The 142,099-nt window shown below is 38.0% G+C and overlaps 14 protein-coding genes and 3 long non-coding RNA genes across 24 annotated transcripts; 8 read left to right on the top strand and 9 right to left on the bottom strand.

Annotated features, from left to right (window-relative positions):
• The first annotated feature begins 510 nt into the window (after positions 1-510).
• On the top strand, positions 511-2,910 carry LOC113712601 (putative receptor protein kinase ZmPK1). The gene has a single exon (XM_027236084.2). It carries the CDS (start codon positions 511-513, stop codon positions 2,908-2,910), a length of 2,400 nt encoding a protein of 799 aa, XP_027091885.2.
• A 7,181-nt stretch (positions 2,911-10,091) lies between these two features.
• On the bottom strand, positions 10,092-15,680 carry LOC113710867 (uncharacterized). Of its 4 annotated transcripts, none has more exons than XM_027233922.2 (10): positions 15,413-15,680; positions 15,130-15,273; positions 14,803-14,906; positions 14,500-14,657; positions 13,084-13,335; positions 12,190-12,366; positions 11,719-11,800; positions 11,506-11,613; positions 11,093-11,251; positions 10,092-10,570 (listed from the first exon to the last, which is right to left on the bottom strand). In XM_027233922.2, exons 5-10 carry the CDS (start codon positions 13,333-13,335, stop codon positions 10,260-10,262), a joined length of 1,089 nt encoding a protein of 362 aa, XP_027089723.1. In that variant the 5' UTR covers positions 14,500-14,657; positions 14,803-14,906; positions 15,130-15,273; positions 15,413-15,680; the 3' UTR covers positions 10,092-10,259. The 4 variants fall into 4 exon arrangements, with proteins under 4 accessions (XP_027089723.1, XP_071924055.1, XP_071924056.1 ...); XM_027233925.2 differs by lacking the exon at positions 10,092-10,570 and adding an exon at positions 10,662-11,000; XM_072067954.1 differs by having other exon boundaries at positions 15,130-15,680.
• Positions 15,681-16,267: 587 nt separating this feature from the next.
• LOC113712048 (uncharacterized) lies at positions 16,268-22,413 on the bottom strand. 5 transcript variants are annotated; one of them, XM_027235323.2, is made up of 8 exons: positions 21,950-22,413; positions 21,254-21,339; positions 19,626-19,898; positions 18,572-18,751; positions 18,397-18,478; positions 18,000-18,107; positions 16,713-16,874; positions 16,268-16,627 (listed from the first exon to the last, which is right to left on the bottom strand). In XM_027235323.2, the coding sequence occupies exons 3-8, from the start codon at positions 19,872-19,874 to the stop codon at positions 16,401-16,403; spliced, it is 1,008 nt and encodes a 335-aa protein (XP_027091124.2). In that variant the 5' UTR covers positions 19,875-19,898; positions 21,254-21,339; positions 21,950-22,413; the 3' UTR covers positions 16,268-16,400. The 5 variants fall into 5 exon arrangements, with proteins under 5 accessions (XP_027091124.2, XP_027091125.2, XP_027091127.2 ...); XM_027235324.2 differs by having other exon boundaries at positions 19,626-19,875; XM_027235326.2 differs by having other exon boundaries at positions 19,626-19,875; positions 22,009-22,413.
• A 1,316-nt stretch (positions 22,414-23,729) lies between these two features.
• LOC140014936 (uncharacterized) lies at positions 23,730-27,695 on the top strand. The gene is made up of 2 exons (XR_011821689.1): positions 23,730-24,031; positions 26,247-27,695. It is a non-coding gene; the product is annotated as an uncharacterized lncRNA (long non-coding RNA).
• A 22,959-nt stretch (positions 27,696-50,654) lies between these two features.
• LOC113712699 (transcription factor MYB44-like) lies at positions 50,655-52,340 on the bottom strand. The gene has a single exon (XM_027236215.2). The coding sequence runs from the start codon at positions 52,196-52,198 to the stop codon at positions 51,125-51,127; it is 1,074 nt and encodes a 357-aa protein (XP_027092016.1). The 5' UTR covers positions 52,199-52,340; the 3' UTR covers positions 50,655-51,124.
• A 10,419-nt stretch (positions 52,341-62,759) lies between these two features.
• Positions 62,760-64,616, top strand: LOC113712941 (probable carbohydrate esterase At4g34215). The gene is made up of 3 exons (XM_027236584.2): positions 62,760-63,545; positions 63,658-63,862; positions 64,356-64,616. The coding sequence occupies exons 1-3, from the start codon at positions 62,946-62,948 to the stop codon at positions 64,373-64,375; spliced, it is 825 nt and encodes a 274-aa protein (XP_027092385.1). The 5' UTR covers positions 62,760-62,945; the 3' UTR covers positions 64,376-64,616.
• Positions 64,617-65,041: 425 nt separating this feature from the next.
• Positions 65,042-67,732, bottom strand: LOC140003820 (putative receptor protein kinase ZmPK1). Its single transcript, XM_072068163.1, has one exon. It carries the CDS (start codon positions 67,566-67,568, stop codon positions 65,178-65,180), a length of 2,391 nt encoding a protein of 796 aa, XP_071924264.1. The 5' UTR covers positions 67,569-67,732; the 3' UTR covers positions 65,042-65,177.
• An 866-nt stretch (positions 67,733-68,598) lies between these two features.
• LOC113712911 (uncharacterized) lies at positions 68,599-70,057 on the bottom strand. The gene is made up of 2 exons (XR_011822145.1): positions 69,943-70,057; positions 68,599-69,020 (listed from the first exon to the last, which is right to left on the bottom strand). It is a non-coding gene; the product is annotated as an uncharacterized lncRNA (long non-coding RNA).
• LOC113712600 (probable carbohydrate esterase At4g34215) lies at positions 70,002-71,667 on the top strand. The gene is made up of 2 exons (XM_027236083.2): positions 70,002-70,715; positions 71,202-71,667. Exons 1-2 carry the CDS (start codon positions 70,110-70,112, stop codon positions 71,475-71,477), a joined length of 882 nt encoding a protein of 293 aa, XP_027091884.2. The 5' UTR covers positions 70,002-70,109; the 3' UTR covers positions 71,478-71,667.
• Positions 71,668-73,608: 1,941 nt separating this feature from the next.
• Positions 73,609-74,639, top strand: LOC113712599 (uncharacterized). The gene is made up of 2 exons (XM_027236081.2): positions 73,609-73,896; positions 74,013-74,639. The coding sequence occupies exons 1-2, from the start codon at positions 73,609-73,611 to the stop codon at positions 74,637-74,639; spliced, it is 915 nt and encodes a 304-aa protein (XP_027091882.2).
• Positions 74,640-84,442: 9,803 nt separating this feature from the next.
• LOC113710849 (probable isoaspartyl peptidase/L-asparaginase 2) lies at positions 84,443-86,714 on the bottom strand. The gene is made up of 4 exons (XM_027233900.2): positions 86,418-86,714; positions 85,821-86,054; positions 85,280-85,366; positions 84,443-85,171 (listed from the first exon to the last, which is right to left on the bottom strand). Exons 1-4 carry the CDS (start codon positions 86,577-86,579, stop codon positions 84,677-84,679), a joined length of 978 nt encoding a protein of 325 aa, XP_027089701.1. The 5' UTR covers positions 86,580-86,714; the 3' UTR covers positions 84,443-84,676.
• A 7,426-nt stretch (positions 86,715-94,140) lies between these two features.
• On the top strand, positions 94,141-96,179 carry LOC140015449 (uncharacterized). The gene is made up of 2 exons (XM_072068035.1): positions 94,141-94,144; positions 95,620-96,179. Exons 1-2 carry the CDS (start codon positions 94,141-94,143, stop codon positions 96,177-96,179), a joined length of 564 nt encoding a protein of 187 aa, XP_071924136.1.
• Positions 96,180-105,679: 9,500 nt separating this feature from the next.
• On the bottom strand, positions 105,680-107,715 carry LOC113711762 (cyclin-D3-1-like). Its single transcript, XM_027234957.2, has 4 exons — positions 107,016-107,715; positions 106,701-106,902; positions 106,472-106,602; positions 105,680-106,351 (listed from the first exon to the last, which is right to left on the bottom strand). Exons 1-4 carry the CDS (start codon positions 107,547-107,549, stop codon positions 106,046-106,048), a joined length of 1,173 nt encoding a protein of 390 aa, XP_027090758.1. The 5' UTR covers positions 107,550-107,715; the 3' UTR covers positions 105,680-106,045.
• Positions 107,716-113,270: 5,555 nt separating this feature from the next.
• On the top strand, positions 113,271-114,298 carry LOC113711057 (uncharacterized). Its single transcript, XR_003453082.2, has 2 exons — positions 113,271-113,768; positions 113,870-114,298. It is a non-coding gene; the product is annotated as an uncharacterized lncRNA (long non-coding RNA).
• Positions 114,299-115,287: 989 nt separating this feature from the next.
• On the bottom strand, positions 115,288-119,243 carry LOC113711134 (protein DCL homolog, chloroplastic). Its single transcript, XM_027234305.2, has 3 exons — positions 118,852-119,243; positions 117,618-117,732; positions 115,288-115,798 (listed from the first exon to the last, which is right to left on the bottom strand). The coding sequence occupies exons 1-3, from the start codon at positions 119,169-119,171 to the stop codon at positions 115,628-115,630; spliced, it is 606 nt and encodes a 201-aa protein (XP_027090106.1). The 5' UTR covers positions 119,172-119,243; the 3' UTR covers positions 115,288-115,627.
• A 10,768-nt stretch (positions 119,244-130,011) lies between these two features.
• LOC113712387 (F-box protein At1g47056-like) lies at positions 130,012-131,949 on the top strand. The gene has a single exon (XM_027235785.2). It carries the CDS (start codon positions 130,155-130,157, stop codon positions 131,790-131,792), a length of 1,638 nt encoding a protein of 545 aa, XP_027091586.1. The 5' UTR covers positions 130,012-130,154; the 3' UTR covers positions 131,793-131,949.
• Positions 131,950-133,639: 1,690 nt separating this feature from the next.
• Positions 133,640-137,919, bottom strand: LOC113712999 (mannose-P-dolichol utilization defect 1 protein homolog 2). Its single transcript, XM_027236687.2, has 8 exons — positions 137,624-137,919; positions 136,586-136,739; positions 136,296-136,368; positions 136,123-136,189; positions 135,917-135,976; positions 134,754-134,814; positions 134,621-134,662; positions 133,640-134,026 (listed from the first exon to the last, which is right to left on the bottom strand). The coding sequence occupies exons 1-8, from the start codon at positions 137,777-137,779 to the stop codon at positions 133,923-133,925; spliced, it is 717 nt and encodes a 238-aa protein (XP_027092488.1). The 5' UTR covers positions 137,780-137,919; the 3' UTR covers positions 133,640-133,922.
• Between the last annotated feature and the right edge of the window lie 4,180 nt (positions 137,920-142,099).

Raw genomic sequence — 142,099 nt, 5'->3', positions numbered from 1 at the left:
TGACAAAAAAGAAAAACGAAAAGAGAGTGTTCTGTGTATATTAGGCTTTTCGTTGTATGTTCTATCTCTATCACCAGATTTGAGGATTTTAACAAGCCTCTAAGAAATAAAGTGTCATAGTTCTAGTAGGTATACAGCAAAAAAAAACTCGAGCAAATTATCTCCATAATTGGGATAATTCCCAGCTACACCAGTATAATCAAAGCCCTATCAAAGCCCTGCCAAACTCCTGAGAAAATTAAAGCAAAGTGGTTTGACTTCCAATCTGCAACAAGTAATTCCACAAACCACAAGAAGTCAAGAAGTCATGTCTTACGAGATACCACTCATACTATCAAAGTAGCTTGACTTCCAATACGCAAAAAGTAGTTCCACAAACCACAAGAAGTCAAGAAGTCATGTCTTACGAGAGACCAGTCATACTATCTATATATTCCTCTACTTTCTGCCATGTTTGTCCACAAGAAGTTTGCATGCATGTACTCGCAAAATTACACTTCTCCAACTCCAATGGGTCTATTCTTTAATGCTATCTTAATTTCTGTTTTAGCTCTGTCATTAGCATTTGTATCATCCTCGAAAAGCACTGATATTTTGACTACAGGATCATCACTTTCTTCTAAAGATGTTCTGATTTCAAAACCGCATGGAAATTTCACTGCGGGATTTTTCAGTGTTGGCGAGAATGCGTATTGCTTTAGTATATGGTTTACTGAGCTATATGATCATGGAAATTACACCATTGTCTGGATGGCCAATAGGGACCGACCGGTTAATGGAAAAAATTCCAGGCTTTCCCTACTCAAGTCTGGCAGTCTTGTGCTGACAGATGCAGGGCAGTTTACTGTTTGGACAAGTAGCACGCAATCAAACTCTTCTCTTCAATTGCAACTCCATGACAATGGCAATCTTGTGCTGAGCAATATAGAGGGCGGAAATCTTTGGCAAAGCTTTAACTCCCCAACAAACACGCTTCTTCCAGGGCAGTCGCTCACCCAAAACTCTGTTCTCATATCTTCCAGAAGCCTGACGAATTATTCTTCTGGATTCTACAAGTTATACTTTGGTGATGATAACGTCCTTAGTCTATTGTACCAGGGTCCTCAAACAGCAGGTATTTCATGGCCTGACCCATGGAAACATAGTTGGGAGAACGGGAGGTACCCTTATAACAACAGTAAGGTTGCCACTCTTGATTCATGGGGGAGATTCCAGTCATCAGATCAGTTTGACATTATTACTGTTGATTATGGTCCAGGCATACAAAGAAGATTGACCGTGGATTTTGATGGCAATGTCCGGGTCTACAGTCTTGATATGGCAAGTCGGAATTGGAAAGTTACGTGGCAATCCACACTGCAACCATGCACAGTTCATGGGATATGTGGAGAAAATAGTTTGTGCACTTACGCGCATGAGACCGGAAGAAAATGCACTTGTGCACCTGGATACAAAATCAAAAGCCAGAAAGATTGGGCTTATGGATGCGAACCAGATTTCCAACTGCCATACAATGATAGTAATGCATCAGGTTTTCTTCTTCTCCAAAATGTTGAATTTTATGGCTATGATATTGGGTTCTTTAGTAATTCCACGCTTGATAATTGTCAAAATTTATGCCTCAACTATTGCAGTTGTAAAGGCTTCCAATTCAAATTTGATAAAGATAAAGGCTATTATAATTGTTACCCTAAGGCCAGTTTGTTCAATGGGTATCGTTCAAGTGGTTTTGATTTCCCAATTTATCTAAGATTGCCCCAATCTATTATAACCTCATTTGATCAAAAGCCTCTTCAACAAACCAACATAAAGTGCACAGTCGATGCTGCTTCACTCGGCCGAGCATACCAGAAAAAAGGTCAACATGGGTGGGTGAAGTCATCCTTGCGGTGCACTTTGGCAGTTGGGACTTTTGAGATCCTCTGTTTCTTCACTTACTTGTTCAAAACCCGACGAGGATCTAGTGCAAGAATACAGGGTTACACTCAGGTTGCAACAGGATTCAGGAAATTCACTTTTGCTGAGTTGAAAAAGGCATCAAGAAACTTCAGCGCAGAAATAGGACGAGGAGGGGGAGGCATTGTGTATAAAGGCGTGTTGACAGATAATCGAGTTGCTGCCATAAAGTGTCTCAATGAAGCCAACCAGGGAGAAGCCGAATTTCTTGCAGAGTTGAGTACTATTGGCAAGTTGAACCATATGAATTTGATTAAGATATGGGGATATTGTGTTGAAGGTAAGCACAGGCTATTGGTTTATGAGTACATGGAGCATGGTTCTCTAGCAAAAAATCTGCATTCTAACAGACTTGACTGGAAAAAGAGGTATGATATTGCTCTTGGTACAGCCAAAGGACTTGCTTACTTGCATGAAGAGTGCTTAGAGTGGGTTTTGCACTGTGATGTGAAGCCTCAAAACATACTCTTGGATTCGAATTACCAGCCGAAGGTGGCAGATTTTGGCCTGTCCAAACTATTGAATAGAGGTGGGACAGATAAATCAACGTTTTCTAGGATAAGGGGAACTAGAGGCTACATGGCCCCTGAATGGGTTTTCAATCTTCCTATAACCTCCAAAGTTGATGTTTATAGTTATGGAATTGTTGTGCTGGAATTATTAACTGGAAGAAGCCCAGTTGAAGGCCATTCTATGGAGGAAAGCACCAGTGCAATGGAGCCAAGGAGACTAGTTACTTGGGTGAAGGAGAAAATGCACGAAGCTAATGGAAGAGCATCACCAATAGCAATTGCAAAAATTGTAGACCCTGTCATAAATGCTGAATTTGATATGGCAAGGGTGGAAATTCTTGTTCAAGTTGCTCTCCAATGCGTAGAGGAAGACAAAGATGCAAGACCAACAATGAGCCAAGTGCTGGACACGTTGCTCCATCAAGAAAGTGATGAATATTAGGATACATCTCACATACTTTTCAATGAGTTGTGATCATCTTAAATTGCTGACTAATATGTGTGTTAAAATTAGATATTTGGTGTTCATATAATTTATATGTTTCCACCTTACTGTTGTGAACAAAATATTAAAAGTAAGAAATATTTCTCTTTCTGAATTTAAGGCAAATAGTAATTTACTTTAAATTACAAAGCAATCCTCTTATTGTTGAATAATAGAAAGAATTGTGGTTTTGATCTCCAATGTTTAGGGCGTGAGCAGTTTTAGTTCATAAAGTTTAGATGAAAGTAAATGTGGTCCCAAGTGTTTCAATTTTTAAGCACAATTAATCCCATTGACTGATTTTTGTAATAAGTCTTTAGCTCAGAATAGAATAGCACTAATTACTCCAATGTCGATCACGTTACATGGGTGAAAGATAAGATGCTTGAAACAAATGGAAGAACATCACCAACAGTGATTGCAAAAATTGCAAACTTTGCCATGAATGTTGAATTTGATATGACAAATATTGAATTTCTAGTTCGAGTTACTCTCCAACTCTTAGGGGAAGACCTAGATGCAGGACCAACAATGAGCTACGTAGTTGACAAGTTACTCCATCAAGAAAGTGAGGAATGTTAGAATGCATTTCATATGCTGTTCAATCAGTTGCAATCATCTTGAATTACTGCTAGTATGTGTGTTAAAGTCAGATATTTTCTATTTATGATTGTGGACGAAATATTTGTTATTCAATGATTTTAACGGAAATAGCAATTTCCTTAAAATACCGCATAATCCTCCTATTGTTCAATAATATCCCTATAACCTTTCCACCTTGTAGATTTATATAAGATGTAAAATATTTAAGGAAATACCTCTACTTAACCCCTAGTGATATGAATAAAGATGCCTTTTGTTTGACTCTAAATATTTACAGAAACTAGGAAGACGGGGGTATTTCTCTTCCTAAACATAGATAGGAAGTCAATTAGTGTAAGAAAGAAAGAAATAATTAATTCAAAATTTAATTCATAATTGTACTCTTCATTGTCTAAAGTTCTTTTGGTTCTTTTTACCAAGCTGTTTAGAGCATATATAACTGGTTATATTCTCCATTTACAAGAACAAAGGACAAAGTAGAATTTTTATTCTTTTTTATGGATCTGTCATCATTTTCCTTTTTAATCAATTTTTAATAGATCTATAAATAAATGCCAAACAAATATCATAACTTACTTGTCAAAAACCATATTATTTATAGTGGTTTAGAAATCATCATTACAAATAGTCAAAAAATTTAAATAAATTGTATATTTTTAAATTAAGGCCAATTGAATAAATAAAGTTTTTAAGCTATAATAGGAAGTAGTCCCTTATTTTCTATTTTTAGAGTTAAATAGGAATCTGTTCTGCATTTGTGATTTATGGTCTTCAATTGATACAACTACATTATGTTCTATATTTTATAATACATGATAAAAGTTAATACAATAAATATCAGAAACGTACATATAATTGTATTTTTTTAGCATATTTCAATTTAATATCAACCACCTTACATGTGTATAAATAAGTATTTGTTATGTATTGTCTAAATTAGTAGATATTGTTGTCACACTTTATTGGTAGAAAATATGTGTTTCACTCCATAAAACACAAAACATCCAAATATCATCATCCATTTTGCAACTTATGCATGAGATGCTATACATTTAACAATAATAAATAAGATCTATTATACAACATATCAGAGTGTATAATAAATAAGAAACAACATATTTGTTAATGCATGTGTATTTTTTTAATATCTTTGTATGTTTGTTAAGATTAGTTAGGGTGAATTATGTAATAGATACTGTTGATAGGTTGGGGGTTTGTCGATTTGAAAAGCCTAAATCATGGTAAGCTTATCTAATGAAGTTGAAGGATAGCGAGATAACAAAAGATTTCTGACTATTTGCATGTCAATTTCACTTGGGATGCAAAAACATATTTTTGATCCATGATTATGCACGTCCATCATTGATAGGAAGTAGAAAGCATGACACGTCCATGATCGATAGGAAGTAGAAAGCAATCATTAGAGCCGCTATCATCAAAGATTTTACAAGAATGTTTCAATCCTACCCCAACCCTTCTCCTTCAATTAGAGATCCCAAATGCACCCCAAATATTATGAGCAAGCATAGAAAGTATCAACTAAATCCAATCCATCATAGGCTATAACCAGAGACATGCATGTCAATTCTTAGTCATTTGCCATCGTGCCCAACAACAAATTGTTGAACTCCTACCCAAGCCCAACCGTGATAATTACCAGCACATATGGACCACGTCATTATCACTAGGGAGAGAAAAGATTTTTGATCTTCAACTATGCATGCGCCTAGATACATAGCGAGAAAGTAGAAAGCAACCCCTAGGACAGTTTTTGCCAAACATTTTACCATTGATTCCGTTTTTGTCCATTTCTTTTTCTTCAACCTAGAAATCACCAATTGCATAGCAAACATTACCAACACACCCAGAAGACACAAAAAAAACACACTACACCACAGATGTTCACTAGAGAACTTCTTATGATGATTCAAGCGTTTGCCATCGGGGCCAACGACAAATTGCCGAACTCCGACCCCAAGCCCAACCATAATAATTATTAATACATATGGCCAGCGGCTAAACTTAACCAAAAATTTATAATTTTTCCTTATTTTCCTCAACATGCCAGTTGCCATGACAAGGTGGTTTTCAAGTTTATGGCTGCATGAGTTGGAAATGCCTAAAGGAAGAGATCAGCCACATAGCCCCAGAAGAAATCAATTGTCGAGTCTGCAATTAACCAAATGACAGAGAAAATTTATAACTTTCGAATGAGGTTAAAAGCATCAATATTTTTTAGCAAAACAGAAATTTCAACTTTTGATTATCAAAACAACCATAACAAAATAACCTTCTATAAATAATTCCCAAGATCACCTCAGGCAGGAAGCTGTTAAAGCAAGCTATGGTAAAACTATTGAAGAATATATGAGAAAATAAGGTTTGGATGGCAAGGGTAGACATCTCAAGTAGAAGTACCAGGTGAAGCTGCCCACCCCAAATATGTTAACCTCTAAGGATTATACTTAATCTTCTCTATTTAGATTACTGGATAAACTGCTAGGCATTTCATGTGCACCCATATTTATAATATTCAGAAAATATCTTTAAAATATGTATCGTGCAAAGCACAAACAGTACACTACAACCAAAAGCATTTATTAATCTGCGAACATGTAATTACAGAAGCTCTACTACTTCGACTTACATGGTCAAAATACGAGCATCATGCTATTTATGTGCTGAAAGCTTTACCAAAACCATTATCTCAATTGTTGGATGGACTATGAATAATCATTTTTAAGTTCTTCCATCTTAAAAAAGGGGAAGAAGGCAATTTTACACATTGCAATCTGGACAATTTCACTTTCAGTCAAAACAAGATATGATTGAATCAGTTCTCAAGAAATGCAGACCAAAGACAATATTGAATGACTCACCAAGCAAATAAAGCACTATTAAATCACCAGCATAACAAAACAAAATTTTATTTAGAATAAACCAAAGGAAAAATGATCAAAAGCTTAAACAAACTCAAAATGACTGAGTATGCTTGGAATACGAAATAGCTCAGCCCAAAGAAACTAAAAATAAAACTTTCACTTTGGAAGAGGTGGGAAAAAAAAACAAATACTCAAATTTAACTTGAATAAAAGTGGACATTACCATCAATGCCTCAAGTATCAAGTTTAGAATCCATATGGATCCCAAAAAGAAAATCAATGAAATAAAAATATAAAAGATACCAATGCCGTGAAAGATACACCCACAACCTCCTCCTACGGGTATTTGGCAATTATGCTTCCAAAAAATATAATCCCGTGTCACCAAGAATACTAGCCCCGGAACAATTCTTTTGTCTGAACAATGCGACTTAAGGAGCAAATTAGTTCGGGATCGGCAACTTCTCCACAATAAGTCACTTACAAGTTGAATTAAATCTTAACAGTAAGGGACATGTAAAAAGAAGAGACATTATCTCACTATGGAAGAGAATTCTCTCTGTCCTAGAGAGAGAAAGTCCTCCTTATGGGTGGTTACTCATTTAGGAAAATTCAAAATCAGCTAGGTTTCGGTTTAAAAAACTTTCTATTCACGGAAACTTGTAGATTTCTTCCATTACTTTTGATCTCGTAGTAGAATTGCTGGTTGTGATAGCCATAACTTCGCTCCAGTTCGATTATCCGTGATTTGATGTGGCCTAGCTACATCTAATCGATCAGCTTCTGGTCTTACATTCTCTGATTTGTTTTCTTTTGTCTTCTTGCTATTTTGATCTCGCTTGTCTTCTTTGTGTGTGGCAAAACTAGCTGGTGCTGGGAGTTAATAAGGAGGCATCGAAGGACTCTGACTGGCTCTGGATCTGTGCCGGATTGGTAGCTACTGGAATTCTCAGTGTATGGTCTGTGGAAGGTGTCATGGACAATATAGAGGAAGTCTTAAGAAAGTTCAAGTTATCATAGGAAGAAAGAGATGGAGTCTGTTTGGAGGAGAAGGTGATGGCTCAAGGTGTCAGGGAGTGCAAACTGAGCCTGATTGGGAAAGTTTAGGGGGTTAAACTAGCTAACATTGGAGGTATTAGGAATTTTGTAGGGGTTATGTGGCCTCAAGTGAGGAACCTGAGAGTGGTGGAGATTGGTCGCAACTTGTTTCAATTCCTTTTTTAGAAGGAGAAGGATGTGGAATTGGTTTTGAATAAGAGACCGTGGATCTATGACGGTCAATCTCAGATCCTATTGAAATGGAGAGCTGGCCTGGAAGAGGATGGAGAGGCGTTGAGTAAAGCATTGATATGGATTTAGCTCTGGAATATTCCAATTCATTGGATCACCAAGGATGTTGGTAAGAAGATAGCAAGCATTTTCGCAAGAGTGGAGGATGTGATCATTCCTCAGGGAGGAGGGAAAGAAGGTAAACATCTAAAAATCCTTGGTGAAATAGATCTGTCTGTTCCTTTACCAAGGGGAATTATGGTTAAGAGTAATGGAATGGTGAGATGGATAGAATTTAAATACGAAAAATGTCCTGATTTCTATTTCTGCTATGGTATGGTTGGGCATAGTGAGAGGAACTGTGGGAGGAAAGGATTGGCTAAGGAGAGGGAACCTCAGTATGGGAATTAGTTGAGAGCTAGCTATCCTAGAAGTCCTAATAGGAGAAGTAGGAATGGGAACGAATGTAGGGGCTGAAAAAGAGGAATCTCAACTCAGACTATGAGTGAGGGTAATGCTCAGGATAAAAAATTGCTGTTAACATATACAGAAGCATTTCATGAGAGGGAGGGAGTGGGACCTAATACTGAGGAAGAGGTGATTAGGAAGGTTCATTTGGGAGAGAAGGAGTCTCTAATTGAGTAGAAAGTTGGGGAGGAAGAGGGGATTGGGAAAGGAGTAGGAGGGAAAATGGAAAGGAGCCTGGGGGATAAGGGTGATGGTAAGACAGAAAGAGAGGACATGGGTGGTTAAAGTAGCACCAGGGTGGAAAGGAATCAAAAATTGAAACAAAAGGTGAGCCAGAGTGAGAGATTTGTGGAAGAGCTGACTGATCTTATGTGCATTGATGGGGTGAGGAATGAGAGTAGGGTGCTGGGGGATGGCAAGAAGAGTATTGGAAGCAAGGGAGCAATGGAAGACAAAAAGAAACTGGAAAAGCAGGGGGATAGAGAGAAAGGAATGTATAAGGCAAACAAAACATGGAAAAGACTGATTCTGGAAGTAAGTAGAAGAAGGCCTTTGGTGGAAGTTAATCAGGTTGATGCGGGGAATGAGAGAGGGAAAAGGAAGATGGAGACCATGGAGTGGGAGGGAAGGAAGGAACAAGAAGGGAAGGAAAATAAGAAGAAAATAAAAGCTGATGAAGGAAACTGTAAGGAGATGGAACTAGTTGAGGGGTTGGAGCCCACCCTTATTGGGGCTCTAAATGTTAAATGAAAGCTATGGTGTGGAACTGTCGAGATGTGGGGAGCCCCTTGACAGTTCCCCAACTGAGGAAGGTCGTAAAACTCCACTCTCCATCTTTGGTATTTTTGTCAGAAACAAAAAAGAAAAAAACTTCTTGAACAGTGTTAAGCAATGGATTAAGTTTGATAATGTCTTTGTGGTTGATCCCGTAGGATTGGCTAGAGGATTGGCAGTTCCAATGGAAACACGAGTTGAAGGTGAAAAAAGTGTTTTCACCAAGTCTTAATTTCTTGTGTATTCCTTTCTCTGATCCTCCTCCTTTCTTTTTTATGTTTTTCCCCAAGTTTAGTTTTGAGTAGAATTGTTTTTGTAATTCATGTAAACGTACGTTAAGCGTTTTTAATTGGATTGAAAAAGCAATCCATCTGTTGACATGTTCACCGGTGTAAATTATCAAGAAACCAATCTGTATTCATGACCTGTTCAAGCCTTTGAGGAAATTGTCTCTACTTTTAAGTACTCGTATCTATTTCATTCGCTTCATTTAATATAGCACTCCCCTTAGGGACTGGGAACTCTGATGCTGCAGTCCAGTGATTGATGACAAAAAACTCTGAGCAGTGAATGGAGAACTTATATGCATGCCACAAACACAAGAATTTGATGCACTACTAGTCAAGTTGTTAAACAAAGAAGACATGTTTTTATCATACGGAAAAAAGATATAGATGCATAAATCAAAATTTATGACAGGAATATCTTGTTGATTACTTATTTATTTATTTAACATTTTTGTTTTTTTTGGGTGAAAAATGGTGAAGTAGGTTGCACTTAGTATTAATATGTTTTCAATAGTTTTGTTTTGTTTTTTTGCATATGTCTATATTGTAACTGTGCTTATACAAGATCAATCTATATTTGGCACTAGCTAAAAGAGGAGTTCAAGTATTAATATATAGAAAAGAAAAATTAAATACGAAAATTTATAAATACAAGATAGAATAATAATTCTTAATGTCTTCATTTACATGATAAATTAGGTGTGATTTAAATGCAGCGCGTATCAACTAGAAGAACCCATATATGATTCAATTATAGATCTGCCAAAATTGCTGGTCTTACAAAGTGGGTGGATGAGGATCAGCCGAAATGGCTTGCTCTTTCATCAAGAAATCTCAAAGACTCCAACCCCGTGAATCACGACCATTCAATCTCTGCTTTCATTTCATGTCTGGACTGCAAATTCTCAAAATAGACACTGAAAATGTACGTGCCACACAATCTGAACTACAAAAATTTAGAATGGACAGTTCAAAATCCAAACATGGGTTTGGACACACTTGTAGCTTTTAGACCCCTGGAACTCTATTCTAATTTTCGCCTTTTATCAGTTTGTCCCTTCGCTTGACAGTCAAGCAGTGTTTTCCCCTTGACGTCTTTTGCTAACATCCCCTTGTAAACAAAAGGCACTAAACTTGGACTCCATGAAGCCAAAGGGGACAACATTTTCTGACCTATGTTCATGCTCTCCATGTACCTATGAGCAAGATTTGCCTCAGAAAGCTGGAAGCACTTTCCAGGATGCAATTTCACCAGTCCAGTATTGATTGCATCCTGCATATACAGCTTCGCGCCAAGAACGACTTTTCTGTCCAAATTTTGGGCCCTATCAACCACTGCATACACCAGCCAATACAGCTCATATGTGATGAGGCAATTGTGAAAGCAATCAAAGATCTAGGAGACCAAAAAAATAACCAGATATAATAGCATTAAAGAAAAGTTAACTCATATAGAATAGACCATTTCTTGAGAATTACATTCATGATCCGCTCAAGAGTAGGTAAAATCACATACCCAATTCAAATTGTAACAAGAAAATAATCCAATATATCGAATGGACTTCCAATCCACATCAATGGGCATTTCTTATCCAACACTTCATCCTATATAATGTGCAATACTAGAAAACACACAAGACTAGTGATTACAGAGTCAAGCTTTTTATGGCCAATGCGCACCAATTTATCTGAGATTTTTATGGCAACAAGTTCCAACAGATGACAGAGTCAAGCAGAAGGTTGGCCTTCATAATAGATGCGTACACTGCCAATATGAAGACACAATGAAAAGCTTTGCAATGAAAAGGCAATAGTGGCTTCTCAAATTCATCAAACAGGTCAATATAGACAGATTACCTTCGATTTGGGCATTTTTCGCCATCAAGCACTGAATATCAACATCCACCAATGTTTTACCATGCATGTCCAAAAATACGACCACACCCCCGAAACATAAGGCTTCTAGATCTTGAGGCAAATGATCTCCCCTACTATCCAAGATAATCTCAATACCACCTGACATTGAATAATATTAATCAAAATTCAAAAATAGTAAACATAGGAAATAGCATGGATATCAAATGAAAGCATTTCATCATATCTTCCAGTCGTTGTGCCAAAAGTTCGACTCTAAACAATTAGGTATATTCTCTAACTTATTCACCGTTCCCAACAACAAAATAAAATGAAAAACATTAAGAAGCCTAGATACTCAATAGTAGTAAATACATTACTACAAATATCCCAAAAAGTTAAAATAAAAACTATACCTCTATCTGACGTTAGTTTCTGCACCTGAGTAAGAAAATCATCATCATTCCAGTTGATACATTTGTAGGCGCCTAGCTCCATGTAAAAATTATTATTTTCATCATTTTCTACAAAGACATTTGCAACCCAAAAAAATTGATTATCCCAGTAGCATTTTTAAATACAATCTACGGCTTTAAACAGACTTTTGCATTTGAAAACTGAAAGCAAACCTGTAGCAACAAACACCCGAACCCCCTTTAGTCTTGCCATCTGCATCGCAAATACTGCATAATAACCGCAGGCTTCATGTACCTGAAAAGTTTCAAACTGACCATCATTTTGCATTATTATCAATGATAAGCATATCAGACTTTCTTAGCTAGAAACATTTTATACCAAATGTGACATTCCAATATACATAAACGCAGAAACTTGAAAGATGGCAAGACGCACTAAACACATAATAGCTTTTAAAACAACAATAGTAACAATCAAAAATGCATATTTAAAATGTCCTCCTCAGCAAAAAAAGAAAAAGAATAGGTCCAAAATCACCCAAGACAAAGTTAAATTTCTCATGATGGAATAAAAAATTCATAACACAAGTTGAAAGCAGTACATTAGACAAAACAGGAATTGGATTTACAATAAGAAAGTTGTAAAAGGATAGTTATTCATGAGAATGCTAATTACTCAATTACCAATATGGTTTTTCTTCTTTCTATCTTGACCTTGGAAAAGGCCTGCCAAATGGTACAAGCAGCCTCAGGAAAACATGCAGCTTCTTTGAGGGAAATACGCTCGGGAACCTCAAAAACTTGATTGGCTGGCACTACCACTTTATCGGCATATCCCCCTCCATCAAGAATCGCACAAACCTGCATAATATGTCAATAACATTTTTTTCAAAGATACATCAAGACTAATCGAAGCATCAGCAAATACAACTTTAGTTGACCTCATAATTCTATCTTACTTGCCTAAGTAATAGAATAATTTTCTCTTACCCTAGTGCATCCAATAGAAGGAAATATCAAATATCAAATACTACTATCCATTTTATGTTTTACGTTTTCATCCAATGCAATGAAAAAAATTTAGAATAACGAGCAATTTGCTCCAATAAACAAAAAATTAGAAGAGCTAGAGCAACATATCGAGAGCCTTTCCTGTGTTTGTGAGCCTGCCTTCAACGCACTATAAAATATACATTTTCTTGCATTCCAAGCACCATTTAAGTTGGCCAAATACACATTTAGGACATCGAAATGCTAGAGGAACCACCAAATTACGATAAATACAAAAACGCAAAGTTGAATTCAAGAATCTTCAAACACAAGATCCAAACTGCATTACATAAGCCTTCAGAGCACACTCGACGAGGTAAAAAAAGGATGTTTTTGGAGGGTAAACAGCATAGTAGTTTAAATTGGTAACATTTTCATTCTCATATCACAAGTAACACTAATGCAATGAACATAGAAGAGATAATCAACAGTTAAATAAAGTTTTAGCTTCCTTCCAGAAAAAGAACAATCAACAATATTTTATACTCATTTATTTCTTTATTTCTCATTCAATTGACTAAAACTTACCCGACCAGATGGCTTATGCTGACTGACATATTTCCCCACAGCTATAATACGCCCAGAGCATTCAAGCCCTGGGCAATAGGCCACACCATTTGAGCACTTCTTCCCTTCTATTCTTTGGTCCAAATCTATTCTGTTAGCCCCACACCATTCTACATCAATTAAAACGTCATACATTTTGATCTCAGGCAATTCTAATTCTTCCGGTATTAACACATCCGGCCCTCCAGCTCTTTGAATACGGACAGCCAACATCTTCAAATTAAACAAAAAAGCAGTTATTGATTATGTCACAAGTAACTGACACAAATTATGATGATACATACTAACTTCAAGTAAATCAAGGAAAGCAGCCTTTAGGAACCGACAGCTTGGGGGAGGGACCACGTTATTAGAAAACCCTTTTAAGACTGGGGATTTTTTTTTTTTTTTGTCAGCAACGATACATTTGTATAACCTACTCTATTCTAATCTAGGGGGAGGGGGAGCCTAAGGAGGCTGTTGTAGGGTTAGTGGGTATACAGACCCAACTAGACCAAGGAAGTATTATGGCACAACTCTTAGATTTTTTTCACTGCTGGTGAGGGTTCAAACCTTACCAACAACCCAAGGAGGGACTTAAGTCCATCCCTGGTGGCACTGGGCCAATGGGTGGCCACTGAGCCATTGGCCCAGTGGTTTTAAGACAGGGGACTACCCAGCTCCAAACATGAAAAAGGACACTGAATGGAACTACCGTGGGCCACCATGGTTCCAACCACAAAATTGGAAACCAAATGGATATCCTTTTAGTATGTCTCTTCAAGATGCCAAATGAGCAAAGATAACAAAACTAAATACTCACTCAATACCAAATTTAGAGGGCCTGCTAAAGAGAAGTAAAGTAACACTGTGTAAGGTGCTAAATCAACTTTGAAACTCCAAACAAGTTGCCAAATGAGTTCATACATGCTCCACAAGAAGATAAATAAGGACAATTAAACAAGAAAAATGCATCTCAAAATAGCCAGAAACATACTATTAGAAGCATGTAATCATTGTTTTGATATCCTACATGGAAAGCATCACACCATCATTCAGTAATAACGAGTACAAAAAGGTGAAAATGAAAAAGAATAACATTTCAACAGCCAGCAAAAGCTTTAAGTGACAAAAGGAATGCATCATAAAATCAAGTAAACACACATGGCCTTTACATTCCATATCAGGTAGTGATCACATTTTAGAGAAAATTTGATTACAAAATTGTCTCTCCAAAAATAAATGTTATAGAAAACTATTGAAATGCACTTTGTACAATTGTGATCACTAGCAACTGTTCACCCTGAACAGTTAAGCAATTATCATACATCAACTACATGCATTTTCTTAAGATAACAGAGTATGTGAGAATCATATGCTTGTACGAACTAGCTGTACCCCTTTGTGTTCTGCAGATTGTCAAGAAGCTATTAAAATGCCAACTCCTTTCACAAGCCACTGGTGCCTCTTCCTTGACTGCTAATTGACCCAAAACTCCAATTAATAACTAAACCAAGAGCCTATGGTTAATATTTGTTTCTTGCAACCGCATGAGTCTGCAACAGGACTAAAAGTCAAGTTAACAACAAATATAAAGAACAAGATGCCACTGAAAGCATTATGATGATTGATAATAAGTGCTTGAATGATTAGTTTTCTACTATGGATTAAATGCTGCTATGTAAATGTTTCATTGTTTACCCCAGAGAATGGCAGCATATGTCGCTAAAGTATATTTCCCAGTGAACTTGGTGACATCAGCCGCTTGAACTAGTACTAGCCTACCATTAGAAGTGTAACATCCCCTTCACAACAAGATTTGCGTCTAGGTCAGACTGGAAAGAAACTAAAATCTCTCTCCAAACAAAGAAAACATTTATTCAAATTATCTCCTAGTTCAACCAACAAGGATCCACACATTCACAAAAAAAGGTTACCTTTAATTCTAATGATTAGATAGAATTATATCACAAAATAAAGGCCAAGGACCTCAGCCTGAATTATTAAGGTCACCTTAGATGGGCTTACCCCGAATTATTAATGGAGAGAGAAGGAGAGATGGTTAGAGAGAGAGAGAGAGAGTCCAGAACAAGGAAGTTCCATCAACAACCATTTCGGAAGTGAACCCAGGACTACACCACGTTAGTTCAAAGCTGCAAGTGCACTCTCAGCCTGCAAAACAAGAAAATTCCACAACTGAGGAAGAACATCACTTCCATTACGAGTGATAGGAAAGTTCTCTGAGATTGCTCTCTTAACCAACACAGAAAAAGCATGTTCCAATGCACAAGGCAAGATGGTCTTACAATACCATGGATGTTCAGGAAATACTTGCTTTGGTCAACTAACAAACACAAGGTTGTCATACAGAAAAAAGATGAGAGAAAGGAAGCTGAAATATAGCCAAACACGAAAATCTTGCAAAACAATGAAGCTCTCAGCAACTAGATAATTATGCTTTAATTGTAGTCATATATGTTACTACAGTCAATAGTGAGACAAGAAAGGAAAACTTCCGTGGATGAATTAACCCCTTCCCTCCACACACACGAGACATGTGTAAATAAATGAGAAGAAACCAAGGGAGTCTTAAAGCCAAAGTCCTCAAAAGAAGTTATACAAAACTATCTAAGTAATATAATGACAAAATGCAGTAGAACCACAGAAATCTCACAGACCAGGCAATGACAAGAAGTATAGGATTATCAAATGACCTGAATGAGAAGAGAAAAGCTCCAAATGAATCTTTCCATCAAGTCAATAAATGTAGTGCACTTCAGCTTAGCAATTCTCAAAACACCAAGCCACCTATTACAATATCCATTTCAATCGAAATGCCATGGGAGGGCATAGTAGCTCCAGGTCGATATAGTCAACCTCTAAACTCAAGCATATTTGCCAAACCATGGGTTACTTTTTCTTAGTGATCGTTTAGACAAGGTTCGGAGTTGGACAATCTTTTTTCGTTTTGGAGCTGTAGTTTGTCAGAGTTGGCGTTGCAAATTAATCCAACTGACGTGATTTTGAAATTGACGTTAAATTCTACGTAGATCAATATTTGACTATAAAACTATTTCTTGGGCTTGACAGTGCGCTTAATTTAATGTAATTTGTGTAATAAACTAATAATTCGATTGTTGCAAGCTGAAGCAAGCGCCAGAATGCATTCACAGCAAGTTCCATCTTAATTTGCTTCAAAAACAAATTTTGTGAACAGCCGCTATTGGTTCCAACTATCAAGCAACTCCTATTTTATACAAATATGAGAAGGAAACTAGAGATTTTCCACCTTCCTTCCTTTAAGGAAGGTCCGTATGGGGAAGGTCCGTACGGGGTAAAAGCACAATCTTTCCTCGATGGAGGTTCTTCTCCATTAAGGTGTGTGCTTGTGTGGCTTGAGCAAATGAGTAAGTCGCACAAATGTCCACAAGGTGGGGATTGCCCTTTAGAAGAGGCCAAATGTCTCGCTGGATCCCTTCAAGCATGTTACGCTTTTCAACCACATTAAAGGTGTTTATATTTATCCCTGCATTAAATAACAAACCCCAGTTATACAAGTTTGACTACGGTACCTCAACACAAAAGATGAATGAAAAGTGTTAATAAGATACCCATGATTGTTGTATCTTTAGAGACAAGATCCTTCATCTCCACGGAACTCCATTTCCAATGATCTTTATACCCAATGCATATAAGCTTACCACCAACCGCTAGGCTTTTCAAATTCTGGTCAACAACATCATCTCCAAGACAATCTAATACACAATTCACCCCTTCAAAAGAACAAGGAACGAACGAAAATAAACATGCATTAGCAAACAATAACTAACAACAACATTCACCTAAAAGCAGAGTTATTAAACCCGGTCCGGAAAGGAGACCGGGGAAGGAGGTGGTCAACGGGTTACTGGTTCAACCAATGGATGAGTGGTTGAACCAGTGGATCACTAAATATATTTAAATATTATATCTTTATAATTTTTTATATAGGATATATGATATAAATTTTAATAAATAATGTCATAACAAATGCTCATTTAATTTAATTTGCTATAGAACAATTAATTCATATAAGAATCAGCAAAACATAAATTTAATTAGTGATCCACCAAACTTCAAGTGTAAAATTTTATCTATATTTGGTGTAATTATTTAGGTTACTTACGAATTTTAAGTGCAAAAAATTATTAAAAACAATATTTGTCTTTAAAATAAATTATGTAATATTTTATTTTTGAAATCTATTTTATAATTTATAGAATTTGGGGGTCATAAGTTTGTATTAAAAGATTTCAAATAAATTTGTTTTGGAGCAATAAAAAAAGAATAAAAATAAAAATGATAAAAGGTTCATATAGTATAAGAATGACAACTAATGAACATGTGGTCAAATGGCTTGGTGGTGAGCTTGGCATGGACCTTGACCTAAGGTCATAGGTTTGAATCTAGCAAAAAACTAGTAAAATTTTTTCCTCAAAACCGATTTTTTCACAAAAACCGGCCACCAAGCCGTTGACTAGTCAACGGTTCCAGTGCTTAACCGATCTAATTAGAGACCCGATCCGGTCTATTGACGGGTTCATCGAATTGATCGGTTCGACAGTCGAGCCGGACCGAGTTTTATAACTATGCCTGAAAGTAATTAAGGATCAACTACCATGCTGAAACGAATTACTTCAGTGTAAAAATAAATTGAATCCAACTTTACCAAAATAAATAAATAAAATAAAGGTTTCACATCTTCTCACTAGTTAGCAAAATTTTGTAATGAATCCTAAAATAACATCCTACACTTCAAACTTAGCCAGGGAAGAGGCAGGGGAAGAAGGGGTTGGAGTGCAAAGTTTCCATACAAAAATATGTTAGATGGAAAGGTGAGACGAAACCAAAATATGTACCAGTCCCATTAGTTTCACGAGCCACGACCTCAGAGAAATCCTGCTTCTTGTAGTTAATGGCAAAATCAGCATCTAAAGTTCTGCAAAAATCTACTTTTTCCTCGGATCCTGGAAGAAAAAACAACAAAATCTAATCAAACCTTGTACAACGGTTAACTCGTCATCTTCAATCTTAAATCTTAAGTTTGAAACTAGCTAGCTCTCGTCTCCTGCCATGTAATGTCGATGTTCTAAAATTATGTAAATTGTTTTGCAATTAATTTAGGCAACTAACCAGAAAGACCAACTATTAACTTGTTCGTATTTTAAACAAAAAGCAAATTTGTATGTACAATCCAATGCACACATACAAGAATTTTAAGGCAACAAAATGCAAGTCAGACCAAAGCCAACAAACCTGCTGTTGCAAATACAACACACCCTAGACTTTTCGCAATTCTGACCGCTAATGAACCAACTCCCCCTGCTGCCCCATGAATCTGAAATGTTTAAAAAGAAATAATTTCTTATTTATTTTTATAAGCTCAAATAAAGAACACTAAAAAATTTCAGGATAACAAGCAAAGCGTTACCAAAACTTTGTCATCACGAATAAGATTGTTCCTTTCAAAAAAGCTGAGCCAAATGAGTGATGCTGAACATGGTATTGCAGCAGCTTGCTCAAAAGTTAACCCAGAGGGTATAGACATCACATAGTCCTCTGGAACAGCCACATACTCCGCATATCCTCCACCATTAAGAAGAGCGCAAACCTACAAACAAATATCCCCTTAAGAATCTAGGCAAGTAAGCAGGAAAGAATTCGGAAGCGGGAGAGGTGCAAGTAATATATGCTGTGGTTGGTTCATCTTGACAGACCAATGTCCAAGAGGGCAAAATTTATATAGACACAAGGACTGATGCATGGATGAGGATTTTGAAACCACTCTCTATGCATTACCAGATTGCCATTGGATCAAAGGATTTAGAAGAAGCTTGTGCTTCCTATATTTTAAAGGAGTTGTAGCATAATCAATTGGTAGAATGGATAGATTGGAACCTTAAAGTACCAAATTATCCACATCCCAAGATGTAAGCTAGCAGTTTTGTACTTTTCTTGGCAGACATGAAAAGCAGTTTTGCCTGTTTAAAGAGGTTAAGGTCAAACTCACTTTTGCTGGTTGCCCAGGCACTGGAGACTGGAGACCAATAAACTGGCATGATGAGGCAAGCAATGCAGATGAAAGAAGTCAGGTATACCTGTTAGCTATGTCTAGGCCATCCAATGTACCAAAAAGAAAAACTCGCATATCTTTGCTATTTTAAGCAGTTTTACTTGCTACAGTAACTATCTTCCACACCCCCTAATTTGGCATCTCTAATATTCTATAGGTGAACAGTAGCATGTCGCTTTCTTTTTGCTTTTACCGCCATTGAATACCTCTCATGTTGCTTTAGTATCACTTCAAAGTTTAAACATAGAGGAAAAAAAAAACTTTGTACCTAGTCAAAATTTATTAGTAGCAAGTAATGGACAAGAGGAACACAAAAGCATGTTCCAAAGTAGAAGCTGATTTGTATTGATTAATTTATTCATTTTTTGGAATAAGCACACAAAAATTTGCATGTAAATTAAGCTAAACCAACCTTGGAGCCTATAGGCAATTTAGAAGCTGCTGCTCCTCTTTTTACAATAGTTCCCGAGCACTCAAAGCCCAAATATTTGTTCTTTCCCAAGTGTTGATATATGCCTTCCCGTATCCATAAGTCTCTTCTATTAACGCCACAGGCTTCAACCTTGATCAAAACCTCATTAAAATCGAGTACGGGATTTTCAACCACTTTCCACTTCAAGACCTTAGGACCACCACAGCTATCATACACTACAGCAAACATTCTTTGCAAAAACCAGCAAACAAACTGATTTATGTTATAACTAACCATAAATGAAACATCAAACATCAACATTACTAAAATAAGCAACCATGTCATAAAACCCTAGAAGATTCAACGGACTTAGTGTTTAGGACGTTCACAAAATATCAAATATCAATATTATCAAAATAACCTTCTATAAATAATTCCCAAGTTCAGCTCAGGCATGAAGCTGTTGGAGCAAGTTTCTGGTAAAACTATTGAAAAATATATGAGAAAATAGGGTTTGGAAGGCCAGCGTAGACTTCTCAAGTAAAAGTACTAGGTGAAGCTGCCCACCCAAATATGCAACCTCTAAGGATTTTGCTTAATCTTCTCCACGTAGATTACTGGATAAACTGATAGTCATTTCATGTGCACTCAAATTTATAACATTCAGAAAATATCTTTAAAATATGCATCGCAGATAGCAAAAACAGTGCACTACAACCAAAAGCATTTACTAATCTGAGAACATGTAGTTACAGAAGTTTTACTACTTCGACTTACGTGCTCAAAATATGAGCATCATGTTATTTATGTGCTAAAATCTTTACCAAAGCCATTATCTCAATTGTTGGATGGACTATGAATAGTCATTTTTCAGTTCTTCCATCTTAAAAAAAGGGAGAAAAGGCAATTTTACCAGTTGCAATCTAGAAAATTTCACTTTCAGTTAAAACAAGATATGATTGAATCAGTTCTCAAGAAAACCAGACCAAAGACAATATTGAATGACTAACCAAGCAAATAAAGCACCATTAAATCACCAGCATAACAAAACAAATTTTTATTTAGAATAAACCAAAGGAAAAAAGATCAAAAGCCTAAATAGACTCAAAATTACAGAGTATGCTTGGAATACGAAATAGCTTAGCCCAAAGAAACTAAAAATAAAACTTTCACTTGGAAAAGGTAGGAAAAGAAAACAAATACTCACATTTAATTCAATAAAAGTGGGCATTGCCATCAATGCCTCAGTATCAAGTTTAGAATCCATATGGATCCCAAAAAGAAAATCAATGAAATAAAAATATAAAAGATACCAATGCCATGAAAGATACACCCACAACCTCCTCCTACGGGTATTTGGCAATTATGCTTCCAAAAAATATAATCCCGTGTCACCAAGAATACTAGCCCTGGAATAGTTCTTTTGTCCGAAAAATGTGACTTAAGGAGCAAATTAGTTCGCGATCGGCAACTTCTCCACAATAAGTCACTCACAAGTTGAATTAAATCTTAACTGTAAGGGATGCAACCAAAACACAAAACTAAGTACCAAATGGAAGACAATTGCCAAAGCAAACTGATGTAAAGCACAGAGAATAGAAAAACAAAATGGGAAAATTTAAGTTTACTTAGCCTGATCGTGAATGGAGGAGTAGATCCAGGTAGGCAAACCAACCAGAGAAATGCAAATACCAGAGTACCCTGAAACTATAACCTGCAAGACCACAAATCACCATATAAACTGTGTCAGACTTATGGTAGAACCTACCATAAAATGCCGTCAGGTTTGTCCCGTCAAATAATAATTTCAATTGATCGAAGCCTAGAATTCAGCTAAAGAAAATATTAAGTATCAAATGCTACATGAAGATGAAATCACCTGTCGAGTCTGCAATTAACCAAATGACAAAGAAAATTATAACTTTTGAACGAGGTTAAAAGCATCAAATTTTTTTTTTTGGCAAAACAGAAATTTCAACTTCTGATTACGGGACTACTGAGAGCTGATCGTATTTCATGCTAATCACTGTGCACGTTCAAGAAACAAAATCATTTAGACCTGAGTTTACAGCAAAACCTCACTCCAGTGTTATGTTAAATAAGTTTATGCATCAGGAAGTCAACCAAAAAACAGAATACATAGCAAGAGTCAAGCTTTTTAACGAAATATTTCAAGCAAAATGGGTGTACATCAGACTAAATGCAAGTTTTATCATATTTAGTAGAGAAACTATCCACTTAGAATAATCCGTTTTCACTTCAAAGCGTCAAGAACATCCTACTAAACATAATCACACATGGTGGTATTGAAGAAAAAACTCTACGTTGCTTTGTGTTCTCGCCTAAAGGAAGAGATGCTTCATCCAATGAGAGTCACCATTACCAGCCGCGTGGCCCCTGATGCAGAACTCGTCTCTTGGTTGCTAATCCTGTTGAGTTATCTGGAAAGGGAAGTCGACGTGATTTTTATGAGGTTGCATTTGCCCTAGAAGACTCTCGGGATCTGCATATACTCACTAGAACGAAAATCCTAGAACGAAACAAAATAAAAGAAACAACTTTAATGATCTAACGATGTAAGTGGTAATCCAACGGTAGCAAATCCTCCGTTGAGAAATTGTCTGTCTTTATTAGCCGGTGTTCGGCAAGAGGATTTCGAAACGAAGAATTTTGAATTACTACTATTAGAATTGAGACTTTGGAATCATGTTTAAAAATTTGGAATTCCTCGGTTTCCTAATAATCTAAAGGATTTTGGATAAAACCCAAGCCTGATTTTTGTTTAGAAATGGAGTCCTTCTTATCATTGGTTTAAAAAATTAATATATAATTATATATTATATATATTATAATTATAGTATTTTAGTATAATTATATATTTTAGTATAATATAACTATATAATATATTTATAACTATTATAATATATTTATATTTATAATTATAATTATTATATATGCATATACTATAATACATAAATATATATTATAATTATTTAATTAAATATATTTATATTTATATTTGCAGGGAGAATATATTAAATACTTTGTAGGGGCAGGGAGGATATAATACTTTTAAATTATATAAGATCAATCAATTTTAATGTTTTTGCATGGGAAATTAATATCTTTTCAAATTGATCGCTTACAATTTTGCAAAAGTAATTCGTGCAAAAAAATGCTTACACATTTTAAGCATTAATATTTAATATTTATATCTATACTGTATGTTATTCATCAGTTCAAAACTTCTAGAAGCTTTTCTTAATAATTTTATAGATTTTACAATTATTTTTAGTTTCTTCTATAATTTAGTATGCACCATATTTCAAATTACAAAAATTCGACAAAATTCATAGTAGTTTCAATTGTTAAAAGGTGCTATCACATTTATTAATGCTTTAAAATTCACCAAAAAAAATTTAAAGTACATTAATTTTTCTTTTTTTTTTATGTATTGCGCTTTTCACACTACAACATCTTATTCTTATAAAATACAATAAGGACTTTTATGATGTTTCGTGATTCAAGTATATACCTTACTAAAATATAAAATTGTAACACGGTGATTGCTACTTTTCCCAATCACTACGAAAGATACCTAGTACAGCTTATATCCCTGCGAATCAATTATGTAGTTATCCCTTAGCAAACACTTCATTACAATTCAGCATTCAATCTTGGATCATTTTGTCTCCAATGCATACGAGTTTGTTACCTCTTCAAATATGCATGGCACCACAATTTCCATGTCATTTGGATGCCAATCACACTTATCATTTCCCTCATACCATGACATAATAAGCGCCTGTGTAGATATGCCAACATTTCTAAAACACAATACATCATAGTTACAAGTATAGATGGCAAACAAATTCATTTAATTAATTTTATCCATACTCATCATTAATAACTGGATATGGATATATTAAATTTTTACATACAAATATAAATAAGTTATCCTTGGGTATAATTAGGTAATTCATCAAATTAGGTAATTTGATTAGGTAATTCATCAATTAACTAATTCACCAATTAGTTACCTAATTGGATATAATTAGATAATTCATCGAATCCAATCAACACATTTAACTTATATTCCTAAACTTGTATTTCCACCATCAATTGTTGTTGTCTCCACTATCACCTTCTCCTCCCCACCAGCAAGTCCACTACTCCTCTCCTTCTCTTCCTCTACTACTTGTTTCCCCTCCACCTTCTCTCCGTCTCTCTTTAATAGAAGGTCTTTGCCCCTTCCTTGCCCAATTTCAATAGCATCAAATCCACCTCGAAAGCGCAAATTCCTGAGCTGATCTGTGAAAAAACCCGTGGTGTCTTGAAGATTTTTCCAGAGAATGTCATCTGTGATGCTGCAAGTAACTTTGCAAGCCAAAAGAGACGTTAAACAGGTAGGCAAATAGAACAAAATATGCTGTCCAGGCTAATATAATTATGAAGTTCCTTTCGTTTTATACTTGTGAGAAGTTGTATTATGCTTCCAAATATACTAGCTACTGTTGATTGTTAGTGTTCGAATTGGGTTGGAGGAAAGGGGGATTGGTTGGTTATGTTTTGTTATTGAGATTGAGTTTACATTGCAATTACTCATTTGACTCATTACAGAGCAATTCTTGCATACTTGGTCGATGAGTAAGAAAGAAGATTGGTTTGTTTTTCTAATTTTTACAAGTTTTTAGACTAGTATATTTTTGCCAAATTTCTTTCTCATTTCTAAAGATAATTGATTCTACCTATACATGGTTCATCTCTTTGTGAAAATTGTTAAGATTGAGTCGTTTTGCTATTGCTAAAACTATGTACAAAGCACAAAATAAATTCTTCTAAATAGTAGTCTATGTAGTGCTTGGTGCTTGTTCTACCATTTTCTTTCTTATCTTCTGAGGGAAGTTAGTTCAAAAACATCTCAACTGTTGGCATGATTGCTTAAGGTCGCTTGTGGCTTATAAGTATTGAACATTGATCTCATGTTTTTTCCATTAGAAACAAATATAGGTGGCAAACAAACTCATTTATATGGCACAAAAAGTATAGATATGTGACCTTTTGCCTTTCGATTGGGACTTAAAGAATCCAGAGGAGTATCTGGAGGAGCAAGGGAAATTGTAAGGCATTGATTTAGGTCTAACATCTACCCTTTTTTTTTGTCAGCAACGATACATTTGTATAACCTACTCTATCCTAATCTAGGGGGAAGGGAAGCCTAAGGAGGCTGTTGTAGGGGCTAGTGGGTATACAGACCCAACTAGACCAAGGGAGTGCTATGGCACAACTCTTAGATTTTTTTCGCTACTGGTGAGGTTTGAACTCTCACCAACAGCCCAAGGAGGGACTTAAGTCCCTCCCTGGTGGCCACTGAGCCATTGGCCTAGTGGTTGGTCTAACATCTACCCAGGTAATAGGATTTTAAAAATCTAAGTGGTTTACAAGGCAAAAATTGACTGCTATTGAGGAAAATAGTTCTCCATAATGTACCACTTTCTAGAATTTAATCTCTAATTTAACACAATTCCCTATAGGTGGGAATAATAATGGCCGATGCGATGAATCTGTTGATACATGAATTTTCCCTTTTCTCTTTTAATTGTAAGAAGATACAATAAGATATTTACTTGCATGTTACTGCTAATGTTAAAGCTACTCTTGGGCATTACTTTTTAAGATCCCAACTGGTCCGAAGGCATGGGTTTAGTTTTAAATTTAGTAGCATTCTTACAGCAACAACTGTATACTCCCTCCGTCCCACTTTGTTAGTCTTATTTTCCTTTTTCGTCCGTCCCAAATTGTAGTCCACTTTCCCATTAAGAAATGTAGTAATCTTTCAAATTGTCTAAAATACCCTTATTAAATATCTTGTTATTAATACATTGTTATTAAATACTAACCCACTACATTGAATACATTGAGCTTTTCCAATACTAACCCATTAGCTGTAACTGATATTAATTGGCACTCTTCGTGATTAGCATAAGGGTATTTTAGGAAATTATTAATCTAAATTTATGTTTCCAACCAAATTAATTACACTTTCTTAATCTGTGTAAAAAAAAAATCAAGACTAACAAAACGGGACGGAGGGAGTAGCATTTTGCTGTACTTGACTTCCATCCAGCCAGTTTAGTATTTTGAATTTGAATACTCAGTTGAGTAAATGCTTTTCTGAAATTTAGCTGTAAAGATCTCTTAGAACAACCATTTAGTGTCGATACTAATTGGCATTTCAATTTGATGAGGTTGTTGTGTGTGTCTATATATATATATATATATATATAGCCTTGCTAATCTTTCTTATTAAATATTTCTGAATTTGAGGCAGTAGTGTATCCAAACACAGTTAGTATTAGAATGAGCTGATTTAGCTCATTTATGTAAGATGGTTAGGTGTTGTTGCTACCTTTCGTACCTGTGAATTTTGTTTACTCAAACTTTGAGTAAATATGTGTTTTCGGGCTGAAAGGAATCTTCTGTTATGGGTCATTTTTTCATTTACACATGTTGAATCAACAATGCATGTAAGGCAACAGTGTGAAACAGGATATCTTAGAAGAAAAATCTTTTAGAGGTAAATCACGGATCGGTAACATATTTCTTGCTGTATTTGTTAAGGGCGTTGAGAGAGTTAAGGGTGCTGAATTTGGGATCAATGCAAAGGTGTTTGCAGCTCCTGAGCATTCTGAAGGACATACGAATTACTAGTATACTAATTATTGTTGAAAACCAAGAAAATCCTTAACTCTACATGGTTCTGGTAACTATAGCACTTGTTCAATATGCTTGATCGAGTATTGTGATCAACATGTATACCTTTTCACCAAGTAGGTATAACCTCTGATGTGAATGATGCAGTCATCTCATTTGCTCCATAGAACTTAAAAAGTCACAGTGGTCATAATAAGATGAATCTGGTCTAAGCAAGTATTCCTATTCCATTTTTGTCCACAATGTAACAGCCTAAAGAGTTATAGTAGTAGGAACACTGGCGCCTTGTGAAGAAATAATTAATAGAGTAAAAAGTACCAAGCACTAACACAGTACTTCTACTACTACTAAAATACAAGGTAAAAAAATGGGTTGTATTACTCTATTGCTGCACTTCTGCGACTAGAGTTCTGTAGGGCAAAAATCTACTTGCAAGATTTTCATGTTTTGTACTACAGTACTTTGATCTATCCAACACTAAATTTCTCGATTTGTTGTTGATTTTATGACCACAAGCTCCAAGATGAGAGTCACTTTCACCTGTTCATTGCATGAGTGAGTATAAATTGATTGTATTAGCAGCTGCTTAATATTCCACCCAGTAAAAATTGACATGAGTGATGCAGTACACCGTCGCATGAGATGACGAAACTTCTGTCTCTTCTATTGCAACTTTACCAGCATTCTGTATATTCTCTTTTTTATCATTTTCTACTTGAATTACCTTCTGTGTTACCTAATCAAAGCTAAAGGGTAACATAGGCATAAATAGAGACAAATGCAAAGAGTTTCTTATAAAGAAACATGCTGCATATAGAATATAGTTTAATGTGCATTTCAGCACACATCCAAGACAGTAAAAACTTCTGAGAGTCCTAACTTCTCCAGCCTGTCATTGTTTTAGTTCAATATTATGTGCACAATATGATGTTCTGTTGATGTATTAAGTTCCATTAAAACAAGAATACGCTGACCTACAAAATCTTACGGAGACAAAAATAGAGAAACATGAAATGATTAATGGTTGCAAACTCAAAATAAAAAGTAGCAACTTTTTCAGCAATAATTTTCTAGTTCGTTCTTTGAATTTTATCTTAGATGAAATTTTGTCAGAGCACATTCGGAAACAATGTTCTTATACAAGCCATGAGCCTACCAATACAGATGAGTTGACCCAAGATGCTTCCAAGCGCTCGAGACAGCTCACATCATTGATATAGAAGGAATTTGATATATTGTACATTGAACCAGATGGTTCACAAAGAGCACAATGCAAATGGTAGTTTGCATCTTTAGTTGCTAAATTTACTAACCTTCATATTTAGGTAAGCTATATATTTCATAATTTTCTGGTCTTCTTACTCTAATGTTGATAATTTTGGCCAAGATTATACGTTTGTTTGACAATGATTTGTCTTAAACAACCGGCCCAAGTCAGCTCTTCCTTTTTTTTTTTTTTAGGATCCTTTTTTTCTTCATCTTTTACTGTTTTTTGTTGATTTTTTCTGTTAGGAATTCCAATCTGGCTATGTATCCATATCGAATTCATGATGTGATTTTGCTTCTATTGCTACCAATTTTGTTGGAAAACACATGTTACCAAAGACCCCACTGCTGTTACTCATAGACAATAAGTTATGGTGCAGGGTAGGGGTGGCAATCTGGCCCAAATCGGGTTGGCGGGTTGGATTGAAACTCGGGTATAACAGAAAATTCACTGACCCGAACCTGACCCGCAACCTGAAACGGGTCATGATACCTTACCCGAACCCGAAAATTTCGGATTGGCGGGTAGACCCGAAATGACCCGAAATTTAATTTTAATTTATTAATTTACCATTGTAATTTTTAATAAAACCACTTTCGCACAAGACTAATTACATAATCAAGTAAGAAATTTTTAAATAAATAATTCCAAACCAAATCTAAAATAAATTAAAACACCGTAAAAGTGTTTTATCCCAAACCAAATATAAAATAAATTAAAACAGTATAAAAGTAAAAAATAATATAATACATTATTTGTCCAAATATAATAATTTCAACTTCACACAAGTTAAATAAATTTATTTAGGATTAAGTGATTAATGCCTTTGAAAAAAAAAAGAATAACTTAGTTTAGTTAGATAAAATAATTTTTATGTTTATTAAATTATTTTTAATTTGTAAACGGGCTATCGTGGTTGACTCGAATTCGACCCATTTGCTTTTCGGGTTCATCTAGTTTGGCCTGATTCTAATCCGAGCCTGCAAAATCTCAAATCAAACCCATTAATTTCGTGTTAGGTTCGTGTCGTGTTTTCAAGTCGTGTCGGAAATTGCCACCCCTAGTGCAGGGTAAGTGCTTGTGGATATACTCGGTTCATGTTATTTGTTTTGCATGGTTGCTTGGATGTTGTCTTCAGCTGATCAACTTGACAAAGAGCTGGAAGAGTGTCATGCTATGCAATCTGGAGGAGCTCTGTTATGCAATGAAAACGTTAGCGAGAAATTGTATTTGTACGAAGTTTGAGAAGCTGAGTGCTTCTTAAGTATTTTGATGCATTAGGACAACTTTATGCTCGGTATTTTGTACTGACAATAGGTATCTTGGGAGGAAAATATTTAGTCACTGTATTATGAGTGACCAACTATTATTTATAGGAGTACAAACCTAATCAACTATTTACAAGAATACCCTTACTAATATTATCTATAAGAATACTAATATTCTCCTAACATTCCCCCTCAAATTGGAGCATATATATCATAAGCACCCAACTTGTTACAAATATATTTCACCCTAGAGCTCCCTAAACTCTTGGTAAACAAATCAGCTAATTGATCTACAGACGGTACATGAGATGTCTTGATGACTCCGTCAAGCAATTTCTCTCGAATGAAGTGACAATCAACTTCAATATGTTTTGTCCTTTCATGAAACACTGGATTAGACGCAATATGGACAGCTGCCTGATTATCACACACTAAATTCATAGGCTGTTTTATGCTCAAATCCAATTTCAAGTAACATGCTTTTCAACCAAACCAATTCACACACAGTGTGAGTCATAGCGCGGTATTCAGATTCTGTACTTGATCTGGAGACAACTGTTTGCTTCTTACTCTTCCACGACACTAAATTACCACCAACAAACACACAATATTCTGTGGTCGATCTTTGATCTGAGGCAGAACCAGCCTAATCTGCATCACTATATCCTTCAATATCAGTATGTCCATGATTTTGATACAGCAACCCTTTTTCTGGAGCACTCTTAAGATACCTGAGAATTCGTATAACAGCATCCCAATGACTAGAACGAGGGGTAACAAGAAATTGACTCACAACACTCACTGCAAACGAAATGTCAGGTCTCGTTACAGTGAGATAATTTAATTTACCCACAAGTTTTCGATATTGCTTAGAATCATCAAGTAATGCACCTTGATCTCTTTCTAATTTCACATTGGAATCCATAGAAGTATCCACAGGTCGACAACCTAACATCTCAACTTCACTCAACATATCAAGTACATATTTCCTTTGACATAAATAAATCCCATATTTAGACCGAAGTACCTCAATACCCAGAAAATACTGTAGATGACCTAAATCCTTTGTCTGAAAGTTTGTCTGCAGATTGGATTTAAGTTTCTGGATCCCCACAACATCATCACTTGTAATTACAATATCATCCACATAAACAACTAATAAAATTTTACCAACATTAGAATGCCGATAAAATATAGAGTGATCTACTCCACACCTTGTCAGACCAAACTCCATGACAACACTACTAAACCGGGCAAACCAAGCTCTCGGAAACTGTTTCAATCCATATAAGGATTTTTCAAACGACAAACCAACCGCGAATTCTCCCCCTGAACAACAAATCCAGGAGATTGTTCCATATATACCTCTTCTTCCAAATCTCCATGCAGAAATGCATTTTTCACATCCAACTGATGCAACGGCCAATTATAAGTTGCTGCCAAAGAGATAAGGAGACAAACAGAGGTAATCTTTGCAACAGGAGAAAAAGTTTCGAAGTAGTCGATTCCGTACACCTGAGCAAATCTTTTAGCTACCAGACGAGCCTTCAATCTATCAATAGAACAATTAGGTTGTACTTTTATAGTATACACCCACTTACAACCAACAACCGGCTTTCCAGAGGGAAGAGGAACATGATCCCAAAGTACCATTTTTTTTCCAAAGCAAGCATCTCTTCTTGCATATCTAACCTCCAACCAGGATCATTGAGAGCATGGGTAATAATTTTAGAAATGGATACCGAATCAAGAGAAGCAACAAAAGAAGAATATGACAGAGAGAGATGAAAATAAGAGACAAAATTAGAAATAGAATGAGAAGTACAATGTCTCTTACCTTTACGTAAAGCAATAGGAAGATCTAACTCACAGGAGGGCGTCATACCTGGATTTGAAAATTGAAAGTTAATTGGTGAAGTGTGTAGCATATCAGGATCTTTCTCAATCATGAAACGACGAGAATAAACTTGAAAATTAGGACGAGATAATCGAATTGTGGAATCTGGTGAACTAGATAACTCAGGTAATAAAGATAAAGGGACTGGTAAAATAGGAGAAGGAAAATAGGAACACTGGTCTAACTCACAAGACATACCTTGCTTCATAAAATAAGGAGTGGATTCAAAAAAAGTAACATCAGTACAAGTGAAAAAATAATTTAAAACTGGACTGTAACATCTATACCCCTTTTGCGCTCGTGTGTATCCCAAGAAAATACACTTAATGGCACGAGAATCTAATTTATACACCCCGAAAGTAAGCTGATGAACAGAACACACACACCCAAAAATACGATGAGATAGTTTAAATATAGGATCATGAGGAAAAAGAATGGAGTGCCCTAATTGGCCTCCAAGAATATTAGATGGCATGCGATTAATTAAATAACATGCAGTTAAAACAGCATCACTCCAAAATTGTTTGGGCACATTCATGTGCAACAAAAGTGTCCGAGCAATTTCAATTAAATGTCCAATTTTTCTTTCAGCAACTCCATTCTGTTGTGGAGTGTGAGAACAAGAGAACTGATGAAGAATACCGAATTTAGTCATAAAGGTATCAAAAAGAGTGGAAAAATATTCTTTCGCAATATCACTGCGAAGTATACGTACAGGCACACCAAATTGATTCTTTATTTCTGTAACAAATGCACAAAAAATGACATATAATTCTGAACGATCTTTCATTAAATAAAGCCATGTAATTCTGAAAAAATCATCAACAAAGATTACAAAATATTTAAAACCTAATTTTGAAGTAATTCGGTTAGGACCCCAAACATCAGAATGAACTAACAAAAAGGGTTCCGAAACCCGTTTATTAACCCTAGGGGCAAAAGAAACACGATGATACTTTCCTAATTGACAAGACTCACATTCTAATGAAGACAACTGACTCAAAGCAGGAACCAACTTCTTCAAATTTTGTAGAGACGGATGACTCAAACGACAGTGAATTTCAAGATAAGAAACCGTAGCAGGGCACGCAATCGGACCATTAGAATTGAGAAAATAAAGACCATTATGCTCACGCCCTCCACCAATCGTCCTTTTTGTTTTCAAATCCTGAATGACAATAAAATCAGGAGAAAAAGTAACTGAACACTATAGAAATTTGGTAATCTTACTAACGGATATTAGATTAAAAGGTAAATTGAGTACGTAAAGAACAAAAGACAACGGAAGAGATAGGTTAATTTCTACAGTACCTAGTCCTTTAACTTTAGTGATAGGGTGTCAATTGTTGGTTATTTTATTGTTAATTTTTCCCTTTATCCTTGCCAAATATTGTTTTAATTATTAATATTTACTTATATTTGGTATTGGACTCAATTTCAGGAAGTGAAACAGAAAACTACAAAAATGAGGGACTTTTTGGAGATAATTGGGATTTCAAACAACCGGGCCCACATGGTGCTACAAAGAAATTGCATTTCCTTTGCTGATTAGGAGATTGGAGTCCTACGGGCAATAGGAAACTAAAAGCAAGGAATTCGGTAGAGCCCCACTTTTGGTTTGATTCTCAATTTCAGCAGGGGACCACAAGGATAAGAAGCTTTAGTCATTGTTGGCTTTTAAAAGGAGACAAACGTACAGAGAACTCTTATCAATCAATAGTTTTAGTTTAGGCTTTTAGTATAGTTTTAGCTTTCTTTTCTTAGCTCTTTCGCATGGTTGTTCTCCATTGATGGAGGACTAACCTCTTAATTCTAGTCAAGGGGACAACTGAAGATTTGGTTCAACAATTACTGTGAGATCGAAATTATTTTAATCGCTTCCTCATTTATTGGTATTTATGTGTTTCCTGTTTTTAATTGTTATAGTCCTTATGTATGATTGATTAGTGCGCAATAATTAATTATTCATATAGGCTATTTTGCTAAATAGAGGTAATTGAATCCGTAATTGATCGTTATCTCTATCTTAGTAGCAACTGGCGTAATTGGGTTTATGTCAGGGGAGCATACGATCTAGTTTAAACAAACCCTCGTAGCGTGTTTGTTAGTTAGGATTGGGCCTTTCTAATTATTAATGCAATTTAGAAATTAAATCCTACAGTCGTACCTAGGGTTGTTTTTGGGTTAGAGAAATAGTTAACGGTCGTACCTTAACTATCGAGAAATTAAGGAAAGGTTGGTTGTTTATCGCGTGCATGACAACTATAACTAATCTATTAATAAATGTGGAATTATCTGTGAATCAATGATCAGTGCCTGAACTATTTCTGAAGTGTACCCTTGGCTAGAGTTTTCCCTTAATTATTTCTTTGAATTAATTACTTCCTGCATTTAATTTGTTTAATTGGCACTTAATCTCAAAACCTCCTATACTTTGGACTCTAGAAGAAACGAATTATCCCCAATTCCTGTGGATTCGACCCTGCTCACTGCTATATATAAAATCTATATTTTTCTCGAATAGGTATTTATTATTGTACAGTTTCGGCACCTGTCAATTTTTGGCGCCGTTGTCGGGGACTGGTGTCAGATTAATTTGTTTCTTTTCGAGTTCACCTTGTTTTTATTTTTAATTTATTTTTCTCTAATTTTTTTATGGCTTCTAACACTTCGTATTTTGGTGATATACTGGATTTTGTTTCCGGGAAAGGCGATGTGACTAGTTTTTTTGCTAAGTCTGCATATGCAGAAGCACTAAACTCTATTAGAAAAAGAATGGCTGCTGCAACCTGTAAAATTTGTTATGCCAGAGATCATTCAACCGGTATGTGTCCCGAATATCAAGATAATGTGAGTGTCCCACTCAATAATTATGGAGATTTTTCACCCCGGTCTAAAATGTGGTATAACCCTAATCCAAACGGGTATGATCAAGGATGGTGGAATAACTCCAATTATAATTATACAACGGGGCCAATGAATTTTCAGCATTATGAGTCTCAAGAATCGTCATCTATGTCAGGTATGTCTCTTGAAGAAATAGTTGAACCAATAGCTACTAATACATACCAATTCCAACAAGAGACACAAATGAGGAATGAGATGATGAAGGATGCAATGAGTTATCTGGCAGATCAACTATGTCTATTGACATCCAGAATGAATCGATTGGCTTCTCAAATGGAAGAATTGCCCTCGAAAACCATTGTTGATCTAGAAGAAGATGAGAGTGCAATTTGCTTGACTAGTGATGAGGAGATGCAAGAGTGTCAAAATGAGAAATCTACAGATGCAGTTGAAAAAGAAGCCGAAAAGGAAGAAATGGAACCCCAACCGCAACCCATTCAAGTGAGAGAATCCAGTGAAGAATCATCAAATGTGGTGACACCACCTCCATTCCCTAACCAGCATTTTCTTAACTCTTACTGTATGATTTCTGTTAATGAGATTGATTTTGTTATATCGGAAGTTCTTGAGTCTCATGGCAGGAATGAGTTAAGAGTAGCGATGGTCAAATATCTTAAACCGTTGAATGCTCTTGATGGAGGAGTGGATGAAGAATTGCGATCAATGCTTGATTATTTGGCGCCATCAACTAGTCCATGGAAAATCGTAACTCGTGTGCTCAAAGATTACTCCATCTATGAGGGTTACCAGGATCACATTGAAGATGAAACATTGAAGCGAGCCACAAGATTTTATCCTCCATGAGCAAAATATGATAATGTCTAGCCAAAGACATTAAAAAAATGCGCTTTTTGGGAGGCAACCCAATTGTTAATTTTATTGTTTTAATGCTTAATTATTTAATTATGTCGTTTCTCACGTGGGTACTAGTCACTCTTGATGTTTTCTAATTCTGATCAGGATAGGTAATCTTGGCGTGCCCACGCGAGGAGGGCACGCGTTAAAATGCGTAAGGTAACTCTCGAAGTCAGTGGATGCTCTCTAATCTTGGCGTGCCCACGCGGTGTTTGACGACCCAAAAACAAAGGAAATAATTTTTCACTTCAAAAAAAAAATTTATAAAAGTAATTTCCTTTTTCATTTTCAGTTTTGGTATTCAAAAATCGAATTTTCCAATCTCAATTCAATTTAGAAAAAAAAATATTCAAAAAAAAAAATTTCTTTCTTCTTCTTTTCTTTCTTTCTTCTTCCCTATTTCCCTTTTCCTTCTTTTCTTCTTTCGGCCGCCGGCCATCCCACCCAAATCATCGACCTCCACCACCACATCAGCTCCAACTTCCTCGCCGCCACAAGCTCGCCAGGCCCAAGCCACTGCCCAGCTGCCGACACCACCAGCACGCCGCGGCCCAGAGCGCCACTGCCCAGTCGCCATCGCCGCCGCACTCCTCTTCCTCTCGCGCGGCAGCATCGCGCGACACCAGACCAGCACGCCGCCTCCTTCCTCCGCACAACTTGTCCAGCCCACGCCGCACAACCACCGCCACCCCAGCTCTCCTCCGGCTCTGTCTGCTGTCCGCAACCGCCACTGACCAGCCGCCCTCCACCAGCAGCCGTAACCTCGCGTCTGAAGCCGGCGCCACCCTCTTCGCCGCTCTCTCCACTCACCAGCTCACCACCACACGCACCAGCAACTCCAAAGCTCGCCGCCAGCTCTGCCCAGCCGCACCTAGCTCGCCGCTCTCCGCCCGTCGCACGTGGCCCTCTTCCTCCACCTCGCGGTCCATCACTCACCTCGCGCCACCTGAAGCCCACCAAGCTGCCATCGCCACCGTCTCCAAGCTCCACCTCACGCACAGCTTGTCCAGCCACGCCATCACCACCTGTCAAAATTGACAGGTGGAGGTATTGTAATTTCTTCCCCGATTAACATAGATTTCTGGAATTTGTGTTTGGATTTCTGGTTGGATAGAAGAAGGTATTGATTTGGGCAATTGCTAGGGTCAATTTTGGACAGAATTGGGTTGAATTGCTGCCATAGTGGGGAAATTTTCTGCTATTCATTGCATTGTTGGTTGGTTGATTAATTTTTCCCTGCGACTCACCGGTGGTACTGGTTGAGATTTTTTGCCTATCGTTGTTGCGGCTATTTGAAGCTACTTGCTTATTTTAAAGTTTAAGTTCTCATGGTTGAGTTGCTGCCGTTGATTTAATACTTTCCTGTCTGAGCACCAGTGGTACTGGTTGCAGTGTTGTTTAGAATTATTAATTCTCAATTTCTATTTGGTTACTGCTGGAATTGCTAGTTTTGTGGCTCAAGTGCTACTTTTGAGCGTTTGACGTGGGTAATTGACTGTCCAATTGGTGACATTTGTTGAGTTTCACTTGCTCGAATTGGTTGAATTCACTGCTTTGTTGGGGTCATTTTTGGTATCACTTGAGTCCTATTTTGCTGATTTCTGTATTGAGTCCATTGACGTGATATGTTGGAATATTTTGGGCTGTGACGAAGTGCTACTTTGCTTGGAATTTCTGTTGTGCCGTTAGTAGGATTACTGTTGGGTTTGTCTATTGACTCTCGCGGCACCTGTGTCCCTTGTTTGGTTATTGCCATTGGTTGATTTTCATTGACTTGTTGGGAACAATTTGCTATTGTTGGGAGAAATTGACCGGTGGGACATTTGTCGAGTACTTGGGTGGACGCATTTTGCATTTAATTGTCCGGTTGCGGGATAATATTGTTTACTCACTTGATTGTTGCCTTACCCTTAGGTGCGACTTCTGCTTTACTGGTTTAATACATTTGCTGGGACACCAGTTTCTATTGTTGGTCGGATTGTTAAGTGAGACACATTGGTGGATATTGACTTGCTTATTGTCCTTATTGGTGGCTGTAGTTGTTATTGAATTGTCTAGGACCCCTCGACCCACATCATTGTTGGAGTGTTTATGTACTATACGGGTCTTGCACCTCAATTTCCACCTTAACCGCCGCTGTGACCCCGTCCCTATTTTGATGATTTCAGGGAAGTACCGTTGCCCCTCTCCTTCCTTCTGCTTTTACATTATCACATTGAGGGCAATGTGTGAATTAGGTGTGGGGGGGATCGTTGTGGTGCTAGTATTTTTGTTTTTAGTTTCTAGGGGCTTTTCCTTTATTTTTAGTTAGTTTTTGCCTATTTTTCATTTATTTTCTTTTCTTTTTCTTTCTAGTGATCAGTTTCATATGAATACCAAGTTTTGATGCTGAATTGTTATCTCTAATTCTGTTATTGCCAAGTTTATTAATAAAAAGGTATCAAGTTGATGTGGTTGAATTCAAAAACATCTCTCTAGTGAATATCAGTAATGGCTTGACTTTTTCAATTTTTGGTAAACTTTTCTAGGCATAGGGAATGATAGTTGGCATTTTTTATGTGAATTGGTCCAGTTATTAATTCTAGTTCTCCATATTTGGAAATTTGAGGCTGGCTGCTGTTATTTTTGTGTTATTTTTAGTTATTGTGCTGTATGGTTGTAAATAAGAGCTGACTGTACTCTGCTAGTAGTTACTACTGAGTAACCGGGGATTTTCACCTAAAGTATCGATTTTCACGTCAAAAGGTAGTAGTTGCTATGAGTGCGTGGTCCTGTAGCGATTGGAGCTGAGTAACCGGGCTCCTCCATCTATCAAATGTTGGGGTTCGCGTCAAAAGGTTCTAAGGGTTATGGACTAAGTCTTTTGTTACTCAAAAAAAAAAGAAGAAAAAAATAAAATAAAGATTGTGTTAGTATGTGAACAAGTCAGCTTGCCGGTTTGTGATCTTAATGTCGAGATTTTGATTAATAGTTGGATCATTTACTGATAGATGTGAGCAACCATTCCTTTTTCTTAGATTAGTTTGCTTTAAATTGGAGGAGTTGGTGATTGGGAAGCTAACCGGGTGATTTTTCTTTGATTTTAACCTGTGATGCTTGATATATGTTTTTTTGGGTACCTTGGCAATACGGTAGTTGGAGCAATAGCCATTATTAAATTTCGGTGTTCAATTGTTGTTCTCATGCTTGAGGGCAAGCATGGTTCAGGTGTGGGGGGAATTGATAGGGTGTCAATTGTTGGTTATTTTATTGTTAATTTTTCCCTTTATCCTTGCCAAATATTGTTTTAATTATTAATATTTACTTATATTTGGTATTGGACTCAATTTCAGGAAGTGAAACAGAAAACTACAAAAATGAGGGACTTTTTGGAGATAATTGGGATTTCAAACAACCGGGCCCACATGGTGCTACAAAGAGATTGCATTTCCTTTGCTGATTAGGAGATTGGAGTCCTACGGGCAATAGGAAACTAAAGCAAGGAATTCGGTAGAGCCCCACTTTTGGTTTGATTCTCAATTTCAGCAGGGGACCACAGGGATAAGAAGCTTTAGTCATTGTTGGCTTTAAAAAGGAGACAAACGTACAGAGAACTCTTATCAATCAATAGTTTTAGTTTAGGCTTTTAGCATAGTTTTAGCTTTCTTTTCTTAGCTCTTTCGCATGGTTGTTCTCCATTGATGGAGGACTAACCTCTTAATTCTAGTCAAGGGGACAACTGAAGACTTGGTTCAATAATTACTGTGAGATCGAAATTATTTTAATCGCATCCTCATTTATTGGTATTTATGTGTTTCCTATTTTTAATTGTTATAGTCCTTATGTATGATTGATTAGTGCGCAATAATTAATTATTCATATAAGCTATTTTGCTAAATAGAGGTAATTGAATCCGTAATTGTTCGTTATCTCTATCTTAGTAGCAACTGGCGTTGGGTTTATGTCAGGGGAGCATACGATCTAGTTTAAACAAACCCTCGTAGCGTGTTTGTTAGTTAGGATTGGGCCTTTCTAATTATTAATGCAATCTAGAAATTAAATCCTACGGTCGTACCTAGGGTTATTTTTGGGTTAGAGAAATAGTTAACGGTCGTACCTTAACTATCGAGAAATTAAGGAAATGTTGGTTGTTTATCGCGTGCATGACAACTATAACTAATCTATTAATAAATGTGGAATTATCTGTGAATCAATGATCAGTGCCTGAACTATTTCTGAAGTGTAGCATTGGCTAGAGTTTTCCCTTAATTATTTCTTTGAATTAATTACTTCCTGCATTTAATTTGTTTAATTGGCACTTAATCTCAAAACCCCCTATACTTTGGACTCTAGAAGAAACGAATTATCCCCAATCCCTGTGGATTCGACCCTGCTCACTGCTATATACAAAATCTGTATTTTTCTCGAATAGGTATTTATTATTGTACAGGTTCGGCACCTGTCATTTAGTTGTAAATCCATCAGCTAAAATAACATGAGGGAAGGAAGTAGACTCTTAAAAATTAGAAAAATTTCTAGAGGTACCTAACATATGATCAGTAACTCCGGAATCAATGATCCATGAGTCAAAATTTTTGGAAGTGGATAGACAAGCCATAGCATTACCTTTTTGTCCTAAAGAAACAGAGGGAAGAGATGCGTGATTTGCAGTTTGGTACTGCAGAAATTTGACATAATCTTTCTCGGATATGGTAAAAGTCTTTTGGGACCCTTGTACTGAAGAACTCGATTCAGTTTGGTCAATGGTAACCACATTAGCAAACCGAGGTGATTTTCCATTTAAATCCCAACAAGTATCATGAGTGTGATTCTTCAAACCACAATGAGTGCACTCACGGGTGCCTCGACCTCCACGACCTCCTCTATTTCTTCCTCCACAAGAGCCACGTCCAAAGTTAAGTTGTTCTATCTGGCCATTGTTAGCAACTAAAGCAGATTTGTCATTAATTAGAGCACCATCGCCATATGCATTGTCCTTAGATGCAGAACGTAAGACCCGAGCATACGCCTCTGCAAATGATGGTAATTGTTCACCTATTAAAATTTGAGATTTGATTGGTTCAAATTCTGGCTTGAGACCGGCCAAGAATTTGAGCACAAGCATTTGTTCTCTTTGCCTCTGCATAACTGTAATATCACTTGAGAGAGACATTATGGCATTTAATTCTTCTGAAACTCGTTTAAGATCAGCAAAGTATTCAGTTATTGTCTTGTTATCTTGTTGCAACTAAAAATACTCCAAAGAAATATCATACATCCGTGAAAGATTACTACATTATAATAACAGGACATAATCCCAAACTTCTTTTGTTGTCTCACAATGAGAACACATATAAGCAATTCGTGGCTCCATAGAATTTCATATTGCTCCAAAAATTTGGGCATCCTCTTGAATCCACATTAGTTTCTTGTTTTGTCCTCCGTAGGAGATTCATCTGTGAGATATCGTTGCTTTCCTAAGCCTGTCAAATAAATCTTAATGGCTTTTGACCACTGTTAATAATTAGTGTCATTCAACTTCCAATTTGTGATTTGAGACATCACCATTGGCATAATATTAGTAGACGTCACAAAACCTTTTGATAGACTTTCAGCCATAGTGAATAGCACTCCAAACCAAACGAAGGGTCAAACCTCGAGATGAACAGCGCGTGAACAGTGAACAGAGAGCGTGAACAGTGCCCGTGAACAGTGAACAGTGTCGCGTGAACAGTCGCGATGACCAAAACTTTTGCTAGATGTTTAACCCTAACCCTAGAACTTTTGCTCTGATACCATGACAATAGGTATCTTGGGAGGAAAACATTTAGTCGCTGTATTATGAGTGACCAACTAGTATTTATAGGAGTACAAACCTAATCAACTATTTACAAGAATACTCTTACTAATATTATCTACAAGAATACTAATATTCTCCTAACATGTACTTTGCAGTGATTTGATGAAGTTGGCTAGTGTTTAGATTTTAAGTGGTTAGGGTTTCTATTGCCTTTAATCATCTTTTAGAATGTTGTGTTAAAGTGGTTAATTTTTATCTCAAACTTGATGTTGCGTTCCTAGTAAAATTACAATTTGCATGACCGAGTAAAATAGGTTTCCAATAATGTCATCACTACCATAGATCCTGCTGCTTTGGCTTCTTACTTATAGAGTGAGGATGGAAACTAGACAATCATTTTCTTTTACTTATTCTGCTTCTGTTGCCTGTCTTTTTATTATAGTCCCTGACAAGCTTGCTCTTCTAATGTTTCATCAAGGATGCATTAGATATTCAAGAAATCGATCATATGGTTCAAAAATGATTAGGCCTATGAAAGTGCTCTGGTATGAACTTTAAAAAAGTTTTTTTTCTTGATTTTGGCAAGAAAGTTTGTCACTGTTGCATGGAAGAACTTTTAGTTGGAAGTCTCTTGTGTCTTCTTGCATCAGATGAGAGATGATAGATTCTAAAGGGGTGAAAAAAAAGAATTATGTGATGGAATTTGTGATTTCATGGTACTTTGCTAGTACAGGATACAAATGAAGAATCAATTCGAATTAAAAGGGGGGTCGAACTCTCAAGACCCTTTCTCTGATAGTCGGAGTAGTCTCATATCATCCATTCGTTGACCTTAATAATGTAGACCATAGGTTAAGGGTCATGCATCCCACATCTTAACTTCCTTGAGTTTCTGAAAAATGGTTAGCTTCAGAAAGTGAAGTATTAACATGTAAAAGTTTCATGGATTCTAAGTGTATGTATTTTGTCTACCAATTTGTGGGAATTCAGTTAGCTGTTGTTTATTCTGGTGCTAAAGGTTGGCAAGAAGTTTTGGCCATGTAACCTTTCACTATTCTATCAGTTATTCCAATCTATTGAAGATTTATCTTTGTTTGTATACTAAATGAAGTAATTGCTAGTCCCATCAGGATAGCTTGCAGTTCTCAATTGAGCCAATAGTCTTGTTCATCAGGATGCAAATTGTAATTTTGCTATCCTTATTTTAAGCGAACCATCTTGTTATAGCTGTCAAATGTTTGTGCCTTTTATGCTAGCGAAAAATGGATGAAAATCAATATACAAGGGCTACTATGCTTCATGATGTTAACTACTTTTATTTTATTTATTATTATTATTTGTTGATTTTATCTTTTCATTTTATTTCTTTGTAATTTGTTAGTTTGGTCATTTTTCAGTATTACCAATTTATGAAAAGATTTAACCTCCTTTCTTATCTTTTCAAAATGAAATTTTAAATTTGTGCATGAAAAAAATACTAGGGGTTCAAAGTTTTGAATTAAGTTTTTATGTTTACTTTCATATTATTTAGTCCAAATTTTTAGATTCTTATTGTTCAATTATTAAATAGTATGTAATTTTGCGACATATCACACGATGGAAAAAAATTGGTAATTAGACTTATTTGACATAATAAATAAATAATTAAAATTAATGATGGATGCAAAGTAGTATAAATTGATAATTTAATTTATAAAATGAATTTAGATGAGTTTGTAAAAAATTAGAATAAATGGGTTGTAAATGGGTAATTGGGTTATCAAACTCACTTTTTGACTTATCCATTGATACCCCTCTAATTAAATGGGTTGATTCATTTATATTCATTACCCATTTTACTCAACCCAAATCACCTATTTTGATACCTCTAGTTACAAGTCTCGCCTAAATTGATATTCCCAAAAATAAGACCCAAATTACTAAACCCAAAAATATGCGGGGTTCAATTGAGCAATTTCATTTCATTTTCTATCACTTTTCCACTACCTTCATTGTTTTTCATTTGTGGCTTTTTTTGGTTTTTCTTTCCTTTTCTTTTTTTGGAGTTAAAGATCACCAAACTCAATGTGGTGAGTTTTAGACCACTCGGTCTACGGGCTCACTCGTAGACCAGATTTACACAAGTTTTTTGCCATTGAAAAATAATTCTATCTCATGTTTGGTTAGAGATTTGATAAATAGGATTACTATGTTAATGATCAAAATGCCCTTTAATTTGTAGAATCATCTAAATAAAATAATTTAACAATTTATAACTTTTATTAAAATAAAGTAATTTGAAACTTTAGAATTATAAAGTAAATCAAAGATTTTGATATATAAAAATTTTCATTCACTCAAATTCAGCTCATTCAGGCACTTAAAAATAGGTTTTAACACAGTTTTTTAATCTAAATTTGAAATTTAATTAAATATTGGGTCAAATTTTGGCTAAGTTAAGGTTTAATTAAATAAAATCTAACCCATTGAAGAGTTTTAAATGACCCAAGTTCAAGCCAATATAGAAGATTTTTTTTGGCTAAATTTGACCTTATTAAAAGCCTCATTTGTAAAATTCAATTAATAACATTATGTATTTTATAGAATTTGGTTGAGAAAATAAGGTGAGTAAAGGCAATTTAGTTCAAGGGCAATATAATCCTTTTATTATGATACAAGTAGGGGCAAATTAGTCAAAATTTTAAATTAATTAATGGAGATAAATTTGTTAAAAATTTAAAATAATAAGCATGGGCAAAATAGTTAAAAATTTTTAATATAATTAATAGGGGCAAATTAGTCAATTTATTATCATATTATTATGTGAGAAAATGGTTATATAATATTCAGTATGAACTTGTATCATCCATAAGAGCAAATTAGTCCAAATATTGTTATGTTAGTACTTAGTAGTAGAGGTAAATTAGTCAACAAATTTTAAAGTAATTAGTAGAAGCAAATTAGTCCATTCATGTTATGTTATTGTGTGAGGGTAAAATTATATAATTATGAGAGTACAAATTTATATTATTTGTAAGGTTAAATTAGTTTAAAATTTTATCATTCTATCTCTTAGTCATCGCGTAATAACTAATACTACATCTCGCATGGGATTATTTTATCCCATGAGTAGAAAATTAATTTAGTTAGTTAAAATGTGTCATTTCTTGTGTAAAATACAACTAAACATGGAATGATACGAGATAATCTAATCCTGTGTCATCTAATAACCAAACAGACCCGAAGAATTAATATCTTGCCTTTTTCTATTGTCACGTTTGTTGATGTCCTTGATAGGTTTAGTCGGCCTAGGGCTAGATGAGCTTAAAAGACTCCGGCCCAAATGAATTAATTTTATTGATCACATTATGTCATTATTGATTGGTCAATGTGGGCCTCATGTACTTTATTTAGGCCCAATTGATTAATCTTAACATACCGTTTGATTATCTGGTTTGGTGGATGTGCTGTCTAAGCTATGACCGGTAGATTTGGCTTAATAGACTAATATTAGATTACCACATTATCACCCATAGATAAATTTTAATTAAACCCTAATTACCGTTCTCTGCTAATTATGAAATGACTTGATTGGAACTCACTGCCAATTTAGAAAACTAACTCACTGCTAATTTAGAAAACTATCTTTCATTTTTCTGCCCATAATTGCTTTCCTTCTTCCCAATTGTACCTTTTTGTTTTATTGCCTAGATTAACCTTGAGATTAATGATGGATTTGACGTCTTTAATAAGCTTGATTGGTGTTCTAGCTTAACAAACAAACGAGAGTGGCATTGGTTCGCCGCTGTACTGACCATTTCTTCCTTAGTTTTTTTTTTTTTTTCCTTTTCCCTTCTATTTTTTACACTTTTCTTGCTGAAAATTAGGAACACCCGGTTTTCCCTTATTATTTTGTCATCTCTATTGATTATAAGATATTAGGCTTTTCCTTTGATTATTTTCTAACATGTAATGGACATTTGTTCCTATTTTTGCTTTATTTTTACCTTTGTACTCATGTTTTTTCATCTTCCTTTTTTTAGTTTCTTGGATAATCTTCACTTATACTAAGTGCAAAGGCTATGTTTATGTTTCTCTCCAACTTGGTTCTGTTGTGTGCTTAATTAAGCTTTTATGATTTTTGTTTGAAGTAGTTAGAGATAGCAAATGAGCAGGATGGGTGGGATTTGGGCAAAATTTAATTGGGACTCCAAAATATGGGTTATACCCAAACAGTCCCATATTAGTCATGGGACAATATGAGGGGATTAAAATGGTCTCACCCAAATCCCCAATAATCTAATTTTATTTTTTTACCTCCATTTCCCCTAATCAAATGTCTCAATGTTACCTTTTTTTTTTTAATATCATTTAGTTAGGGTGCATCTAATGAAATTGAAGTTTAAAACTGAAATATGAAATCTAACATCTAAATTCATTAAGTTATTGAATTATTAAGTACTAAATATGCTACATTTGAGTGTATATCACATTAAATGATAAGTGAATAACTTATCACTTATTTTTAGAGTTAGTTTTATCTAGAAAATTCAGTGTCACTTAATTAATTCAGATGTTCTATTTTTTGTTATGTATGAACATATTAAGATTTGAACCATTAAATTTAAATGCTGAATTGAGTTATCAAACAAGGGTTTACTTTGTTTATTTTGTAAAATTTCCCCCATCAAAGTCATGCATTCTCCTGAAATATTTGATGATTCAGTTTTGTGCTTGCCCAAATTTCTACTTCATACGATTAAATGTTGCCCATGTTTACTCCAATAGACGATCTTATACATATTTGTACAATTCATGTCATAATGAAATTCATCAGTACTAATTCCTTGCATTGTGGAAAAATCATCTAGTAAAACCTATGTGAATTGATCCTTTTTTTAAAAAAAAAATTCAGTTTTCGAGGACTAAATTTCATAAAATTTGAAAGTGAACTTACTTCTTGAAGTTCAATTTGGACATAACAAATTTTGCTCATCAAATGTCTCAAAATTGGTGGGTGGTTTTGGCTTTTAGAAAAATCAATATTTTTAGGTTTTGGGAGAAAAGAAAGACCCATGGAAGTTAAAACGAAGTCCCAATTAGATACTAATTTTAAATGGATATTATTGGATATATTTTCAATTATGTCCATTTACATACCCATTCTGTCCAAAATAAATTTGTGCATGGGAGCCAACTGGGTCTTGAGACTTTTTGCCACCTCTACAAGTAGCGGACTTCTTTCTCTGCTTGTAGAAGTTCGAAAATGCAATGCAATGTTAGTCCTAAAAGCAAATGAGCTTTTTTTTTCCCCTTTTTCCCTTCCTTCCTTTCCATTCTTCTTCTGTCTAGTTGCGCAAGTGGACTGTTAGATTGCTCATTCTATCTTATAATATTCGCTTCGAATTGGACAAAAAAATATTTTTCTTGGTATCAAATTGTACTCTTTTCAACCAAGCATGAATTAATATTTTTGATGCATAAAATCAACAATATCAATCAAGTGAAGTGACTGCCACCCATGGGGCGAGGTTAAAGGCAAGAAATGGCAAGAGACATTCTCTTCAATGCAAATTGAGACAATCTCCACTAGTCAAATGACGCCAGAAGATAAATACTCGTGCATTTCAGATCTAAACCCAAGCATTGCCATATGGTTATGACACCAAGGCCTTGTTTGATAATTTAATTGAACACTTAAATTTTAATGGATAATCTTAACATGTTCAGATGAATTTGATAATTAAAAATTGAACATTTGAATTAATTAAGTGGCACTGAATTTTCTAAATAAAACTTGCTCCGAAAAATAAGTGATAAGCTATTCACTTATCATTAAATGTGATATATATCCAAATGTATTAGATTTAATATTTAACAATCTAATAATTTTATAAATTCAAATTTCATATTTCAATTTTATAAAATGCATCCTAACGCTAGTAATCCAAGTCAACTAGGTATGCATGATCATAAGTGAACGTATTTTAGCAAAATGGTTAGATAGTACGGCCAAACTGTTCAATTGTTATCGTTCAGAAGGGCATGGCAGGTAACATACAATAACATAGGTTCAAGAGTTCCTCCAATGTGAAAATAAGACAAAACATTTAAGCCCTCCTGAAATGAAATGCATCCTAAGTTGTAAAAATGCCCAATTGATTTATTTAGGTAAAAATTGCAGTAGTGTTGTCAACTCAACTTGGTGGCATTAATCTACCGTGTGTGTGTGTGCATATATATATATATATATATATGTGGAATAAATAGGTAATACATATAGGGATGGCAATGCGGGTACCCGCCCCGCGGGGGGCTAATGGGGAGGGGGTTGGAGCGGGGGAGTGTACCCCCACCTCATCCGCCGCCCGCCACCCACTTTAAAATAATAAATATATAATATATATATGTATATAATTATATATATAATATATAATTTAATTAGTTACAAACTTATGATAATGATATTATTAGTTATATGTATTATATAATGTCTATTAGTTTATATAATATAATTGATATTATTAATTATACTAATAATTATATATGTGTACTAATACAAATTATTAATTGGTTATACTAAATTTACTAATACATTTATACTAAATCCCTAATTACACTTAATACAATAACATTTTTTTCTTAAAAAAAACACAAGCACAATAATGAATTAGTGATTGTATTTGTGCCAAAAGCCAAAACTTGACAACTTTAGTTATATTTATTTTATAATGTTGGATTGTATTCAAATAATTTTTGTTTGATTGTTTTTATAAGTTTTAATTGTAACATTACAATGAATAATAATTTGATAATGTGTTGATATTTTAGTACTTGATTATTTGCTAAAATTTAACTATAATAAAATTATATAACAAATTTTTATTAACCTAGCGGGGGCACCTGTGGGGGAAGCGGGGTGGGGCGGGGCGGGGGACGGGAGATGGGGCGGGGGAAATTTGTAGGCAATGGGGCGAGGGATGGGGGAGGGGTTCCCCGCCCCAACCCCTTCCCGTTGCCATCCCTAAATACATATATATTAGGTAAAATTATCCCACATATATATGGGATAATTGCATAAATCTCTCTTAAGATTTCTAACAGTTGTACTCACCTCCCCTAATGTTTGAAAAATAACACTAAACTTCCCTGAACTTAAAATTTTGATAGCAACTTCAACCCATGTTAGAGAAAAATGCCATTAAAAAAGTCTTTTGAGATGTGAGATAATAAATTTGTTTCATTTGTTCCCTTTTTGTCTCTTGTGAGGTTGTATTGGTAAATGAATGAAAAACATTAAGAGATAGAAACAATTAGTAAAACTTAGAGGATATATGTGCAAAGAGAATAAGTGCAGCAGTAAAATCTACAAGAAACAACAAATATATGTTCAGAAATCTAAGATTCTAAAATATATAAAAAGACTATTGATCAAGTAAAAAAATTCACCTTGATCAATCCAAAAGAGTTTCTTATTGTCATACTTTATAATATATCGATCTAACACTATTTACCATATTTCGTACAAAGTTATACTCTCTTATGATCGATACAACAATTTCATCATACTATAACTAACGCCACAATTTTGTGTATTAAGTTGAGATGACAAAGGATTGCTTATTTATCATCTTCTGATTGCCACATATTTTTAATAGAAAAATATTTAGATTTTGCCTTGATTTCTGATTTTTTTTCTCCTTTTTTTTCATGAATACATAAGATGAAATAAGTTCAACCAAAACCACTAAAAATTATTCGTTTATGAAAATTTGTCTGGAGGTTTATTTATCCTACATTTTTCTTGTTTCTGCTTCTCTTCTATATAGAAAATATATGATTTTTATTGTTCTCTCAAGTATTATCAATCACAAAATGACACCATAGTGGAGCATCAATTGGCGCCATTTTGTAAGTGCACAAAAAATATTTAATGCTTGACTACTCTTCTAATCATCATTGTCAAGTTTAAGTCCAAAAAATTAGCATTCGCTTCATCTCTTAGGTCCGTCTGAACCATGATTTACCTGATAATTTAGTCAATGTACAAAACGAAACTTGATTACAACTTAAAACTAACTTGGATTTTGTGTGGCATACATAATAAGAGCCAATTTAGGATGAAAATTTAAGGGGCCGCTTGGTTCATGTTTAGGAATCGGAATTGTGATTGGAATCATTTACAAAAAATTAGTATGGGTTTTGGACAAGGTATGATTACAAATGGGGGTGCTTGGTAAATATTGGTAAGGAATGGGTATCAAATTTAATAATCAATTTTTTATCTTTAATTTCTTTTTTCTTTTCATATCTTTCTTCTTCCTCGTTCAAATGCTTATCCCACATGCCCATCCACCATATATATATTCATATATAAAAATTAATTTTCTGTTTAAATATATTTATAAATATTTATTTATATATATTTATATAAATTTATAAATATATTTATTTCAATTTTGTTTTATAATATGTATATTAATATTTATTAATATGTATATTTCAATTATGTATATTATATATGTTATATCAATTGAAATAAACAATATATATTTATATATAAATATTTTTGTTTAAAATATATTTATATATATTTATAAATTTATTTATATAAATTTATAAATATATTTATTTCAATTTTGTTTTATAATATGTATATTAATATATATTAATATGTATATTTCAATTATGTATATTATATAGATAAATTATAGTAATATTAATATGTATATTTCAATTATGTATATTATATATATTATATCAAATGAAATAAATAATATATATTTATATATAAATATTTTTGTTTAAAATATATTTATATATCTTTATAAATTTATTTATATATATTTATATAAATATATAAATATATTTATATAAATATATAAATATATTTATTTCAATTTTGTTTTATAATATGTATATTTCAATTAATATTTATATTTTATTATATATATAAATTATATTAATATTAATATGCATATTAGATATATTATATCAATTGAAATAAATATATATATTTATATATAAGTATGAATATTTATAAATATATATTTCAATTTTTTTATAATATGTATATTAATATATATATTTATATATAAATATATATATATATATTAATATACATATTATAAAAACAAAATTGAAATAAAAAATATTATATATATATAAATAAATAAATATTAATATATAGAAACGGAGCCAGTATATATTTAAAAAAATTCCAAAAATAATTTTTTGTTTAAAGATTTTGGAATCAAATGTGGGATTCATCAAACCCTCCAATCTACTTGGGTATGGAGAGTGGTTGATTTTTCATGAATCATTCCAAGATTTCAAAACCTATACCCATTAGTTAAGCAACAATTTTGGGACTCAATCCAATTCTTGATTCCTATACCCTCCAACTAAGCACCCCCTAAGTGAAAAATTACACCGTAACGATTCGTATACATAGCCCTAGCAATCAGAGAGAATTTTGACTCCATCATGTGAAGTCCGGTTGGCGATAGACTTTTACTCGTGTACTCTGCACATCCAACGGCCTAATTACTAGAATATTATTATTGTCCACATTTAACGTTAGTGCCATATCACTTTTCCTTTCACAGAAGGCCAAAAGAGAAAAACACACACACACACACAGACGACTCTCATGTACAAGAACAAGCTGCTGTCCAGAAGTTGGAGAAGATTGAAGTGCAAATTCAGAACAAGCTAACGTACAATCTCCTCCAAGCAAAGGAAATCTCAGGAAATGCGAATGGCCACACTGATGGAGGATATATATAGACTTAAGTCTTTGTTTCGCATGTGCTCCATTTACTTAGTAAATAGGAATCTTAACCATATTAGTCACAGAATTAGCGTGCAAGCGCTAGACTTCATCGAAGATCAAGAATTTTGGATTCCTCAGTGTTAGTTTGCACTAATTGTATAGTTCCCTCAAGTCTTTACTTGAAACTGTACAGGTTTAGAAACTGTACAGGTTTATCATCTATAAAATCACATATCATCTATAAAATCACATATCGTTTCGATAGGAAAAAAAATGTACAAGAACGACATTAGTACGTATATTCCTAGGCTTATTCCTATTCTGATTAGAAAATCACTCCAGAAATTTATTTATTTTCTTGTTCTAAAGGCCGAGAAATTCAACTGACTGCGCTCGCGATTCAACTTAATCACCTGCTAGAAGCCATCATTTACTCACTTGAACCTTGTACTGCTTTAGGAAGTTGTAACCGACTTGTTTACCATCTTTCAGACTCTCTCACCAATTAATATCCATCCATCCATCCAAAATTCAAACTTAGGTTGGAAAACATAAGTTAAAAGACTGAGAACAAGGAAACTGCATTCGTCCGTCTTCAACCAAATTGTAATTTATCCGGAGGCAAAGTCATATCAATCTAAGCAGTGAAATAGGCACCTAAGAAAAATAGATACTCGGAACTGATTATTGTTTTCTTCAATTTTTTTTTTTTTTTTTTTGGGATTGCTTTCTTCCAGCAACTTCTGTTCACCAGGAAACATTTAAGTCGCTCCCCTCATCCTCTCTTAGTCTGTACAATAACCCATCTAAGATTATTTTTGTATAGAAGAACCCAAACGGAAATGCTAATCGCCCCCCCAAATTTAAGAGCCCAACAAGAAAAACAAAATTACTACTTCCCTTCTATTGCCCACTTCTCCCTTCACCCCCACCAATCAATTGATACCAAAATTCATGTCCGCGGACATGGACATGAAAGAGATTTTTCGTGCAGTCCCCCCACCACTCAATCAGCATTCATTAATTTGGTCCGGATTTAATTTCTTTGCATAAATTATTTAATCAATTTTGCTAATTCCAATACGCTTGACCACAGCATTCCTGATTGCTTCAGTCTGCATACACATCCCATTCTGCTCTATCCCTGACATGTAACTCCTCACTTCTTTCCTTATCATTTCCTGCAATACCCCCAAGAATTCTTGGCTGAAGAACTGCCTCTCTGCTACTTGACCAGGCATAGGGGCTGGGGCTGGGGCTGGGGCGGGAACCGGGTACACGAATCCTCCCTGCGACTGCGGTGGTGCCACTGGTGCTGCTTGTGGCGGTGCCATTGGGGTCAGTGGCGCTGGTGCCAACGGTGGCGGCGGGGGCGGAGGAGGTGGCGGGGGAGGAGGTCTTACCATGACCTGAGTTGGCTGCTGTAGGGTTTGACCCGCCGCCCCGAGTGAAGGGGTTGGATCATCAACCGACTTGGAGTTCTGGGTCGGACTTTTTGCGGAGCTGGAGCCGGGTAGGGATAGGGTTAGGGATGTTGGCGGGTCTGGTGCTGCCGCCGAAAGCGTCTCGATCTGCTGAACCGGAGGGGAGATTCCGCCGGTGAGAGCAAGGGGTCGGAAAACATGACCGGATCCGAAACCCGAAAGGCTCGAGTCACTCAAGTCGGATCCAGAAGGGCTGCTCGGGTTGACATATATGGCGGAAACATTCGTACCGGGACCGACGCTGGCGGATCTCTTGAGAGGCTGCTGAGGGACTTCGAAGTTGAAATCGTCGGACATGGAAGAGCACCTTCTCTTGAGGGTGGAATTCCAGTGGTTCTTGATGGCGTTATCGGTTCGACCTGAGAGCAAACGGGCTATGGTGGCCCATTTGTTCCCAAACTTGGCATGAGCCCGAATGATCTTCTCGTCCTCGTCGGCCGTAAAAGCCCGATGCTCCACCTGCGGCGAAAGTTGGTTACACCAGCGGAGCCTGCAGGATTTCCCGGATCGACCCGGAATCGACTTGCTAATCAAGGACCAATTCCTGGGGCCGTGCTTCTCAACAAGCCTCTGTAACAGCTCATCTTCTTCGGGGCTCCACGGACCCTTGATCCGATCCGATTCTTTTCTGTGCGCGATCGTCCCCATGGCTGTTTGCTTTGTTAACCTAATTATATTAACCACCTAAGAGCCTAGAGAAATTTACGGGTGAGTGCCACTGTACAATTAGATGGGGGAGGCGGAGCCTCGCCTTACTGCTAATATCAAAAAGCAGAGTGAAGAGGGCAAATTGGGGGGGTATAAATATGAGAGAGTTAGGATAGGGATGACTGGTTGGAGCCGGTTGGGATAACCAGTAAAAGGCAGTTAAGCCGTAGGATACAGCTGGCGAGGGACACGCGTCGGTGGGCGAGAGAGCGGAGTGGACACCTATATGAATCACACTCACTAAAATCTCGGGTTTTTTTAGATTATGGGAATTTAATTTCAAATCACCGACCGTTTTGGAAGTTAATTATATAATGGAGTGTGTGAGTGTGTGTGATTTTTTAAGTGGGGAGGGGAGTTGATTTGAATTGAGTGTACGTACGGTTGAGGAGGTTGGATGGACTTTGACTGAGCCAGGCTGGAGAGCATAGAGGGAATTTTTTTTTTTTCTCTTTTTCTTTTCTTCTTTCTTTTTTTTTTTTGGGATTATTAAAGTGTTTTTTTAAAAATTATTTAATTCTGGATTTTTAGTTGGGGAGTTGGTTTAAATTGGAGTGGGGTCCTAGGGGGCGGGTGGTGATGAGGTGGCGCTAAAGGACAAAAACGGACGCAGAAATGGGGGGATGAGGCCAGGCTGTAAAACTAGAAACTGACCACTCCCCATGCTTAACTGCCTATCACTTTGCGGGTACCACCTCCACGTGCCAGTCACACGTGGCCCCTTCTCAATTTTTTGAACCGCCAAAACCGACTTTAACGTTTTTTCCTTCCGCAGTGACGCGCTGTGCATTGGGGCATGATATTGATGTTTCTCTTTCCCATCAATGTGGGCATTGTTATGGGTATTTGATTATGGTTGTGTCTGTTACGCCACCGATAAAAAGCACAAGTCGTTATTGGCATGAAATTTAATTCTACGAACAATAATAAAGAATCACATAGGTTGAATTATCTCTCTCTTTAAAACATTAATAATGACCTTAAGCTAAAGCTAAAATAATTGAAGAAACTCGGAATAATTAATGTCTATCTTCTCAACTTTCCTGGGATTGCTTAATTCGGTTCCCATATTAACAAATTGATTCATTAAGCTATTGCAAGGGAGCTCCTCTTCTCATTAATTGGTGCTGGAAGGAAATGAACCATAATAGAATTGAGAAACTGCAGTATTGTATTATGCTTAATCATTGCGAGCTAAAAAAAAAAAAAACCATAAAAAAGGAAAGGAAAAAGTTCGTTAGCTTCATTTATCTATGGCACGTATTTGGATTGTAGCTTATTTGTAAAATTTTACTTACATGTATTATATCAGTATATTTTTTAATCGATTTTTTTATCTCACATACATCACATATAAAAAGTGTTACGTTATTCTTTTTTTAAAAAAATTTATCTCAAAATAATCTAATATTCAGACACACTATCAAGTCGATGTATAATTTCCCTGCTTTAGTAAACAATACCGTGTTGTTTTAGCTATTATGGTAAAAGACACTTGTTATGAATAGGAATATATTGTTAAGGATCCATTGACTATAAGAGTTATTTATCTTATTTATCTTTTTTTTTTCTCGGACACTCTAAATGGTTATTTTGTCAGATAAATTATTTATTACATCATGTATTATACGCTCTCGCGCCTTACGTGAAGCTACTACAAAGTAGACCAGTTTCCCAAGGAAAAGTTTAGCAGATCGGAATCTCATTTAAAAAATTGTCGCGTATCTTAATTCGACTGATATTCTTTAATGGAGGAACTTAATTGTTTGCGTCTTTCGTCGATAATTGACCTTCAATATGCACGTCAATCTTGATTGGACAAGGCTTTTGCACAAAGTAGATCAAAATTAAATTGTGAATGCGGTTGGGACGTCAAATTAATTCCTAGCGCTCACTAGTCAATCCTTCAAGGCGTCACTCAGCACCACAAGTTTTTTTATGGTCGAGTTTTCTTTTTCTCAGACAAAATCGATCAAAATAATATATATATATATATATGGATAATTAATGTTGACACATCCAAAATTATTCCTAGCTCTATTTTCTCGTCCTTCGATTTTCCGGTGAATCATTTTGAACTAATATTATGGTGACATATATCCATGTCGATATTTTTAACTTCTGAAAGCCTATTCACGATACTCATATATTCCTAGGTTTTTTTTTTTTTTTGGGCTATGGCAAAATTTTAAGACCTTGTTTGGATTTTTTTTTTGGAATCTTTTATAAAAAAAAATTATTATAACGATTTGATATATGTAAAATAAAAAATTACATAACAATTTTTCTTTAAAAAAGGACAATCCAAACACATCCAAAAATAATTATCGAGTTTGGTTTCTTGATGGGTGAAAAAAGGAGGGGTTGGTTTCGTAATTTTCCGTGCTCTTTTCGCTTTTCGAACACCACATGTTTTTTAGTTAGCTCAGAGTTTCTGGAATATTCCGGAGACAAGAAACCGTTTCTAATTAATCTTCCTGAGGATTGAGGAAATCGCAGTTACCGCAAAAGAATCCGATCCGATCCGATTCGTAAAAATAAAAATGCTAACAGAAAAGACAAATGATGCAGTCCGTTACTTGCTGGTTACGCTGGGGTGACAGCTGTCTGGAGAAACGTACCACTGAAAAATTTTTCTGTCTTTTGCCACGCATGCCGGTGTCACGTGCCACCATCGTCCGTCCCTCACCTAATTCCGTCCTTGGGCCGTACCCGCACGTTCACACCCGATAGCCCATGCCAATTACCGAACCCATCACGTGACTCCAAAATTCACCTCATCCCTCCCCCCCTCCCACGTCCCTTTTTTTGTTTTTCCCATAATTTTGCACCTTCGAGCTATGCTCCAATTTTTACTTCAGACCTAAACCAGAGTTTAAGAGTTAGCCTCTCCTTTTTTTTTTTTTTTTTTTTTTTTCTGAGTGGTTCGTATAATAATTCGCTAGCTGCAGATCACTAATGTCTTACTCTATTGCTACATGTCAACAGGGATGGAATGTATAAAAATGAATCCAAATCCATATGGATGGATTAAATTTCGTAGTAACTCGTGGCACGTATTTTTCTTTCTTTCTGGTACTTACACGATTTATGTGGAGAAAGAAAGTAAAGGTTCTAATAAAAGCTATCTAGTAGCAAGAAAACTGGGAAAGGTCCACTAGAAAAAGTGTTTTAAATATATATAAAAAGATAAATTTTCTTTTACAAAAAAAAAAAAAAATTAGATCATGTTATATAACATAAATTCAAAATTCAAGTTATGCGTATTTAGTATACGTCTAAAATTATTAATATAAAAAAAAATCACTATATACTATCGGTATATAGAAAAAGTCAATCTTCTATAAATATAAAGAAAATGCGTGACGCAGTTAAATTACACCGGTTTGGTGACCGTGGGAGTCAGATACTCAATTTGCAAAAAAAAAAAAAAGGAGAAGCAGCCGAAAATATCTTCCGACCAGGAGGCTAGGTGTAACTAAAACTTTTGACGCTAATACACTGCTTTAATTTTTTTTTAATTAAATAGACATATTGGAGTGACCGGGCCGGGGAAGAAAGAAATAGGGAAAATGGGAAACCGTCTTGATTCGCTTAACTTGAATGGGATATATAATGGAGGGGATGTCAGGCTTTATTGCAGTAGCTTTTTAGCTTTGCCATTCTTGCCTTTAGACAAGTATATAAGTACAAGTGAGGAACATTTGTGGTGTGGTACCAGCATTAATTAATCAACATATTCCGAATAAAGATGGCATTGTAATTTGTGGGAATCATTCTTCCGGCGAATAGTTAATACACCATTTGGATGAATGATCCACGTGGTGGGGAAAAGCCCGACATATTCTCTTCTGCTTCTTTTTTTTTTTTTTTTCAAGGAAAGTAACAAAAACCAACATATTCTCTTCTGGATTCAACTTGTAGACTAAGAAGAAGATCAGGGGCTGTGGCTGATAAAAGGTTTTGTCAAACTTCGAAAGCTAATATATATATAGGAGCAAGCAATATAGTAGTAGTATCATGCAAAAGATCTTGTACGGTGTCAAAAGGCCGAAAATGTTAGCCTGGATTGTTTCGAAGCACATCCATTGAACTGAACCTCATACCAGTAAAAAGAGAAATCCCAGCATGCAACTATCAATTCTGTTTTTATTAAAGCTTTTTGATCAATGCAGCTGGCCGCATCGTACGGATGAGGACCACAAGATCACTCTGTTAAGATGCAGCACCACCAAGTACCATCATTTGTAACGGATAAACCTCTTTAATTAGCCACAGGTGACAAATTTCAAGAATCAAAGGCCCAGCCAGTGCTATCTTCATTTTTTTTTTTTTTTTGTTCCTTGGAAAGTTGATACATGTAGTTCCTGCTCACATTCACAGGATCACAGTTGGAAAAATGGATTTAATAGACATCTTTACGTGAAGACATCAGTCACTGTGATGTTTTAAAGCCAGATTCCACTCCGTTGGTTCTACATTCAAATCCAATGCAAAACTACATTCAAGATTTGCAACTGTCGATGATATTGAAATGTTTTTGCAAACTACATTGATTCAACTGCCGTAGTTCCTGTTCTTCACAGGAGCACCCTCCTCATAATAAGCCTTAAAGCCCTCCAGCCGTGCATTGCACTGGTGAAAGAGAAAAGCGGGAAAAAGAAATAAAGCGATAAATACTAACAAAACAAAACAAAACAAAAATAGAGAGAGAGGAAAAGTTTTAAAAAAAAAAAAAAACGTGCATGCCTGAGAATCAGTAGTAACCAACTGGAGCAATTATTCATCAGGATTTCACACACACACACGAGATAATTCTGCCTGTCTCTCTCTTGAATTATTGGGTACAGTACAACAGTTAACAGCATGGGTTGGAAGGTACCACTCCAACACTATATGGCGCCGAATTTCCGCTGCAACGGACAGTTGTGATGGTGGGACCCGAGACGAAACACGTGTATTAAGGGCTGATGACTAAACGCCCGACATGTTACAGCTTAATCATGAGATATCTATCTTGCCACGTCGGAAGTTTGTTAAGTGGGATCTGCAGCGTCCATTGTCCGTTTCTGAGTGATGTGTGCAAAACTTTAACGGGCCTAACTGCAACTTTTGAAATTTTCGCACAACTCCGCGGTCCCCCAAGTCCCACCAGGTCATTAGTTTTTGCCAGCTATAATCCACTTCTTTCACGAGTCTCCATACAAAAAAAAAAAAAAAAAAAAAAATCTTTGCTTTATGTCTGTTCTGTACTTCCGTTCTTTATTTTACTAGACTCTCTCAATCTATTAGTAGTCGTTGTGAACTGAAGAAGCGCAGAGCTTCCCCGAGGAGAGCTGACTGATCAGCTCGGGGTGTCGATGGGAGAGCTGATCCAAGACCTGCAAAACAGAGAAGAGGGGCTAACAAAGGGGCCCCGAGGTGGTCCCCGAGGGCACTCCGACGGCCAAGTTAGTTCTCCGGTGAGTAGGGTTCACGGGGAGTGGTAACAGCCGGGGGTAATTGGCCTATAGCGAGCGTACCTTGGGCAATGGGTGTGTAGCACTATTTATACCTGGGCCAGAGTCCGACCTCCGTACGTTCCGGGACCTTCCTGATATAATCTCAATCCCGCGCCGAGCGGGATCTCCTCCGACCTCTGCGGGACGGTCTCCTGATCCCCCTGGAGCCCTAGCGGGGGTGCGGCCCAGGGCGGTAGCCAGGAGCCTGGGGCCGGAACCCAACTCGGCTATACCTGGGCTGCCACGTGTCTAGGCCCAATACAGGGCCTCTGCACTGAAGAAGCGCAGAGCTTCCCCGAGGAGAGCTGACTGATCAGCTCGGGGTGTCGATGGGAGAGCTGATCCAAGACCTGCAAAACAGAGAAGAGGGGCTAACAAAGGGGCCCCGAGGTGGTCCCCGAGGGCACTCCGACGGCCAAGTTAGTTCTCCGGTGAGTAGGGTTCACGGGGAGTGGTAACAGCCGGGGGTAATTGGCCTATAGCGAGCGTACCTTGGGCAATGGGTGTGTAGCACTATTTATACCTGGGCCAGAGTCCGACCTCCGTACGTTCCGGGACCTTCCTGATATAATCTCAATCCCGCGCCGAGCGGGATCTCCTCCGACCTCTGCGGGACGGTCTCCTGATCCCCCTGGAGCCCTAGCGGGGGTGCGGCCCAGGGCGGTAGCCAGGAGCCTGGGGCCGGAACCCAACTCGGCTATACCTGGGCTGCCACGTGTCTAGGCCCAATACAGGGCCTCTGCATGAACCTAAATTGGCTCTGCTCGGTTGATCACGAAAAACGCTGATTTTTTTTTTTGTGTGAAAAAAAATTACTAGTAGCTGTTTTGGAAGAGCTACTGTAGTAATATGCAATTTGCTTTTTGCTGTTGTTGCTGTTGATGATATAGTTTAAAATTTGATATGATTAGTGGCAGAAAAATAGGAATTATCCAATTTATTTTTCTCTTACCAAGATTGTATTTGGATTAAAAAAATAAATTTGTCATCTTCATAAGAATTACGTCCGTATTAAGTTGTGAATTATGACGAGTATTTCTATGACGCGGGAATTCGTAATTCTATCACAGCATATCATGGAAGGTGGGGTGGCACCATCCTATGACTGCTACATGCTACTAGTAGTAGTTTATTTCTTTGACTCTTCATCGGATGCACCTTATCAAATTGTTATAAAAGCTCGTCCCACGAATAAACCTAGCGTTCAATTTACCCCTTTTTTTTATAAAAAAAAAAAAAAAAATTTGTGAAGGAAACCCAATCATCTTTTTCTTTTTATTTCTTTTTCTGGAAAATAAAAACTTACAAGTTGCCTCCTTTGATCTTTTTGATCATGATTTAGTACGTGGAAAATACTCGTAGTTGATAGTGATCAGGATTAGAAGAAAGAAGGAAAATGATTGAGAAAGTTCAAAGGGCTGAGGAAGGGGGTATTGGGACCATAACTTACCCAGCAGAACTTTGCTTTTAAGAAGTGGACTTCAGTCTTTCATTTAACCAAATTTATTAAGAAGAGTAATTAATAAGCGGAGGTAGTTTCCAAAATGTTAACAGTAATATAAATTAAACCAATATTATTGATTGAGAAGACCTTCTTTATTTATTTATTTATTTTTGGTACGTCGGAGGGAGAAGACCTTCGATCATTTGCTTCCTGTCTTCTCCTTCTAGACTGAAGTTTCCATTGTAGCTACTAAACAGGTTGGATTTTGTTTCTTCAATTCAAAGCAACTAAAACGGTGGACAAAACCAAAACCGTTTTCATTTTCCAATTTATTTTTATTCAGTTTAAGCGGTCAAACCTGCGACGAAAATATTAAATAGACGGGAAAGAAGAAAGTTCATTCTCACACCAACTAACCGAAAACATCACGCCACCAGTTGTTTGTTTCCACAACAGCTTTGACTAAGATTTTTTTTTTTTTTTTTTTTTATAAAAAAAACAGTAACAGCTGTTTTAGGACTTCAGCAGTTCTTTCCAGGCAGTTTCTCGTACACAAATTGCAACCAATTCTCGTGATTCACCCCAAAAACCAAAAAACTAAGAAAATCTTTTGACTTCGGAGAAAGATTTTGTAAACAGCGCGCGCTCAAAATAAAGAACTTTGACTCAAAATATTTTCCCTGTTGCATATTTGAATGATATTTCTGAAAACCATATTTCTGAGAAGCAGTGCAGATTTTCAAAGAAAAATTATTACGTTTTTTGTGATTATATTTTTTAATTAACTTTTTATCTCATATATATATCAAATCGGTACAGTGTTTGTTCTATAAATAGTCCAGAAAAATGGAATCCAAAGTATTTGTTCTTATTTTTACACCAAGCGCAAATTGCTTCGCCATTTAGAAGGTATATATAATTAAGGAGGAATGATATTAAAAAAAAAAAAAAAAAAAAAAAGTACGAGGTGGGACCTTAACATACACTACTGTGTTTTGTCCTGACATCTCAGCTAAGATTTTACAAACTAATAATGCAACCACTAACCACCCATTTTGGATGAGTTGTATTTCAATAAATAGCAGAGTAGTGTCAATTATGAATGGCAGGCAGGTAACCAAAAGACGGAAGAGATAGGGAGGGATAAGCAAGTACCGTGAAAGTCGTGGTTCTCGTGTTACAATTACTTTTCCGAATAACCCGTACTGCTAATTGAAAAAGACCAGAGGGACCCTTTTGTATTTGACTAGTCATTAAATTAACAGACCAAAACAAAAGGGCCAAGGAAGAGGGTCTCTCCTCTCGTACATGAAGAAGAACCCGCCGCTGCCGGAGAGCTTACTCATCCGACTTGATGGTCTCTGTCTCCGCTTTTTCTCATTCCCAGCTCTCTTTTGACAAATAAATTGTAAATTAAGCCAATAATGATTTGTCTAAAAGTCTAAAACAAACAAAAAAGTTAACTTGCAGTCTAGCTGTATAATTTTTATCGTTTCATGCCCACGCTACGCAGCTTCATTAATCCTTGAGGGATACTCAATTAGAATGGCTAGCGAACCCTTCTAGAATTATTAATAAGTTTTGTTTTGTATCTTTTTGATTGGATTTGGACAGGTCATGTCCAGTAAGGGTCAATGGATTTGATTGAAACCAAATGCTAACAGTAACTTATGTTGGGATGATGCCTGGGTTGACCCTGTGGATATCTACCATGAATGATCCATCCATCCATCCATCCAAGGGCAAGTAAGTAAACGTGTCGGAATTAATTCTTGAAGGTAGACGTGCTTGACTGGGTCAAAATTGGCTCTCTCCAAAAATCATTATTATCGTGCTTTTGCTTTCGAGGCCCGACAGTGATACCTAACCTAAGTTACGAAGACCAAAAAAAAAAAAAAAAAAATTTAACGTCGTGCTGTGCTTGTGCTTGTGCATGCAAAAAATTCCTTTCTTTCGGCATAATTAGTGTGGTTAGCGTGAGATTGTGAAACTTCCAATCCAGATGTGACAATAATGCGCAGAGCTTCAAGTTTCAACCCAGAAAAAAGGTCTAATCCAGATGATTTCCCCTTCAGGCTGATGCGCCCCAGAGAATTTTAAAAGGGGCATATCATATGCGGGTTGAAGTTGTTTTAATTAAAGATATCCTGGATACGAGTTGTCTCTTGTATTCAACTAAATCTTGCCAGGGCGAAAGACAAGAAAATCTGTTGTCTTTGACAGTCGTAAATTCAAACAAAAAAGAAAAGAACCAAGGTAATATGCTGTACAGTAAAAAAAAAAAGAAGAGGTCAATTTATATCGTTGAGACTTGGGAGGGCTGCTCCTTTCCACCTGGATCTTGCAACTTGCCAAACAGTAAGAAGGAAATGGTGGCACAAGCAATATTAGCCGCAGCTGAAGAAGAAGGAGAAGAAGAAGAAGACGTTGACTTTCTAATTAATTTCCAATTAATGAAGCCATCAATCAGCCATGATGCAGGTCGACGTGGTTTTTTCCTGTCCAATTAGAATTAGCGGCTTAATCAAACTCTGTTCAATCAGAATCGCAAATCGGGCCCTGAAATCTACTACGGCCCTGATATTCGGTTGGACTTTCACTTTTTGGAATTCTTTTGGACTGTGGAGTCGTGCGGCTTGTGACAAAATGTTTTCCCACTTTCGGGCCACAATATTCGATCGCTTGCGACTGCTGTCAAACCTGGCGGCTTCCCCTTTTTTTTTTTTTTTTGTCATTTTTTGGTGCCTTTTTCGGTTTTAATGATTCCCTCACTCCATCTTCCTTGTCTATTTTGGTTCTCTTGAAACATTGGGACCCTACACCTTCTCAAATTTTCCATGAACCAATTAACCGCTTTTGTTTCTTTCAGAAGTTCAAGAACCAGGCAAAACTAGTTGGAGGACTCGTGCATAGACTTTTTTTTTTTTTTGGGGTCATGAATATGATGTCCTTTTTATCTCATTGCCATAAAAAATATTATGAGTTGGCTTAATTGAGCTCTGAGCTTCATATACCATTCTGAGACCATAAATGCTCCAGCTCGGCTCAATTCAGATGCACCCTACTAACAAAAACAGGGGGAAAAAGGAAAAACAAAAAAAGCCCATAGCGAATTGGTCATATCCTCTCTCTCTCTCTCTCTCTCTCTCCAGCTATAAATGTACTGTGTGAAAGTTAAATAGAACTGGGCTCGTATCCTTTCTGGATCAACTGCTTAAACAGAATTTTGGACTTGAAGTTTGAAGACTATGAAACATGGGCCATGAGGCCTGACAACCAGAGGTATTTTGTACAGCCGGGGAATGGGCTAAGATTAGTGTTTGACTTTTGATCTGATATTGGCATTCTTTTGCACCTGGTTGTATCCAAAATAGGCTTTTGGTTTTTGGATATAATATAATCGTACCACAAGGAACACATCATTCTCTATTGGTATGTGGAAAAGAGGCAAAAAAAATATATATATATATTGCACGCGTATAATTGTGGTAACGCGCTCCTTCCAAATGACAATAGCTTAATTTTCCCGTTTGATGAGCCAACATAGTCATAAATGTGGGGCTTTGCTGCATCATCCTGAATATCAAAAAGCTACATCAGCCAGCTTAGGAAAGACCTGAATAAATGTGTTTCCAATTTTTAATTTGGATCAGCATTAAGTTATTGATTATTCTAACACCAACAGCTTTGTATAAGGAGGCAGTTTCCCCTAACTAATTTGATACAGCATTGCCCTGCAGCAATGATGATTGAATTTCTCTTTCTTCTTTCGGCCTATGTAAGCTTTATGAGTGGCAATGCCCAGGCGACTGATGGTTATGCTACAGATTCACCAAAGAACGTATTCATCTTAGCCGGACAAAGCAACATGGCTGGCAGAGGAGGAGTGATTGATGGCATCTGGGATGGGATTATTCCTCCTGAATGTAAATCCAATCCGTTCATCCGACGACTTAGTGCAAACCTGTCATGGGAGGAGGCAACAGAGCCCTTGCACAGAGACATCGATGTGAACAAAACCTGTGGGATTGGACCAGGTATGGCATTTGCTAATTCAGTCTTACAAGGGGACCCCAGCTCGGGGTATATTGGCCTGGTTCCTTGTGCCGTTGGAGGGACGAATATAAGCCAATGGGCTCGCGGCACCGACCTGTATAACCAGCTTATCAGGAGGGCTAGAGCGGCCGTTCAAAGTGGTGGAATAATCAGGGCTCTGTTGTGGTATCAAGGCGAGAGTGATACCGTCAGTTTCGAAGACGCCAGACGTTACAAGAGCAATTTGCAGAGGTTTTTAACGGATGTTCGCTCTGGTTTGCAATCCCCTATCCTCCCCGTGTTTCAGGTCATTCTTTCCAGCCTTTTAAACTTGTATTCGATGCTTCAGAGAGTTCAATGTTTCGATCAAATTCTGTTTTCTTGATTCAGCACTGAATTTGTTCGTCTGATTTTCACAGGTTGCATTGGCATCCGGTGAAGGACCATACGTTGAGATTGTGAGACAGGCTCAGTTGGGAGCTGAGCTTCCAAACGTGCGATGTGTAGATGCAAAGGGTTTAGAGCTGCAGCCGGATAATTTACACCTCACTGCTCAGGCTCAGGTCCAGCTAGGGGAGATGTTGGCTGATGCGTTTTTCCAGACTCCGCCTTATCCCCTTCCCAGTAATGCTCACAGAGGACTACATTAGTTTTGTTACCAATTTTGCTCTTAGCCCTTCAGGCATCTACATTGGAAATGGATTAACTGTTAAGTTAGATAGAACATGAATTGACTAATTGAATTATACATATAGCAACTGATGGAGTCCAAAAAATGGACAAAATTTGTTAAAAAGTTTTTGGAACCAGACCTCAGTAGCAATACTACACAAATGCTACAAAATTAAAAGACACTTTTTTTTTTTTCTCTTTTGTCTTATTATGTAATTCCAAATTCAATATGTTCTAGCTCTTTGGTTCTGTTAGGAGCAGTTGATTTGTCGTAATCAAACATCAGCAGAGTTTCCTTAGAATATGGAATACCATACGTTACACAGAGAAATGAATAGGCCCCAGTTTCTTTTGCATTTAGTTGTAAGAGCTGCTAAACCTCCATCTGATTGATTCCATATAACAAGGCTTTAAACGTTATTAAATTGGAATCTCTATTTTACAGGAAACAGTACAAAAGCTTGAATGACAAAGATGATGACCAGACCAGCTGCATTTTGACGTCCAGTTGAAAAGACTCGCATCATTTCACCAAGCTAGAGCTCCACTTGAAGATCAGCAAGGCAGAGAAGCTGGTCTCCGATTTTCTTTTGTTTTCTTTGCCGTTCTCTACGGTTTTCTGAACGTTTAGCTGATTTTGTTAAAAATTGCTTGCTTAAATGAGTCGGACCGTTTGATAATAAAAGCAAATTCGTATCTTTTTCTATGACTTTTTTCCTCTTTTCCTTTCCAATGTTAAGGAGAGGAGAACAAATCTTTGACGAAATCACTAATAAAGCAAATTTGCGATTCTAAGTATAATGCAGTTGCCATTGAACGATTATGAATTATAACAACTGTATATTTGCTTTCTTTGAGTAAATACTGAACCAGTCGCACTTTCAAATTTCAATTAGACAGCTTTTCCTCCAATAAATGTTCATTACCGTTCAATTCATCTTTTGGTTTCAGGTTGTGGGACATGTTTCCTGAATAACATTTTACATAAAATATCAATGCCAGGTATTAAATAGTCCATGGGATTAGAAGACAAAAATTCCCCATTTCCAAGCTGCGAATATTTGTTCCCATCACTGAATGCTGTGGGGGCAAAGCAATTAAACACCTATGTAATCAAATGATCCCAAAAAAAAGGAAAAAAGAAAAAGGGTGGATTTCAATAAAACCAGAGACGTATAACTGTTGATTAGGACATACAACATTCACAAGATTTCTTGAGCAAATTGAATTTCAGATTTCTGGAACATCATAAGGAGCTATAGGCTTACTAGAACATTACTGCTCCTTCACTCTCTTGATGAAGCAGAATGTCCACCACCTCCCTCATTGTTGGCCTGGCATCTATGTCCTCCTCTGCACACTTCAGAGCAACTTTAACCAAAATTTCCATCCGCTCCATATCGAATTCACCATCCAGGGCAGGGTCAACAATTCCCATAACAGATGTAGGTGATCCTCTTCCATCAGCTTCCTGCATTTTCCCCTTCACCCAACTCACAAGCCTTCTCGGCTCAACCGCGCTGCTGTCATCATTAGAATTTCCACCTGTAGGTCTCCTTCCAGTTATTAGTTCCAACACAACAATTCCGTAGCTATAGACATCAACCTTAGAAGTGATTGGAAGGTTGAAAGCCCATTCGGGTGCCATGTAACCTCTAGTTCCCCTAATCTTGGAAAATTGTAGATTGTCAATACCACTTCTGTTCAGCAGTTTAGAGAGCCCAAAGTCTGCTACCTTTGGCTGATAACCAGAGTTCAAAAGTATGTTTTCGGGCTTCACATCACAATGCAAAACCCACTCAAGGCACTCTTCGTGCAGGTAAGCAAGTCCCCTGGCTGTACCTAGAGCAATTTCATATCTCTTCTTCCAATCAAGTTTATCAGAACACAAACTGTTTGCTAGAGTCCCGTGTTCCATGTATTCATACACCAAAAGCCTGTGCTTCCCCTCGGCACAATAGCCCCATATTTCTATCAAATTCATATGGTTGAGCCTCCCAATGGTGCTTATCTCCGCAAGAAATTCAGCTTCTCCTTGGATTGCTTCCTTCAGATACTTGATCGCAGCAACTCGATTATCCGACAACATGCCTTTGTATACAACACCACCCCCTCCTTGTCCTATTTCTTCGCTGAAGTTCCTTGTTGCCTTCTTCAGCTCGGCATAACTGAATTTCCTAAATCCCGTTGCAACCTGAAGGTAGCCCTGTATCTTTGCACTAGACCGTCTTTGGGTTTTGAAGAAGTAAGTGAATAAACAGATTATCTCGAAAGCTCCAATAGCCAGAGTACACCACAGAAAGGACTTCACCCAATCTTGGTTTTTTCTTTCATAAGTCCTGTCCAATGGCGTAATCTGGGCAGTGCATTGCAAATTTAGATCTCGGCTAGGCTTAATCGTATTCAGATTTATTGTGGGTACTCTTATGTACATGGGATCTGGAAAATCACCCGAACGATATCCATTGAATAAAATAGTCTTGGGCTTACAACTATAGTAGCCATTTACTAAGTCAAACGTATATTGAAATCCTTTGCATTCACAATAACTCAAGCATAAGTTTTTACAACTCTCGAAGGTGTAATTAGTGAACGAGCCAAGATCGTAGCCATTATATTGGACATTGAGCAATTGGACAAAACCTGATGAAACAGTGTCATTGCACGAGAGCTTGAAATCCGGCTCACACCCATTAGACCAATCCGTCAAATTGTTCATCTTATATCCAGGTAGACAAGTGCATTTCCTCTCACTGTCAGGAGCAGAGCTACATATGCTGTTGGCGCCACAAATGCCAGGAATACTGCATGGTTCAGAGCTTTGTTGCCATGTAACCTGCCAGCTCTGAGTGGCCTTATCTAGACTATAGACCCGAAGGTTGCCATCAACATCCATTACCAATCTTCTCTGAAGTCTAACACCACAATCAGAAGTATTAAACTGAAGTGTATCAGATGACAAGAAGTAGCCTGATGAGTTTAACATGGCAACTTTACTACTGTTGTAGGTGGACCTGCCTGCGGTCCAGATAACAAGCGTTGGATCAGGCCAGAAAACATTAGTTATTTCAGGGCCCTCGTACCGGAGATGCAGGACATTATCGCTACCGAAATATAACTTGTAAAAACCAGAGGAATAATTAGTTTTGCTTCTGGAGGAAACAAGAATTGAGTTTCTGGTAAACAGTTGCTCGGGAAGGAGAGTATCTGTAGCGGAATCAAAACTTTGCCAAAGATTTTGGCCATCAGAAGTGCTCAGAATAAGGTTACCATTATCATGAAGTTCCAATTGAACAGAAGAGCTTGATTCAGTAGCACTTGACCAAACAAGAAGCTGTCCCGCATCAGTCAACTCAAGATTGCCTGAATTTTGTAGAATCAGCTTGGTGTGCTGTCCGTTAACCGGCTGATCTCGATTGGCCATCCAAACTATTGTGTGATTATCACCATATCGCTCAGCGAACCATACAGAAAAGCAGTAAGAATTTTCACCGACGCTGAAAAATCCAGCGGCGAAAATGGCATCTGGGGTCGAAACAAGAAAATCCCGAGTCGAAAGCGATGAGCCCTTTGTTAAACTTGTATAGGTTCTCGAGAAAGATGGCAGTGGCAACGACAGGAGTAATGAAGAAAGGAGAAATCGAAGCAGGGTAGCCATGGCATGAGCAACAACTGCGACTGCTCCAATTAATGATCCACCTGAATTAGGTTTGAATAAATCTATATGCAGTCATTCTCTGACTTCGTATAAGTTCATAATTAAAAAATAATTGAAACTGCCGTTGACTACAGGATTCTTCAGCAGCCTCATGGCGTTGTGGAAATAAAATGATTTTTTTTTTCCCTTCCGGGGGAGTATGTAGTGAGAGTTATGACTATTAAGTGTTTGACCAAAAGGGGTGGTTGAATAATTTTTGCCAGGTGATAACTCATCTTTCACTACCTCTGTCAGATCAGAAGAAAAAAGTTAAAGGTTAAACTTAAAATTACCATGGGGTTCTTCTTTCTTTCTTTTTTTTTTTAAAAGGTACAAATATATATATATATATATATATATTTTAGTATTTAGTGATTTTATAGATATGTAAGAGAAAAGGTCACAATTAGCAGCTGCCACTCCCAATACAAAACTGCCAAACTGCTAGTTAGCGCAAAATTAACGTGGTCGGTCTGGTCTTAAAAAGCAATTCGGACCAACGGACACAGCTTTGACTTTCGGAATTGATCAATTAGATAAATGATGAGAAAAGTCAGTCTGGACTGTTAATTTCTCCTTCCAGAAATTGTCCAAAGCTTTAAAATTTGGACCACTGGACAACAATTCAGGAATTTCTCGTTTTAGTTTCCAGCATCTTCCTCGACTGAAAGTCTTACAGGATGCCCGCGATATTCCATATCTAATGATGATGCACTCTAGAAGAAGTATAATTTCGTACTCACATAAAAACGATCTTATATATATATAAAAAAAAAAAAAAAAAAGAAGAAGCTCCACTTCTCAATTCTGATTTTCGGATTTTACCCCATTTCTAGTCACAACCGATACATGCTAATAAATCTTCTTTGCAATTCACAGCAATTGTTGAAAATTATCCGCTCCGAGGAATTCTTACCTGTGTCATAATTCGTAAGGAATTCATATTTTATACACACACACACACACATCTTTAAGGTAAGGCTAAAAGAAAACCATCCAAAACAATACTTACAAGTCTTCTTTTATATATATTCCAGCATATTCTAACAGCGTTATGAAGTAGTTTCTGAGTCATATTTCTCATTTCTTTTTTATTTGTGAAGTAGCTGTCTTTCCCCTGAATTGGACCACAAGTTTTTGCTGATATGATGGCACAGCGTTATGTTTCTTGAGGCCTACCTGCAGAATGAATGGGCCTCCTAGAGTACCATTGAGGCCACCCACAATTGAATTTAGTACTACCAGTTTCCAGGCATGCAATTTAGTACAATTAAGGCCCTTCACTTCACTGCACCATCCTCAGAAGGGTCTACTTGCTGGACTCTGATTGCCCCTGATTTCCGTGCCCACAAGTAGTAATGGTCCGACCCGGTCCGAGTGCTTTTATGCCTTAATCATCGCTTGTTCTTCATCCTAAGAAAGTCAGCATAGAACTTGGAAGGACTCAAAGGATGCCCCAGTCAAAAAGTTAGAATTCGATCAAGAATATCAAATCCTGACTGACTCAAAGGTTTAGTTTCTCAGTTTCCACACGGCTTGAATAACATGTAATAAAGAGAACTCAGTTCATTCAAAGTCTCTATACGCCTCTAGTGGGAGGCTAAGAAATAAAAGTACATGCATATATTTTCATGTAATGAACTTTCAAATAGTAGCTTTTCAAAACTATGCATAAAGATGCCTCCTTGATCCTGAACACAACAATATAGGTGACACGAAATTCTTTTTCTCTGCTATTATGTATATTGACTTGAGTAGCAAGCAATTCTTAAAGCAAAAAGCTATTGACTCTCGAGCAGTTGAGATCTTAGAGATTATGTAAGGGAGGTTTACCTTCATCCTTAAAAACATAACCAATCACTATGCATAATATATGCATCAAATTAAAGTCAAATCCGTATGTGTATTGCTTCTACCAAAATAACATATTACTATCACATTTAGGCATCTCTTTAGATCTCATGCAATTAATGCATTATTAATTTCTGCCCCCACAACGACCTAGTCAGTGACTACCGCGTTTGGAGATCATTGTTCCTCTTCACATTTGATTTGACTAACAATATTGGAACCATTAGAAAATTAAGGCATTAGCAAAAATCAAAAAATTTTTTTTTTAAAGAAAAAGAAGGTTTGAATAGTTTTGATTCGATTTATCAACGCAGAGATTGGGACAAGGTGTATGTTAGAACTATAGGTTTCTTTTAAGAGCGAAATCTTCTTTGTAAAAAGCGATCCATCCTTTCTTACCATTCAGTAAATCAACATATATATGTTGGTGTGGAAATCGTCGGATGTGTACGCGGCAATTCTTAGCAACTCAACGATTACTAACCTGTAATCAAAGTTTGCGAGCGAAGAAGTTACAGTCCGTGACTATTTAATATCATCAGGCCTGCTTATTATATTCTTGCTTCCAAAGTGGTCCAACTAGCTCTGAATTCCATACGGGCAGCATAAGGTTTGTCTGGATTGGGTGCTGCATCATCTATCAATAAAGGGATGTTTGCCTTTCTTTGGCTAATGCTTCTAGCCTACGCCAGGTTGGTGAGCCCTGTGAATTCCAACAATGTATACTCTCCTCCTCCTTCACAAGTCCAGAGCATATTCCTGCTGGCCGGGCAAAGCAACATGTCCGGCAGAGGCGGCGTAATCAATCGCACCTGGGATGGTGTCATCCCATTTCAGTCCCAATCAAAAACACCAAGCATTCGCCGGCTGAGTGCCGTCCAGACTTGGGTGCAAGCTCAGGACCCCTTGCACAAGGATATAGATGTGAACAACACTTGTGGGGTTGGGCCGGGGATGGCGTTTGCAAATTCTGTTATGAGTAAGGACTCGAGTATTGGGGTCATTGGTTTGGTCCCTTGTGCCATTGGAGGTACAAAGATCAGTGAGTGGGGCCGTGGCAGAGAGCTGTACAACCGGCTGATTAGGAGGGCGGAGGGCGCCTTGCAAGGTGGCGGGATTATCAGAGCACTTCTGTGGTATCAAGGAGAAAGCGACACAATTGAGCATGAAGATGCCAAATTATACAAGATCAGGTTGGAGAGATTGTTCACCCATCTGCGTTCTGATCTACAGTTGCCTGCGCTTCCTGTGATCCAGGTAAGAAGAATTAACTTAGGAATGGGGAACTGTCGTGATCAGTGCCAGCCATTGCTGATAATATCATAATTCATTGTTTATTACAACCCCCCCCCCCAAAAAAACAAAAAATCACCAGCATCTTCGAGATGAAAACAAAGGTCCCATGCACCAAAGACTTTGATGTTTATTAATTGACCACTCTACATTATTCACAAGCTAAATTTCAAGGAGAAAACACATTTGTACATATCACATGAATGAAGTAAAGTAAGGTCCATTATTAACGTATAGTGTATAGTTTAAAAACGGTGTTGCTACATTAATAAGACAGACACCTCGTGGCTGGCCAGCCGGTCGGCGAAACATATCCAAAATTAATTTGGTTGTTCTGCATGTGCATTTTATCTACTCCATCATAATAGAATTTGTCTTCTTTTGCGTCGTTGGATTCAGTGGCCATTAATGCATTGGGGTTGAGTTTGTTCGGTGGTTTGTGGGATGTAGGTGGCATTGGCATCAGGACAAGGACCATACGTGGATGTTGTGAGGAAAGCTCAGTTCGAGGTTGACCTCCCAAATGTGAAAACGGTGGATGCCTATGGGCTACCCATGGAGCCGGATTCCTTGCACCTCAGCACTTCAGCGCAGGTCCGGCTTGGGGAGATGTTGGCCGATACCTTTCTTCAGTCTGTGCCTCTGCTGCCCGTTCACGTTCAGAGTAGTGCCTGCAAAACATGTCAAAATTTTGTTTTGGACACTTTTCTTAGGCCATTTAGGTAAAGTCTTTGAATCATGGGTAAAATGCATAATATATCCAGCCTCATTGATCACACTTCATGAATCTATTGCAAAATGCATGTATTTAATTCAATGAATCCAACATGGTATTTATTTTCTTCTTCTTTTTTTAAACTTGTAAGAACCCAAAAATTAATCTATCTTTATAACACCGACAGATATCTTATTTGAATTGTTACTTTAAATTCTGTTGGGCGTTCGAAAGTTGAAATGAAAAGCCTCATCGGCTCTTCCAATTTTAGTTAGGTAAGGAATTCCATGAAGGCCATGACCAAGAAAGGAACAGAATGATCTTTTCTAAGCATGAAATTCGTCGTAAGCGTAAGCAAGAAGGCCGGTCAAGCCCACATTCTACCGGAGAACAGAATGTATCCTGCTTCCTTGCACAAGTCTAAATCCTGAGAGGTATAAGATGTACTAAGTAACCAGGAAACGAAAACCTTTCGCAAATTTTCAGACGGGTTTCATTGGTATTTCAACTTTGTAGAAGTAGATTTTCCCGTTTTAGACTTCATTTCAGTATCTTGTTTATTTGTATAACAAATTAAAAGCCAAAACTAGATTTTTCTTTTTAGGCTTTTCCAAAATCAAATGCAAGCAGAATTTGTTGGATGTATCATATATATTGGAGATTAGTAAAAGCTGCTTTTATAGATATTTTTTTTCATACCAAAAAATAATTGTTTACTGTGCATGCCTGCTCTAACAATATGTCTGCGAGAAGCATTAAAAAAATAGTTTTGTGCAGAGGCCCCATCCTGGGCCTAGACACGTGGCAGCCCAGGACTAGCCGAGCTGGGCCTCGGCCCTTGGAGTCCGGGCAGCCCTCTTGGGCCGCCCTGCCAGGGCTCGCAAGGGGGGCAGGAGTCCATCCCGAGGAGATCGGAGACAATCCCCCTGAGTGCGGGATGCTGGCTGTTCTGGGCAAGTCCCGAAACGTACGGAGGTCGGACTCCCTCGCAGGTATAAATAGTAGCACGCATCAACTGTACAAGGTACGCTCACGATAGGCAAATTACTCTCGGTTGTTATTACTTCCCGTGAATCCTACTCACCGGAAAACTAACTTGACCGTCGAAGTGCCCTCGGGGACGACCCCCGGGCCCCCTCTCCCAGCTCATCCTTGTTTGTTTTGCAGGCTTAGGACCAGCTCTTCCATCAGCACCCCGAGCTCGTCAGTCCAGCTCGGTCCGGGGAAGCTCAGCGCTTCTTTAGTTGGCGCCGTCTGTGGGAAACGTAAGGTAAGCGAGATTGTGTTGATGGCCAGGACGCGGTCCAAGCGCACGGTAGAGAGCGCCGGCCCTGGAGACGGTGAGGGGTCCCCGCGCAAGGAGGCTGAGGCATCCCGGGGCGCCGGGGGCTCAGCCCTTTCAGGGGAGCGCAGGCAGCAGATCTTCCAGTTTGTGACGGAAAATCTCCCCATGCTGGAAGATATAATCCGGCAGGCGAAGGAGGGAGAGGGAGTTGGGGGTGCGCAGACCTCTAAGGCCAAGGGGAAGGAGAAGGAGACGCCCCCTGATCCTTCGGAGGATGAGTCACGAGACCGGCCCCCTAGGAGGAAGCGGCCCCGGACTCCACCTCGCCCGCGAGCCTCGGTGGTCGGAGACAGCGAGAGGTATTCCCGCGACAGGTCAGCGAGGAGCCGTCCCAGAGACCCCTCCCTCCGGAAGCCCATGCGGAATGGGTTCGAGCGTTCCCCTGCTCGGTCTGTCAAGAGCCGACCCTGTGACCTCCTTCATTTGGAACCTGCTCGGGATGAGCTCGAGCAGATCTTGAGACCCCGGCAGTACGAGGACAATTACGCAACCTCGCTTTTTACCCGGGAGATAGAGGACTACCCGCTACCCCGGAGGTTTAAGATTCCGAGCATTGAGATGTACGATGCCTCTACAGACCCAGAAGACCACCTTTCGGTCTTCCTGACGCATATGCGCCTCCAGACCGCCGCGGACGAAGTCCGCTGCAAAACTTTCCCTATGTTTCTGAAAGAGAAAGCACGGCTCTGGTTCCAGGGACTGGCGCCGGGGTCTATACGGAGCTTTCCCGAGCTGGCTCAGCAGTTTGCAGCCCAGTTCGTCTCCTCGAAGGTTTACGCGAGGAAGTTACCCACCTGATGTCCATCAGACAAAGGCCCGACGAGACGCTGAGGAACTTCATGACCCGCTTTAATGCGGAGAGCTTGCAGGTCAGGGACAAGGATGAAAAAATGGTGATGGCCGCCTTCACAAATGGGCTCAGGGTAGAGGAGATCTTCTACGACCTGGCCAAGAAGCCTCCCGCGAACCTGGAGGAGCTCTTACGCAGGGCGCACGAGACCGCTAATGCGGAGGAGGCAGGTCGCCTGAAGAAGGAATCCGATCAGGAGCTCGGAGATCGGAAAGGTCGGACTAACCCCCAGAGGGTAAGGACGTCCCGTCCAAGAAAAACGTTTTCGACCGGCTCTCGAAGGAGAAGGCCCCTGCTCCGCCGCCACTCCCAGAGAAAATCTACACCCCTCTAACACGGTCCAGAGCCCAGATCTTGGCTGTTATAGAGGCGGAAGGGCTGGGAGATCGGCCGCCCAAGATGGGGACACTCCGGAATAAAAGGAACCAAGATCGGTACTGCGCCTTCCACCGTGACGTCGGACACGACACGGAGGGATGCTGGGCCCTGCGTAAGGAGATAGAAGACCTGATCCAGCGCGGCTTTTTAGGGCGGTTCGTACGCCGACCAGGTCAGGAGCTCGGGCGCAACCACTACGGAGATAGGTACGAGGGACGGCGTCGAGACCGCCCCGAGCGGCGCGACGCTCCTCGGAACCCCTCCCCCGACCTGGAAGACCAGAACCTAGCGGGGGTCATAAACACCATCGCCGGAGGCCCCACGGGGGGAGATAGTCACACAGCTCGGAAGAACAGGCGACCACCCCCCGAGGGAGACGACTCGTTGAAACGCCTGCGCATGGACGAGGAGACCACCTTCGGACCGAGAGATGCGGTTCCCCTAGCGTCCGGGAATCACGAGGTTATAGTGATAGACATTGTCACCAACAACTATTGGGTGAAAAATGTGTATGTCGACCAAGGTAGCGCGGTTGACATTATGTTCTACCGGGTGTTCAAAGAGCTCGGGCTGAGGGACGACCAGCTGACCCCGGTTTGAACACCTCTAGTGGGCTTCACAGGACCACCCATCAACCCGGAGGGAATGATTACCCTGATGATCACGGTAGGGCAGGCCCCCAAATGCCGGACTATCCCTGTCAATTTCGTGGTGGTCAAGCAGCAATTCTCATACAACGTGTTCCTGGGCCGGCCAGTTCTGAACGCCCTCCGAACTATTCCGTCCACCCTCCATCTCAGCGTGAAGTTCCCCACTCCATGAGGGATAGCCGAGGTGCACGGTGATCCAGAGGTTGCCAGAACTTGCTACTTAGCCACGCTCCGCGGGCCGGAGAAGATGGTCGCCCAGACGACCAATTTGGAGCCCTACATCCCAGGAGACGAGACACAGCAGCTGAGCACACAGGACGAGGTCGAGGAATTCCCCTTGAGGGAGGAGAGGCCCGACCAGGTCATCCGCATCGGGGCATTGCTGCCAGCCGAGGAGAAGGAAGGCTTGAAGGCCTTGTTGAGAGAGTACTCCCAGGTCTTCGCATTGACGGTGGAGGACATGCCCGGGATTCCAACAGGCCTGGCAGTTCACCACCTCGACGTGGATCCTCACTTCAAGCCGGTGAAGCAGAAGAAAAGGAGTTTCGCCCCCGAGAGAAATGAGGTGATCAAGGCGGAGGTAGGCAAGTTGCTGGAATCCAAGATCATCCTGGAGGTCTACTACCCGACCTGGCTGGCCAATCCCGTCCTAGTCAAAAAGGAGAACCAGACCTGGAGGATGTGCGTAGACTTCACGGACCTTAACAAAGCCTGCCCGAAGGACTGCTTTCCCCTGCCTAGAATCGACAGGTTAGTAGACTCTACTGTGGGTTTTGACGTTTTATGCTTCCTGGATGTCTTTAAGGGATATCACCAGATAGAAATGGCTGAGGAGAACCGGGACAAGACCTCCTTCATCACCGAGGAGGAAACCTACTGCTACAGGACCATGCCGTTCGGGTTGAAGAACGCGGGAGCTACTTACCAGCGCCTGGTCAACAAGTTATTCCAAAACCAGATCGGCAGAAGCATGGAGGTCTATGTTGACGACATGATCGTCAAAAGTCGAACTGATCAGCGGCTCATACCCGACCTGTGGGAGATCTTGGACATCCTACTGGAGAGCCGGATGGGCCTAAATCCGAAGAAGTGCACCTTTGGGGTCAGATCGGGAAGATTTCTCGGTTTCCTGGTGTCCCGAGACGAAATCCGGACCAACCCGGATAAGTTCCAGGCCATCATGGACATGGCCCCTCCAAGGAACGTGAAGGAAGTCCAGCGGCTCACAGGGAGAATGGCCGCCCTGAGTAGGTTCCTCTCGCGCTCCGCGGTCCGGGGGCTGCCCTTCTTCCTAGTCTTGAAAGCGCCTAAGAATTTCCATTGGACAGAGGAGTGCTAGAAAGCCTTCACCGACCTGAAAGCCTATTTAGCCGAGCTGCCAACTCTGACCGCCCCGGAGTTGGGGGAGACCCTATTCCTATACCTGTCCGCTTGCAACGAGGCAGTCAGTGCGGTCTTGGTGCGAGAAGACATGGGGGCTCAGAGACCGGTGTACTACGTCAGCCGAGCTTTACAAGGGGCCGGAGACGCGATACACCCCGGCCGAGAAGCTGGTTCTTGCCTTGGTGCATGCTGCTCGCAAGCTCCGGCCTTACTTCCAAGCTCACAGCATCGTAGTCCTGATCGACCAGCCCTTGCGCCAGATACTCACCAAGCCCGAGGTCTCGAGCAGGATGACCAAGTGGGCCGTCGAGCTAGCCGAGCATGACCTCAGTTATCGGCCTCGTACCGCGATCAAGGCTCAGGCCTTGGCGGACTTCCTTGCCGAGGGGGCTAGCTTGACCCCGACCGAGCTAGTCCCCACACCCACGGACACCCCGACGGAGGAGCCGTGGGTGTTGTTCGTGGACGGCGCCTCGAGCAAGGAGGGCAGCGGAGCTGGCCTGCTGCTCATCTCGCCCACGGGGGAAGAACTGACCTATGCGCTTAGGTTCGACTTCCCTGCGTCCAACAACGAGGCGGAGTACGAGACCCTGTTGACGGGGTTGCGGATAGCCCACCAGATGGGCATCACCGCGATCCGGGTTCGAAGCGACTCTCAGTTCGTCGTCCTCCAGATCCGTGGGGAGTATGAGGCCAAGGACGAGATAATGAAGAAATACCTGGCTAAGGTACGAGAGGCGGTAGCCCTGTTCGAGACTTTTGAGATCGAGCAGGTACCAAGGTCCCAAAACAAGCGCGCGGACGCCTTGTCCAAGCTGGCGTCCTCCTCGTTCGCCCACCTGAGCAAGGAGGTCTTGGTAGAGGTGGTGAAGCAGAAAAGTATCGACCAGGTCCAGGTCCTGGCGATAGACAGCTCGGCCACTTGGATGGCTCCCCTCGTTGACTTCCTCAGCTCGGGTGCCCTCCCTGAGAACAAAACCGAGGCTCGATGAATCCAACTCCGAGCTGCCAAATACGCCTACGCCGGGGGAACTCTCTACAGGAGGTCGTACTTGTCCCCCTGGCTAAAGTGCTTGACTCCCGAGGAAAGAGACTACGTTCTGCGCGAAGTCCATGAAGGTATATGTGCGGCACATGTGGGGTCTCGGGTGTTGGCCAAAAAGTGCCTTCTCCTGGGCTATTATTGGCCCTCCGTCTTCCGAGACGCCGCAGAGCTGGTACAAAGATGCCGAGCCTGCCAGGTGCACGCCTCACTGCGTCACCAGCCAGCTCGGGAAATGATCCCCATTCACAGTCCCTGGCCTTTCGCCCAATGGGGAATAGACCTCCTAGGTCCATTTCCCCGAACTCCTGGAAGGTACGAGCACCTCGTGGTGGCCATCGACTACTTGGATGGAGGCAGAGCCCCTGGTCTCTATTTCGGGAAAGACGATTCAGAAGTTCTTTTGGAAGAATATAGTCTGTCGCTTCGGAATTCCGCATGTTCTGATATCTGACAATGGGCGCCAGTTCGCCGAAAACCCCTTCAAGGACTGGTATGCCGAGCTCGGGATCAATCAACACTTCACGTCGGTCGGCAATCCCCAGGCTAACGGTCAGGTGGAGAATGCCAACCGAACTATCTTGCAAGGACTAAAAACTAGGCTGGAGCTAGCCCAGTCTAACTGGCTAGAGGAGCTCCCTAGTGTTATCTGGGCCTATCGCACCACGCCTAGGGCGGCTACTCACGAGACACCGTTCTCCCTGACGTATGGGGCGGAGGCAGTGGTCCCCGCGGAGATCGGCCTCCCATCTCCTCGGACCCAGAACTTCGTTGCGACAGCCAACGAAGAAGAGTTGAGATGCAATCTGGACAGGTTAGAGACCAAGCGGGAGGAGGCAGCAATTCGGATGGCTAAGTACAAAAGCCAGCTCGCCCGCTACCACAACGCCCGAGTAAGGAGCATTCAGTTCCAGCCGGGAGATCTAGTCTTGCGAAAAAACTCAATCAGCAAAGCTTACAGTTCCAACAAGCTCGACCCAAACTGGGAGGGTCCGTACAAGGTCCTTGAGGTGAGCCGGGCTGGCTACTGCAGGCTCGCCAAGGTGGATGGATCTGAAGTATCTCGTACTTGGCACTTCTCCAATTTGCGACTGTTTGTAACATAGGTTAGACCAGTGTGTTCAGGAATTTTTGTTTTCTCATTCAATAAAAGCCCGACTTCACAATTTCAATTTCACTTGTACTTGTTTCATTTTACCTTACACTAGCACACATAGCGTTCCCTCGCTCAATGTCCTAGTGGGGGGCTAGGGGTATTAAGCAGCCAAGTGTGAGTGCGAAGCGTTCGACCCAGGAGGTCGGCACGAACGCACTCAATGTTTAGGTACTCATCCAAGTGTGAAGTGTTCGGCCCAAGAGGTCGGCACGATGGAAGTGTGAGTGTGAAGCGTTCGACCCAGGAAGTCGGCACGAACACACTCAATGTTTAGGTACTCATCCAAGTGTGAAGTGCTCGGCCCAGAAGGTCGGCACGATGGAAGTGTGAGTGTGAAGCGTTCGACCCAGGAGGTTGGCACGAACGCACTCAATGTTAGGTACTCATCCAAGTGTGAAGTGCTCGGCCCAGGAGATCGGCACGATGGAGAGGAACTTGGAAGCGTGGGAGGATTCTTGAAATTCCGCGTTCGACCCAGGAGGTCGGCAGGAACGCCCTTAGCGTCTAAGTGCTCAGCCCCAAGAGACTGGCACACCCCCTTAGTGGGTCTATTTGGTGCTCGACCCTAGAGGTCGGCACATGACGTTGCTTGCAGGCAAGAAAAGCAGTGTGATTTTTCGAAATTTCGCATATGCATTCAAAGCCTATCTATTACAACGCTTCCGAGCTGCCTATCTATTACAAAACTTTCGAGTTGCCTATCTGCTACAAAATGTGCCGAGCTGTGAAGAGAAAATATCTCGAACCCCTCCTTCTTGCTGGTAGCCCGCCTGGAGCAGGAGCTGGAAATGCACCTCAAACATGCTGAGAGGCGTATGGTGAGGGCTATCCAATCGAACCTTCCCGTCTCAGATGGACCCCCAAGAGCATTTTCAACTGGAGCATGGCCACATCCTTATAAGAAGACGGAAAGGGTTTCTGGAGTGGTCGCCGCTCTAGACCACCGGCTCCTTCCCGGCAGCTCTACCAGGAGACTCGCCCTCCTCCAAGGGAACCTCCTCCAGCATGGCCCCGGTGTCGGTCCGGCCCGCCAGCTCCTTCAGGGAATGCCCCTTGCGATACCCGTCGAAAAGCCAGTCCAGGCTCGCTTCGGCCGCGGGGTTGTAATTCTTGAACCTCGCCAAGTCGAGGCCGGGAGGGTTGAGTTTCTTCATCTGGTCCAGGGCCCGAGTGCAGCCGACCTGGAGGATGGGCAGGTTGAGGTGAGCGATGTCCTCCTCAAACTGATCGGAAGTGAGGAACTCCCGAACAGCCTTCTTTCGCTCCCGGCTGACGGTGCCGGAGAGCTCGATGGCGTGCTCTTCCTTCAGCTTGGCCACGCCGGCCCTCTCCTGGTCGAGCTCTGACCTGGTGGAGGCGAGCTGGACCTGAGCGGTGTCCAACTCCTTCTCGGCCTTGCCCAATTTGGCCTTAAGGGAGCTTGTCTCCTTAAGGGCCTGGGACAGTTTCTTCTCCGCCTCCAGGTTCTTCTTCCGCAACTTCTCCAGGTCGGGAGACATCTCAGAGAAGCGGGTCGCCAGGGCGGCACCAACAGCGTTGGCCTGAAAGGGGAAGAGAACAGGTCAGCACGCCGCACTACTTAACCGAGACACGGAGGCAAAACTATCCCAAGGGCTAGACTTACTTGAGTTTGGGCGGTGAAATACGCGTCCAAGAGCTCGGAAGGGTCGGCCAGCTCCATCCACCTCCTGTCGCGAGGGAGGACCGAGCCCACCATCAGCTCCCGAGCCACCTCGGGAAACTGGGCTCGATCGTTGATGGAGAGCTCCCAGGACGGGCAGAAGTGGCGGGGGTCGTGCATCGTGAGGGCTTGGCCCGGCTTCAAAGGGGCCACGTGGCGGAAGTGCCACAAGTTCGGAGGGGTGGACTCCAGAGCGTGCTCCTCGGCGGAGCCCACGCCCAGATGGACTGACCCCCCCGAGGCCAGCGCAAGCGGAGGGGGATGGACTGGAACCACCGCGAGTTTCTTCGCGGGCTGGGAAGGCTCGTCCCCTCGACCCCTCTTCTGCCCGGCCGCCTTTTTGTTGGCAGCCTTCTTGGTAGGGGAAGGGGTTCCTTGCGCTTCTTTCTGGGGGGCTGAGCCGTCCCCCGGGGTGGAAGCCCCTCCTGGGGCCCCCTGAGCAGTCTCGGGCTGGGGGACGGAAGTGACCCCCCGAGGGGTGCGCCCAGCAGCTGGGAGAGCTTCCTCACTGCAACAAACACAACCAGATAAGCGAGACGCAAGGCAGTTTAAGGGAAAAAGGAAAAACCAACATATACTACAAATGCGATAGGGGCAAAGCCAGCGTTACAGGTGTCGAGTTTGGGCTGGGGGGTAGCCACTTCCCCAGAGGATCCGAACACCGTCCCCATCAGCCCGGATGCGGAGATCTGCTCAGTGGAGATCCTGGTGACATCGAGTTTCACCTTGGAGCCCAACAGCTGGCCGAGGGTATCGTAGTCCAGGTCCTCCGGATAGGGGTCGGCCTTGATTCCCCCAACCTTCCACACATTGGGGGGAAAATGTGTGGATCTGACAAAGAAAAAGTCCCCCTTCCAGTCCTTCACGGAGGAGGGGAGCCCGTAGAACAACTCCTGGACCCCTTTTCCTCCCTTGGTTTGGGGGCCACGGCGGGAGAAGTAGTACCATCCCGGGAGGGCGGTCTTAAGGATGAAGGCAGCTCGGAAGATGGAGAGAGAGTAGGGGATATCGCAGAGGAGGCAGTAGATCAGGAATCCGGTAATGATCCTGATGGAGGTAGGGTGAAACTGGGTAATCCTGAGCCCCCAGTGGTTCAGGATCTCGGTGAGAGCTGAGGGAATGGGGAGACGGAGCCCGGCGATGAGCTGCTCCCTATAGATGGCTACGAAGCCTGGGGGAGGTCTGCAGGCCCGGTCGTTAGGCCCGGCCGCCCTCGACTCGTAGACTGGAGGAATGGAGTAAGATTTGGCTAGCTCGGCCACTGCCTTGGAAGATAGGGTGGCCTCCTGCAGGTCGACATGACCATAGGAGAGCTCGGGGTCATCCCCCTGCTCTGAAGCAGGGGTCCCCTCAGAGGCATCCCTATCCTCCCCGGCTCCACCTTGGGCTCCGCCGGGGGAGTCGTGTGGGGACTTGGGGGGGTGGAGGTAGCCTGCCGCGCGATGAGGGCATCTAGCTCGGCTACCTCCTCAGCGGCTCGGGCCGAAGGAGAATGGGCAGAAGAAAAACTCATGATGACTATGGGATTGAGCAGGTCAGGGTTGGAGGCAGAAGAAGAAGAAGGAGGAGGGGGAGAAGGCGACGACGAGGGCGAAGATGAGGAAGAAATGAAGATTCTGGTGGCTCTGCGACGGACCGGAGATGGGGAGGCGGTGGAAGTGACGTCGGAGTGACCCGACATAAAAGAGATGGCAGAAGCAGGAAGGAACACTGAAGGAAAAGGAGAAAGGAATCACGAAGGGACTTACTGATGATCAAGGCGGAGGGAGGACGGAAGACTCGCCGGAATCTGGGCACGGGACACCGGAGATTGCTGGGAAATGGAAATGCGAATGCACAAGGAAAATGAGAGTGCAGAATGCGCGAGGGGAAGAAGAAATGGCAAATGGAGTCGGGTGAAATCCGAGGACCCCTATTTATAAGGAAGGGAAATGGGGGGGAAAACGGTTGCGTGAATTTGAACCGACCCCCATGTGAATACATTTAATGCTGGTACGGAAACCGAAGAGGCGTGACAACTGAAAGGACATGGGCGCGGCATCCCTGCGGCAGCACTGTACCAGAAATGACCTGGGCAGAGTAGTGCGCGGCCCTGGCCTCCCACGTGGCAGAGGTAGATTAGGTCTGCCTGACAGCCCTACCTAATCTAGGGGGCTAGTGCAGAGGCCCCATCCTGGGCCTAGACACGTGGCAGCCCAGGACTAGCCGAGCTGGGCCTCGGCCCTTGGAGTCCGGGCAGCCCTCTTGGGCCGCCCTGCCAGGGCTCGCAAGGGGGGCAGGAGTCCATCCCGAGGAGATCGGAGACAATCCCCCTGAGTGCGGGATGCTGGCTGTTCTGGGCAAGTCCCGAAACGTACGGAGGTCGGACTCCCTCGCAGGTATAAATAGTAGCACGCATCAACTGTACAAGATACGCTCACGATAGGCAAATTACTCTCGGTTGTTATTACTTCCCGTGAATCCTACTCACCGGAAAACTAACTTGACCGTCGGAGTGCCCTCGGGGACGACCCCCGAGCCCCCTCTCCCAACTCATCCTTGTTTGTTTTGCAGGCTTAGGACCAGCTCTTCCATCAGCACCCCGAACTCGTTAGTCCAGCTCGATCCGGGGAAGCTCAGCGCTTCTTCATTTTGATATTTTTGTTTGGAATTTCATGGTTGATAATGATCATGACGAATGCTCCTGTACAAAGAAACCAAGCCAATACCAAATGGTCCTAATCAAAAAGCACGAATTCTTGTTAGCTGGGGAAAGTAACATGGCTGGCCGTGGAGGGGTGGACAAACACATTTGGGATGGTTTTATTCCTCAAGAATGTTATCCTGATCCAGCAATTCTTCGGTTAAATGCAGGACTTTCGTGGGAGGAAGCATATGAGCCACTGCACTGGTATATTGATGCCAACAACACTTGTGGGATTGGACCAGGACTGGCTTTTGGTAATAGCCTACTGCAAAAGGCTGAGTACAACTTTTGAGGCCATAGGTTTGGTACCCTGTGCTGTGGGAGGAAGTATTATTAAGAGTATCTAATTTTTCCTCAGATAAAAAAATTATGATTTCAAGGGTAGTTGTGTCAATTAATTAATTAATTACACGCCCTCCTATTTTAAAATATGAACTTAAATTATGTTAGTATTTAGCCAATTGAAATTAATTACCAAATAACTAATCACCACATCATAAATTTCCTTTACAAAACTAATTTTCATGAATAATATTTTTACCAAAATACCATAATTTTGATCACTTGCACACATCTAGAATGCGTCACCGGTACAGGTACACCGCATACTGTATGTAATATATTGCGTTTGATGCAAATTACAAGTCTGGCCAATCTTACAACATCTTCCGGTAAAAAGCAAACAATAAATGACGTTCAGGGGGCAGAAGTTCATTTATATAATGAAAGTTTTTAAGTTTGCAATGACCCAAATATTTGTAGAAATAGCAAGTTAAGCAAAAGTTGAAATTAAAAAAGAAAAAGAACAATGAGATGCATTGTCGTCCGCCGCCGCCGCCGCCGCTTGCAATTTCCTTATTCCTTTCTTTATTGCTCCTATAATATAATAATGCCATGTTATATATGTATTATATCATACATGCGTGTTCCTGTTCTTGCAGCCGCGGACGATTTAAAAGATGAGAATGCCTACCATTCAGTTACGTGTCAAGACCTTGGTGTTTTTCTGTCTGCAAACCAACTACACTAAGCCACCGCTGCATTTCGTGTCGGTATCAGCAGAAAGTCTTGCCCACCCCAGGTTTTCTGTTTGTCTGATCAATCATGATAATGATTGCAATTTAGCGCATTAGATTCATTTAATCACGTTATATATATAACTCAAGAGTGAGTCAATAGGATAGGTTTTGGGATTCTTCATTAATCGAACCAAGACTTTGCAACCACTCTTGAATCAAAAGCCTGACGCATGGATTCTTCAAAGGCATGCAATGACTTTTGTTTCAGTTTCCATATTTCCATGCGAACCAATTTCTTGTAGCCTAAACAAATTTCCATGTGCCGGCACCGATGACAAGCCAGGTACCGTCAAGGAAAACATTTTGGGCAAACCCGAAGGCACCAACAGTGAGAAGAATAAGTGAAATGCAATTATGAGTATGGGAGATTGCCAAGATATGAGCCCTTGTTGTATCAGGCTATGTTCACCTCTAATAACTGCTAGTTTTTCAGCGAAATGAAAAGGGAGGGTTATTTTTCACAAAAATCTGATCCTCCTGGTTCTAAGCTCAAAGCTCACGCTCGTCAGATTGATCAAGGATGCTCCCTTTCCTTGACGGTAGAAAAAAAAGTTGTTGTGCAAAAAATTCAGGCCTTGATGCAGAACTTAAAATGTCACAATCTATGTGGGGCTTCAGAACTCGTTCTCAAATTTCACCATCTCTTTATATCAGCGTCTGACAGATGATTGTCAATATCAATGTTCAACTGGCCGGTGGTGTTGAAGCAAGTGATTGCAACGCAAAAAAACGAACGTTTGTGGCCGACAGATTGAGGCCTTAAATGATTAATAAAGATTCACCCATCATCAGCCTAGATAACACATTTTTAAAATCCTACTCAAGATCAACACTCATTGCAAATTATTCACCCATAATTTGCATTGCATGATCTTTTTATTCTGACGACAAAAGCTTCAGAACAACCAAAGCAACAGCAATCATCAAATTCTAAATTGTCAAAAAAAAAAATATTTACCACTACCATATACCAACTTTCGTGAAACCATCTTCAGTAGCACACCCCCTAAACATTCCATTCGTATTGAACCCACACGCCACCTCCCCGGTTTTGGACACCGCAATCAAACCAGCCTTCCCTTCGTCCAGCCTTTTGTTGATCACATAATCCACCGCTTCTTGGAGGCTGAGCTCCTTGTACTCCATCAGAGCAGCCACGTCACGAGCGAGGGTCCCACGTATGATGGCCTCGCCTTCTCCGGTGCAAGAGACCCCGCATAGGTCGCATGCGTAGGTCCCAGCTCCAATCAAGGGGGAGTCACCAATGCGACCGGTCATCTTGTTCATGAGGCCCCCGGTTGAGGTGGCGGCTGCGCACCTGCCTTGGCCGTCTACCACCACGCACCCCACCGTCTCCGGCGCGTATACGCTGATTGGTAGTCCATTCATTAGGATTGGGCTCTCAGCAGCTGCGCCGCAGGACTCCAGTCCAACAATTGGGATCCTATAATCGTACTGTCCCAAATCATAGGCAAAACCTTGAACCATTAGTACCGTGAATCTAATTGTTTGAATTAATAATAATTAAGCTGTATGCGCTGTTTGTTTGTTGGGGCGACGTACCAAAATGGAATTAGCTTCTTTGGCTAATTTGAGCATGCCCACATTGTCTTCGGTGATGAAATATTCATTGTCCACCATCTCTACTCCCTGACGAAATGAACCCACATTTGCAGGGAGAAAAAAAAATCAGCAGGCTGACAAAATAGAACAAGTCACGAGACGAGATCTACTGTAGATTCCGAACCCCCGCCAAAAAAATAGATAGCATTCTGAAAAAACTTTCACATTCTGTGGCTTCCACTAAACTAGACAGCTAAACAAAAACTGACTTTGCTAACGTGCCACATATGAATCCACCAAGAATCTAAGTAGATTCCCTGCAACAAAATTAAATAAATAAAGAATTTCTTGTGGGACTGTTTGTTGGATGCAAGAAAACGACACGGACTACATGTCATGACCCTCACGTGACAAATGATTAAAAAGTAACAACGTTAATTGTTTTTTTGTTAGTAGTTTTCTTCAGTGCATACCATACCAATGCCGCTTTTTTAAAAGTACTAGAGGATTTTACAGGGAATGTTATATTCTGTCATCGTACCTGTTGTTTGGCAAATTCTTCAGCCCCAGAGAAGGCAAGATAGGAATGGGGAGACTTGTCCATGACAAGGCGAGCGAGAGAAATGGGATTCTTGACTGTGGTGACGCCGGAAACGGCGCCGCATCGTCTCTTCGGTCCATCCATGATGCTGGCTTCCATCTCAACCGTTCCATTCTCAGTCAGTGCAGATCCACGGCCAGAGTTGAACAAAGGATCCGATTCCAGTGCTCTAACCTGTACGTGTAACCGCACACATGCAGATTACGGCAAAAGTAAAGGTCAAGAAACGCCGCCTAAAATCGTGGTTCCCTAACCAAAACGAAAGCTAAATAAAAATAAAACCACCCCTTACTAACACTCTATTGAAATTAATTAATGTTTTAACAAAAATTTAGGAGTGAAGATTTTGTTAAAATGATGAAGTTTTGCTAGAGCTGAACAATCCTGGACAGCATTTGCATCCCTTTCTCGTGGAAATTGATGCGTTTTTCTTACGGTATCGGTTTAACGAGCATGAAATATATGGCAAAGAAGAATAAACAAATAATAATAAAAAAAAAGGAATAAAATGGGAAGAGAATAGAATGGGGTGCATACAACGAGTTCGACGACGTCGATGGCGGGGAGGGAGGAGCGAAGAGCAGAGATGCCGAGATTAAGGCAACGAGTGAGGAGCTGTTTTGCTTCATCTTGACGTTGGGGTGGGAGGTTGGGGTCCACCCCAGCGCCGCCGTGCACCGCTATAGCCCAACCACCCATTTTCTGCGTCTCTCACACTCTCTCCTCTTGATCCCCTCCGCCCTCTGTTTTGCTCTACTGCAACTGCTTCAGAAGGAAGGAAGGAGAGTGCCAAATGAAAACAATGCACGCCCTCACACAGAAAGGTGGCAGAGGTCCCCGTTGGGATTTATAGGCGTTTCCGGAATTTTGAACCAACTCTTAATCGAATTTGATTCTTTGAACCAATTGACTGAGATTCCGAAATAGCCCTCCTTCGACTCCCGGGGGAAGGTAGTATGTACACGTGCATTTCGCTTAGCTCGAGGTAGGTTCCCCATAATATAACTTTTCTTTTCCCTTTTTGTTTCCCATGTAAAGTAATTAAGCTAATTAATAAACTGAAATTTCATAAAATTGGAGTTTAAAAATTAAATTCGTTAAATTATTGAATCAGTTATATATATCCCTTATGTGTATCAGTGTAGCCGCAGCAGCCATGTTTGAATGACAGAGGAAAAAAAATTACTTTGCTTCTTAGTCGTTCTCTTGTGGATTTATGACTCATTATTTAATTTCGGTCCTTCACTTTCAAATACACAGTACAATTTTATTTTTTTTTTTTTTCCGGTGAGCTAAACAACACACATTTTTCGTTGTCACGTTATAAAATTTTAACTTGGTAATCAAATGATGATAGTCAATGAAAAAGGTTGTTTGGCACACAACTGTCTACCACAGCCACGACATGAGGGCTACTAAGATTCTTTCTTTCCTTTTTTATTAACATTTGTTGTTATTTTTTTTTAGAATCAATTTTATAACAAACAAAGTGTTTAAACATGATTAAAAGAATGGGAATCATAATCGGAAAAAAAATGAAACTGTAATCAAAATCGAAGATTCAAGAATTATAATCGTAACCTTCAAAAAAGTCAAAATTGTTGTTTTTTAAATGGGAATCCATGATTCTGAAACCGTGACGAGTCTAGGGCCAAGTGGCAGGAGCCTCCGCTATTCCCATTATTATTAAAAACCATTCACTGTGTTTCCTCGAGAAAAATTCAGAATTTTGGACATGCAACCGCCACTCTGCCACTAGATGGGGCTTAAAGTTCTCGAAGACAAACAAGCTTGACTTCCCAGCTGTCTAGTCCCTCTGTTTCCCACTTCCGTCCGTCTTGAGTGGGGCTGCAAACGAGTTGAGTCGAGTCGAGTTTTGGCCTTATCGAATCGAGCATTGACTTAATTTCATCGAACTCGAGCTCGACGAACTGGTAATTTTCAAGTTCGAGCTCGAGCTCGACTCGATTCGAGCTGAATTCGAGCTCGAAAAAAATAAAAATAATTATTTTATTTTTTAAAAAATAAATAAAATAATATTTTTTTTAATAAATAATAAAATATTAAGGACATTTATGTAATTTTACTATTAAAAATTAAAAATAAAAAAAAATATATATATATATATATATACTCTAGCTCGCGAGCCTAACGAGGTTAATGTTTTAAGCTCGAACTCGAGCTCGACTCTGGCTCGACCAGCTCGAGCTCGACTCGAGTTCGATATTGATCGAGCTCGAGTCAAGCTTGAATCGAGCGGCTCGCGAGCGGCTCGATTCGTTTGCACCCCTAATCTTAAATGACATGGTATGCATGCTTAAAAAAAGAAAAGAAGCTAGAATTGAGCTTGTTTGGATTGCCATTTTATTGAAAAAATATTTTGAATTTTTCAAAAATATTTTTTTTTAAATTCACATACATGACATATTAAAAAGTGTTATAATAAACCTTTGTTTTCAAAAAATATAATTCTTTCGACAATACATAATAATGGGAGATCTAAGCGTGTTTGTATGGAAAACTACGAAGAATTGAGACATTTCCCGGACCATGCATCTATTGTACTGATGCAATTTATGTCAAATTTGTAAAGCATATACAACACAGCATCATCCAATGGCAAATTAGTCAAGTCGTGTACTGTTAATGTTTGGTTATAGTTATAGTTATTTTAAAGGGAAAAAAAATGTAAAGCAAATTACAAGAGGAAAATATAATTAGAAAGTTGTAGACATTACGGCATGAGGGCTAGTAAGATTCTTTGGTGTAATATCTTTCCTTTTTTAACTTGGAAAATATCTTGTCCAGTATGCAAGGCAATCAATACTAAGCATAGGAAAATGATTCCACATCAGATTAAAAAAAGAAAGAATGGATTAATATTATATACACTATCAAAATGTCCACACTATTATTATTAAATATATGACGCATGTGAAAAAATTTGAATTTAAAATTTAAAATTTGTTCATGTGTCATGTATACATACATCCAATCGTGTACTCTAAAAAAGTACTAAGCATTTTCTACTTGCGTTGCAATAAAGCAAATTTGAAACTTCATCCCAAACACCCTCCATCGTGACTTACAAATGTCAAATCCCTATTCTTTTTCCGGCTTGTACATTTTGCTCCAAATGTAACAAGTTTCCTCTTGAGTTTCGTCATATCCACCAGATGGCCTCTTGTCATTTAATTGCATTTCTTTTAGGAAGTTAGTCAAACCAAAAGGCTAAAACGAGGCTAGCTCTAATTCAATCACGTTTAGTATGATATTGAGAGGACAAAATTAACATTATTATTTTCTTCCTAAAATTGTTTGCTCTATCAAAGTGGACCTTATGCAAATAGACCTTTCAACATCATAGCATTTATGAGCTGCACTAGATCCACCACAAATTCGTTCATCTAACGTTGTGTGCATGGCACAAGTTTAGTGGTGTCACCGAGTGCGTTTACAGACACGTGATTCAATCATTTTTGTAGGTCTTTCTAATCAACAATGTCTATTGAAAACTTGATGATAATATCGGATTCAGTTGTTAATAATTTAGAAAAAGTATAGTTGAATAGAGAAAGTTTATTAATATAAAAGTAAGGTAATAATTATTAATATATACATTTTTAAGTGTACTAACAAATACTCACTAGGTAAAGTTTTTTTTTTTTTTTTTTTTTTTAAAAAGCACCATTCCCTTGTAGATCTCAGTGCAATAAAATTACGTCTTCTCAATCCAAATTTAGCCTAATAGTAGCACAAGAACAAGAGAAAAGACATTAGTGAAGCTTTTCTTTCTATGAACAAAGTGGTTCTTTTTTAATTTTTTTTTTAAAAGGAATTTACAACCCCCAGATGAGCTACTCCATCAATAGATGACGGGAATAAACAAGAGGTTCTTTTGCTTCAAAAAAAAAAAAAAAAAAAAAAAAGAAGAAGAAGAAGAACAAGTGGCTCTTTTGCTTCACCAAAAAAAAAAAGTGATTCTTTGATCAACGACCATTTTCGTAACAATCCAAGATTTGAGGAATCCAGGGCTGGCGGCTCGTAAAGAGAGGAAAAAGGGTCCCCACCCCATGACTCGATGCTGAGACGACTAACCAGGTAGACATGGTCCTGTGTTGCGGTTCTTGTGGGGAAGATTAGTTAATTAATTAATGAATTGATAAGGATGGTGATTGGTTGGATTTGCTTGGGTTGATGACTAAGCCTCGAGAAAGCTTGACATGTTTTTTTTTTGATAAATAAAGAGTCTAAAGTCCCACGTAAATGAATCAGGATACATGTATTAAGGGTAATTAATTAGTACTAATATATTAATGGCCCAGTATGTATATTTGCACTTTCCTAACCTCCCTGATGGGTTCCGCGTACTCTCTGTTATAGGCTTCTGGCCTATTCTTGAGACAACGTGGAAATATATTTTTTTTTCCCCCAATAAAATATGGCATACAGTAGCAAGCGCAAGGAAAAAGAAGCTTATACCTGATACATTGATTGTATTTTTTTCAGAAAAAAAAAAAGAAGAATTTCACAAAGTCATATGAGGTGAAAGCCCCTCCAAAAATGAGCATGGACCAAGCAAATTGAGAAAATTTGTAGTGTTTCAAATGGTCAAGCAATGGGTGAAATATATCCGTTCTGTATTAGAGGTAAAAATATTTCAGGATTGGACAGAAAAATGTACAAAAGATAGGCATTGAGCGTACTTTTATAGTATGTGTGGAATGGAAATTGGCGTGGAAGGACATATTCAAGTTCTTGATTACATGCTCTAGCAAAATTTTGACTACTTATGGTGGCAGTTCATTGAATCCGTCCCAGCCAGTTAATGTAGTATTTTAGTTCCCAAACTTTGATGCCCCTTCCTAGCTCCTAGGGACACTTTCCAGCTCAAAAACAAAAAAGTCAATAACAAAAAACTGAGCGGCCGGGGTCGGGGATGGGACTCGGCGCTTGGAAGATAAAAGATGAGTGGCTCCGTGGACGTCCTGTTTCGGATTAGGGGGGCTCTCCTAACTGGAGCCATGCGCGTCTGCATTTTGGATCACGGGTTCTCCTAACTGGAACAACTAATGGTCCAACGTCCATGAGAATTGCTACTGTTATTTGTCCAAAGATAATGTAGCTACTACTATAGCTTCAGCTCAGATATGCGTACAGGACGATTGTAGGTAGTTGCAATTAACAAGAACTTCTACATATTCCCAAATCGGCCGAGATATCAAATGCAACTTAATATAAATTCTGTTTTATTACTGCTTTTGCTTTTGGCCTGTCTTTCCTCCTAAAAAAAAAAAAAAAAGAAAGTAGATGCGAATACAAATTGATTGAGTTTGGTAAGAACGAATTACCTTTTCATAATTCATGAATTTTTTTTTTTGTTGATTAATTCAGGGTAGTAATCCAAGTTAAATCCATCTAAACTTCCAAGAACATGTTTTAATCATGGCGCGGTGACGACCAGCGTTGAGTCCATCCAAACTTTTATTTGTAAAAAAAAAAAAGTAAAGAAAGTAAATGGAAGGCACGTTGAAACTTTTGTTCAGCAGTCCTACTTCAAATTCCATATGTTTTAACCGTGGTGTGGTGACGACCGGAATTGAGTCCTCCATCCAAACTTTGATCTGCCAAAGTGAAAGTAAATGGAAGGCTCGTAGAAACTTCTGTACTGCAATCCTACTTCTTCAAATTGCATATGATGACTGACCTGTTCCACACCAATGGCTTCCTGATTATTTCGCTCTTTAGAGGCCAACAAAACACCGGGCGCAGCCCCAGAAAGAGTAGGGAAACGTCCTATAATCATTTTGCTTGAGAGTGCGAGCCTACTACAGCAACTTGGAACGGAAAGCCAGATTCTGAAAGTAGCAGTATCGCGATGGACGATGACGTAGATCACACATTAATCAGTACTTTTGTTTTTTATCGGAGTCCTGTCCGAGTCTCAAAACAAAATTATTCCGTACCACGACAAAATACTCGGTGGCTGAGTAGCCTAAAAGTTCGGAGCGTACTCTTACTGTGGACGACAACAGCGTGGGTGGAATCTTCAAGAGATACTCTTTCCTCCCTTCGATGGAGACACCTGACTGCATGTGCCCACCTTTCCAGATTCGGATCACATCCCATGCACGCCATTGGCTAGTCGTCCTCCGAATTGTTTATCTTTTTTTTTTTTTTTGGTTTGGTTTACACCCCCCCCCCCCCCGCCTTCCCTTCAAGGGTCAGGGTTGGTGGCGGGGTTGGGAGCATTATACATTAATTGAGTGAAAATGAGATTTCTGAATTGTCTAAAAGTCGATTTAAACTTGCATATACGCTCTTTGGTGAAGACAACGCATTTTCAAATATATATACATATATGTATATCTGAGCCTCTTCAATAGATTATTTCTTATAGTTATTACAGCTAAAGATTACCCGAGGAATTGAGCCGACATCTTTCGGCAGCGATTTATTTATTTAGTAATTAAAGGGCCGTGCCAGTGAAGTGGAATCCACTGGAGATTCCAGCTTAGAGATGCCAAGTTGCAAACCAGTCGTACACTTTTCTCGTTCTGGAAATTTAAGTCGTTGCGCCAAAACTTAATAGTAAATATTGACCTTTTGAAAAAAGTGACCCATGTGACGCACCACAAGAATGCCTACTTTTTAGTCCTTTTCGAAAAGATGAGCTAAATGACGTGCTAAAAGTTTCACTGAAATTACTTGCAAATGCAGAGGTTGTAGTACTTTTTGGAATGCCATTTGGCTCTGTTTGATAATCTAATTGGGTTTCTAATCTAATTGGACGTGTATTTCTATCTCTTGACAGAAAAAAAATGGCTCTTTTTGGATTTAGATTTTTTTAAAAAAAATATTTTTTTGATCTACAATACTACAGTAATACACAAACAAAAAAACAACTTCAAAAATACCATATTCATACAATACATCAAAAACAACTCCAAATATATAAAAAAAAAAATACAAAACTATCCATCACTCTCCACCACTTTACCGCTACCACCCCCACACCCACGATCCTCTCTCCTATCTCTCTCCTCCCATCTTTCCTCCCTTTCTCCACTCCTCCTTCATTTTTTCTCCTCCTCTCTCTCTCCTTCTCCTTCCTCCTTTCTTCTTTTCCATTCCCCGCCTCCCAATTTCCTTCACCTCGGTTGACTGCAATCTTCCTAGTCAAGATCAAATCTGATCAGAATCAGAAGCCGCGACCAAGACGATCATTGTTAGAGTGGTGGCTAAAGTCGCAGCCACCACCCGCGAGCGAGAGAAGGATTTGGGGTTGGAGGGAAAGAGGAGAGAAGGGAGAAAGAAGAGGAAAAATGGAGGAGGAGGAGAGGGAAGGAAATAGAGGAGGAGGAAAAGGGAAGAGATAGTGGTGGGTCGTGTAAAATTTTTAAAAAAATATCTCAAAAAAATTATAAATTATAAAGATATTCAAAAATATATTTTAAAAATACCTCTAAAAACAATCCAAAAAACATCTACAGTAAATGTTTTTCATATACACAGTTACAGTAAAGTTTTTGAAAAACACCCCCAAAAACAGTTAATCCAAACAGAGCCAATTTGTAGTACTTTTTGGATATAATAACAAAAGTGAAAGTAATTAGAAAATGTATTTAATATATAACAAAAGCATTTTTGAGAAAAAAAATGGATAAAGCCATATTTAATCCACAAAATATTTGTTTGGATAGTTGATTATTTGCCAAATTTTATTGGTTTGTATCATTAATACATTTTTCTATCACATTTTTATTTCACACACGTCACATCCAAAAAATGCCACAATAATTTTTTAAAATAATTATCCCAAAAAATCTGCTGTCCAAACACACCTGCAAGTGTCACAAGTTGTGCTTTTATAAATCAGTGGTGCGCAGTTTTCAATTACACCAACATATATACATTTATGCACAACTATTATCTGTAATTCGAGGAATAATTTGTTACCTGACATGTATTTGTGCTGTCCCCACCATCCCCCGCCCCCCAAATTTAATATAGCATTAAATAAAGTATTGTCAGGTTAAATTTTGCTTTATGCTAACGTATTCAAATTTGCGAAGCATAAAGTTCTTACCAAGTTTTACTACTTATATACACCTAAAGATATATATATATATATATATATATATATATATATATATATATATATTTTTTTTGGAAATGATATATTTACACACATATTTGATATTCATGTATCCTTACCACCTTAATCTCTATCCTTCGTGAGGGTGCGCGGGTATCAAATATGGGTAAGAATTTCGTTTGTCTTATTTTTCTAATAAAGTCTCTCTTATAGTGAGAATTTTCTATTTCTCCTAGAGATTCCTAGTGAGAATTTTTTATTACCGTAAAGATTCCTATGGAGATTTTGTATTTTTTTCCTTATTTTATTGTTAGATATAAGTTTATTTTAGATCTCTGAATTTTTTTGGATCTTGAATCTATTTCAATAATCTCATCATCATTATTGAAGTTTAAAACTGTTAATTAACAGACCTGATTATTGCAATATTTAGAGAAAGGAGTTACAGTAATTTATCTATTAAAAGATGATTATAAAATTTATTATATTTTTCAGATCTTGATATAAATATCTGTTAAATTGTAGATATCTATAATTTCTAGTGCATGTTTTAACCTACCATTTGGACAGTGATGTGAATCAAATCAGGTTGTGCTTTGTTAATGAAATTTGCTTTTTTTAAAAAAAAAATTAAGGGTGTGTCATAATATTCTTTTTATTTTGTGATGCCTTCAAATTAGCAACTCTAAAGCTTACAAATTGAACAAGATTGGAGAATTTTGCCATTGATTTCATGTGAAGGCCTCAAACTTTGAATAAACGTTTGAATTGGGCCTTTTGTGTTTTGAGGTAACTAATTGGACTTTCAACATCCCAACCGCTTTGACACTTTGCTGATCGGACAAATTCAATTATTCTGAAAATTCAATTCTTTTAAGGAATCATCGCCTCAATTTTCATCAAACCATTGATTCGCACATCACTCAATAATGACAGTGATTTAAATTTTAAATGATTGTAATTGTTGCTATCCAAGGATCAAAATATATGTTATTTCAACTTCTTCTGGTGAATTTCAACTGGAGATGATGTGATATCCAAGAGGGGCTGTAACACATTCCAATTCTTCCCCAGCGTCTAAAATTATTCTGGGGAGATTTTCCAGTTTCCACTTATTCGAGCACAAAGGGACTATAATTCTCTGGGCTTCCGGGTTCCTTTTGGTCCTTTTCTCCCTTTGTCCCAAGGCAAATGAATTTTAATGCTAAAAGTGAGCAAACTTATCTTATGGGCCGAAGCCGATGAAATTGTGCACCAATTCAGATTGAGTATTTACCTCTTTTTTCTTTATGTATATAGATGGATAGCCGAATATGTATCATACTTGGGCAAAGCCCAACAAGAGTGAATTTGTTAAAAAAAATATTGAAAAAACATAAAAAGGTGATAAGGTCATCACATTTAGATCATTGATCTATTTTGGTCATATAAAAGTCATCACCACAATCGGGAAAAAAGATAAACCACAGTATGCGGTTAAGAAAAAAACATTTTCTTGTTCTACTAACTTTTAAAACACTGAGCCAGCCCGTTGGGATTGCTATTTTTTAGAATTTTTGTAGAAAAATGTTTAGCAGCGATTTGATGTATACGAAATAAAAAAATATATCTTCAAAACAAAACTGGAATACAATGAAACAGGAGATGGGGAGGTCAAAACAGATGTTAATAGGGAACACCGAAAGACAAAATTGAATAGTTGGCATCCACCCCCTCTGGGGGTTATCAAGCTAAACTCTGATGCTGCTGTAGAGCAGAAGTTTAGGAGAATAGGTTGGGGAGTGGTGGCCAGAAAGGAGGATGGGGCGGTAGCAGGAGCATGGGCAGGAGGGGCAAGGAGGGAAGGGAACCCAGCAGTGGAGGAAGCATTAGCCATCAGAGAAGCTGTAATCAAGGCAAAGCAGAGGGGCTGGAACAAGGTGGAGATTCAATCAGATTGTAAACTGATGGTGGATAAGCTTAAGGACAAGAATGCTGATGACCCAATTACGGGTACTATCCTAGCTGATATTCTGTTGTTAAGCCGAAGTTTTGAAGAATGTTACTTCTCCTTTGTTAGACGGGAGGGTAACTGTGTCTCTCATAAGCTGGCAAGATTTGCCATAAGCTTGAAGGACGAAATATGTTGGTTGGATTCCTTTCCAACTTGGCTTACGTGTTTAGCCAAAACAGATGTAAGAGCAGTTGCTCAAACAGTGTAATAGTTTTCTGGAAATGTTTATGCTATCGTTTGGAAAAAAATGGCAATCCAATAATTGCTCAAAAAAAGTACTAATAAACCCCTTAAGATTATATGTTGAAACTGCGGCTGGATGTGAAGTGAAAGAAGACTGGGGATATCGCTGCCTCAGAAGGTTAGGAACAGTCGGCTGAATACTCGGAAATTTGCCTCACCAATAATGTGGCGTTCATGCCAACGGACAATGATAATACAAATATAAGGAAGTTCTTAATCAGTATCATTGCTCAGGAGTCAGGACCATTAATTTTATTTTTAGCAATTATTTTAATTTTTTTTTTTAAATGAAGCAAACTGTAGTAGATCCACAGGAAGTCCTACAGTAAAGGTCTAGCCATCTCAAACAAACGAGAAAATTGATACGTGACATTATCAACAAAATTAGTTTGATTTTGCAAGTGAAGCGAACTATGAAATAGATCCACAACAAATGATTCATCTACTAAGAGAAGAGAAGAATGATAACGGTCGTAATAAGAAAACCTCCTAACCAAATACTCTCAATTGACATTAGAACAACTTTTTTAATGCCTGTACTTTGTCTAGGACAACAGAATGACACTAAGCCTTTCAAGAGGGTATGGTATAAATCTGATTAAAAGTGGATGGTAGGACAATAATGCGGCTCCTGAAGTTTTTCTCTTGAAGGATGTGGCTCCTAAAGTTCAGGTCCAGAACCCACTAATTTCCTCACAAAGACATATAGATTTAGCATCCTTGGCATGCCACAGCTAAGGGCTGGTTGGCGCCGAATTGGTGTTTGAATCAGGGAAAATGATTCATACGTCCGGACATGGCCCAACATTAAACACTGTTTTGTCCCTTTTGCTCTGTCTTTGTATAGAGACAAGTAAGGCCTAAAAGCCGTAAGCTAAGCTTTGATAGCGGTTGGCAGGTACCCACTTGATCCCTGCTTCACAAACAACTCACTGCTTGCTGCAAATCCAACAAGAGGCCCATCTAATACCCTACCTTCAGGACCACTCTCCCCCATCTCCATTTTGCAGATGCATATTAATTCTACTTTTCAAGAAATTTTCAAAAATTTCTATACCTAAATCAAAATTTTCTCAAAGTTGAGGGTGGGAGGGGCAATTGCCCATCTTCGTATTCATTTGGCTTCTGCCCCCGTCCCTCCTCAGCCTCAAGAAAAGAAAAGTTCAGATTCTCACCGTGCAAAAATTTCACAGGTAGACATAAGTACTAATCTTTCACTAGTGAAGCTAAATGCATCATGTCACGTAAGTTCTATTTAAATTTAAAAAATCTATTTTTGGCTTGCAACGTAAAAAATTAATCCTAAACATAAGTGCATCTTTCTTTTTGGTTCATATGCATCCAACGGTACAGTTTCGTAATTCAGCAGTCGCGTGACATGCGCAAATAATTAGCCTTTTTTCGTCTGTACACTTCAAGGAGACAAAAATATCACTAGCTGGATGTTTGAGCGTATCCTTTTCTTCGGACATGCTAAGGAATTAGCTACTATTCGATGGTTTTTTCAAGTGAAGTCCAGGTTTAGACACGTCATACTAAAAGCATTGACAAAAACAAGGGAAAATTAAGCATTTATAAGTAGAATGATATCTGCTAATTTTGTATATTAGGCCAGTTAACTCGGTCCCAGCGAAAGACCCCAAGATCTAATGAGAATCCACGGCTTTTGGACCGCTGAGGATTGGACCACCGGTGTACGCTTGGGCTAGCGTCGTTTGGCAGGAGCGATAGGCCTAATGGTTTTCATTATACTGCTACTTCCACACGATTCGCCTAGACCCACATTTTAGAAACCGGAATGATACAAAACTTGAATGCAAGGGGCCTGTCTAAACCTGGCGGTCCCTTTGAATGTTTTGTTTGGCATTACCTGAGATGGTGACACCTCACAGCCTGCGGAAAGTAAAGACACCCCAAAACCATTGGATGCTCATCTTCTGCGTGCAATTGCCTTCTTGTTTAATATGTACATTTCTTTTCGTAATTCCTTTTTTTTTTTTTTCCCTAAGAAGAAAATCACTTTAAAAAAGGTGGAGATTTGATTTGCCTGCTGGTTTCATATAAACTCAAATAAACCGAGGAACTACAATAAGACAATGCTAAAGGCAAATCAGTTATCAAGAGGGATTTAAAATTTCTTCGTGGCTGGTTAGTCAAGAGTTCAAATTTGGCACTCGACACGCGTAAAAAGTACTAGTATTAAAGGATGTGTTAGTAGTATAGCTCTCAAATTTTAGGTGACTCTTTTCCTAACGAACGAGTGCCGCGGGTGTTTGGAGTTGCGTGGGCATAGCGGGGACACATATTTGCATTCTCTGGTCTGTGCTTTTGGCAACCATGTGGCATTAGGTATGCTACGGTCTAGAAATATTTTGCGACGAACGCGCACCGGAAATGTTGGAATGGGTGAAGGGTCAAATGGCTTGGCAATTCCTCCTCCTGAGGGGATTTATCCAGAGATTTTTAACATTTTACACGAGCCAGTTGAGTTCCTTGCTCATTCCCCTTAAAGTATAATAGTACGCATATTGCCGTTTGTTAGTTAAAGAAAATAATAAGGAACAAATGAAACACGGTCGTCAACATTGGCCTTTTTTTTTTTTTTTTATTTACCTAATTGTTATAATACCACAAAGAAAGAAAGAAAGAAAGAATTTGTCTGTTCAAATTTCACCCCATCTCAAGAAATAGGATAGATACAGAAAGCCCCGGGCATTAACAATTATGCCAATCACGCAACGAATGTGCATCCGCTGGCCAAGTGGATGGATCAAATCAAATTGCCCTTTCTTCCCAGGTCCAGTTCCAATCAAATCTTATTCTTGCAATATATGTATGGGCCCTTACATAAATTCGTTGCAGACTACATGCTACCGTTACCTTCATGCAGATGAATATTCATTCAGCTTAAATGATGAACTTCATATTTATCCATTCATTTTGCTTGGATTGTGATGACCACCAAGTTGCCAAATTTTTTAACTGAAACATTTCCATTTTCCATTGGAAGACGATTCATGTGCTGCTGCGAGCATAAATTATCAATCTTCTGGACCACAGGCATGAATTGGTGAGGCCGGAGCAAGGAATTCTTCTTATATTTTTGACCTCTTAACCCTAACTCTTTTTGGCTGAGACCATTAGACAGCAGATGATGCTGCTGAAACGGTTATTTTAGCAAATGAACAATAATTTGTTTCTTCTATTAGTGCGAGCTGCAAATGATCAATACGCCTGTCAGATATGTAAGCACCGTAAACGGACAAATTCTAAAATTTCATTGGTTGTTTGTTAGAAGCGTTCAGATGAAAGACTTGGCTAGGGTTTGGTGTAGGTCTTTAACATTATTAATATTATTGGGTGAATGATATTGGCTGACTTTTCTAAGCCCCATTCACACAACACAACACTGGGTGATTTTTTTGTTCGCTTTCTTTTCTGGGCTGGCTACACCTATAGGTAGCTCAATTGATTATTATTATTACTACAAATATGCAGGCATTATTGTATGCAAAATTTGGGTATGGCTTAGCACGGACGTTAGGTAAGATCGCAGGAATAATTTCAAGTGTAGGAGGTCTAAAAACAATGACTTGTGCTGATAGATCATAGAGTTATGGGGCCGTCAAATTTGAGAAATGGAGAATGGTTGGTTGCCCAACATCTTCAAGGAATTCTTGTCTTGAGAAGCCTACTTACCATGGAAATGCTTTTCTTTTCTTTTTTTTTTCCCTTTTTCTTTTTTGGGGTAAAGACGTGGAAATGTTTATTTCTTTGGGAGATTCTACAATGCCCTCTGTTCACTGTACCTTTATTTGAATATTGAAATTAACCAATTTTATAGATATATTGGACTAACAGTAATAATGCCCTCGCGGTATTGTAATTTTTTTTAGAGTAAATCTTTTATACATTAATCAGTCTAGATGCATGTCATATATGCAAAATTTGGTGTACAAATTCAAATTCAAATGACGTGATATTCAGTTAATTTTATCGGTATATACAATGACAGTGTAAAAAATTATTTTTTTCTAGTAGTATAAATAAATGTGAATTAGTTCCGGAGTTTTATGTCCGGTCGTACAAAGAGGTACTGGTGGTCGTATTTATTAAGCATGTGCATTAGACAGATGTTCTTCCTTTAACCAGCCTGAGGATATCAATTGAAGCTTCGCATTAGTAGTGATTAACATTTTGTCTCGAGTCATTTCTTAGAATCGACTCTTGGACGGCCAGTCCCCGGACAAATTATTCACATGGAGAAAAGAGAAGAAAACGAAATGCCAACTACTCAGATTAATAACTCTGATTATTGATCTGTATTGTACCTCTACTGGAAAATGATGTGAAACGAAGTAGCAACGATCCTAATCCTTTTTCTTTTTCCCTAAAGCAAAAAGCGTAATTCTTTTTGAATCTATATTCTAAATGCCCATTTGGATTGTTGTTTTCTAAAATTTTTATTTAAAAAAAAATATATATATATATATATATATATATATATATATTCTAATGATTTGATACATGTATATAGCTGTTAGACGTTCACTTGCTTAGAACTTATTCCTCTGGACGTATTTCAACTTTTAAATTCTAGAAATACACCTACTTTTTTTTGACTTGAACCTGTCTTTTTTTTTAAAATTATTAGCGATGTACGTCTTATCTATAGATTTCAGCCATTCAGTTTATCATCAAGCTTTACCTTTGCCGTTAAGAATCTTCTTTGCAGTTTGCACTTTAAAAAGAGCCCTTCCCACATCTTCTTTTTCGACATTTTTCTGATTCTCTCAGTCTTTTTTTTTTCCCATTTTCTTTCTCTTAATTTCTTTTTATCAAATTCTTGGGAACAGAGATTGTTCGAATTGATATTGAGGGCTCTAAAATTTGCAATAAATTGTTCCTTAAGGGAACTAGTTGTTTTTTAATATATATATTTTTTTTTAAAAAAATGCCATACTTAGCAGTGGTGTTTAGGACAAATTAATATTATGATGTTGAGAAGGTCAAAAGGATGACCGAGAGGATTGGACTTGGGGAGTAAAGGACGGGCACTGCCCCAGAAAAGAAGAGGAAATGTTACCTGCTGGAACCAACTCCCCATTCTCTCTCTCTCTCTTGTGATCTACAGCAATATACTTATGTTATCATTATTGTCTTTTTCCTTTTTCTTTATGAGTTGAAATACACTAAAGTCTATTCCCTTAACTACCAAAAGCAGTGAACAAAAGAGCCAATAAAGACATCTCAAACAAAATCTAAAGATATTGTCCCCCAATTTCAACATTCTCCCACTTCACCTTTTCCCCCTTTTTGTTTTCTGGTTGCATCCTTATTGAATCTAATCGCATCCAAATTGTCTTTTAATCCTCCCTTAAGCAACCTTTATGTCCTTTTAACTTGCTAGTTCTTCTTCTTCCTTTTAGAACCTCTACGATTATATTCTATTCCAACACTTTCCTCTTTGTCCCTCATTACTAGTCCTTCATTCTTGTTCTCAACTTTATCAAACTCCCACAACGTGGAATTTTCTTTTCTCTTTTTTGATCTTAGAAAATAAAGGGGCATACGGGATGGACAATAAAAATGAAAATTTTTTTTCCTACTTACATCGTCCTAAATTATGAGCATTAATATTTCTATGATCCCAAAGTTCCTTAGCAAACCAAGATACGGCCTTGTTTGGATTGCTGTTTTTCGTCGAAAAAATTACGTCATTTTCCATGATCACATTTCCCTATTACCTTTTTCCCTCACATACATTATATCGCCACAGTAATTTTTTCATAAAAAATGACGAAAAATGCAATCCAAACGAAACCTAAGTTCTCTTTAATATACGAGTTATATATATATATATATATATATATATATATTTTGGCTCAAATTATGTTCACAAAGTCAAGAAGTGTCAGTGGCAGAAAGGAATAGATGGGAAATGTGGCATTTAAGAGAAATGATAATACAAAAAAGGAAACACATATGTAAGCCCTTAAACCACTATGATGCACTTTGAGTCGACTTAGGACAAAAGTTACTGTGATTACAGGCAATTGATATTTGCATTTCTTTTTTAACCTCTCGCACTTCAAATAATTCACTAAATAATATGTCTTTAAGAGGTGCAAGAGGCTAATTTGAAAGTACAAATATCACTTCCCTTCTTTACATTTTTTAATTGCTTTTTGTATTTTTTTTCTGAAGAATATATATATATCTCTTTACATCTAGTTTAGCACGCTTCTACTTATCTTTTTTTTTTTTTGTTTTACTTAGGAATATCTTAGTTTTTCGACCAGACTAATGCTCTATAGAGTTTTGTTTCAAGAATATACAGTGAAGTAGCATATGAGAATCGATCATCGGACCTACCGATAACTATCAGATTACAGAACAAATTTGACTTCCTGTGGGGGCTCGCTTCTACCTATCTGTCTCCCGTCGTTATTTATGCTTTGTAGAATATCTTGGTAACATTAATATATTGATATACACAAAGTTTTTGAAAGAAGACAAGAAAATTGTGGTAAGTTTTTATGGTATTAATTGGCACGCTTAGTTCACACTGCTGTGCAGAGGCAGGACCGCAGGAGCCCCTCTATTTTCTATGAACCAGTCAAGAGGAATGGACCTGTGTATTTTTGGTGTTTTACACCCACGGGCCACACACACTCACGCACTCCGGCATTCACGGTGCTCCTCTTAAAGAGCGCGAATAGTATAGTATCAATATAAAAAGACTTGAGAAAGGATAAAAGAAGCCCAAATTAATTGGGATTTAGTAAAGTTTATAGTAAGCACATGGAAGGCTTTTTGCGAGTGTCTTGTGTGCTAACAGCCAGTGTAAAGCTAGTTTAGTAGGGATTATAATAAATTAAAAAAGTTGATTAAGCTGCTGTCTTGTCAATCGGTCATCTATGCCATTTGCCAAATTTTTCAGAGAGATTATGAAAAAGATAATAAATGCCTTCGTTCCTTAAACGTTCTCAACTTCTACGCCTGACCGACATTTTAGTGGTAGATAGAAGACTGGGTCAATAATAAACTTTACTATATTATTAAGAATGTCTATAATATTGTCTTAGGTAGCAGAATAGGTTTACGACATTAATTAAGCGAATGTCTACAAAATGGGAGTTGAAATTTGCAACTCTTTTTCTTATTTTTTATTTTTTGGGTATGAAAATTCGCGCAACGTTTAGATTTCCAACAGAGGCGCTGTCACCCTCACAAGCTTGAAGTCACATTGTGATACTACTATCTATTATAAATAATAGTTGGATGGTTGTGTACAGGTGTGCAATTATCAGTGCTTAATGTTGGGAGGGGATTTAGGTGTTAATTTTTTACGAAAAATATAAGTTACATTGAAAATTTTTTTTAAAATGAATCATGGAGGAGATTATTTGCCCAAATATATTTGTTTACATCACCATTACAATTTTCAATACACATTTTTATCTTCCCAATTACCTTTTTATCTCACATACATTACATCACAAAAAGTGTTACAGTAAAAATATGTCAAATATAATGTACAATCCAAACACACTGAATTGAGTGTAAGTATAGTAATCTATACCCATTAGATGTGCTAGAGAAAATCAATATAAGTACAGCTACTCATGTTCAATATATTGCAAGTGTGTTTGCCTACTAGTACATGAATAACCATGGGTTGCAAAATAATAGCTCAAAAAAAAAAAATAAAGCTTGTTTGTCAAAGGTTTACTCCATATCTCTTACTCTTCCCATTTCTTTTTTCATCGGTTCCTAATTATAATCCACATTTCAATTGAATAGTATAGTTAATTTTTAACTTCTCTAATATATTCTTATTCAATAAACTTGGTTATCAGCCAATATAGCCTATATTATTTAATATATTCAATTTTTTCACTAATAATTGTTTCAATATATTTTTTAAATAGTGCAACATACCAGTATTATTGTTGTTATAATTAATGTAAAATTGTAGTGATTATTGATACTCATAATATTAATGTAAGGATATTTTTTAAAAATAATAGATTAAATTTATTTTTTCTGTAATGTTAACTAATTTTTCTTAAACGGTGTGAGAAAAAAGAAGACTATCCAATTGAAACGAAGGGCATATATACTAAAGCCTCAATTTTGTTTGATTTAAAAAGTCTCAAAATCAAGTTCCGTAATCATGTTTTATTGCGAGGCTTCAACACGAACCTTTAGTGCGCATAAAGGATATCGTAGTACCTGAGATTTTTACAGCTGTGAGCAAAGAAATAGTTACTCTACGTGAAATTTTACAGGTGCTGCCTTGAAAACCAGTCATTGAGATTTTTTTGACGTATGAAGGATATACTAGTACTAGTACTATTTTCCAAACCACATCATGCAAATAATAGATAAAATAAATGGTACAAAATGTGGATGAAAAAAAAAAAAAAAAGATATTACAGTCGTACAACAAAGATAATAGTTGCCCTAAATGAGACTTTGACATTTCCCTCGAAAAACAGTCATTGAGATTGTCTTGGAAAAATCATATTAACACTTCTCAAAAAAACCTCATACACTCCTTTTCTTCTTTTGCATTAGATGAAGTTCAAAGAGTATCTTAAATTTTTTGAAAAGTGCTCATATCAGTTTGAATTAAAAAAAAAAAAAAGAGAAGAAACATATATAGATCTAGAAGTAAACATTCTTATGAGAAAGAAAAAAATATGCAAAATACTCCATCAACAAAATAAGAGGGAACCTTCCTCCAAATAATATTTCGAAAAAATTCTACAGTACCATTAACTCTCTCTCTCTCTTTTTTCATTTATACAAGTGAAAAGTTTTCTGTTTGAACAGTACATTTTTTCATGAACATATCTTTGTATCACTTTTTTATTTTATATATATCAAATCGTTACAATAATTTTTTACACAAAAAAAAAATTTAAAAAAATTAAATCCAAGTTTTATTTATACAAGTGAAAAGTTTTCTGTTTGAACAGTACATTTTTTCATGAACATATCTTAGTGTTCTATTTTACCATCCAATCCTTCCAAAACGCTGACCGAAATCTGGTCACTCAAGTCACTTCAGTCACGTTCGTTTGGCTTCAAATTCAAACGCGAGTCGCTTAATCGTAGGTGAACCAAAATCTCTTATAACGAGGTCAAACAACATGAAACTAAAGCAATTGAAAAAACAAGTCGCATAGCCTAAATAAAATGGCCAATGGCCGACAACATGTTTGTCCATTCACATGCAAACAAAATTTCCCCTTCCCCGGACCCCTTTTGATATTTTCTGGCTCACACCCGTCCCTTTCGTTTGTTGTTGAAAAACGGAGCAGACCCGATCAATCTTTGTACCAAAAATTCCATGTCCAGCCACACCAAAGAAAAATGACAGGTTGAACTAAAATTATTAGCTAACACATTCTCTCTTTTATTATTTTTCAACTGAATTTCCATAGACACATCCGCTACTCATTAATGCCATAGCCGATGCCGTGACATTTTTCCATTTCCCAATTTCAATAAGAAAGAATTTTACAGGTAGATAATAAAGAGGAAAATAAATGACTTGACTCGGTAACTAAGTCCTTTTTTTGGGTACTCTTCGAGAATATGTTCAAGTTCCTAGCATATTTTACTAATTCTTCCGGATAAAATGCCCACCATCTCTACTTCCATAGGTTCATACAGCAGTACCCAAATGGGATTGAATTGCAGAGATGGTGAGCAATTTAACATGAAAAAATTTATTGAACATGAAGGTAGTGGTAGACCAGTTATTTACTAGCTAGTCCAAAAGAAAGATTTTAATGAGAGAGACCAAATATCGACGGACTATCCGGGGATGCTATCTGATGCGGTTGCATGGTCAAGTTCTTGTTCTTGTGCATGCTGTTGTTGCTGGTCCTCCTTTTGACCAGCCTGAGCCCTACTCTTCTTAGTCAAAGGCTCCGGTGATGAAGAAACTGATGCTCCTGCTACTGACCAAGAATCATTGGATGAGCTCTCAGAGCTGAATGACAAGTCCATAACACCTTTTGGGCTGCCAGGAACTGATCTAAACTTGCGTTTGTTGGATGAATGGAAATGATAGGCTGATGCCACCTCTGAAATTAGCCGATAGCATTCCTCCACTTTGTCCTGTTTCACCACACAAAGCAAGTTATTTACAGACTTAAGTATGGATAAGATTTCAAGAAGCCAATGATGGACATACGGAAACACGGGTCTTAAGGTAAAACTCAGTGATAAGGAGCAAACCTTGTTGATGCCAAGAATGCTCAAGAGTTGGTCTTGGTATTCTACTCCAAGACAGGGCTCTACGCTGACGATAACATGCAGCATTGTGGCAGTGGCCATCACAGAAGGAAGATAGGACATAAATCTGCAATCTACAATTGGAAATAATTAAGCTGCCGAATAGGAGAAGGTTAATTAAAGATATCAATTTTAACTGATATAGAAGTACTTAGATTCATCAAATGCTTACCGGAAATGATAAAGAGAAGGAGGAACTCGCATCTTTTAAGGAATTCCCAATAAATGTGGTTCTTTAATCCTAGTCTTCTTGTCACAAAATCAAGAAATGAAAGTGGGGTCACAGGGTTCATTTTCCACTCAAGAGTGGACAGAACCAGTATCTCCATTCTCTGTATTGTCTTTGCCTCAAATACATATTTAGATTCTTCCACCTAAACAAATCAAAGCAAAGCAATCCGAAGATTAATTACCTCTCCACAGATAACAAAACAGACGTGTACACAAAAGATTCAATTTTTAATATACTCCTAAGTACCCATCATACTTGGAAATCCAAAAGGAGGGGCACTTGAGTCTCCTCAACTTTGGCAGCAAGAGAAAGGCAAGCCACAGCAGCAAGTTGAGTCATCCAAAGCTTCTTCTCATTGTGGGATTGGAAGCTGAAGAGAAACCGATCCAAATAGTTGACTGCAAGAACTGCAGTAGGAGCAGAGAAAGAGTAAAAAGCAGTGACCTTTAGCATCCATTCAACTGCCTCGGTTCTAGCCCCAGCCAGAGACGGATTTCTCTTGAGACTATTGTACAAGTCATTTTCTTGTTCTTTGTTGAACAAAGAGCATAACTCTTCCTCTCCCCAGAACAAGTCTTGCTCCATTAACAATGGAGGTTTACCGTCAATACGGCTCTCTTCTTCATTACTGATGAAACAGTCCTCTTTATCGAGTCCTTCCCAGTGCTCTTCTTCACAGTACAAAGCATCTAATAAAAATGGAAACTTCTGTTTTTCATTTTGATGCTGATGAGCCATCTTCTTTTGGAGAAGCGCTGTGGTAATGGTCAGATTCAGATTTTCATTCATTCTATGTCAAGGTCAGATTTTGAAGATAAAGAGAGATAAGCCTAGAGAAATGGCTGGAGCCATCTCCCTCTCTCTCTCTCTCTCTCTCTCTCTCTCTCTCTCAGCTGTTTCAGACTCAAGGAGGAGGAGACTGTGGAGAGCAAATGGAGGGGAGTGAACAATGGCTTACAGTTGTGTTTTTATTTGGCTTTTTGGCTTTGCTTTTTGAGTTAGTTCGTAGGGACTTTCCTAATTTTCCTTTAATTTTTGGATGATTGGGGAATCCTTGGTCAAGGCAGATTTACCATGTCGACTATATGTTGGGGCGCGCACACTCGAGATTAGTTAGTAAAATTGTGTTTGGATTGCATTTTTCGTCATTTTTCATAGAAAAATTACTGTAGCGATTTGATATATGTGAGAGAAAAATGTGATAGGAAAATATGATCACGGAAAACGACAATATTTTCCGATGGAAACAAGCAGTCCAAACAAGACATTTAAACATTCGCGTTATTAACACATACTCCAGTTCGATAGTTTTAGTTTTGACTTTTGATAATACTAGTTTTTTTTTTTACACAATTTTAAAAAAAGTATTCTGTCTGTTCCATTTTAATAGTCTTAATTTTTTTCACACGGTTTCAGAAAAAATAGTTAACTTTGTTGGAACAATCAATTTAGTTAGCTATTTTTCTAAAATATCCTCACATTAATTAGAGTACAAATTTATGAGAACTTGAATTGATGGTAAAAAAAGAATCAACACTCATTAAATGGGGTAAGTTTATAGTAACAACAACTTACATTGAATAAGAGTATTTTAGAAAAATTAAAATACAACTACATTATTTAATTAGAAACTGAACTACAATTTGGGAAAGACGAAAAAAGAAAACAGGACTATCAAAGTGAGACGGAGGGAGTAGTTAATTTTGTTGGAAAAATAAATTTAGATTGCTATTTTCCTAAAATACAGTTGACTTTTCATATATCAATATATTTTGGAAAATCTAAATGCATTAAATGGATAGATTATATTCAATACTAATAATCTACATTGAATAAGGTAGTTTATAGTAATAATAACTTACATTGAATAAGGGTATTTTAAAAAAATGAAAAGACAACTACATTCTTCAATTGGAAAGTGGACTACAATTTGGGACAGACGAAAAAAGAAAACAGGACTATCAAATTGGGAAGGAAGGAGTATTATTAAAATTTTTTTTTGTATTTCATACATTTTAAAAATAGTCTAAAAGACCCTTGTACTGTTCAACTAACCATATAAAGATATGTAAATAAAATTTTAAAGTATTATACTTCATGGCTTATATTTCATTTTTAAAAAAAATTAAAATTTGAGCAAGAATAATGACATACTTCTTGAATTACATACAAATAAGAGTGATTATACATCATAATAAAATCTAGATATATACATATATAAGGTGTATATATACATATTTAAGTAATTAGGAGATAAAATTTTAATAAATATAACATCTCATATATAAAATAAATTTGAAATTGCTATAAAAGTAGTATAGTTTTTGAAAACTATAGTAATTTATCAGTATTTTTAGTTTTGTAATTTTCAAATATGTTCATACTATTTACGTATGAATTTATATACCTAGTTTTGTTGAACACACATTTTTATACTAAACTTTTCAGCGCACTTTAAAAAAAAAATCATATACTATGCATACATATATTACCTTGTCCTACACTCGTTTTATATTTTACTAACTATGCACTCAACCACAATTCATTTTTTTTTTGCCAGTCTAACTTGTGCTATAAATTAAACTTTTGGCATACTATCTTTTTTACCAAAGTTGGGGAAATTCAGAGTTTTATGTTTATAAATCTTGAATTCCCGAACAATCTTTTTTTACCAAAATTGGGGAAATTCAGAGTTTTATGTTTATAAATCCTGAATTCCCGAACAATCTTCAAAACCGGCAACTTTTAGCATACTAACATTCTATGAATTTGCGGATTTGAGGCGAGGCATATCATTTTACATTTGGATTCCAAACATGGCACATATAGCATGTATTTAGATTCCACATACACAGTAGTCAACGCAGATGGGATTGACTAGGAGCTAATTAGTGCTTACAAATCTTTTTGGGTGGATTTTCTTATTTTTGTTTTCATTAGTTGAGTGAATCAGAGCTGAACCGTATCGCTCATGCAGTCTAACAACTGGACACGTCACACTCGAACGTGTAACAAGCATTAGTGGGCCTAGTTACCAAAGAGACCCATTTATTGGGTAAGAGCTGTGTTAAGGTGAAATAGGATGGGATTATACAATGTTGCACCTTCCAATCAGATAATATATTTCTTCTTGGGGAGATCCAATCAGGTGACTTAGCGACATGTGATGCAACGGACGGCCGTTGATGGGTTTTGGTGGGTCCAGTTAATAATCAAGATTTTGTAGGTCAACATTGGATGGTTACCAATACAGGGTCCCCAATTTAAAGATGGAACAAAAAATTGTAAAACTGCATCTTATCGTTTCCACAGACAACAGAAGTTTTCAGTACAGCGGAATTAATAAGGGATAAATTTTCCACACACTCACACTATATAATATGCATATATATATATATATATATATATATATAAGAGAATATGATATTCAATTATAAATAATAATTAATTGTCATATATTTAACTTCGTTTTATATATATATTATTGGTATATACAAACTTTATCCATTAATAAATTGTGTCCGCAAGTTCACGGGTCATAAAGCACACAATTGATCTATTCTAGAGGAATTGCGGGGAGTGAAGAAAAACATGTAAAAAATCTAATAGAGCAAAGAGTGTCCTTTAAGGAAAAATGTACAATTATATGGGTTTGTTCAAATTGTAGTTTATTTGTTAATTTTTATTTATTTGTATTATCAATGCATTTTTCATCATTTTTTATCTCACACACATCATAGTAAAAAGTGTTGCAGTATAGTTTTAAAAAATTATTTCAAATAATCTACCGTCCAAACACACACATTAATTCAGGAAACAAAAAAGAAAATCCAGCTTGATTAGGCACACAAGAGGAAAGTTAAAAAATGATGGCGCAAATGACTCCTGACGCATTCATTTGCTAAAATCCTGCTATGGTCCAAGCAATATATAATTTCTTTTGTGAAATGTTAAGCCAATTGTGGCACTGTAAATTATTTGATAAAATGCATCAAGTTAGATCATTATCTCATACTCTAGACTTTGGAGCATTAACAAATTGTTCATTTTCTTCTTGTATGAGCTTGACAATAAACTTAAAGTAGGTTCTTCACTTCTTCCCCATCAAATTTCCAATATGGAGGAATATCAATATCCCATAGGTCCCTTTTTCTACGAAAAAAAACAAATTTCCTTCGGTAAGAAAAGCAAAAAATTCAGACCATGTTAAGTAACTAAATGACATTTTGCCATGCTTAATAGATTAATATGCAAACTAGCCAACGTGCAGTATACTATACCAAGGGTAGAGGCCAATAATTAATAAGAAAAGACTCTCTGCCTCCAACTCAGTATGAATGTTTTCATAATATGTTAATTCCATGAGCATCTGATGGTTACATGCATTGTAAGCAGTGTGCCAGTCCATAATTAATGATCATTAATTCACAAACAATAAAAGCCTCTCATGCATGAAATTTTCAGGGAGGGAAAAGAACAAGGAAAAAAGGGGGAAGAAAAAAGGGCCACCAAATTGCACTAAGTATATGCCGTTACAGATAAAACCTTTCCATCATACATTTATAAATCGCAAAATTCGCAGATGTCTCACTTTTCTTTTCTGGCTGATTGTGGTACGAGCCAAGACTGGCATGAAATGAATCACGCAGCTGCGTCAATATCACTAAGCCGCCTGCTAATTACTTTATTATTTATTTCTTGTTTTCATATCCCGAAATGTTACCATCACTTTTTGCATAATTAATTTATGATTACATGAATACTCGAGCTCTAAAATTCCCGTCTTCTTTTAAGAATACCAAGAACTACCTGCTTTTGTTAAATCTTCAATGCGCTTTATACGATTTTTGCTGGAAGGATCATGGATCATGGAATGATCTTCTCGTGTACGAGTAGCGGATAGATCTCTTCTGCTCTTTACCAAAAGCGCAGAATAGTCTCGAACAAAAAGCAGCCAAAAGTTGCACCTCAGCATGCCTTATGGCACCTATGCCACTCTACCAGTTATTGCTTTCAAAGCGTAGACTCTGCTACCAGTGCTGCCACAGCCCACAAGTCCAAAGAAGATTTTGAACCTCAATATCATTCCTTCCTTTTTACTACCTTGTTTTTTCTTTGTGGGATTCTTTAATACTTTCCGAGATTCAACACAGTGGAAAGGATTCACCACCTTCCTAAATCAATGGTTTCTTTTACTGTCAACTCCTTTGGTTTGTAATATGCATGCTTGGGTTTACTAGTATTAAGAACTGCCGTCCAATTGCACCAATTAGAGCAAAGACAGAGTAGAGTACAGATGGAGATGGTAACTAGGGAGGGCGAAACTGCAGCAGGAGAGATTTGTCCTGCCCTTTCTTGCTCCCCTTTTGAGCCATTAATTAAAGATGTATTTATGTGTTTGCTGTAGTAGTAGCAGCAGCAGCAGCAGCAGCAGTTGTAGGAAAGTATGCAATTCTGATTCAAACACAACAGTTAGCAACATGAGGCAGCTTGCTGCATTTTTACCAGAGTTATACATGGTAATAGAAATTATGAATTATAGCATATAGCTGTACAAGTTGTTCGCCAATATAGGTGCCTGTAGGGTTTCTGCTATGATGTGTTGCTTTCTTTCTTTTCTTTGCTTTGCTTTTCTTCTTCCCTCCCTCTCTCTTTTGTGGCTCGATCTCCAAGAAGTACTGAGGCTAGAGACCACCATCCAAAAAAGGAAAAAAAAAAAAAGAGAAAAAAGAAAAAGAAACGGATGCAAGCACTTAATGTTCATGCATCATCATTAATGGTAGTCGGTGCATTTTTTACCGAAAGGAAGCAAATGGTTGTTGATGCTTGACCACTTGATTATTTTTCTTCCTGATACATGAATTGGATTATTAGAGAATAATTAAGTGGAACATTGGGAGTCCAATTCAAATAGTCCACTTGTGTATAGGGTTTAACTATTGGACTACATTTTATTTTCTATTCCCATAATAACCTAGGTTTGTTTGGATTGTGAATTATTTGAGATATTTTTACTGTAGCACTTTTTGTGATGTGATGTATGCGAGATAAAAAGGTAATTGAAAAGATAAAAATGTGCGTTGGAAATTATAATAATGATGTACGCAGATATAATTTGACAAATAATTCACAATCCAAACAAACTAATTTATCTTGCTACTGCATGATCAATTTGAGTTGAAACTCTTTGTTCTTCCTACTGAAAAAGAAACAAAAAGAGTGGTGGGTTTTTTTTTTTTTGAAGGAAAAGGGGTGGTAGGCTGATGGGACTTTGGAGGGGGTAATGGATCGCGGATGCTCCCTTAGAGGTTTAGTATAACGAGTAATGGAGTACAAACTTTTTTTTCTTTTTATTTATTCATTTTCTTTACATATGAAATAACAGCCTAAAGGTCATTAATTACCTATATAGAATTAACCATAACTGAAAGTAGTCAGTAGTTGCTGCTGATTTATATGGTGAGTGCAAGTTAGTGAGGCCATCATGCTACGCTTGCTTTTGGGCTTTGAGGAGTGTGATGATTGATGATCATTTCCTTTTTCGCATTTCTACCTTCAAACATCACACAGCAATTGAGCCATTTTGTTTGTTCATTTTGGTCAAACTCTGATCAACCCGCGACTCTCTTCTCTTCCCTCTCTCCTCTGAGCAGAAAGTACCAATCTTTCTCTGCAATTTAATCACAACCACAGGAATCCAAAACCCTTTATTGGAACTCACCGTTCATCTCCATTCTTACGCATGGTTTCCTGTAGATGGTACTGTTTTAGCTGATGGGGGGTCATGGGACCATACACAGCTTCAAATGTCATCACATACCGTAGCCATCGAAAGAAGTCTTCAACCAGTTAATTATATGTTACTAATCCATTTTCATACTTTTTCTTTTGCAAGTTAGTTAAGTGGAACAAAGAATTCAAAGCAATCTGTACTAGTACAACAATTGAGAAGCTCATTATGGCATGCAGAGGTAGAGCAAGAGCACAAAGGATAGTTCCCTTCCTGCTGTGAGTTCTTTCTTTTTCATCAGCCCACCTAACCAAAAGCTAGCCCTGATTTTAATGATACATGTTTGTCCTCACAAAATAGCATGTGCAAGAAAATGCAGGCTTCTCATCCATGATTGTTTGTTCCAGTCTTTCCAATAAGAACGGAATATTTTTGGGTCAACTGAGGGAAAAGCATCGAATCCGCAGTATTGTGCAACCAGGAAAATGGAGGTGTTTCTTGCAAACATGAGCAGTTACAATTCTCTGGGACTGGAAGAAGAGACAAAAAGAAATAACTGAAACCGGTGGAGAGGCCTGCGATGCCAGTGCATATCTTTTATTTGCTGGACGATGATCACAAGTCATCAGATTGTTCTTTTCTTCTAAAGCAGAGGATAGATTGTGTAGGATAAAAGATTTAATGTAGTGGAAACCTGTTTATTGGAAACATATCATCACAATTCTTCTTCAACTTTTTATCGTGTAACAGGGGCAGCCATCTTCCAATATCTGAATCAAAATCCCGCCTCCATATTCATTCTCATTCACCATTAAAATGCTTGTTCTTGCTTTAACAACACATTAACTCAAATCCATTGCAAACGAACTACCCAGCAATTCGCCTTCGTATGAACTGCGGTTTCGATTTTCTTTTGAACTTGGGCCAGCTTAGTGTTTATGTTATTTGCCCAAAAATTGGAAAGAAATATAACTGGACAGTAGGCAAAGCTTTGACTTTTTCAAGCTCGATCTCAACCACTGTACATGAGATCGTGATTTGATGTTTCCATTTTCAGATACATCTACCTTCACAACACCATAGAGAACAGAAAACTTGGTGGCTAATGAAATTGTCTCCTCCTTAAGGGGCTCATGCTCCGGAGCCCACAGTTGCAGCCGTCATTTTATTTTATTTTTTTTTATCAGCAATGATACATTTATATAACCTATTCTATCCTAATCCAGGGGGAGGGGAGCTAAAGAAGCTATGATATACAAACTCAACTAGACTAAGAGAGCACTCTCACCTACAGCTCAAAGAGGAATTTAAGTCCCTCTCTGTTGCCACTGAGCCATTGGCCCAGTGGTTTGCAGCCGTCATTTCATGGTCACTAAATCTATGATCCCACGGCATACACAGTTGTGGGCTGTTGCTACCTACAACAACGATAAGTGGGTATGGCTCATGATCTACCTAATCTCTAAAAAGTGGGTATGTCTCATGGCTCTGATACCAATCCTTTTGCTGGGGTTGAAGCAGGCGGGTCCTCCCACAGATACGTAAATAGTTGCACATATATGTGATATTGTAAGGCAAAGACTGCTAACAACTGATTATTTTGGTTTCGTATCATACGTTCCGATTCATCTTTGGAAAGCTAAAATGGACCAAGTCAGCCTGTTTGACTTCTTTCAGCCAGCCATTCCTAACCCTTGTATGTTTTTCCTGCATCGTACTTTGTTCTTAATTGGGTACACAAGAATATAAAAGCAAAATTGGCAGATCTTTCATGTTTCTGATCATGCGAGCTGCAAATATAAAAATTTCCGTGGAGGATCATTAAGTCGAATGTCAGAAAGAAAAAATAAAGAAGATGCATATCCAAGGCAGTCAGCACAAGTAGCAAAGCCCACGAGACTAACCCAACTCAGCAAAACTAGTATTAACTTACAAATCATTTTCTCTTGTCCCGCCAAATAAAACAAACATAAGATGCCGGTCAGCAAATTAGCAACTACCACATTAACAAATGGAAAGACAGGAAATTTGAGTATTGCATTTGTGCCTATGAAGTCTCCGGCAGGAGCAAAACCATCCTTGCACCAAAATATCTCACGCATACTTGGCTAAACTCCAACATATACTGCATTATCACCTAACTGCTGCTACGCTTAAAATGTCCTTTTATAAATCTTTCAGCGTGAGAAGGGTACTTATCTCGAATATAAGCCCGAAGACACTTCTGGTAGGAGAAGTCAATCCATCCACCATCAGTTCTCACGACAAAGAGGCACCTTGAGTGTCTAAATTGGGGATGCCGATCCACCTGCAGACAAAGTACAAATTCAAGAGACGTTCTGTCGATGCATAATTGAAGAGTTTGCCAACTGGCTCAACACAAAATCTCTTGAAAGGTCAAAGTAATAGCGACCACCACTCAAAGATATGCATAATCAATTCTCCATCAATTATAATTTTCACCTCAATCTCTACAAAGGTATGGAAACTGACAAATAACTGGAAAAGTGACGAGATTACTAACTCAAAGAGCATGATCTAGACCCATATAACTGCAAGTGCAGACCATGACGTCACCAGCACCCCAATACAGAGGTCATATAAGAAAGCCAGCAAAAAGCTAATAAAGTTGATCTTCTGATTCTTGCCTCTTACAAAAAATTGGCCTCATCTCTTATTTAAGAGAGGAGGAAAATGCCAAATGAACTAGCCTTGTCTCTAATTAAACATCAGCATCCTCTTATCTATGTCATTAAGTGTTGATAACCAGATAATTGTCATCAAACAAAATTAATATGCATAATTACAAGAACCTGAGAACACCTGGTCATGTTCCAATTCACTTTCCGCTGATTTACGTGAAACTATTCAGATGAATTTACATGCACCAACTTTTCCTGATTTCATCCTTTTAGTTAGGCTTCATTCAGATGTAATTAAACTGGTTACAAATAAGCACTGGAAAAATCCATACTTAGAGATACACAAGGCAAATTCCTACTTGCTGTCCAGTGCACATGAAACTCTTAAAGATGTTGCTTCCTGTGTACAGAATCCACAAGAAAGAGCCTATGCAAATAATTGATGGCAAAAAATCAGAAAGTAAAACCATTGGGAGGTTATTCATGTTTTTATGCCTGGATGAAAGTCCAGTAATGCAACATGAGAGAGAGAGAGAGATCTAAAAATGAATGAGCATAAAACAACTGACTCTTACTAGGACAAAATCAAATTTGGAACACTGAGCAAAGGAGCATAAAACAACTGACTGTTACTTGGATAAAATCAAACTTTGGACTATTAAGCAAAGGATGTTCCAAGCTACTGTTGATGAAGTAGAAAGAAATTCCTAAAAAATTACAACAGATGATTAAAAGAAATTACAAGCAACTTTTGTCAAGCTTCTTTCTTCAGAAAATATTACCTGAGAAAGGAACGACAACTAAGTATTAAGCAATAAGTTTCCATCAATTATGCCCCAAATCCACAGAAAGCAGCCATAGGCTTGCATGTCGTGAATGACAAGAAAAATCAATAAGAGCATTGCAGCGTGACTTCAGACTTTTCATAATTGAAAACATGACGTGATCTGGGAGAAAACAAGAGACACAAAGAAGATGCAAAAAAGAAAGAAAAGAAGAAGAGAGAACGGGAGGAATACTACAAACGGGGAAAAAAAAATGCAAACACCAAGAAGAAAGCATGGAAGATTTCAAAGCTCTTGCAAAAACTTTTTTCAAACATTATCCAACTCAACTGATTCCATGATTGCATGAAATCTTTTCTACGCAATTTAGGAGCATCTGTTGGCATCTAAAACAAGTCTGGATCTTTAGCAGTTAAACTGATTAGCAGCTGATAATTAAACCCGACGAAACCATTCGGAATGCATCTTCACAAGACATATTTCCAAAATACTAGTTCGATTATTGAAAGTTCTCTTCTTTGTCCAAATGGCTTGACCATGCAAATTCTCCCAAAAAGTCTGGCACTAGAATAAATTTAACATAACCACCCAATATCGTGAAGTTTTAACTTTGTTAGCATCCAAGTTGCTGGAGAAACATTTAACTCAGTTATCAGGTCTCCACCAACTACTTATATCTTAAACACATGATGCAACTCACCATGATTGAATCAAGTCCACATCCAATTTTATCTTCAGAATGAGGGTGATAAGCAAGAAGTCTCTCGATCACAGTTTTCTCATCTTCTGCAGTTAGCCGTTCACCATCCATGTACCTATAAGGCAAAGAAAGTAGAACAATCGACAAACTCAAATACAAGAATAAACAGTGCCATTATTAGACATCATAAGCGGGAAACATTTAAAGAGAAGAAGAAGAAGAAAAGGAACAAGAAAGAGCCTTAAGCATACATTTACCAAAAAAGCAATGATAGCAAATGATACCTGACACTATATGTGAGACAGCTATTCTGTCCGTTCGCCCCTCCCCCCAACCCCAAAAAATGAATAAATAAACATACAAGGAAAAGAACAACATTCCTTAATCAGCAACAAGGTTATGTCCATATGCTTTTAAAAGCAACTAGTATGGAATTTTGGGTTCAAAAATGGAGTGGAAAATATAACAAAACTGATGGTACAAAATCAAGGAACTCTAATACTCCATTTAAAATCCAGAAAGATCAAGAAAACAACAGGGAAATGCCTTCCAAACCACCAATTATTATCCATACTACAACTCCACAACCTAGATCAGTTTTCTAAAACCAAATGAAAAAGTCTAACATAGTGAGCAGAAGGACAAATCAAAACACAGACCCAAGCTTGCCCCACATTAACGGACAATTGAGGTAGACAAAGATCACAATGTCCTCAACAGGAAGCCCCATTTTACTACAGAGACTTCAATAGAGGAGAATAGCGTTACAAACACATGCCTCTCTTTGAAAACAATGTTTAACGACCTCAGATAAGTTCGTAATAGTATTTGATTTTAAAGCCTTCAACTGCGTATCATTCGGAGACAATGCCTTCTTTCTCGTACATGAAAAAGGATGATATTTAGGCCTTTGGTAAAATAATATTCGGACACCACTTTTGCAACATTAACATGACACTAAATAGACGAATTCAACTATACAAGCATCAATCAAATGCATTTGCTTATTCGCTGGCTATCTAAATTGTAGCTTAAATTTATGTTAAGCCTATTCAACTAGTTGCACCTTCTTTACCGGCAAACACATGCTCAATTACCAAATTTGATAGACTAGCTAAGATAAGAACTCAACGAGCAATGGTGCAAAAGAATGACATTGGAGGACAATTAAGCTACATTTTTGTTTTTCTTTTGGGTTTACACAAAATGGGCAAGGAAGGAATGTAAACTGTACCTGTTAGAATGGATGATTTCTTTGGCTAAAGAAATTACGGGCTCGATATCTTCGAGTATTTCAGCTTCTTTGTCTTTCCATTTTCGGTAATCTGGGTCGTCCCAAGATCTTCTGGGGTTTGCTACTGAGTCTCTGGCGCTCAGTCCTGGAATGGTAGTGGTCTGGGTGGTCGTGGAAGGACCAGTTTTGTCGTCAGGAGGGATGGATTCCACAGAAGTGAACCACGGGCGGAGAGAGAGCGAACCAAGTGTTAGGCGGCGGCGGTGGAGGTGGAGGCGGTGACGGAGGAGTGGCAGGCCCCTCAGCAGTGGTGCAGCCATCGTATTTTCGACTCGTGTGCTTTACCCAATTCCAAGTCATGAACCTGTTGCATATTAGGGAGCCACTGAGCGAAAAGCTTAGCTTATTGGCCACTGCCAAAACCTTTAACCGGTAGGTAGGCAAGTGGGAGTTCAAGATTCAAATCTTTTTTTTTTATTATTTGTCATTAAAATATAACAAATTATTTTAAGTGGCTTTCAAATGAACACGTAGCGTGCATTCATTTGGATCGATAAGTAATTCAGCTCCCTCCAATTTTTTCTTGGATCTTTGTAGATCTCCCTTCCTCATAATATAGAATAAGTGTAGATTTATTATATCCGATAAAAAAAAACTTGTTGTATATCAGGGGCTCAGTAAAACGACGTCTTTTTGTTTTTCAAATCTATCAAAATTAGCCAATTTTGATGTGCCAATTTTTTTTTAATAACTTTTTTATATTAACAGATTTAGAATATGACAGATAATATGAATTTAAATTTAAAATTCAATCATATATATGTGTCATATATCTAAAGTTACTAGTGTAAAAAATATCACTGTACATCTAAAGTTGCTAATGTAAAAAAATTATTATACTATCAATGTATAAAAAATTAATTTTATTTACTTAAATACATTTTTTCCCCTTGTAATTAGGGGACGATTACCAAACACATTATTTTTTTAATGGGATAATTTCAGAAACCTCCCCTGAGGTTTCTGACATTTACATTTACCTCCCCTGTGGTTTGAACAATTACACTGACCTCCCCTGAGGTCACTAATCTTTTACAAATTCAGTCCAAATGATTAAAATATTATTTTAGAGAGTGAAATTAGAATTTGTACCTGATTTGTCCTTTGTGCCACATGTTCAATGAATGGCAAAGTATTACAAATTAATTAACAATTAATAAACTTTAACGAGCGTAGTTTATAGGCAAATACATATTGCCTATTTAAAGTACCAGCTCTTTACATGTATTTTACTTTCAAACATTTACTTTATCACAAATATTTATTCTCAAATACAGATTTGTATTTACTCTCAAATATTTAATTTTTGTTAAACACAAAACCTACCAGTTTTTCTTCCGTAGAAATATTAATATAACACTTTTTCAATTTTAGTTATAAATATTTATGTATTTAACATAAATTAAATGATTCAGGATAAAATATCCATAAAGAGCCAATACTTTACTCATGTAATGGATGAAAGTCATAAAAAATTAATAGTTTATGAGGCCATTTATTTTTTTAAAAATATTTAATTTATATTAAATAGATAACCTACTGATTTTTTTGCAAGAATATTACTTTAACACTTTTTAATTTTTAATTACAAATGTTAATATATTTATCATAAATTAAATATTTGAAAATAAAATATCTGTAAAGAGCCGATACTTTAAATAGAATATGCGTATTTGCCTATAAACTACACTATTTAAAGTAAGGAGTATAGTTTATTGATTTAAGTTAAGGAGTGTAGTTTATTGATTTAAGTAAAGAGTGTAGTTTATAGGCAACCACGCATAACTTATTTAAAGTACCGGCTCTTTACAGGTATTTTATTTTTAAATATTTAATTTACAATAAATATATCAATATTTGTAATTAAAAATTAAAAGGTGTTACAATAATATTCTTGTAAAAAGAAAATCGATAGGTTATCTATTTAATATAAATTAAAATTAAAAAAAAAGAAATGGCCTATAAAATGTTAATTTTTTATGGCTTTCATCTATTACATGAGTAAAGTATTAGCTCTTTATGAGTATTTTATTCTAAATCATTTAATTTATGTTAAATACATAAATATTTGTAATTGAAATTGAAAAAATGTTATATTAATATTTCTACGGAAGAAAAACTGGTAGGTTTTGTATTTAACAAAAATTAAATATTTGAGAGTAAATACAAATCTGTATTTGAGAATAAATATTTGTGATAAAGTAAATGTTTGAAAATAAAATTCATGTAAAGAGCTGGTACTTTAAATAGGCAATACGTTTTTGCCTATAAACTACGCTCGTTAAAGTTTATTAATTGTTAATTAATTTGTAATACTTTGCCATTCATTGGATATGTGGCACAAAGGACAAATCAGGTACACAATTTTAATTTCACTCTCTAAAATAATATTTTAATCATTTGGACTGAATTTGTAAAGGATTAGTAACCTCATGGGAGGTCAGTGTAATTGTTCAAACCACAGGAGAGGTAAGTGTAAATGTCAGAAACCTCAGGGGAGGTTTCTGAAATTATCCCTTTTTTAATTGAACCAATTAATTGTCGCAAATAATCAACTATCCAACACACATTCATTGTTTTTTAGTTGAACCAAAATAATGTAGGCCAATCAAACTCAAATATACTTTGGGCTACTTTTCACCTCAATTGGGGGAAACCGGTTTATACGTTCCTACAGTGTATGTATATATTTGTGTGTGTGGCCATAAAATTTATTGATGTGACCATGATTAAGTCTTTACTGTTATGAATTTCCTCCTAACGAAAAAAATTAATGTTTTCCACCAATATAATTTTTTTTTGAAATGATTGGTTATTTAAACGTGTAAATCTCAAACATATAGAGTTGTAATAATATCACCTTGTAAAATTATAAAATAATTTGCCATTCACAACGGTATGTGCGAGAAAGATGTCAAATGAAACTATTATTCAACTATTTAAAAGTCACCATTCTTTTATCCATGACATCTAAGTGTTGATAAAAATATTTATATTGTAAAACTAATAAAATAAACTGATAAAATAAAGATTTGAATATTAGAGAAAGAAGTAGAGAGAGAATTGAGAACTATATTTCAATATTTCAACTAATCAAAAGATATTTCAAAAGAGGTTAGGATACCTCTGTATATAGGTAATACAGGATCAAAGGTACACGAACCCTATTGAACTCTTATTTATGAATTTAGTATTTCGAGTACAAGAATTGAATAGTTTCATAAATAGACTAATGACTAACGAAAGGATTCATTCAATGTACCAATGAATCTTGTGAATGATTATGAATCAATCTTCTCGAAAATACAAATGAACATGTACATCTTTAGTTATTTCATAACATTTTTGTTCTCTTCAAACAAATGCATATATGCACAACTATAGGAACATGAGAAGACCTATTCATGATCAAAATTTCGGTTCATGTGAAGCCAAATTTACATGCATCAAGTTTACACGATCGAACTTTTTAGTTAGGCTTTTATATAAACTAGTGCTCAATACACACCCAATGCGCGTGCAATAAAAAATATATAATATTTATGATCATATATTTTAACCCCAAACCCCTTCCTTAGACTTTATACATAGTATAGATACAGATAGAGATAACGGGAAATTTATGATATAGATAGAGATAAAAGTAAATTTAAAAACACACAAAGTTAGCACTAAATTGGTAGTAACTATCTATATAGGTTTTATTATTGTAAACATATAACAAGATTAGTTGCAAATAAGGTAAAATTGCATACTTGTAGCTACATGGGACAAATTACTACTTGTTATTAAGTGTACATGGAATTCTCAAAGATATTACTTCACGTCTACAAAATCCACAAAAAGGGAAGCCTCTGGAAATATTTGATGGCATAAATAAGTAAAACGCCTTCGGATGTTATTCATGGTTTTTGTGCTTGGATGAAAGCCCAGTCCTACAGAAAGAAAAGTCCAATCTATCTATATCTATATAAATTTGAGAAGGTATTTTTAGAAACAAGCCTTCACAATCCTTCCCACTCTCAACTCTATTTTTATAGCATTTTACATTTAATTTAGTTCGTAAAAAACATCATGAGCACATTACACCCTCACGTTTTTCTCAAACAAGAAGTTAACTCCAACTAAACATTCCCACGTTCCCTCAAACAAGAAGTTAATTCCAACTAACTCTCCACACACATCTTCCCACTACAATTAAACCTCTTCCAATCCAATTCCATGAGAAGATTGAGTAAGATCTCTTTCCACTTGCTGTTGGTATCCTTATTAGCCCACGCGTGTCAGATGGTCGTCATGCCACTACTAATTCCCATAAAGGTAATTCAATTTATTTTCACTTTATTTTATTTAATTTTTATAGTTTATCAATAAATATAGCACATTGTGCAGGACCGTCACTTTATACTATTCGAGCAAGCAAATTGTATGTCAATTACTACTTGGATTTTGCTCAATACCTACACAGTTGGTAAGTTTTACAAATACCAAAATATTAAATTATTAATAATATTTCATACTCTTGCGAATATATATTTGAAAAATTTGCAGGTTTGAGAATGATAAATGTGCTCAGAAATTAGTGACGTGGTTGCGGTCATGCAGTTTTATAATGTCCCAAGCATTATTGATATCAAATGCTAAAAACATACTGATATTTAAATATGCAGTTATACTTACGGTACAATTCCTCTCAATTAATTAAGTAATGAACAAGTATCTATATGTAGTTTTGAATTAATAATTGTAATCTAAACATTCTTTGGATTGTTTTAGATTAAATATTTTCGGATACTTGCTTATATTCAAAGCATCAACATAGACAATATGTTCCATGAGTTATGCAAAAATTTTGGACAACCATGTCAATCTCATTTTGCAAAAATGGTGTGTATCCATTGTAATGACGTAGTCGACACTATTGTCAGGTAATTATTTTCATATATTTTGAATTTTAATATAATTTTTTACATCATATATCACAATTTCTTTTTAACAGATACAATGTTAACATAGAAGTTAAAGATTTCAGTGGTAACTTATATCTCGCTCTTCAAGACAGACATGCACGATTCATGTTTTGTTGTGATACTTTTTATCTTAGAAATTTAAAAACAAAGGTATACATTATTTATATGTATATATTTTTATACAATATTATTTACAAACTATCTAAAACAAAAGATAATTTTGAATTATGTATGCTTTTAATTGTCAGGAAAATGGAGGTGCATTGTTCGACCAACACATTAATTCATGCAAAAATCGTGTATTCTCATTTATAGTACGAACTCCACAAAAATCAACAGAATTAATTAAATCCCCAATACTGACATTCGTACTCAGAGTTGATTGGTGTGAAAAATATTCACGCCTTTGTAGAAGATTATCAAATTGAAGGCAAAATGTTTGTAAGTATTTCATTTATTTATCAAATTAAATATTTAATTATATTTAATTGGACCCTTATGTCGCTCAAATTATGATATGGATTTCTATTTTTTTCAGGATCCAACCTTCATCAAAGTGATAGTTTATAAATAATAGAGATGTTTTTATTATATATTGAATTATTGTTACAAAGTTTCATTTTTTTAAATATACTTTCATGTGCCCGTGATTATAACATTTTACTATTTTTAAATTCCTCTATAGATTGTAATTTTTTTCAAAAATGTAATCTACTGTGCGTAGCATGGGTATTTATACTAGTATGACTAAGATGAGGAAGCTTTAGTTTTTTTTTCTTTTCCATGTTATTGTATATATTTTTTTGTTAGTGTTTAACTATAATCTTAACTGCATTATTTGATCTTTTTAGACGAATGATGTGGAGATTGTCATAATCGTACTAGTGTAAGAAGTAGACTTTGACGTAGAAAAGGAATTAATGTAGGTCCATGATGGTTTAACTGAAAAGATTTGGTAATTTAGCTAAAGCTTTTGAAATTTTAGATTGTGCAATCTAGAGAGCTATAGCCATAATATTGGAATAAGATGAATTGTCTAAAATATTTTCAAGAATAAGCTGAATTGTCTAAAATATTTCCAACAAAATGATTTTTTACCTATAGGATGTGGCTATAATAAGGTTTAGAATAATTATTTAAGAGCAGAAGGTGGATTGTAGGACTGGTCCAGCCGAAAAAGATGCTGCTTAAGCATTTGCTAATTCCTTTCTTTAGTGGTTGAGACTTGAGACTATTTTTTTTTTTTTTTAACTCTTCTTTCTTTCTTTCTATTTGCCATCTCTTGATTTCTTAATTTTGATATGGTCAAGATAGGCACCACCTTTACTTTTCAATGACGAAAATGAGCACCCGAATAAAACAGCCATTATACCCTTTGTCAGAATAAAACACCACAAAAATTAACATTATAGTTTTCAACCAAAACGTCCCTAGCTCCAAAGAACTTTCAACATTGTGCTCCAAAAATTATTTTTTTACTTTAGATATATTAAATCGTTATAATATATTTTTGTATTCAAATTTTAAAAAATAGCAATTCAATCGGACTCTAAATAACTCTGCGCGTAAAATTGATCTTCACCGCACTTTGGGACTTCACTTTGGCCAACTCTGTGAAAGTGGTCTGGGGTGGCAGAAGATTTTGGACTTACCGATTGCTTCGTGGCGGTAAATTTTGGAATTGCTGTCAAATTACCTGTGCCATTCTCCATCTGCCCGAGGCTATCATCTCCGGCTTCGGCTTCTGCTCCTGCTGCACTATCTCCAGTTCCAGTTCCGACTCCTACCGCAGCTTTTACTATGGCACGTCCACGGTCTTTTGAGACACCGTCGCTCCTAGCCGCTCTCCTAAGCCCAGTAGCAGCCTCAAGCCCAAAAGCAGCACTTGTTCTACTTGTTGTAAAGCGGGTGGCTATGGCATTCGGTTCGGTAGCTGCAAAGATTTTCATTCCAAAAATCGTAGAAATGTGGACGAAATGGGCCGCCAAAGTTGAAACAAAACAAGCAGTCGGCACGGGCCTTGATTCTTAAGCTCTACCTGCCGCAACTTGTGAGTTTCTACCACTATCATCCTTGTATGGTATAATAATTTTCAGGATTTTGATTGTGGGTATGTTCCTGCAGAGTCGTAAGGAGGATGAAAGGAATAATTGCTGTAGCAAAGTTACTTAGAGGCGGTGGCATTTTATGGGGATATAAAAATAAGCAATCGAATCAACATTATACTTTGGAGATTAATTTCCCAATTCTCTTGGAACGGTGCATTTTGCTATCCATGGCTGTCAAGGATCCTTGATTTGCTATCCATTTTCTCTATTGATGATCAGAAAGAAAGTGTATGCCAGGGCATGAATAGTAGTAGTACAAATATTTGTGGCTCCGTTTGGATTAGCTGTTTTTGGGGTTATTTTTCAAAAACACCACTGTAGCATTTCGAATCTGAAAAACAAGTCCGTTTGGATTAGTTGTTTTTGGGGTTGTTTTTCAAAAACTATATGAAAAACTTTTACTGTAGATTTTTTTGGATTATTTTTAGAGGTATTTTTGAAACATATTTTTGAATATTATAATTTTTATATAAATATACATTTATGCATTTATAATACATTTATATTTACAAATGTATAAATGTATATTATTATAAATGTATAAATTATAAATGAATATTATATAAATGTATAAATTATAAATTATAATTTTTATATAAATATACATTTATGAATTTATAATACATTTATAGATATTGATAAATAAATATATTTATATATTCATATAAAAATATATAAATGTATTATATTATATATAATACATAATATAAATATATTTATAAATGTATAAGTGTATATTATTATAAATGTATAAATTATAAATGAATATTATAAATATATTATAAATTATAAGTGTATATTATTATAAATGTATAAATGTATAAATGAATATTATAAATGTATAAATTAATATATTATAAATATATATTAATATTATGTAGAAATGTATTTATATAATTAATATAAATGTATATATGTATTAATGTTATGTATAAATGTAAAATTAATATTATGTATATTAATATAAATGTATAAATGTATTATATTATATATAATACATAATATAAATGTGTATTTAAATGTATAAGTGTATATTATTAAAAATGTATAAATTATAAATGAATATTATATAAATTTATAAATTAATATATTATAAATATGTTTTAATATTATGTTGAAATGTATTAATATAATTAATATAAATGTATACTTGTATTAATATTATGTACATTAATATACATTAATATTATGTATATTAATATACATTAATATTAATATAATTTATATATAATATACATAATTGAAATATACATATTAATATATATTATAAAACAAAATTGCATAAATATATTTATAAATTTATATATAAATAAATGTATTTATATAAATATATAATATTTATTTCAATTGACATAATATATATAATATTATACATAATTGAAATAAATATATTTATATTAATATGATATATATATATAATATACATAATTGAAATATACATATTAAAATACATAATTGAAATATACATATTAAAATATATAATTAAAATATATTAAAATATACATATTAAAATACATAATTAAAATATACAAATTGAAATATACTTATTAAAATATACAAATTAAATATGCATAATTGAAATATATTTGGAGTTGTTTTTGATATATTGTTTGAATATGGTGTTTTTGAAGTTGTTTTTGAAATACACATTTACTGTAGCATTTGAAATGTGAAAAACAATTTTTCAAAAACAGGCGCAAAAACACCAATCCAAACGGACCTGTGAACTAGTCGAATTCAAAATAGGTTAATGAGTCCGCTGCACACTTTCTATATCCGCTGATCAGAAAGAAAGTGTATGCCAGGGCATGAATAGTAGTAGTACAAATATTTGTAGTATTGGTCAAAATCACAATGAAGGAATGCTTCTCTCTATTGTTTCTTCAAAAGTTATTCCCTGCTCTCTCTCATGAGTTATTCCCTTCTCTCCTAGTACGCCCAAAAGGGTGTTTTTTCGCCATTGCAGATTAGTACGGAAATCAAGAGACTGGCAGCAAAAGTTAAGAATTTAGTATTAAAAGTGCAAAATCGATCGATACTCTCTAAGGTAAAATTAGTGTCCTTTAATGGTGAGCGTTCATGTGACAAATGTTCATTCATTTTCTGCCCTGCCGAATTCGACAACACCATGATATATATATATATATGATATAACACCCTACACCATTGTTAGCTTCGTGCAGAAATCAGTCACTATAATAAAAGTTAGAATAATTATTTATTTGAAAGGTATCAACTCCAAATCGCAATGACATATTTGTGTGGATAATTTAAAGTAATTAATAATTAAGAGCAGAAGGTGGATTGTAGGACTGGTCCAGCCGAAAAAGATGCTGCTTAAGCATTTGCTAATTCCTTTCTTTAGTGGTTGAGACTTGAGACTATTTTTTTTTTATTTTTTAACTCTTTTTTCTTTCTATCTATTTGCCATCTCTTGATTTCTTAATTTTGATATGGTCAAGATAGGCACCACCTTTACTTTTCAACGACGAAAATGAGCACCCGAATAAAACAGCCATTATACCCATTGTCAGAATAAAACACCACAAAAATTAACATTATAGTTTTCAACCAAAACGTCCCTAGCTCCAAAGAGCTTTCAACATTGTGCTCCTGTTGATTTTTAGGACATAAATTAAGAAGCAATGCATTATTTAGTATTAGACATAGAAAAAAAAAAGAAAAGCTTACTTTTCATTCATCAATTTCGTCTTTTATATAGGTACTATAACAAATTAATCACAGATATCTCCTAACAAATCTTAACAAAAAAAAAAAAAAAAACTTGTTAACAACTCAACACAATCTTCTGCTAACGAATCTCCTAAACAATTTTAACAAAATCTTGAAAATTCTAACAAACTAGAAATAACCAAACACTAAAAATATTGAACAACTCCTAATAATCAGATTTATTCAACCACTATTTCATTTATCCTAGTGTTAGAAAATCTTGAAAAATTTGCAGAGAAATTGCATATTCCAACAGACAGCTCCAAAATGGTGTCGCTTGTCAATTACTAAGCAAAAGAGATAAGATTGTATGTGATTTTCAATTCTGCTAAGCCGATACAGTTGAACTTTCTAAAGTGCCTCAAATTTAAGAAGTTCCAGCCAGACAAACAGATAAAAAGCACACGTAATTCATGTGGCACTTTTCTGATGCCAGGAATGGGCATTGTAGACAAATCTTGGTATATGCAGTTGTTACTTTAGCCCAAAATATTCCCGTAGATGCACTCCCTTCCCTTTACCATGCTCCTCACAATCAATTTAGGGGTCGTACGGTAGAGCAATTATCTAACTGTTTGAATGTTTTTTTTTTCAAAAGTTTTTTTGGCTGAAGTAATCATTTGGCTATTAAAAGCAAATTTAGAACAGTAATGACTGTCTATAATTAAGTAAACTGGCGTGTGTGCGTGGAACATACAGAGTTAATATCACACGTGAAATTCAAATTTGAACTAAGTATTACTTATTTATTGCAAATGAAGACTCATCGATCTTAAGTAGTAACATTTTATGAGTTAAACTTCTTACATTACTCAATAATATGTTTTATTAAACATAATTCACAGTCATTTTCCTCTAAAAAATTTTTTGAACATATTTATTAATTATTTTTTTACTTTAGATAAATCAAATCATTATAATATATTTTTATATAAAAATTTTAAAAAATAACAATTCAATCGGACTCTAAATAACTCCGCGCGTAAAAGCACCGTGGGACTTCACTTTGCCAACTCTGTGAAGGTGGTCTTTTCTAAAATTCATGAATATTTTCAAAATAAAACACTAACGTGACCACGTGGTTACTAAAATGTCAAAAGTCCCTCTCCCTCCACCAGAAAATTCATCAGACCGGCGTAACTGGATTGGATTTTTTATTTCTCTTACACATTATTATTATTATTTTGTTCATAAGCCAATATAAAAATCCGGATTAAATAAAAGTTTCAAGTCCGTCCTCCCACAAACCAGAAAGCATTATTGGCCTCTAAGCCCACCACCCAGCTCCAAACCCAGAATACGTTTCTGGAAAAACCACCTGACCAGGGAAAACAAGAAAAAAGAAAAAGGCTCCAGCTTCGGATCCCATTTTCAGCTCTGACGGGGGTCCCAGCTCTCCTTCTCCTCCTCCTCCAGCTGCCGCCGTGGATTTATGGGCCAGTCAGCTTCTTCCATCGCCGGAGCTCAAGCCCTTCATCATCACCATCGGCCCAGCAAGCCCAGATCCACGGCTGCCGTGATCTCGACCGGCATGAAAATTCACAACTACATCGAAAATGACCCCGACGCGGACCCTGCTGACGTCTTCACCGGTGAAGGACTCGCCGATTATATTTCTAACCTCCCCGACGAGTGCCTGGCTTACATTTTCCAGTCCTTGAGCTCCGGCGACCGGAAACGCTGCTCATTAGTGTGCCGCCGGTGGTTGTTAGTTGAGGGACAGAGCCGTCACCGGTTGTCGCTAAACGCCCAAGCGGAGCTGTTAACGTTTATACCCTCGATCTTCACGCGCTTCGATGCGGTGACGAAGCTCGCCCTCAAATGCGACCGCAGATCTGCTAGTATTGGTGATGACGCGCTGGTTTTGATCTCTCTCAAATGCAGGAAGCTCACGCGCTTGAAGCTACGGGCTTGCCGGGAACTCTCAGATGCCGGAATCGCCGAATTCACAAAAAATTGTAAGAATTTGAAGAAACTTTCCTGTGGGTCTTGTCACTTTGGTGCTAAAGGAATGAATGCTGTTTTAAATAATTGCGCTGGTCTCGAAGAATTGTCAGTAAAACGCCTACGTGGCATCACCGACGGGGCTGCCGCCGAGCCGATTGGTCCCGGGGTGGCCGCGGCCTCACTAAAGGTTATTTGTTTAAAAGAACTCTATAATGGGCAGTGTTTTGGGCCGATGATTATTGGGGCGAAGAATTTGAGGACCCTTAAACTGTTTAGATGCTCAGGTGATTGGGATAAGCTGCTGGAGGTTATAGCCGATCGAGTAGATGGGTTAGTCGAGGTGCATCTTGAGAGGCTTCAAGTGAGTGATGTGGGGTTGATGGCGATCTCAAATTGTTTGAATCTTGAAATATTGCATTTGGTTAAAACTCCCGAGTGTACTAATGAGGGTTTAAAGACTGTAGCTGAGCATTGTAAGCTTTTAAGGAAACTTCACATTGATGGATGGAAAACAAATAGGATAAGCGATGATGGGTTGATTGCTGTGGCAAAGAACTGTCCAAATGTGCAAGAGTTGGTGCTGATTGGTGTCAATCCTACTCGAATGAGTTTAGAGAAATTGGCTACTGGTTGTCTGAATTTGGAGAGATTAGCCTTGTGTGGGAGTGAGACTGTTGGTGATGCTGAGCTTTCGTGCATTGCCCAGAAATGTATTGCGTTGAAGAAGCTTTGTATAAAGAGTTGTCCTGTGTCAGATCACGGTATGGAAGCGTTAGCAGGTGGATGTCCCAACTTGGTTAAGGTTAAGGTTAAGAAGTGTAGGGCTGTCACTTCTGAAGGTGCAGATTGGTTGAGGGCCAGTAGGGGATCACTAGCAGTGAATTTGGATGCCACTGAACCAGAAAACATGGATGCAAGTGCTAGTGATAGTGGGGCTCAGGAAGGTGGTGGTGCTGAGAATCATCAGGTGGGTGGCCAAGGTGGTCGAGCTAATATTGCTTCAAGCAGCACTGGGAGGTCAACATCTTTTAAGGCGAGATTGGGACTATTGACAGGGAGGAGATTAGTATCTTGCACTTTCAGAAGGTGGTCGAGCTTTGGTGGTAGTTCACGAAATACTTAGAGAATGACTTAAACCAGGCATTGGAGTGGGAAAAAAGGAACACTCTTGGCCTGTTTACATTGTTTTGTGCTGTATTTATTGGCTCCTTTGTCATTGGACTGCAGTTTCGTGTGTGGTTTTAATGCCTTTTGAGATTGTTAATCTCCTTATTGGGCCTTATGGGAGTCTTTAATGTTTTCCTTATGGTTATACCTTATTATACTTGTCAAGTATATCATTCCTAGCGTTCCTGCCCTTTACTCCTTGTGGATGGTAGTTATAGTTAAACAGATTTGCATATTTTGGTTGTGATAGGTTTCTCAGTCAGTAATTCGTGAGTGCCATTATTGCGGATACCATATGATGTGCACTTTCTTGTGTATCGATCAAAGTTACGCAGGCCATTCATGCTGCATTATAGGTTATCATGTTCTAGGCGTTCCTTTTGTTTGCATCCAATATTCTTAAACTGGTAACTACCTAAATGAACAATTTTATTCCTCTATGTCGATTATATTCATTTCATTGATTTAACTAGTATGTGCTTATATGAGTTAACTTATCTGTTCATTGAATAATTGTCGATTTTGATGTGGTTAGTCAGCAAGGTACTTAGTATTCTCTATTTTTGTCGTTAATGAAATCAAGAAAATTTATTTGTTTGTTGAGTCGCAGACATGCAATAGCTATATATGATGCATAACATATTCAATTTAAATGCTTTTAGTTTATAACTTTTTATCCTTGAGGTTTGCAATTTACTTTTTTGCTTGTGTGTATGACTAGATAGATACTGCTAGCCGTGTTGTTTAGGTGGACACTGAATGTTGTGTTTTGTTGGTTGATGATCCAGCTTCATTGTTGAAATTTCCATATTCCTGATGAATGTCCTGCTAGGAATTGCCTTGTCTCACGTGCCTACTTATTTGCGAGGACATTCCTTAAATACCTTCATCCTCCTGGCAATGAAATTAGTTTTCTTTTTCAGCAATGAAATTACCTAAGCTGATAGGATGGAGATTGGCTAGCATATTTTTCTAGAAATTTTCATTTTGCAGCCGGAGATGAAGTGTTTTTAAGTGTCTTAAATAGCTCCTGCTCCAGTTGAGAGTTAAGACCAATATTTTTTGGGTCTCCTTTTGAGTGTTGCGCTAGTTCTCCTTAAGAATGGGTTGTTCAGTTGTTCGTATAAGTTGGAAGGTAAACAGAACTGTCTTCCGACTTTTTTCGTATAGGATGGACGTTTTTTAAGTCAATGGTGGCGTCGTCGATTCAAGGTACTCCACCGACTCTTATGTGCAGGTATCTTGAGAATCGTAGGCTTCAAAAGGCTCAAGCTGCTTCAAAAGACTACTTTCTTTACCTCTCATAGCATTTAGAATTGACCTTCAGTTGGGCTTATTCTTTTTAAAATTCCTCTCTATTTGCTCATCCTCAGAGCTTGGGAAAACAATTAAGAGTCTTTGGTAAGTGAATATTTGGACGACGCAGATTTATAATTTTATTAAAGAGTTTGCAAATCAAGAGAAATATGTAAAGGGATGTTGACAGGCACTGCTGGAATAATCTTATGAATGAAGTTTCTTCACACTTGATCGCTCGCTGCCCAATGGGGGCTTGAGAACTGAAATGTAGCATTGAATTTGTCAAGCACGTCTTTCCTCTGCAGGGCTTAATTATCTTACTTACTTTTTTTTTTTTCAATCTTTTGTTGGCATTTGGCAATACTTACTAATATTAATAATGCATCTAAACGTACTCAGGAGATGAAGTTAAGTGCATGCTCAGTATTTATTACCACTGGAAAGGGTTTCTATTTTTTATAACCATACATCCTATATCCAAGTTTTACGGTTGAACCAACGTAGTTGTCTTTCGTGCACAAAATGTATAAATTTAGCAGGAAATTCTCAACACCGAACGTAGGTGTTTTGGATACAAAAACAAATATCAAATGGGTGGAAGAGCCATAAAAATCTGAATGTATCACGTCGTTGTCCGTGAAAGGAAACTTTCTTCTGAACCCACCACCAAATGGTAGCTAAGATACCCGAAGTCTCGAATTGATAAAAGAAAACATTATCGATTCTGTCAGTTGCTGAATAAATAATTAAAGGCAATGATGCTTGGAGTCCGGAAGAGCCAAATCTTCTAATCCGTTTTCTTCTCTTTCTTCGGCTGTGGCTTCTGATATATTATTATCTGACTCAGGATGGTACCATTTGTCACCACACCGATAGCAGAACCCAGAACAACTTCGAGAAATTAAGGAAATCACCACAAGTGAAACGAACGGTCAGCAAAAGCAAATTAAGAAGATGACAGGAGAGTAGAACGGTAATGAAAGCGGCAATAGTCAAGAGACACCAGTAATTCAAGCAGGCATATCAGGAGTAAATAAAGTCATGTTCAAATGAAGCACAAGAAGGTATCATTTCCATTGGCCAAATGATTAACTTGTGATGGAAAGGCTAAAGTAAATCCAGAATACAAGTGTGCTCATCAACTGCCATTGAACTCCATTTATTATGCAACGACAAAGTCGATAATTCCAAATGGACTTCAAAATTATCATCACTTCAACTGAGAGAAAATTATATCCCCTCTAGAAACCAAATACTACTATTTGCATATTAGTACTAATCATCTTTTATTGGTGGAGGAGATCAAATTTCCATCCAAACACCAGTATGCAGTAGTTTAATAATCGTATCATACGTCAGGATGTGAAATAGACATATTGCTTGCAACAAGACAGACACACTGCACAGGAAGTTTGCATGCAAATGAAAATGACTCTCTCAATAGCAATTTAACAAACGGATCAGACAAATATGGACCAAGGATACCACTTGTTGGAGCTTTCTCCTGGAGGCTGGTAAAAACCCTAACTGCCAATATTGGAAAAAAAAAATAGTTAGGAACTCCATGCTGAAGAGGAGGAAGTACACAACAGTATGATGGCAAACAACATAAGCTTACCCATGGAACCTGCAAAATTCATCAAAGAAGTCAAAAAGCTAAGTTCACCAGTACTGCCGTTCTGCAATAACAATTAACATTTAGTAACCTAAGAATATCTTCATGTAGAAATACTGAAATTACAAATGGTTGATAGACCTGCTAGGACTAACAATAGCAAACTTAAGTGAAGAATTAGTGTCAGCCCCTTGCATAGAGCATAGAATTGTACTATAGACAAGAAGAACACCTAGCCAGCAAAAACAACAGCATACTATGGCTAACTCCATAAAATTATGGCCTCGGTTGTTATGTTCTTGTTGGAGATGCCTTTGAAAATCTATATTTTTATCACAGATTCTCCTTACAACATATGCACCTCCATTTACACACAAAAAAAGATTAACTTCCAAGAATGATAGTTATGAGTTGCATTTACAATATAAATGGACATTGCATACAGAAACTTTGCACTAAAAACTACTTATTCACAATGTTTTTGCTCCTAGGAAAACTTGAGCTCCCCTTTTACTAAACGCTATTGTCCGCATGATATAGTGGAAATCATGTCCTGCCAGATTTGACAAGTCATCAAAATATCAATGAAACAGTAGGAGATCCCAAATCCAGGCCAAGAATCTATTCATCCAAATGTAGTTTTGCATCAGAATAGTCATTTTAGAGTTCCTTGAATCAGGGAATTCATTTCTCAGAGATCTAACCATTTCAATGACCAAAATTGGGTGATTGTGTGGACATATCAATGAGCAGCATATGAACTACAACGAAGCCAAGGCACAGAGAAACCAATTCATGAAAAACTAAAGGTTGAGCAACATCACAAACGGCAATATTGGAATTTTGCTAATCTTTGTTGACATTTCAAGACTCCCAAATCATGGAGAGAAGACCGGGAGATAGAGAAACCTCCTGTCAACCATTCCCTATGAACCCTTCTCTCCACATTCAACATATAAAGACGCTGGAACCAACCAAAGACCCCTTCCCCAGACATGAGAAAATATAAGATTTTGACCAATAATAGCATTCTAGTTTGCATCACAAACCAACTAATCGTACTGTTTTGCCCAAAAAAAAAAGCACACAATCTCATTTCCAGATTAGAAATGGAAAATGAGACAATGGTGGAAGAGGAGTAAGGAAAGCAGAACTCGAGTTTTCACCTTACAATTCTCAACTATCTGTGGGACCCTGGCAAAGAAGAATATTGCATGCTGGGATGCCTGACACAAACAAATGCAAATACAAGCTTCAAAAAGGCATAAAACTCCAAATTTAAACTTAGCAACTATAAGAGCACAAGAATAGTTAGCCGTCAGAAGCATAAGCCAAACTTTTGGGATATAAAACATTAAATCATTCTACTGACATATAACGCCTCGAAGAGAATGGGGTCAACCCGACCAGCTAAAATAGTTGGCGCTATAGCACAATATCTGTGATGAACATAGTAAAGGAAGCAATATCTCATAAACAAGTCATCAATTAGTCTAAACTGCAATAGTAAAGGGAGCACTATTTTTTGAGAAACATGTAGGATACAGTAATGCCCTGATCCATGTCTTCATTCCTAGAGGTTGAGAGAAGTAATAGATGATGGCAACCAATATTATAGCTGCAACAGGGAAAGTGAAAGGGTTAGAGCCACTTATCTCATCATTTAATTCCAAGCAAGCACCATGAAGATTAACTTCCACAAACAAAGTGCACAACAAAGAAATATTGTATAGTGAGTTCTGTCTTAAAAAACCAATCCTGAAAAAACCAAATTTGACTTTCCAAAATTACCATGAGGGTTGTCAAAAAAAGATGTACAGCAACTGCATCTGTACCTTGCACTAAAAGAAATGCCAACTCTCCATAGGCTGAAAATGGAAGCCCTTTATGAAGACAGTATGCCAAGGCAATTGTATATCCAATTACTTCAAGTTCAAAGGCGACAATGCTTAGGCCTCTAATGCTTTGATGTTTCAATATTTTGAGTATCTACCATATGAAGAGGACAGCAACAAACCAACCATAAGGAGTTAGCAAAATTAAAGTGTATTTTAGAGAAAAAAAAAAGACTGCACAAAACTACTGAATGCAGATTCTAATGGAGAAGCACAAAGTTTACTCATGTAAGCGTGGAAAACATTTCTTCGTTAAAATTAACAGCTACAAAAACCTCAACACTTCTTTTCATGCAAATATCGTATATCCTAAATATGTGGAGCTTTGTGAAAAAGAGTTTTCAAAGGTTACATGTAGTGCTCTATAGATATCAGTCACCAAATCCAGAAAAGACATGTAACTCAGAAAGACCCTGATAGAAAACAAGTTTACCCATACATTAACTGTGTACTTAGGAAAACACAGTAGACCTGCAGCTCAACCAAAGGCAAAACTGTAGCCAAAAACAAGTTTCAAATATTCAACCGACATTGTAACCGGGCCACTTGCAACCTGTAGTCTGCACCAAGAAATCACACATGTATACAGAAAAGCAAATTTGGCCTCATCTAAAGCATTATACAAGGCTTAACACACAAAATTTATACTTTTTGAATAAATGCTTTCTTCGTTTTTTTTCCTTTTCTTTTTGGTGCGAGGGTTTGAGGGGGTCGTGTAAGAAACGAAAGATAATGGGATAAAACATTGAAGCAGTAGGAGCTGATTCACAATGAATAAAGGCATTAAATTTAGGACTGTAGGAGTCGTGTTAAAACTAATTACAAATGATGAAAGCATTAAAAACAACCAAACTTGTAAGATTCCCAGCAGAACAAAATCCAAGAACAATCAGTAGAACGACAGGATCAAGAACGGCGATCTGATCAAGCAATTAAGAATTCAATAGGTGCAATTAAAGGGCTTGAAGACTAATTCACCTGAGGGAGTTTGACAGTGGTGGAGGCGGCTACGATGCAGTAGCCCAGAACCTTGGATATCAGCGGAAGCAAACAGTCCTTTTTTGGGATTTGACCATTGCTGAGGGAACTCAATGCACAGCTGAAGTCCAACCCAAGAAACTTCGGTTCAATCATCTTAATCGATAATGATTTCAAACAAAAACCTTAACTTTACCAACACGTATCCGCAATTCAATTTACAGTCCCCTTATTTATCAGGCTGATGAAGAAGTATTTGGTTCGCGGCTTCTATGTGCGGGAAGCCATTTTTTTCCTGCGCCCTTCTTTAGATATTTTAACCTTTTAAGTGCACTTCGGCAAGTTGAGATTTTCTCAAACAACCCCTTATTATGTCAATTGTCGCAGTTTGGCCCATAACATTCCAAAGATGTTATGGACTTCGATGGTAGGAGGGCTTAGTTTGCCTCCTTTCCTCCTTTGCTTTCGGTTATTGACTTGGGTTTCCATCAAATCATGCTTGTAGGTCACAACGAGTTACCAGTATGATTCAGCTAATGGAGTCTAATGATTTGGATTGCGGTGTTCTAACAGATGACTTTTGATTTTTGTACAATAATTTAGACCTCATTTGGATTGCTATTTTCTGCTGTTTTTGTAAAAAAAAAAAAAATTTGCGTAGTGATTTGATAATATATGTAAAATAAAGAAGTGACTGAAAAATGTAACAACGAAGAATGTAAAATATTTTTTTTTTTGAAAAAATTGCAATCCAAATAAAGCATTACATGCTTGGAAGTATGTTGAATACCTAGGTCACTAAATATGTTTGGAAGTATGTTGAATACCTAGATCACTAAATAAGGCATTATTGCTCGTAGTCTTGCTAAATATGCTTGTAATATTTCAAATGCTTGTTTTTTGGGAGCTTCTCTTCTATCATTTGTTATTTCTTCACTTGATACGGACTTGATTTCTTCTTAATAAAAATTTATTTTTCTATCAAAAAAAAAAAAATCAAGAAAGCAGTATTAAGCAGGATTCCTCAATGGCCAACACATTACTTAAAGCCTCTTAAACACAAACCCTCCCTCAATCAAAACATGAACCATAAAATTAGCAAAAACTCAACTAAATGCACTGAATATCTATCTCCCAGACATGAATCCTACATCCTCTTCTGCCAATGCAACCAAATCTTCGGTGAGAGTTCAAATTTTCTTTATTTTGTATAGACATGAAAAATACTTAAAAAAAAAACAGAACCCACATCGGGGGTTTTGTGCTGCTCATTGAGGATGCTCACCTCGGCCATCCCGAGTGGCCGAGGTGAACTCACCTCGTCTCTCATCGGAGCTCATCCCTGTCTTGAGCACAACCCCAGAGCTCGGCTTCATCCCTAATCCACCGTGTAGGTGACCTCGGCACATCAACCTCGGCTGCACGCTGATGATGTCAACCCACCTGACATCATCCAGGACCAGCACTTTATCTGAAAAGCACTGGAGGCACTTAATGGCACCTGCACCATATCCTCCGTCATCACTCTCAGGCGGCTACAGTGTCAGAGTCAGACCTCCTGACAGGAGACAGAGCCGTAATGCCAGAGAGTGGGTCCCGCTAGCATGAGCCTTCCGTCTTGACCACCTCTCTTCTATAAATACCTCACTCACACTCCCAACAAGTAAGCATACACTGTTCATTAACTTACTCTTATTATTCTCGTTCTCATACTAACTTGATCGTCGGAGTGATACCAGGGGAGAAGCCCCGCCACTCACTTCGGACAAGGAGGTTCACTTCGGACACAGGAGTTCACCTCACTTCATCTCAGAGAGGACTGATCCAGGTCGGTCTAATTACCAACCAAAAATCGCCTCCTCAATTGGCGCCGTCTGTGGGAACGAGATCACTAAAAATGAGATCCACGCGTTCCAGAAGCGGAAGAGTTCCCTCAAACGGGGCTGGGCAGACCTCCGGAGCCCAGCAAGACCGCATCTCTGAAGAACCAGGGTCCCAAAGGACCCAGCCAAACAACGATGATGCCATCGCCAAGATGGCCGAGTTCGTATCGCACAACCCTACCATTTTTGAGGAGCTAGGAAGGTACCTCAAAAGACAGGGGAAAGAAAAGGCCGAGTCTTCCAAGAGGAGGCCGACGAAGTCCCCTGAGGCACCTTCAGATGAAGACTCCGATGAGGGGCGTCTCTCTCGGAGTACCTCCAGGCGTGCCTCCTCCAAGGCGACCTCTAAAATTGCCTCCATCTCCCGAGCGTTTTCTCGAGGACTCCTAGGGAAACGGGCCGAGGACCCACCTCGGCGCCCCGGGGGCCTAGCTTCGGACTACATGAGGGCCCCGCCCTTTACGGATGACATCAATGGGGAAAGGGTGCCCCCGAACTTCAAGCTTCCAAACTTGCACACCTACGACGGCCGAGGTGACCCCGAGGATCACCTCCGCGCCTTCATCTCCGCATTCCGACTCTACTGCGTCCCCGACGCCGTGATTTGTCGGGCTTTCCCCATTTTCCTACATGGGACTGCCCGGAAGTGGTTCTGGAGTTTGGAACCGGGGAGCATCTCCTCCCTGGATGAGCTGATAGATCGGTTCATCCACCGCTTCGTGTCGTCTCGACCAATCACGAAGACTTCAGCTTATCTCTTGAACCTTCAACAGGGTCAGGGCGAGTCTCTTCGCTCGTATGCTCAAAGGTTCAACGAGTAGAATGTGCAAATACCTGATCAGAATGAGCAGGTAACTCTCGCGGCCTTTACCAACGGGTTGGTGGCTGGACTCTTCAATACCGAAATCCATCGGGATTACCCCCGTACACTTCACGAACTCTGGGAAAGAGTGGACCAGGGAATCCGAAGTGAAGATGTTAATCGCATGAAGCGAGAAGCCCAAGCCTCTCGTACGGGACAAGATACCCGGAGAAGGAAAGACATCGGCCGAGGTGAACCCGGCCCAAGTGGCACTTCAAACCAACTCCGAGACCGCCGGAGTGTCTTTGATCGAATAGTGAAAGGGAGATCGTCCACCTCGGACGCCGAGCTGACCCCGCTCAATTCTAGTCGGTCTCACGTCTTGGCGGTGATGAGGCAAAATCACCTCGGTCGAACACCTCCTGAGATCCCTGGAAGGAGAGATAAGAGGAACTCCAACCTCTACTGCGCCTACCACCGAGATGTTGGGCACGAGACTGAAGATTGCAATGATCTGAAGCGAGAGATCGAAAACCTGATTCGACAAGGATATCTGAAGCAGTTCGTCCGCAAAGACGGAAGCTTCAACCGAAGTACCTCCCACCGGGAGAGCCGAGGTCCTCGCCGAGAGGACAGGCGGGACACTAAGCTTAATTGCCGAGGTCCTGAGGACCACAAGGGGGATCAGAGGCCTCCACGTGACGGATCACCAGGCTATGGCCCAAACATAGCCGGGGTGATCAACACCATCTCAGGTGGCCGCACGGGAGGAGACAGCCAGAACTCCCGAAAGCGGACCTACCGCCAAGCCGGCATGGATGTGGCCGAGCTGAGCTCGAGGCTGTCCGAGGTGATAACCTATGGTCCCCGTGACCCTGTCCCCGCTGCCTCCAGCAATCACGAGACCCTCGTGATTGAGGTCCTCACAAACAATTATATAGTCAAAAAGGTCTACGTTGACCCCGGAAGCTCGGTAGACGTCCTGTACTACCGAACTTTCGAGAATTTGAAGTTGACCCGGGAGCAACTCACTCCGGTCAGAACTCCCCTTGTTGGCTTCGGGGGACACGTCGTCCACCCGGAAGGCATGGTGAATTTAATGGTGACTATCGGGGCGTCATCCCCGTTGCCGAACCGTGCCTGTCAGCTTTGCGGTGGTCAAAGCGGACTCTCCTTACAACATGCTGATAGGCCGGCCGACGCTCAATGCCTTGAGAGCCGTATATTCTACCTACCACCTGAGTTTCAAGTTTCCAACGCCAGAGGGTGTGGCCGAGGTGAGCAGCGACGTGGGCGCCGCCCGAGAATGCTATCTCGCCACCATCCAAGCCGCAGTCGGACCTCAGCCCCAGCCGAGGTCAGAAGAAAAGAGGCCGGCTGTCCTCTCCATAGACTGCATCGACCCTCATAAGGCAGGAGAGCCCAGCAAGCTTGAGCCCGGGGATGAAGTGGAACAAGTGGTCTTGGATGAAACCAAGCCTGACCAAGTGGTCCAAGTAGGGGCCGGACTCCCTTCACCCCTGAAAGAAGAAGTGATCTCCCTGATCAAGGACCACCGAGACATCTTTGCGTGGTCCGCAGATGAAGTGGTCGGAGTGCCACCCGAGCTTATGACTCACCAACTTAACGTTAACCCACAGGCCCGACCTGTGCGGCAGAAGCGAAGACACTTCGGCCCCGAACGCAGCAAGGCCATATCGGACGAGGTCGACAAGCTCTTGCCGGCCAAGATGATCCACGAAGTCCAATATCCGACCTGGTTGTCCAACCCAGTCATGGTCAAAAAGGACA

The sequence above is a fragment of the Coffea arabica genome, chromosome 10e (genome assembly GCF_036785885.1).
Source record: "Coffea arabica cultivar ET-39 chromosome 10e, Coffea Arabica ET-39 HiFi, whole genome shotgun sequence".
In the NCBI taxonomy this organism is placed as follows: domain Eukaryota; kingdom Viridiplantae; phylum Streptophyta; class Magnoliopsida; order Gentianales; family Rubiaceae; genus Coffea; species Coffea arabica.
The sequence above is the reverse complement of the archived record's forward strand: the minus strand, read 5'-3'. Positions and strand labels throughout refer to the sequence as shown.

What these genes read in the sequence shown, in the direction of transcription:
- LOC113712699 (XM_027236215.2), bottom strand. Translation starts at nt 52,198, where the DNA reads ATGGGGACGATCGCGCACAGAAAAGAATCGGATCGGATCAAGGGTCCG.
- LOC113710867 (XM_072067954.1), bottom strand. Translation starts at nt 13,335, where the DNA reads ATGTTGGCTGTCCGTATTCAAAGAGCTGGAGGGCCGGATGTGTTAATA. An exon ending in AAAGAAGAAAAACCATATTG is followed by an intron (nt 11,801 to 12,189) that starts GTAATTGAGTAA and finishes GAAACTTTTCAG; the next exon opens with GTACATGAAGCCTGCGGTTA. An exon ending in GAAAAATGCCCAAATCGAAG is followed by an intron (nt 10,571 to 11,092) that starts GTAATCTGTCTA and finishes TGGTGTATGCAG; the next exon opens with TGGTTGATAGGGCCCAAAAT.
- LOC140003820 (XM_072068163.1), bottom strand. Translation starts at nt 67,568, where the DNA reads ATGGCTACCCTGCTTCGATTTCTCCTTTCTTCATTACTCCTGTCGTTG.
- LOC113711134 (XM_027234305.2), bottom strand. Translation starts at nt 119,171, where the DNA reads ATGGCTGCACCACTGCTGAGGGGCCTGCCACTCCTCCGTCACCGCCTC. An exon ending in GAAATCATCCATTCTAACAG is followed by an intron (nt 117,733 to 118,851) that starts GTACAGTTTACA and finishes TTTGCCTTATAG; the next exon opens with GTACATGGATGGTGAACGGC. An exon ending in GTGGACTTGATTCAATCATG is followed by an intron (nt 115,799 to 117,617) that starts GTGAGTTGCATC and finishes CTTTGTCTGCAG; the next exon opens with GTGGATCGGCATCCCCAATT.
- LOC113711762 (XM_027234957.2), bottom strand. Translation starts at nt 107,549, where the DNA reads ATGAATGAAAATCTGAATCTGACCATTACCACAGCGCTTCTCCAAAAG. An exon ending in CCCTCCTTTTGGATTTCCAA is followed by an intron (nt 106,903 to 107,015) that starts GTATGATGGGTA and finishes TGATTTGTTTAG; the next exon opens with GTGGAAGAATCTAAATATGT. An exon ending in CCTTCTCTTTATCATTTCCG is followed by an intron (nt 106,603 to 106,700) that starts GTAAGCATTTGA and finishes TTCCAATTGTAG; the next exon opens with ATTGCAGATTTATGTCCTAT.
- LOC113712999 (XM_027236687.2), bottom strand. Translation starts at nt 137,779, where the DNA reads ATGATTGAACCGAAGTTTCTTGGGTTGGACTTCAGCTGTGCATTGAGT. An exon ending in AGATAGTTGAGAATTGTAAG is followed by an intron (nt 134,815 to 135,916) that starts GTGAAAACTCGA and finishes TTGTTATTGCAG; the next exon opens with AACGGCAGTACTGGTGAACT. An exon ending in GGAGAAAGCTCCAACAAGTG is followed by an intron (nt 134,027 to 134,620) that starts GTATCCTTGGTC and finishes AATTTCTCGAAG; the next exon opens with TTGTTCTGGGTTCTGCTATC.
- LOC113712600 (XM_027236083.2), top strand. Translation starts at nt 70,110, where the DNA reads ATGTTTGCCTTTCTTTGGCTAATGCTTCTAGCCTACGCCAGGTTGGTG. An exon ending in CTGCGCTTCCTGTGATCCAG is followed by an intron (nt 70,716 to 71,201) that starts GTAAGAAGAATT and finishes TGTGGGATGTAG; the next exon opens with GTGGCATTGGCATCAGGACA.
- LOC113712601 (XM_027236084.2), top strand. Translation starts at nt 511, where the DNA reads ATGGGTCTATTCTTTAATGCTATCTTAATTTCTGTTTTAGCTCTGTCA.
- LOC113712387 (XM_027235785.2), top strand. Translation starts at nt 130,155, where the DNA reads ATGGGCCAGTCAGCTTCTTCCATCGCCGGAGCTCAAGCCCTTCATCAT.
- LOC113710849 (XM_027233900.2), bottom strand. Translation starts at nt 86,579, where the DNA reads ATGGGTGGTTGGGCTATAGCGGTGCACGGCGGCGCTGGGGTGGACCCC. An exon ending in TCGACGTCGTCGAACTCGTT is followed by an intron (nt 86,055 to 86,417) that starts GTATGCACCCCA and finishes TTACACGTACAG; the next exon opens with GTTAGAGCACTGGAATCGGA. An exon ending in AAGAATTTGCCAAACAACAG is followed by an intron (nt 85,367 to 85,820) that starts GTACGATGACAG and finishes TCATTTCGTCAG; the next exon opens with GGAGTAGAGATGGTGGACAA.
- LOC113712048 (XM_072068206.1), bottom strand. Translation starts at nt 19,970, where the DNA reads ATGACATGGTTGCTTATTTTAGTAATGTTGATGTTTGATGTTTCATTT. An exon ending in AATTGCCTATAGGCTCCAAG is followed by an intron (nt 18,752 to 19,625) that starts GTTGGTTTAGCT and finishes ATTTGTTTGTAG; the next exon opens with GTTTGCGCTCTTCTTAATGG. An exon ending in TTCGTGATGACAAAGTTTTG is followed by an intron (nt 18,479 to 18,571) that starts GTAACGCTTTGC and finishes TAAACATTTCAG; the next exon opens with ATTCATGGGGCAGCAGGGGG.
- LOC113712599 (XM_027236081.2), top strand. Translation starts at nt 73,609, where the DNA reads ATGTCCATCAGACAAAGGCCCGACGAGACGCTGAGGAACTTCATGACC. An exon ending in GTCGGACTAACCCCCAGAGG is followed by an intron (nt 73,897 to 74,012) that starts GTAAGGACGTCC and finishes TCCAGAGCCCAG; the next exon opens with ATCTTGGCTGTTATAGAGGC.
- LOC113712941 (XM_027236584.2), top strand. Translation starts at nt 62,946, where the DNA reads ATGATGATTGAATTTCTCTTTCTTCTTTCGGCCTATGTAAGCTTTATG. An exon ending in CTATCCTCCCCGTGTTTCAG is followed by an intron (nt 63,546 to 63,657) that starts GTCATTCTTTCC and finishes TGATTTTCACAG; the next exon opens with GTTGCATTGGCATCCGGTGA. An exon ending in TCCGCCTTATCCCCTTCCCA is followed by an intron (nt 63,863 to 64,355) that starts GTAATGCTCACA and finishes TCTATTTTACAG; the next exon opens with GAAACAGTACAAAAGCTTGA.